We start from the raw sequence: 121,896 nt of genomic DNA on the forward strand, positions 1-121,896 counted from the left end.
AAGGTGCTCCCACTGTGCTCTGTGCTACTCAGATCTTACTTGGAGTGCAAGTGAATCACATTATAAGAGCATAGATACAAAGCCGAGGTTTTTCAGGTAAAATCAACAGGAATGGTGAGGGAGTCAAAGAAGAAGAAATGGAAGAGAAGTCTCAGAGCACAAGTGCTATTTTTAGTCTTCCAAAGGGCTAGCATGCAGAATGATTCTCCTCATTCTGTGTCATTTTAGTGGGTAGAAGTAGGACTCAAGGTGAAAACAGATTTTGTTTTACACAAAGATCATTCTTGGCTGTCAGCTCTGCATAGAAATGGAAAGGGCTACCCTGGAAGCATTGAGCTCCCTGCCTGTGGAGACATCTTAACGGAGCATGTATAACCATTTGGCTGGATTTCATAATGACTGTGTGTCATGCACATATATTATGTAAGTCATCTCAAATTCTCAGAATAACACTAAAAATTATACATATTTTACCTCCATAGGTTAGAAAGGGAGTCTAAGTCTCAGGCAGGTTAAAACTTACCCAAGGTCACAGAGCTAGTTAGTAGCACAGCCCATGTTCTTTCCACCAATCACTGTTAAAGTTGACTTACAAAATGGCTTAAAATTTTTTTTCCAAACCTGACATTCTATAAGTTCTCTGGAAAACTGTCTTTCCAGAATTTGTGCTTAAATTCTGAGGACTCAGAGCCAGACATCTCCTAAAGGTCAATGTGCTTAATCTCCTACGTTTTAACTCAGTTGACAACTTACTTCAAGTCTTCCTTTTTTAGGCAGAGATTGCCAGCCAATCACCAACCTTTCTTTCCTTTCTTTTTTGGCACACAATGGAAAGGCAGTTTCCAGTTTCCCTTGCAGTGGAATGTGAGCAAAAATGAAGTGGGCCACTCCCAGAGCTGGCCCACAAAAACCTCTCATATACTTTCTTCTGCTGCTGCTGGATATGGGCACGTAGAGTGACCTTGAAAGTTGAATGTTGAAGATGGAGAACTTCTGCCTTGGTGTTAAACAGAGCCTCCTGGCAAGCTGAAGCTGCTTTGGACTGTGTGATGAGGGAGGCATAAGCTTACTGTGTTTGGGCCATCTTTGTCTCTAGAGTCTATTGGTAATAGCAGTTAGCCTACCTCTGTATTGCAGGCTTCCCTGATAGCTCAGTTGGTAAAGAACCAGCCTGCAATGCAGGAGATCCTGATTGGATTACTGGTTCGGGAAGATCCCCTGGAGAAGGGATAGGCTACCCACTCCAGTATTCTTGGGCTTCCCTGGTGGCTCAGGCAGTGAAGAATCAACCTGCAATGTGGGAGACCTGGGTTCAGTCCCTAGGTTGGGAAGATCCCCTGGAGAAGGGAAAGGCTACCCACTCTAGTATTCTGGCCTGGAGAATTCCATGGACTGTATAGTATAGTCCATGGGATCACAAAGAGTCGGACACGACTGAACGACTTTCACCTTTGTAATACTCTTCATTTTCAGCCACTAAATTTCAGGAATTGTTAACTCAGTCATAGGACTATGCCCAGGGTCATGGTGTTTACCAGCAACTCTGCTAGGCTAATTCTTTTGACACTGAAGATATTCCACACTTTCTGACTTTAAAAAAAGCAGAACTTTCATAGACACTCAGTCACTTTAGTCATGTCCAAATCTTTGCTACCTCATGGACTGTAGCCTGCCAGGCTCTGCTGTCCAGGGCATTATCCCAACAAGAACACTGGAGTGGATTGCCATTTCCTTCTCCAGAAGATCTTCCTGACCCAAGGATTGAACCTGCATCCCGTACTCTTGGTAGGCAGATTCTTTTACTGCTTGGGCCACCTGGGAAGCCCAAACTTTAATATAGTTCAACCTAAAATAAGAGAAGGTAATCTGACAACCTCTCACTCTTGATGCCCCACACAACCCAGCTCAGCTGGGATCACCTTCTTTATAGAACAGTGCCAGAGAAGCTTCAAATACAGATTACCCTTGATAAAGGTTTGCCACATGTTTGCTAAAGGGAGCCCTATGGTGCAGTCCACTGGTTTATGCTACTAGATTCCTCACTTTTTCTTTCTTTCTCTCCCTTCCTTCCTTCCTTCACAATCAATTTGAAAACCAATATGACAGTTTCTTAGAAAGTTAAATATACACCTACTCAATGATTCAGCCATCTAATTGCTGCATATACAAGAGAAATAAAAGCATGTATCCATACAGAGACTGGTACAAACATGTTTCTGGTACTTCTGTGTATAATAGCCGAATAGATAAGAGACTCAAAGGTTCATCAATAGGTGAATGGATAAACAAATTGCAGTATGCTCGTATAATAGCTAATTTCTCAGTCATAAAAAGAAATGCATTAGTGATACACACATCATGGGTGAATTTCAATACAATTGAGTTAATGAAGCTAGACAAAAAGAATGTACATACAGAATGATTCTATTTGCATAAAATTCCAGAAAGTGCAAAAGAATCTGTAGTGATAGAAAGAAGATCTTTCTATCTGACAGAAGTCAGAGAGGGGTGGGAGTGAGAGATTACGATGTTGTACCAAAAAACCCTTGGGGGTGATTAGTATGTTCAACATCTCAATTGTGGTGATGAGTTCATAAGTATATATCCGTGTCAGAACTCATCAATCTGTATACTTTAAATACAGGCAGTCAATTGTATGTCAATTATACCTCAGTGAAGTTAAAAAAAAAATGGCTAGAGCTGGATATGGCAAAAAATGGATATTGAGTAATGAAATTTTGGAAACACAGCCCAAGATTATTATTTGTTGCTTTTTTTTTTTTTTTTCCTGCCCATCCTTCCTATCTTATTCTTTTGTTCAGGCCCTTCCTTCTCTTCTCTCCAGGGAACAGTTTGTGTAAGACCACCATGCATAAGATGTCTATGGCATCAATACAATAAAGGACTTTCTGATATGTTCTGCTCTCAAAATATGCAAGGGAATGAGCTAGCTCATAAAATAGGGAAATATCTATCTCTGGGATTCCCCAGCATAGACTAAATGAACACTTGACAGGGACATAGTAGCATCAGACATGATGCTGGGCCAAACAGTGGCTTCAATCCTTTTTTTTTCCCTTTAAGTCATAAAACTTTTCCTACAAATGAATAAAATCTTTGGTGGAAGACAAATATTAGAGAAGATGAAGAAGCATTTCTTAAAAACAAATTCGAGTTCTCAGAGCCCTGCCTGCTTGGCCTCTTCTTTTACCAACGGTTGTAGCATCTTCTTGAGTGGATGGCTTGTTTGTTCCAACTCTTAAATCCTATGAACATTCAGTTTCAGTGAGAGTAATTGAGGGCCATGAATGAAAAGTTTTTACCCAAACTACCCTAATTAGAGCAGGGGATTGAAGTGAGGGTCTGACCACATCTTAGTCATCTGAGAAAGTGTTGCCACTTGTAATAGAGAAGGTTACATTCTTTTCAAATGAATTATAACACTGATAATTTTTTTCCCCAGAGGGAGTGTCATATAGCTACTATTTATCCAGATGTAACAGTCCTTTTCCCTCTTTGCTTTCTGAGAAAAAAACAGTGGTTCAAATAATGGTTTAGGTTAATAACAGTTTGGTCATTTTTGCTCCTCTTTAGACTATGCAATTTTTTTTCCCTTTAACTCTGAACATGCCAATTGTGTTTGAATACATTTGAGCCAATAAGAGAAAGAAAGCTCTTTTTATATACTCATAAGAAAGATAAAAAGTAATCATAGTATTTACTGATTTACTGTGCTCAGTTGCTCAGTCATGTCCGACTCTTTGCCACCCCATGGACTGTAGCCCACCAGGCTCCTCTGTCCGTGGAATTTTTCAGGCAAGAATACTGGAGAGGGTTGCCACTTCCTACTCCAGGGTCGAACCTGCATCTCTTGCATCTCCTGCATCTCCTGCATTGGCAAGTGGATTCTTTGCCACCGTGCCACCTGAAAAGCACTTACTAAGTGCCAAGCACTGCATGATAGTTAATTTTTATGTGTCACCTTAGCTAGGTACCTAGATATTTGGTCATACATGATTCTGGATGTTTCTGTGAATTTGTTTTCATTTTGTTTTTAGCATTTCAATGATCAATATTTCCTTGAAACAGTCTCCTCATACAGCTAATAAGTCAAAGCCTATTAGTTTAGGAAATTGGATTCTCCCAAACAATTATAGGTTGATTACAAACTTAATCTTTTCCAAGTATATCCACTTAAACGTTTTATACACCTTAAAAAGCAGAAACATAATAATATTGTTATAATGATTATAAGAACTCCATGGACAAAAATTTATTTCTCTACTATCTATGTCATTGTTCTGTCCCCCTTTCTGCTCTTTTTTTTTAATACTTATTGTGGTTCTTTTTTAAAAATGAACCACATTCATTCAAATGTATGATCCACACACATTCAAAAATATATGACATTATGTTAGTATCAAAATATGCTACATAATGATTTGACATTTGCATACATTGTGAAATGATCATCACAATGTATCTAGTAACCATCTGTCCCCATATAAAGCAATGCAATATTATCAACCATATTCCTTATGTTATATATTATATCCCTATGACTCATTCATCATATAAATAAAAGTTTGTACCTCTAAATCCCCTTAACCTATTTTGCCAGTCTCCCACTCCCCTTCCTTCTGGTAACCACTCACTTATTCTCTGTATCTGTGAATGAGTTTTCATTTTGTTTTGTTTGTTTATTTGTTTTGTATTTTAGATTCCACAGGTAAGTAATATCATGTGGTGTTTGTCTTTCTCTGTTGGACTTATTTCACTTAGTGTAATACCCTCTAGATCCAACCATGTTGTCACAAATAACATAATTTCATTTATTATGGCTAAGTGATATTCCATTGTATATATATATACACACACACACGTATAAATATCATACACCACCATTATGAAGACTCACATACACCACATATTCTTCCATTCATCTGTCAATGGACACTTAGGTTGTTTTCATATTTAGGCTATTGTAAATAATGCTGCAATGAACATGGGAATTCATATATCTTTTCAAATTAGTGTTTTCATTTTCTTCAAGTAAATATTAAGAGGTGAAATTGCTCAATCATATGACAGTCTTATTTTTAATTTTTTGAGGAATCTCCATACTGTTTTCCACAGTGGCTGCACTACTTTACATTCCTGTCAACAATACATAAGGATTCCCTTTATTCCACAACCTCACCAACACTTGTATTTTTATTGTCTTTTTGATGATAGCCATTCTGATAGGTGTTATATGGTGTCACATTGTGGTTTTAATTTACATTTCACTAATGGTTAGTGACGTTGAGTATCTTTTCATGTGTCTGTTGGCCATCTGTATGCCTTCTTTGAAAGATGTCTATTCATAGTCATGTCTTCTGCCAATTTTTTAATCAGGTTTTTTTTGGGGGGGATGCTGAATTGTATGCTGAATTGTGTAAGTTCTTTGCATATTTTAGATATCAACCCCTTATGAGATATATCATTTGCAAATATCTTCTTCTACTCAGTAGGATGCCTTTTTGTTTCATAGATAGTTTCTTTCACTGTGCAAAAGCTTTTTAGTTTGATGAAGTCACATTTGTTTATTTTTGCTTTTGTTTTTCTTGCCTGAGGAAACAGATCCAAAAATAAACTGCTAAGACTGATGTCAAAGAGTGCACTGCCTATATTTTCTTCTAGGAATTCTGTGGTTTCAGGTCTTATGTTAAAGCTTTTAATCCATTTTGAGGTTTGCTTGTTTGTATATGGTGTGAGAAAGCAGTCCCATTTGATTCTTCTGCATGTAACTGTCAAGTGTTCCCAATACCACATATTAAAGAGGTTGTCTTTTCCACCTTGTATATTCTTGCCACCTTTGTTGCAAGTTAATTGACCATATAAGTGTGGGTTTATTTCTGGCTCCCTATTCTATCTCATTGATCTATGTATATGTTTTTATGCCAGTAACATACTGTTTTGATTACTGTAGCTTTGATGAATAGTGTGAAATCAGAGTGTGATACTGCTAGCTTTGTTCTTCTTCTTCATTTTTTCTTTTTTAAATTGGAGGATAATTGCTTTACAATGTTATGATAGTCTCTGCCACACATCAACATGAATCAGTCATAATTAAATATATATTCCCTCCCTCTTATGCCTCCCTCCCTCCCTATTTCACCCCTCTGGGTCATCACAGAATGCCAGGCTGGGCTCCGTGTGTTATACAGCAGTTCCCACTAGTTATCTATTTTACATATGATAGTGTAATATATGTCAATGCTACTTTCTCCATTTGTCTTACCCTCTCCTTCCCTTGTTGTGCCCACCAGAGCGTTCTCTACATCTTTGTCTCCATTTCTTTTCGGTAAATAGGTTCATCAGTGGGGCTTCCTTGGTGGCTTAGGTGGTAAAGAATCTGCCAGCAATGCAGGAAACTTGGGTTTGATCCATGGGTTGGGAAGATCCCCCGGAGAAGGCAATGGCTACCCACTCCAGTAGTCTTGCCTGGAGAATTCCATGGACAGAGGAGCCTGGAGGGCTATAGTCCATGGGGTCACAAAGACTCAGATATGACTGAGAGACTAACACTTTCAGTATTGTTTTAGATTCCATATATATGTAATAATATGTGATATTTGTTTTTCTCTTTCTGACTAACTTCACTTTGTATAATCGGATAAAGAAGTTGTGGTACACATATACAATGGAATATTGCTCAGCCATTAAAAGGAATGAATTGAGTCAATTGTAGTGAGGTGGATGAATCTAGCTATGTTCTTCTTTCTCAAAATTTCTTTGGCTATTTGGGGTCTTTTGTGTTTCAAATTTTGTGTTTACAAATTTTAGAATTATTCTTTCTATTTCTGTGAAAATGCCATTGATATCTTGTTAGGGATTGCATTGAATCTGTAGATTGCTTTGGGTAGTATGGTCATTTTAACAATATTAATTCTTTTAATATATAAATGAGAATTTGTTCGTATTTTCAACTTATTTCACCAAAGTCTTACAGTTTTTTGAGTGTAAATCTTTCATTTCCTCTGGTTAGATTTATTCCTAGGTATTTTATTCTTTGTGTTGCAATTGGAAATAGAATTTTCTGTTTCTCTTTCTGATAGTTTGATGTGGGAAGGCTGGTACCAGACTTTGTGGATCCCTCTGGGGTTCTCAGAGGCCTGTTATGAAGACTCATGTCATGAGAGCAGAGTGGCAACCATATTGGCAAATCTCACTTCCTTTTGCTGGTAGCTGCTCCAGAATATTCATGATCCATTGTAGAGAACAAATGCATTTTCCAACTCCAAGGACTAAATTTTACAAAATTAGAGAAAGCATAGACTTCTGTTTTTGTGTCATTTGAAATCACTTAATTAATATATAAAACCAAATTACTAAAGAATAAAGTGTGTGCAAAGAGGATAATTTTACATTCTGGAGGAAAAAGAAACCCTGAGAGAGGAGAAATTCAGAGTTTGAGCAATTGTTCCCATTCCCCATCTTGTGCGTGTGTGTGTCTTTTAAACAACATTTTAGATAGAGTGCAGACTTCTACAGTTGAACTTAAACAAAAAGTTAAGACAACAGGAAATCAATGGGAATCACATCTTAATGATGTGATCCAAGAATAATCTGAGAATCCATAAGGGACTCATTCTCTGTTGGATTTGTGAGAGTCGGCAGAAAGGACCCGAGCTTGTAACCCAGTGACTGCTGCCTGCCATCAGCAGCAGGTCTATTCCTTTCTTCCCTTGGAGGCTGAGACAAATTTTGCCTCATTCAACAAGCTCTCAATCATTTTCATGAAGTCAAGACTTCAAATGGGGCATGATTATAACTCTAATAGCTTTTCCAGGTAGAACTGATTCAAATGATGTGGGATCTTGGCAGAAGCTTAATTAATTCAGGGTAATGATGTGAATCTCAGTGAGGGGCCAGTTTGGGCATTGCTGGCTATTATATGCAATAATTAACATGACTAAGTGTGCTGCTTTAGAAACTCTTTAACCCTCCTCTTTTTACTAATATTTGGAGCTTGTCTTCTGAAACTATTGTTTCAGCAATGTTTCCTTCCCCTCCTTTCCCTTTGTAGAGCAGGATACTTTCCTGAGAATACGAGTATCTTTATGCACTGATAAAAAAAGATTTTCTGAAAATATTTTTTCAGAGATAAATCAGAGGAAGGACTTCTTTGTTTTCTTCATCATCTTTCTCTTGTCTCCTTTCCATGTTTATTTGTTTTTGCTGCATTTTCCATTTCTGTGTGATTCTATGCCTCTTCAAAGATGAATTTAAGTTTTTGAGCACTGATGCAAAGACTTTAGCCAAAGATAATAACAACTTCTGTCTAGGCTGATGACCTACTGTGCCAAGAATTGCTGTAAGTTCTCTACTTGTCTTATTTTATCTCATCAAAATAACTATATGATTTTCATTTTGCAGATAAAAATACAAAAGTCCACATGGATTAGGCATCTTGCCCATAATAGTAGAGCTAGTAAGTAACAGCATAGGAGTTGAATCTAGGTGGTCAGTGACCCCACAGTGGGAGCTTTACCATACTAACTTCTACTAAATCTGGTAGTTGTGAAAAGCACTTATCTTTCTCAAAAGAAGTCATCCTGAAAATGGATATCCTGCAACTTGTACATGTTGGGGTTTATTATGTGCCAGGTCTACCTTGAAGGCTCAGGGAACAAGATCTGGCTCCAGCCCTCAAGAAGTCATGTCCTTCTGGAAGCAATTATAGGAGTGGGAGGTAACTCTGTGGTGGGAAATCCTTGGAAATGTCTTTTAAAATAATGTTAATGTGGTCAGTAATAGGGATTTGATATGTGTCTGAAAATCCAGGCAATTCCAGCTACTGGATTGCTTCCTGAAAAAGTATGAACTTGAGCCATGGGATATTACATAGATGATAGCTTCACTCTCATCTCCCATGTATATCTTGTGGTCAGATGAAAAACTTGTGAGTTCTAGAATCACATAGACCTGGCTTGACATTTTTGCTGGGTTCTTTACTAGCTGTGTGACTTTAAACAATTTACTCAGACTCTCTGAACTTCTGTGTCCTCACCTATAGAAACAGTTGATAACAGATCTTACATTCTCTGCTTTTATTTTTAGACAGCTAACTTTTTCTATTCTGTTTTAAAAACTATTTTTGGCTGGGCTCAGTCTTTACTGCTGCATGCAGCCTTTCTCTAGTTGTGGTGAGCAGGGGCTCCTCTCTAGATGTGGTACACAGGGTTTCTCACAGTGGTTGCTTCTTGTTGTGGAGCACAGGCTCTAGAGTGGGCTCAGTAGTTGTGGCTCATGGGCTCAGTTACTCCTAGGCATGTAGGATCTTCCAGGACCAGGGATCTAACCTGAATCCCATGCATTGGCAGGCAGACTCCTAACCACTGAAGCACCAGGGAAGTCCTAGCAAACTTTTTCTTAAAGAGAGAGAAAGAGTAAATATTTTAGGTTTTGCTGGCCATGCAGTCTCTGCCACAGCTACTAAGCTCCACCAGCATAGTACAAAGATTGCCATAGACAAAATGTAAATGATGAATGTGGCTCTGTTTCTGTAATGGTTTATAAGAACAGATGGGCTAAATTTGGCTCACACGCTATAGCTTGCCAACCCTGGGATCAGAGCACTAAATGAGATGTTGAAAGGAAAAAAAACAAAACCAAAAAAACCCAACACATAAGAGTTTTTGGTATACTGTAGGCACTTAATAACTGTTCATTTTCCTTCCTACTTGCAATTTATTCCATTAGTATAATAGATCACAAAGCTGCAAGCAATCATTGGATCTTTCTCTTCAGGTGCTCACAGGCCACTTGGAGCAACGAGACATAGAAAATATAGACAGAAATACAATTTTGCAAGTGCCAGTTGTGAGGGCAACAGAGTCACCATCAAGTTATAGGAACTGACTGAATGGTACAGCTACCATAAGAGAAATGGTTACTGTTAAGTAAGGAAAGAAGAAAGAACTTCCAGGTAGGAAGGGGAATGCTCTAAGTGTTTTCAGAGGAAGCTGAGTGGAACTGTTTGTCTGGGGAAGACAGGTGCATATGAGAAAAGTGAGTGGAGGCCAAGTTTAAGTAGGGAGAAGGGGAACTGAATGTTGGGTTCAGGAGTTTGCATCTTAATTCCATAGATGTCAATCAATGGTAGTTGAAGAGAACATAGAAGGCACTCAGCAGATATTTGTTGAGTGAATGAATCCATTAGAAGTGAATTTACATGATGGTTGGGCAGAAAATGGCAAACAAAAGATCAGAGGATAAGGATTCAGACAAAGGTGATGACAATGAGAATTGGCCAGAAAGGATATATGGAAAAGACACTGAGAAGGAAGAATTGACATGACCTGATGACTGAACTGCAAGCAAGAGAGAGGACTAGTTAGTAGTGATGTCAAGTAAAGTCAGGTGGCCAGGAGAACTGAGTTACCATGATAGAATAAAAGATAACAAGGAGGCTGCTTTTTGGAGGAAAAGTCACAAATTGTCTTCAGTACTTGAATTTAGCATCCCTGAGGAACATCCAAATAGAAATGTTTTGTACAATAAGATGGGCTCAAGAAAGAAATTGAATCAGGAAGCAGAGATTTAGACATCAGCCTCATAAAGTGATGGCTCACGAGAATGGATGGAGTCTTGACTCTGGATGAGATCTAAAGATCAAAATAGGGCCCTGGTGTAGGGACCAAGTCAGAGACAAGGGCTTTCTTTAGAAATTTAAAGTCATCCCTCTAGTTCATCGTGAATTTTATTGCAATAGAAGCACATAGAGATTGCAAAGTCTCACAGCACTTTTTAAAACCTAAAAACAAAGATCAGGAAAGGAATTAGATAAACCCTGAGATTCTGATGTCCAGAAACTACTCCCATGCAATCCTGAAGAAAAGACACTTAGTGTGCTTCTGAACTCTTAAAAGTTCTGATACGTAAGACTAGAATAATTTCATTGAGTTCAGTTAATAGAAGACATGAAATTTTGTCACCAAGAATGATGATAAAACAACTCTAAGAATCTCAACATTTCTCTAAATGCGCTTAATCCAATCATTACTTAGCAAAACTACTTTCAGATATCACTCTGGATAGGCTGCTCTGTTAAAAGAACACAATGTATGTTGAATCTTCAACAGTTCTCAGGAGATCTCATGTCTGTTTCTCTTGTCTTGCAACTTCTTACACTACTGCCATAAGGAAGGGGATTCCCCTTGACTAGAAAGCGAAGTGATCCAAGGAGTAAGAGAAAAGGACCCTTCTAGAATAGGGTTGTCATTATATTTTCCCCAATAAAATCATAAAGTGTCACCTAGAGACATTGCATCCAACTTTGTTATGACACCAACTTTTTATTAAATCAGTAAGTTGTGGAGAAACATGTCACCATCAGAAACAGTTTTTGAAGTTGTTTATTTTCCTCTTTCTATTTACCTACTTCTTGAAGCCAATGTACTACATTGTATTTATGTCATTGCTGGGTCAAAGCACATATTTCAATGAAGGAATCATAGGATTTTAAAATCTAGCTCCCAGAGCTTGCCAAGTTTAAACATTTAATTTTTTAAAGAGTGAAAACTCAGACCCAGAGGGACTGAATGCCTAAAAATGACTCAGTCAGGAAGCTGTGGAGCCAGGTCTGGAACCAGGAGTCCTGGCTCCCAGCCTGTTACTTTAAGTGCATCTTTCCATAGATTCACTATGGGCATGGGTGATTCTCATTCGACTGTGGGAATTTATAAAAAATATTTAAGCCAAAGCCACTTTAAAGATGGAGGGTTTATAACGGGAATGTATCCACTAGGCCCACGTTTTAACAACACCTTCTTTCGAAGGGTTGGGACAGCATCTGAAAGCTCTATTTAGAGACTTGGTTACTTTAGAGGGAAAAGCAAAAATCTTAAGAAGTCATGCATAATCCATTTGCCTGGGAACACGAAGGGGACCTGAGAGCAAGCCCTGAAACCTTCGTATTTAAAGCAGTTGTCTGCAGACATAATGCCCTTAGCTTGATCAAAGGGCCAGGCCACACAATCCCAGGAACAGGAAGGCTGACAAGGGGGGAGGGTGCCTTTGTCCTGGAGGACTGAAAGCCTGGAATCCGGATGCCTAAGCAGGCCGGGCCGTGGGCCCTTGCAGGGAGGGGCTGAGGCCCAACCTGTCCCCCAGATTCCTCCCCCTGCCCTCTGCCAGGCCCACACCAAGAAATCCGTCAGTCTCAGAGCCCTGCCCTCTCCTCACCCTGTCTCCTATCACTCTTCTTCAGCATGTTAGTAAAAAGAATTCCTCCAGCCCATAGGCTTTGCTTGAACGATTGCCCTTTCTTGCTGCAATCAGAAAAGGTAAGTACCCCAATTTAACTCTTTCTTAGGTCTTTCTCCCAGCATGCAGTTTCCTAACCAAATATTTCATATATCCTTTGGGTCACATTCTTGACCTTGTTGTTTCAGGTGCCTGATAATTCTGGGCTAATGACTGCTCGGCCAGCACACTGGCGGCCACTCTCCCTTTCCTCCCGGGCCCCTGGGCAGCTTTCCTGGGCCCATTTTTCCTGGCCTCTTCCTGGTGAATCGCTCTCCCCCTGCAGCCTCTCTTTATAAACGTGCCTGCACTGAAGGCTTACACCTCGTATTCCTGCTCCTCGTGCCTTTGGCCTATTCATTATTTAATTTTTCTTTCAGACCCCTGCCTGTCAGGTAACATCTGCATGCTGTGATTGTTTTCATTTTTCCAAGTCTCCAAACACCCATCAAGGACAGCTTTGAGGATAAGCTTTTAATAAGGTGTAACACTTCCCTTGCGCCTGCGCAGACAGACACACAGAAGCACATTAGAAAAATGCGCTTCGGACCCACCCACATTCTTCAAAGCACAGAATTTCACTGATGAAGGGGCTCTAGGCACTGCCCTTTGACCCTATCAGCAACACCACCTTCATACCCGCTCTCCTGGTTTGCAAGTTGTTGGGAAGGGCCTTTATTTTTCTCCAGTTACTCAAACATATACACAGAAAGTAACTTCTGGTTACTTAGTGAGGGCCCCAAACCTAGTGGTTGTAAGAAGTGGTCCTTGTAAGAAGAGGACGCAGGCATGTACAGAGGAAAATCATGAGAAGACGTGGAGAAAAGAAGATGGCCATCTGCAAGCCAAGGTGGGAGACTTTGGATGAAACCAGCCCTGCAGACACCTTAATCTCAGATTTCTGGCCTCCTGGTCTGTGAGAAAATTAATTTCCTTTGTTTAAGCCACCCAGACTGTGGTCCTTTGTTATAGCAGCCCTAGAAAACGAATACAAGCTTTAATATTCAAATGGTGTTAGTTCTAGATGGAAAATGAAATTAATCAAAGAGCAATTTCTGGGCAGGAAGTGGTTCTTCTGTCCCTGTATGGGTTTCTAGGGATGGAATTCTTGTTTGTTGACAAGCAGTAGATATTCAGCATGTGTTTATTGGGCACCTAGCACATGCCCGGCAGTGGGCAGAGACTCAGAAGTCAATGACTTTGTCTAGATTCTAGATGAGATTAGCATCTCACTTTGGCAATGGATGTGTGTTGATGTGGAGTCCCAAAGACACCTCCTCCCTAGGGCCTAATGGGTGCATTGTAACAAGGTTTTTCTTCTTTGGTTGCTAGACTGTTTGCTAGAGTATTGCTGTTGTTCAGTCGCTAAGTTGTGTCCGACTCTTTGAGATGCCATAGACTGCAGCACACCAGGCCTCCCTGTCCCTCACCATCTCCTGGAGTTCACCCAAGTTGATGTCCATTGAATTGGTGATGCCATTCAACCATCTCCTCCTCTGCTGCCCTCTTCTCCTTCTGCTGTCAATCTTTCCTAGCATCAGGGTCTTTTCCAATGAGTTGGCTCTTTGAATCAGGTGGCCAAAGTATGGGAGATCTAGCTTTTGCATAAGTCCTTCCAATGAGTATTCAGGGTTGACTTCCCTTAGGGTTGACTGGTTTGATCTCCTTACTGTCCTAAAGTATTAAGTGAAACTATATAAAATTGTTTTTTTGGTTTTTTTTTTACATAGGTTAAAAAGTCCTACTAAATACGAGTTTCCTAGATTGCATTCTGGAACAGAAAAAAGAGAATAGTGAAAAAAATTATGAAATCCAAATAAAATAGTTTGGTTAGTAGTAACGTACTAATATTAATTTTGTAGTATGCCAAATGTGCCATGCTTATGTAATCTGTTAACATTAAGGGAAACAGTGGGTATATACAGAATACTTTCAGACACTTTTTGCAGCTTTTCTATAAATTTTTTTCCAAAATAGAAGTTCATTTTTAAAAATATTTGAATATTAACCATTTTACATAGTTTAATAAAGTCTGTGAAGTTGCTCAGTCGTGTCCAACTCTTTGCAATCCCATGGACTGTAGACTACCAGGCTCCTCCATCCACGGAATTTTCCAGGCAAGAGTATTGGAGTGGGCTGCCATTTCCTTCTCCAGGGGATCTTCCCAACCCAGGGATCGAACCCAGATCTCTCGCATTACAGGCAGATGCTTTACCATCTGAGCTACCGGGGAAGCCCCTAATAAAGTCTAGAGGCCTTGAATATAAAGTAGACTGCTGATTCAATCTCTTAATTATACAGTAATGAGATTTATGTTTGAAATTTAAGTTTTACCTATAGTTGTTTTAAAATGATTGACTAAGTATTTGTACCCTGGATGTCTGGTCAGTCTAGGTAAGAGAACTACATAAGCTGACCTTCAAAGACAGAGAACCCAATGGCCACTACCGAGGGACAGTGTTGAGCAAGACCTGCTGTTCAACTTCTCTGTTCTCTCTGATTGTCTGAGAAAAAAAAACCAATTTCTTGAGGACTCTATGCTACAGGAATGACTGAGTCTCTCTGCTCTTCTTGGCAGTCAGTGGGCACCCAACATGGCCTCATTCAAAGAGAGAATATCACTTTCAACTCCCTTCTTCAGCTGAGATCCTGTTTTTATTTCCCATCAGGTCATGAGAAGACCGAGGATTGTGCTATACCCCTTTATGGCGAGTCTAGATTCTCCTTTAGAGGAAAAAAGAAAATTTATCCTTAATCAGACCAATACCACATGAAATACTTGTTTTGTTCAGCTTGCAAGAATTTAAAATTTTTATGAATTATTTACTACACTTTTAAATTGGGAAGCCTCACAAAAATATCTGGATATTAGTATTTTCTTGAACAATCATAAATTCTAGCAACAGAGACCTGTATTCCTACATGGGAAAGATTGGCTGGAGCCAAGGAACCACTGTGCCCTTTCAGGGGCAATATGCCCTCCATGTCCCATAATCCCCACACGGCTCTTTCTATTCATATATGCTACTTGCCCATGGCTTTAAGCATTTGAGCTTACAACCTAGACCAGTGTTTTTCAAACTACAGATTATGACCCCTTTGTGAGTCATGAAATCAGTGTAGTAGATAGCCAACACTAAAGGAAGGAAAAGGGGAAGGAAGGGAATGAGAAAGAAGAGGAAGAGGAAGAAATACAAGCTATCAGAATTTACCACCTGCAGTAAGGGTTTGTTGTATTGGATGAAATTTTGTTTCTATTGTTTTGTGTGTTGCTTGCACTTAGATTGTATTAGAAAATGTATTTCTCCCTATGAGTTGCAATAACGTGTTTGAAAGCCAAGACTAACGAAAATTTAAATAATCCAACTTTTTGGTTAAACATTTAGTTTGCTATATTAGCTTACTCTTTATGTTTTGTTTTTCCTTAAATTACCTGAATACATCAGGAGTGGGGCTTTATTTGTTATACAATCATAGCTACAGAATTCAAACCAACATGATAATATCAGTTCAGTTCAGTTGCTGAGTCATGTCTGACTCTTTGTGACCTCATGGACTGCAGCACGCCAGGCTTCCCTGTCCATCACCAACTCCCAAAGCTTGCTCAAACTCATGTCCATTGAGTTGGTGATGCCATCCAACTATCTTATCCTCTATCGTCCCTTTCTCCTCCTGCCTTCAATCTTGCCCAACATCAGGATCTTTTTCAACGAGTCAGTTCTTCGTATCAGGTGGCCAAAGTATTAGAGTTTCAGCTTCAGCATCAGTCCTTCCAATGAATACTGAGGACTGGTTTCCTTTAGGATTGACTGGTTGGATCTCCTTGCAGTCCATGGGACTCTCAAGAGTCTTCTCCAACACCACAGTTCAAAAGCATTAATTGTTCAGTGCTCGGCTTTCTTTATAGTCCAACTCTCACATTCATACATGACTACTAGAAAAACCATAGCTTTGACTAGATAGATCTTTGTTGGCAAAGTAATGTCTCTGCTTTTTAATATGCTGTCTAGGTTGCTCATAGCTTTTCTTCCAAGGAGCATGCATCTTTTAATTTTATGGTTGCATTCACCATCTGCAATGATTTTGGAGCCCAAGAAAATAAAGTCTGTCACTGTTTCCATTGTTTCCCCATTTATTTGCCATGAAGTGATGAGACCAGATGCCGCAACCTTAGTTTTTTGAATGTTGAGTTTTATAACGTGGATTTCTATGAATGCTTATAAAAGATCTGTAATAAAGGAGTAAAGCATCTAGTTGAAATTGAAGAAGAGGTCAATCTCCTTGGTATTTTTAAGACTTAATGATCTAAGACCTATGATCCACTAGATTGCATAGTTGCAAGTTAAATCATATTAAATAATAATTAAGCTTATTTACATAGATTTTGGGGGCTCCCCAGGTGGCACTAGTGGTAAAGAACGTGCCTGCTAATGCAGGAGACATAATGCAGGTTCAATCCCTGGGTCAGGAGCATCCCCTGGAAGAGGGCATGGCAACCCACTCCAGTATTCTTGCCTGGGAAATTCCATGGACAGAGGAGGCTGGTGGGCTACAGTCCCTGGGGTTGCAAAGAGTCAGACACGACTGAAGCACACACACATCAGTTTTTAGAGCAACTAATACTTTAGACTTTATCAGCACCACACAATAGAACTTCTGTCAGTGGAAAATTCTATATCTGCATTATACACTCTAGAAACAGCTAGCCACACATGGGTCTTTATTATTCAAAAATGTACTGGTGTGACTGAGAACCTGGATTTTTAATTTTAATCAACTTAAATATAAGTAGCCACATGTGTGTGTTGGACAGCATAGCTCTAGACTTTAGAATGTGTGTCTTGAAAGAAGGTTGGCTCTTTTTCATTTTCCACACTGGAATATCCATTGGCCTGATAGAATCATCTAATTCAGGCATTGAACCCTAAAGAGTAAGGCAGGCTGCCGTTCAATCTGCTCAGAACAGTTTACTTTTTTGGGTCCAGATCATTGCTAGAAACAAATTTATCCAGCTTCTACATGTGAACCCTCTAAGTTCTTTTATTGTTGTTCTTTTTTATTTACTTATTTTTAATTGGACTATAATTGCTTTTAATGTTATATTAGTTTCTGCTGTACAGCAATGTGAATCAGCTATATGTATACATATATTCCCTCCCTCCTGAGCCTCCCACCCCACCACCAGGTTCTTATCCCCACTGATTTGGGGATAAGATTTTTGCTTATTTTTTCTGATTTTTTTTTTTTTTCTGATTTTTATTTTTTATTTTTACTGATTTTTGCTTTTTCAAATTAAAAATTGCTTAAAGAAGATTGTGTGATTTTTTAACTTATAGACAAAAATATAATAACTATTACTTAATAATTGCAATAGTAATAATAAAAATAATAAATAGTAACAACAATAGCAGCCACTTATTAAGTGCTTACTGTTTACCTGGTACTGTGAGAAGCACTTTGTATACCTTATTCCACTTATTCACATTAATCCCATGAGGGAGCATTATCCTATATGAAGAAACTGATGCTTGTGAAGGTTATGTAATTTACAAGGTCACACAAGTATGAGTGAATGAGGCATAAAGTGACTCTGGTTCTGTCTGGCTACAAACCCCTTACTGTAACCACTGTGCTATCCCAGAGGATGCTGATAAACTGTGTTTTTCATCAGCCCATTATTTCCTTGGTAAAAATCTATCTGACATAAATTATTAATGGCAGTGCTAGACCAAGGCCTACCTCTTATGATTTCAAGGCATGTGCTCTCCACTGCAATCCCCTTATCATAGAAGCTGTTTTGGCCATACTGCAGGAATTGGCCTGTATGTGACACTAAGACAAGCATTTTTTAAATTTGAGGGCCCATTTCCTCTTTAATATTAAAAATTACATCTTGCCCTATTGCTCTGAAGAGGGCTTCCCTGGTGGCTCAGACAGTAGAGTCTGTCTGGAATGTGGGAGACCCGGATTCGATCCCTGAGTTGGGAAGATCCCCTGGAAAAGGGAATGGTAAACCCACTCCAGTAGTCTTTCCTGGAGAATTCCATGGACAGAAGAGCCTGGTGAGCTACTGTCCATGGGGTCACAAAGAGCCAGACACACTGAGCTATTAACACACACATACATTGGTATAAAGACAAATATATTAATAATCTATGTTAAACCATTTTCTTCTACCTGAAAGTCTTTTTCTTTGTGATTTTAAAAGAAATGGAAACATTTTATGAGCCCTGTGGTAGGTAGAATAATAACCCCCTCAAAGATGTCCATACCCTAATCTCAGAACCTGAGGATTATGTTACTTTTATGTGAATATGTTACTTTTATGGCCAAAGGAACATTGCAGCCGTGATTAAGTTAAGAATCTTGAGATGGAAAGATTATCTTGGACTATTGGAGTGGACTGTGTAGAACCCCAAGGGTCCTAAAAGGAGAGTCAGAGAAGGAAATGGGATGACAGAAGCAGCATGTTAGAGGGATGCAACTTGAGCGAGACTTGACTGGCTTTGAAGATGGAAGGGGCCACCAGTGAAATTAGGCAGGCAGCGGTGTCTGGCACCACTGCTGTGTGACGCAGGAAAGACAGAGATTGGGAGAATTTTTTTCACACTTCCAAGAAATCGCAGGATTCAAAGTGATTGTGGAAGAGACTTCAAGCCCAACTAATGGATGCCCCCCCTTTTGTTTTTCCCTCAATGAAATTGTTGGCTGGGATCGTTTACTTTCACCAGAGTTGGTGATTGTGACATTCTGCAGAAACTATCAATACATTTGGGAGAGAATGAGCAGCATCTGGGGAAAGGGCCTGAATGAGGAAAGAAATAGAGACCAAGAAGGGAGAGGAAGTGGAAAGGGGCAAGGGCACTAATGGGCCTAAGGATGTCAACAGGGAGAGAGAGAGAGAGAGTTATAGAAGAGAGGAAGGGAGGAAGAAAGGGGAGGAAAAAAGGAAAGAAGGAAGCAATCTGGGATGTGAAGGGACCCAGGAGGAAAGGTGGGGAAAGGAAAGAGACAAAAGCAAAGCAAGTAGTGAGCCTAAAGCTGAACTCCCTTTCTTTCCATAGCTGACAGTGAGTCGAGTTGAACTTCACAGGCCAGAAGCCATCTGCGGCATCAGCCCGTCCCACACCACTGCCGTGGGCAGTGGGGCCGCGCTTGCCGGTCAGGGCAGAATGCAGCTGGAGACACCAAGGAACTCCCATATGGTCAGAGGCTCTGCTCTCTTTACACAAAGCTGCTATTGACATCAGAGTGGCTCCCTGTGACCCATGGTGTTCACTGTTCAAGCTCAGAGGTCTCTCTTTCAGTCCCAGGCCATTTTTGTAACTGTTTAAACCAGTCATCTTTAGGGAAGTAGACCCTATGCCCAGATTTGTAACGATTTCTATGTTTTCCAGGGTGTGGGTTTTATTTAGTTTAACGCCAATAGTCAGTTGGTTCTGGGTGATCTTTTCACCTCTTGGTGTTACTTAAAAAGAAGTTTTTTTAAAGAGGAGATATTTCTTTATATGTATATATGTATGCATATGTTGAATATGGAAACATTTTGTGGGTACATACACATATACCGTATACATACATCCATCCAACATAAGGCTTCCATATACAGTTTCTCAGAAAGCAAGAACAAAGCATTGCAGGGTATTTTTGAACAATCCAGAGTCCCTCTTTCATGTCTATTTTTATTATCTTAGAGAGCATGTCTTGCAGTGAGATACATTTCTTAGCTCTCTAGATGACTTGCTGGGACCACACTTAGATAGGCCCCTCTTATGGTTTTTAATTTTACCCCTTTCAGTAGACTTTTGCACATATAATCATTCATTTCTGTAAGCTCTATCCCAGGAATTTTTTTTAAAACAAATTTTGCCCGTGTGGCTTTTAATTGTCCTCCCAAATTGTGTCTGGTATGCCGATGTCCTCCCCACTTCCCCTAGGTTTAGGTTTTTAGCTTTCTCAGTTCTTTCTTCCCCGGCTGACACTGGGTGGTCTCTCTGCCTTGTCTGGTCTTCAGGTATCACGAACAGCTCTGTTTTATGTTTTTCACACAGTTCACTTTTCCGTCTTGGCTTAGGGACTGAGATATTATTCCTTGTTCTTCTTTCTTAATGGCTTGTAATTTTTCACAGAGGATGACATTTAAGCTTTGTCACCTTGGGTATCAAATCTGTGCATAGATAAACAAACAGGACAGCAGTTACATAACTTATTCAGTCTCTCTCTCTCTTTTTTTTTTTTAATATTTCTCCTGCCCTGAAGTTAGGGGACAGAAGAGTCGATATATTTTAATCTTCTCTTAGATGATTTATTTAACAAGTGCTTATATTGTCCCTACCATATACCAGGCACTAGGGTTCAATGCTTTCCAAATATGAGCCAATTTCATCCCCAGAACAACCTCCTGAGGATGGTGCTGAGATTCTTCATGTTATGTAGTTGGGGAAATGGTAGCACTAAGACCTAAGCTACTTGTACAAAATCACATGTCTGATAAGCAGCAGGGTCGGGATTCAAATCCAGACATTCAGATCCTGTATCCAGACTCTTAACCACTACATTATGGGGGAAAAATGGGGCATGAATTTCTTGTTTTAAGGCTTTCTGGTTAAGAATCCACCTGCCAATTCCCTGCAGGGGACATGGGTTCGATCCCTGGCTGGGGAAGATTCCACATGCCTCAGAGCAACTACGCCCATGCACCACAACTACTGAGGCCATGCTCTGCAACAAGAGAAGCCTGCAATGAGAAGCCTGTGCACCACAGCTAGAGAGTAGCCCCATTTGCTGCAACTAGAGAAAGCTTGTCTGAAGCAACGAAGACTCGACACAGCCAAAATAAATAAATTGATTAATTAAAAAGAAAAGACTTCCTAATGAGTCAGTTCAGTTTTTCCGGGACTAACATCAATTTTTGAGTCTACATTAGACACAAATGCTTTTCTTTCTTTTTTCAAAATACTTTAGGAAAAGTATTACAGCTCATAGCAAATGCATGCAGAGTCCTATAATTCTGTGCAGGTATTTTATTTGCATCTTTCCCTTTTGAAGTCAGATGGGCTGAGTTCATTGTTCTAGAAAATCTGATGGCATCTGTGCCTCTTTTCACCATATTACTGCTCTCCCTTCCATCTCATCGCTTTTCATAAGTTTTTTCATCAACACACAAGGCATGATTTATGTTTTGAGAGCCACACCCTTTTCAACAAAGTGTACACAGATGCTATATATAAATGAAAAGTGACCTTTACCCATGAAAAGAATTTTGATGAATCGCAGGAAGTAATATACTGTGAAGGGAAAATACTTGTTTGATCTTTTTCTTTTTCTTTTTTTTTTTAATGTAAATCACTTCCCATGAAGAACAATCTGAGTGTAATGAGGTTCTTTAAGTGGAGATTACAAAGACCCCCAGCATATTAGAGAATAATTTCATTTGTGCTGGTCTCTGACTTGCTGCTACTAATGCGGTGTGCATATCAGGGAGGCAGGAAGAAGTTGAGGGCTGTTGAAGGAAATGATAAAAAGCATTTAGATTGGTCAATGACTATTTCTTGGTTACAAAACATGGGCTGGACTCTCCATAGCAATGTTTTCAGACTATGGACTGGGACCCATTAGTGGACTCTATGGTCAGTGCTAAAAGAAATTTTAAAAATTAAAAGAGAAGAATAGAAAATATCAGAATGTATGACACAGAATAACAACAGATACAGTTTTGTGAAACTTTTCTAAATGTGTGTGTATACAGAATGTCTATAATAAGCTGCAATGTAAACTATATCTCTTACTATGCATTACGTTCAAAAAGTGTTTGAAAAATACTGCTCTGTAGAATTGAAGTAGCCAAAGGCTTTTTCTCTACCTTCTGAGAACATACACTACAAGACAGACTGAACTTTTTTGATGTTCTAAAGGTGTTAGGGGAATTCTATACAGGTGTTTCTGCAGGGAGTATTAGGAGAGAGGAATTGTAATAGGAGTAAGTGGCTCACTCTTCTTGTTAGTGAGGGTGCGTTTCTGAGGTGAGGTCAAAGAAGCATTCTGAAGAGGGAGGTCAGAGGTCTAAGGAGATATGAAACGGTGGCTCTTCCAACCTGACAGGCTGGGAGAAGAAAATCCAAGTTGCAAATGGCTGATGAAGGTAGACTGTGGAAATGTTTTCCTGGTAGGATCGAAGGAGCAGGATCCAGGAGAGAACAAGATGAGGAGAGTGGACCTATAATTACAAGCTAGATGTGTATTGGCCAAAACTGAACCATAGATGTTTGCTTAGACTAGTCTGCTGTTTTTAAAATTAATGTGTTCCCACAAAGGTTGGGATTTCCGGTTTCTCTAGAAAAAGAAGAAGACCTGGCTCCCCTGAGTCTGTACTCCTACATGGGAGTAGTTGGCTGGTGCTGACAAGCAGGGGCTCCCTGGGTGCTGTCCCACGGGGTTGCCTCTAGCACATTCAGCTCTTAAAATTGAAATTAAATTGAAAGTTCAGTTTCAAGTAGCCACATATCAAGTGTTTGATAGCCACATGTAACTGATGTCTACCATATTGGTCAGTACAGGTATAGACCATTTTTATCATCACAAAATTTCTATTGGACAGTGTTGCTTTTAGATCCTGTGTCCCCACTAGTCACTGCTTTCCCCCCTTAGGGTAGCCCCACTCCTTTCTGCTGTCTGCCTCACTCTTCAGGCATTTCTATTTGCAACTCCGTAACACAATACTTATGTTAGGTTGGCTGAAAAACTCTTGTCAGTAAATCGTGGGAATTGAAACCTATCCCAGTTGATCACTGACTCACTGAAGTATCTTGAATTGAGTGTGTGTGTGAGTGTGTGTGTGTGTGTTCTTTGCAAAGGAAGGAGTAACATGAAAATGACAGAGACTGTGTATGTGTAAACAGCATCTTATAGAGTTACTTGTATAGAAGAGTGGGTTTCAGTTAGAGTTCTTCATTAGAGGGAAAAACTGTAGAAAAATAAAACTAATTTTCTGTCATCTGCAACTGTGAATATACAATGAGGTGGGTGGTCAGGGCAGAACCAAAACGATCAAACTTGGTGAGAGTAACTAACAATAAAGCAATGAATAACTTTCCAGATAAAAATTAGCATCTCATTAGGATGTGGGTAGATAGAGTACCTTCTGACTCTCTCCAGATATCACAGGACATGAGGGAGACCTGACAGTGACTGAGTTTATCTGATCAACATAGAAGGCTAACTGAGGTAAATCAGACCTGAGAGAATTGTTTGGCTTTTGTCGTGGTTAGCTGACAATTCTAAATTAACCAGCTCAGCTTAAATATCCACATTATTTATGCAGGCACAGTCATTAAATATTCACCTTTGAGCTCAGTAACACACACACACACACACACACACACACGCTCATATCCTTTAATTTCCCAATGCTGTTCCCAAGAACAGAAGAGGGCAGAAGGCTTTTAGCGTCATTATATGTTAACAAATTTGGAATTGTATTTTAGCAAACTTTAGCTATTTCTTCTATCTTGATTGCCTTGTCTTAAGCTCTTTTCCTGTGGAAGTGGGTAGAAAATATGAAAGAACCCTGAAATTCTTTGGGCAGTGAGAAAATTTTGTTTTTCAACCTGCGTTTGTTCCCTGGCATCACTACCGACATTTCCCCAGGTTCACATATGAGAATAATTATTCCTCACTTCAGGAAATCCGTTTTTAAAAAGTCCATTTGACTTCAAAGGATCCAGCACCCTTACTAGGGTCAGCTCAGCCAAGGAGACAGCTGGCAGGAGCCCTCGCCCGGGGCAAAACCGGACTTTCCTGGCTCCTTATCTCTTGGAACTTGTGCTGGAGTCCTGGGAGTAGGAGCTGTGTCCACCCAATATAGGAATGCCTGTCCCTAAGGGCTGAGAGTAGGGGACAGCTCTGTCTTTCCTGGAGTCAAGACTAACTTCTCCAAACCTCAGTGCCTTTTATGGGGGCGGTAAAAGGGCCCAGCACAGGGTCAGGGCAACTGCCATCCTTTCAGGATATGTGACCTTAGGCGAGTCTTTTAGCATCTATGAGTTTCTGTTTATTCAGGTGTATAGAAGCATTCAACTGAATCAGTCTCCCTTTTGATAAATATAAAAATCTCATGTCCTTATTGGATCTACATCACGGTCACTGCAAAATCAAACTTTCTCCTAAATCATCAATAGAATTGGGATCAATGTTATACTTTGGTGAATAAAACAGAAAATGTTCACATTTGCACATATAGTAGGAGTTAACTCTACTTAAGGGCCTCACACAGCACTTCTCAAATCAGAGAATCATTTGGGGAGGCTCATTTAAAATGCAGACTCCTGGGACTTCCCTGGTGGTCCAGTGGTTAAGACTCTGAAGTTCTACTACAGGGGCTGGGAGTTCAATCCCTGGTTGGGGAACTAGGGCCAAAATACAAGTAAATTTTTAAAAATGCAAATTCCTGAGATTCTATAGCAGGTTTGGGGAGATGCTAGGAATCACATGAAATATCACACCAGGTGATTCAGTGTCCAGAGGGGATATTTAGAGGAATCTTGGCACTGGCTCTAAGTTTCCAGATATAGAGAAACCATGTCAGTCATGTTCAGCACAGAATTCCAGTGCACCCCATGCCTTGTAGGGAACTCAATGTTGGCCATCTGCCTTGTTAATTTAATCCCTCTAATACTTTTTGGTAACATCCAAGAAGAACATGTCAAGTTTCTTTTGAGAGCAGATATTTTTACCTGATTTGTTCACAGTTGTAGGTTCAGCAGGGAAGATATGCCTGGCACACTGAAGTCGCTTAATAAACATTTATTTAGAGACTAGATGGCTCTCTATTACACAATGATTAGAATTGCTCTTCATTTTCCAATTATGAAATTATACGTTAGAAAATGCCTGCTGCCTCCGGACGGTAACTGTGGCCTCTCCATCACCCAAACCCAGTGAGAATTTACAACCCAACTGTCTCCCCATCGAGGGTGGAGGGATTTAAGAGCAGCATCTCAGTGATGCTCCTGGAGCCCCAGCTCAGCCTTCCTTCTTGAAGAAGCCATTGCGTGGGAACCCTACATCAACCCCCTCCACTCCCCTCTCCCGCCCATCATCACTACCCTCCAGTGGCCATCCTCAAAGCATACAGCTGCACCTGACCTCACACTGCAGCACTGTAATCAACGAAGCTCAAAAACTGCCCAAGGAAGGACACCCTGGGATAATGAGCAGTCCCCCTGCCACCACTCCTGTGTGGCCGACCACCACTCTGTTATCAACACCGGCTGGCCCGCCTGCCCACCCCCACTCTCCAGGGGAGCAATTCCGGCTCCTGCGTCTGTGTTCTCATCAACAAGCACAGTGCCCAGTGAAGGATGAAGGAAGACCAAGGTGGGGACCACAGGAAGGTAGAAGGGCAGGAAGCGGGGGGCTGCTTGCCCCGGCAGGTTCAGAGGACACTTCCTCAGAGTGATCCTCCTGCCTTGAACTAAGCTTGTCCACTCCTATTATTTTCCCAGCACCTCCCATTCTTTTCTATCACCGCACAGTTAGCAACTGTTAACTGTACATTTACTAGATTCCCTTCTTATTTATCATCTGTCTTTCCAACTAGATTGTAAAATCCATGGGGCAAACCCATATCTATTCTATGCTCTACTCAGAATCTCAAAAAAAAAAAAAGCTTATAGGTGTCCAAAACATATGTATTGAATGAAGGAGAAAGGACACCTAGTAATTTCCTGAAGCTATTCTGATCGATCCCTGCTCCAGGCAGGGAGTCTTGCTTCCTTCAGTTAGTCTTCCCCTCCACTCCTACCCTAGATCCCCCAACAGTGAGCAAACTTCCACACCAGAGTGTGGGAGTGACTCTGATTGGTTATTTTGCAGAGTGTAGGAGTGACAGTTTTGATTCTTTATTTCCTGGGGACACCTATCAATTGATACAAATAGTTTGCTGGTTGACACAGTGTCTTTAAAAATGACACGGTACTACTGTATCAATAGAGATGGTCTTATCTTGACATTCATTTTTAAATGAATAAATCATAACAATAGCTCCCATTTTTGAGCATTTACTCTGTGCCAAGTGTATAATGATATCCACTATTTATGGAGCATATGTGCCAAAAGCATTTAAAATATATCACTTCATTGAAGTCTTACAAAACCAAAGACAGGTGCTATTATTGTCTTCATATTATAGCTAAGAGCTTGGATAAGTTAAGTCTTTTGCCCAGGGTCACACAAGTAGTAAGTGGTCAAGAAAGACCATCTTTCTCTCTTGCTGTCAGACTTCCAAATCCATGATCCATCTTCTGCTATTTGCTCTGAAATCTGCTTTGAGGAAGAGGAAGAGGTCTACTCATCCCCAGTGGATATGATGAACAGAGGACATGAGGGAGGGACCGGGTAAGGAAAGGAAGAGAAGGCAGATTCCTACTTGGGCAGGAACTGTAATCTCCCCTTCATGAGAAAAAGGAAAGCTTCAGATCAGTTGAGGGACTCATTCCAATGGGCCAGGGTGGTAGGAGAAGTTTTTGTTTTATTTATTTTTTGAAAGATTATTTGTGTGTGTGTGTTCATACCATTTTTCAAGTCTGTATTGAATTTGTTACAATATTGTTTCTGTTTAATGTTTTGGTGTTTGGGCCTCAAGAGATGTGGGATCTTAGCTGCCTGACTAGGGATTGAACTTGCATCCCCTACATTGGAAGGTGAAGTCTTAACCACTGGACCACCAGGGAAGTCCAAGAAGAAGTTCAAAGGTACAGATTCAGTCTTTCTGAGGCTCTGCTTTCCCCTTAGGTTTGCCCAAGCGTGAACCCTGTTGCCTTACTCCAGTATCAGACGCTTTAGGGACAACAGTGGGCCCATTTCTTCTTGTGCTTCATCCATCCTTAACAGGAGCACCCTACAGCATTGTGGCTGGGTAAGTGACTCTGCTTAGCAAGTGAACAAGAAATATTACAATTCTGACGCTGTCTTCTCCTAAAGTTTTCACTGTGTCTCAAGGAAAGTGGCTGTTTCCAAACATGTCACAGAACACACAGCCTCAGCAATGCTTTTGTTTATCAGAAACTGTGGAGGTGAGGCACCAGTGTTAGTTATGTGTTTGACTTTGCAGTTATACTTGAAGCATTAAAATATGGAAATTTTACATGTCTTTTTCTCCTTCCCATCTTCCTACCCTCCAACCTTCCTTCTTTCTTCCCTTTCTTACTCCCATTCTTCCTTCCTTCCTTCTTTCCTTTTTTTAAAAACAGAAAACATCAAAAGTTAGATGTAGTTTGAAGACTAACTTTGAACTGTCTTGACCTATTGAAAATAGTCATTATGAAATTATGGATTCAACTATGCATTGATGAAACTTTTGACAAGTACGTTTGTTGAACATAATTCTAGATGCATTGATTTCTTACCAGGTGTTTTGGCTTAGTGTCTAAGATAGAGTTCTGATGGTCTCTCAGAACTGTTCTAGAAAGTTTTGTCTTAGTCACTGGGTTGCTATAATGGAATATACACTGAGCCATAGACTGAGTGGCTTATAAACAACAAGTATTTGTTCCTCACAGTTCTGAAGGCTGAGAAGTCCAGGGGTTTGGCCGATACAGCGTCTGGTGAGGACCCACTTTCTGGTTCATAGACAGCTGTCTTTTCCTTGTGTTCTTACCTGGCAGAGCAGCAAGGGAGCGCTCATGGGTCTGTATTATGAGGGCACTAATCTCATTCATGAGGGTCCTACTCTCATGACCTAATCACCTCCCAAAGGCCCCACCTCCAAATACCATCACTTTGGGAAGTAAATTTTAAGATATGAATTTCCAGAGAGATAAAAACTTTCAGTGTATGGCAAGTTCCTTCTCAATAGTTTAACTTTTTACTGTCTCTGGTGGCTCAGATGGTAAAGAATCCACCTGCAATGCAGGAGACCTGGGTTCTATCCATGGGTTGGAAAGATGCCCTGGAGAAGGGAATGGTTACCCACTCTAATAGTCTTGCCTGGAGAATTTCATGGGCAGAAGAGGTTGGCATACAATCCATTAGGTTGCAAAACAACTAACTTAACTGTTTCTTCAGAAAGTCGAATTTTCAGATTGAAAGTCTTATTCTACTGCTCAAATTCCAGAGGAAACTCAAACTGTGTAAGAGAAACAGCAGGAAAAGCAGGCCACCTGGATCTGTGAATTTCAAGCTATTTCTGCAGGCCCCATCCCCTACCCCATCTTCCAAACCCAGATTTTTCACTACTATGTCACCAAAAGTACAGGCAATCAGTCAGTGAGTTTTCTGTCTTACAGGCTTAATCTGGGAGCCTGAGACCACCTGACTTTTAATTAGCAGCTAGCAAGGGAAATAAAAAGGGAAATAAATATTAATAACATCTATTTTATAAAACATTCAATTTTGTTCACATGAATACTAATCAAAGCCTGCATAAAATTGTAGCACATCATGTTTGAGGAAAAGATGTGAGTTATAATAGATCCTATTTCCATAATTCTAACATGCTGTAATTTCCATCTGATGAAATGTAGCTATGAAATTAAAAGTGCCATTTTATGTGTGAAAGTTCTAAACCTGGACTAAAAGTGGAGGAAGATATTTTTTAGAGTTTTGAAAAAGAGTATAGAAAAATGATAGAAATATAAAATGTTCTTTTGAAATTTATTAACAATTTAGGAGAAATAGTAAGAAAAGTAGTCAAAACTTTATATGATTGCTAAGAGGGGGATAAAAGTCTTTAAAAATGTTATATTCTCAGCCCCTAGAATAGGACCTGGCAAATAGTAGAGCCTCCATATCTTTTTTTTTAATGATTTTTTCAGAGCAAGTTGGGGAAGAAGGCAGGAGGAAAAGGCAGAGCAGTCTAAGAACCATATTTCATGAGAACCATTTTTCAAGAGGGAAGTGGTGTGAGGATCTGAGGGGGTATAATAGTTGGACCACAAAAGCAAGGTGTCGATAGTAGTTTCTCAGGCTGTCATCACAAAGTATCATAAACTAGGTGACTTTAAGAAAACCCAGAAATTTATTGCTTCATAATTTTGGAGCTTAGAAGTCCACAGTTGAGGTGTCAGCAGAGTTGTGCTACATATAAAACCTAAAGAGCTATCTTTCCATGCCTCATTCTAGCTTTAGGATGTTTAGATAGGCTCATAGTTTTTTGGCTTTATCCTTCTTTTATGCCACAGATCTACAATTGCTCTTTATATTATGTGGCCTAATAATAAGTTTTTGTCTTGCAAGAACAGCACAAAGAACTTTTTTTCCTGAAACATTTGAAAGTGAGCTGCCAACATAATGCCCCATCACTTTTGATATTTGAGTACAATTTTCCTCTACACAAAGACATGAATCACAGCATAACCATAAAAATCAGAAAATTAACATTGACACCACTACCACCTAATCTTCAGACCCACTCTATTTCCACCAACAATTTCAATGAGGTCCTTTAAACAAAAGGATATGATGTATGCTCACATGCTACATTGAATCATCATGTCTCTTCTGTCGTCTTGAGTGTAAAAAAATTCCTTAGTCTTTCCTTAACTTTCATGACCTTAATAGTTTTAAACAAGACTCACCAGCCACATCCAGCCTGGTCACTCAGTTTTAGAAAGAATATTTTACCGGAACACAGTTACATACGTTCATTTACATATTGCCTAAGGCTGATTTGGGGCTACAACAGCAGAGCTAAGTAGTTGTGACAGAGACCATATGGCCTGCAAAACCTAAAATATTTACTACCAGGCCCTCTACAGAAAATCTTTTTTGACCCTTATGTGAGACAGTACTAGAAGGGAAGAAAAAGAAATGAAAAGAATAAATGTCAGAAAGGAAGAACACTAGTTTTAGTGTACTTTATTGCTTTCATGGAAAATCCTAAGGAGTCTATAGAATAACTACGAGAACTAATAATTGAATTTAGCAAAGCTTCAGAATACAAGGTAGGTACAAAAAATTCAGTCTTGCTACTCTATGTTAGCAACAATTGGTAGATGATATTTTTAATGTCATTAAAATATTATCAGGAAATGTAAAATGCTTAGAAATAAATTAAAATGTGCAATCCTTCTACATCAAAAATGAAAAAAAAATGCTGAGAGAAATTAAAGACTTAAATGGAAGTGAAAAGTGCAAGTCGCTTAGTTGTGTCTGACTCTTTGCGACCCCATGGATTGGGGCTTGCCAGGCTCCTCTGTCCATTGAATTCTCCAGGCAAGAATGCTGGAGTGGGTAGCCATTCCCTTCTCTAGAGGATCTTCCCAACCCAGGGATTGAACCCAGGTCTCCTGCACTGCAGGCAGGTGGCTTTACCATCTGAGCCACCAGGGAAGCCCAAAGACCTAAATAAATAAAGAGAAGTACCATATTCATATACTTAAGACTCAAGATTGATGAGATGTTAATACTACCCAAATTGATTATAGATTCAGTGCCATCCCACTGAAAGTTACAGCAGTATACTTTTTAGAAATCAAAAAGCCTATTCTAAAACTTGCTGAAAATGCAAAGAATCTAGAGTAGTCAAAACTATCTTGAAAGAGAAAAACCAAGTTAAGTGACTCATACGTATGACTTCAAGATTGTAACCAGCATACAAATAGCCCCCAATCATCCCTGCTTGCTGATATTATCCTTGGGTGGTCCCTTCCCAGGTGATATCAGGTTGGTCTGTGTGGCCAAGAGTCTATGACAGTGATGATATGTTGCTTCCTAGATTAAGTTAGGAAAGATATTGTGATCTCTCTCTCTTCATTTCCTTCTCTCTCATATTCTCTCTTTGATCACTTGTTCTGAGAGAAACCAGTCAGTCTTGAACAGTCCTATGGACAGCCCCACATGGTGAGGAATTGAAGCTCATGGCCACCAGCCAGCAAGGACCTGAGGCCTCTGTCAGCAGCTGCATTAGTGAACCTGGAAATAAACTCTGCAGTCCCTGCTCAGTCTTCCTATGACTGCAGTCCTGGCCAATAGCTTGACTACAACCTCAAGAGAGATTCTGAGATGGAACTACCCAGCTTAGGTGCTCTCAGATTCCCGACTGTCAGAAATGGTGTGAAATAATTATTGTCTGTTGCTTTATGCTGCTAAATTTGGAGATAATTGTTACGTAGCAATAGATGACAAATGCAAAGACTTACTTTTAACTTATGGTAATCAAGACAGTGTGGTATTGACATAAGGATTGAAAATAGATCAATGGAACACAATAGAATTCAGAAATAGACCCACACATAAAGTCAATTGATTTTTGGCCAAGGGACCAATATAATTCAAAGAGGGCAGTCTTTGCAAAGAATGGCATTAGTAGACTCTTTGACATATCAACCACCAAAAATAATTCAAGGTAGAACACAGAGAATACCTTGGGGCAGGCAAAGGTTTCTTAGACAGGATGATGGATGAATAAAGATGTGGGGTATACATATGAGTATATTATTTGGCAATGAGAAAGATGAAAATTCTGTCATTTTGATGATATGAGTGGATCCTGAAGACATAATGTTGAATGAAATAAGTCAGACAGAAAAAGACAAATATCATATAATATCACTTACATGTGAAATTTTAAAAAGCCGAATTTATAGGAGCAGAGAGTAGATTAGTGGTTACCAGGAACTGAGGGTAAAAGAAATGGGGAGATCTTGGTCAAAGGGTACAAACTTCCATCTATAAGAAGGATAAGTTCTATGGATCTAATGTACATCAGGGGGACTATAGTTAACTCTGTGTGTGTGTATGTGTGTGTGTGTGTGTGTGTGTGTGTGTTTTCCTCCACTTCTTAGTTCACCTACCAGAGATTGAACCCAGGTCCTCAGCAGAAAGAGTACAGAGTTTTAACTGCTGGACTGCTGGGGAATTTCCAACAATATTTTATTATATGCTGGAAAGTTGCTAAAAGAGTAGATCTCAAATATTCTTTCCACAGAAAAGAAATGGTAATTATGTGAGGTAATGGAGGTGTTAACTAACTCTATTGTGGTAATCACTTCAAAATATATGTGTATAAAATCATCACATTATCTATCTTAAACTTACACAAGATGAGGTCAATTACATCTCAATAAAACTAAGGGGAAAACCACATATGTCCACAAAGACTTGTACAAGAATGTTTATAACAACTTTGTCATAAATGGTAAAAACCTAGTAACAAGCCAAATGTCCCTAAACAATTAAATGGTAAACAAACTATCATATATTCATACAAAGAAATGCTACTCAGCAGTGCAAAGAAACATATTAGTGAGACATACAACAAAAGTGAATGGATTTCAAAAACAGTATGTTGCATCAAAGAAAGCCAGACACAAAAGAGTACATACATTATAATGCCATTTATATAAAGATCTACAGGTAAAACTAAGCTGCAGTGATGGAAATCAGAACAGCAATGGGCTCTAGATGAGAGGTAACTGATGGAAGGGAACTGGAGAAAACTTCCTGGGGAAGAAAAATGTTCTGTATGTTAATCAGGGTGCATACATTTGTCAAAAACTCACTCAGCTGTATACTTAGAATCTGAGCATTTTATTACATGTACATAACCGTGTAAGAATATGAATTTGAATGCTTTGACAGGGCAGGCACTTTATAGGTCCTGGCTATTTATAGTACTGCAAATATGCTAGTTGGTTTACATCAATCCTGAGAGAGACCTAGAAAAATGGGAGGAGTGTCGAATTGAGTCTTAAGAAGGAAAAGAGAGAGTGGAGAAAGGAGCCACTCAAATGGAAAATAAATACAAATGAAAGAAGTTGAGTATTTACTTGGCCTTGGGTCTTACATTGCCCTGGACTATTAACCCCTTTTCCATACATATCTTCTCTTTAAGGTGAGATTTCAAACTCTTCAAGGGTGGTGATGCATCTTATAAGCCTTTGCATTTCTTGTAACTCTAGCACTATCTTCTGCAGAGAGATAGAATTTGGTAATACCATAGAAAGAGAGAGAGGGGCGAGCTGTGATTTCAAATATTTTTCAATGGGTTTTTGCGTGTGTTTCCTGCAATGATTGACTAACAAGTTACATGAGAACCAAGACTGTTCTGTGTTTCCCAGTCCAGCTTGGTGTCTGGCACATGGAATAATGTATTTTCATTGATTAACTGAAGTGTACACTAGAGAGAAAAGTAAATGAGCTTCTCTCAAAGGCCTATTGTCTCTCCTCCCTCACCATCCCCCACAATCTCCCAGCAGTGGAAATCTTTAAGTATGCTTTTTGTTGTTTTACAGCCGTTTGCATTTAAACTGGGCGTGTCTCTATCCCATTTTATTAGCTATTTCTCATACCAGCCCTGTGAGGTTAGCGCTGTTATCTGCATGTTACAGGCAAGGGCACTGAGAGGTGAAGCCACTTGCCCAGGTCGGGATCCACAATGAGCTGCTGGGAGGGGTGGGATTTGAGTGCACTGGTTCCCTTTCCAGCCAGCTTTGCAGGTCCACAGAGTGTGTGGCTCCCAACAAGAAAATAAAATGTGGATTTTCTATACCAGACTTTGAAAACCATTTTAAAGACATTTATTCCAGAAGAAAGAGATAGGATTGTAATTCTTTGGCCTGATTCCTTCTCCTGAGAATCTTTTAGCTACTGCCTGGCCTGGGCTTCCCCGATGGCTCAGAAGTAAAGAATCTGCCTGCAATGCAGGAGGCACAGGAGATGTGGGTTTGATCCTTGGGTGGGGAAGATCCCCTGGAGGAGGAAATGGCAATCCCCTCCAGTATTCTTGCCAGGAAATGGCATGGATAGAGGAGCCTGAGATCCCATGGGGTCTCAAAGAATCAGACATGAATGAGCAACTAAGCACACACACGAGGGCTGCCTAGGTTCAAGGTCTTTGAAATGACTCTCTTCATCTAGAGATTAGGTACCTTTAGTTTCTGCTCTAAACTGTTTATTTAACTTATATGCAGAGTACATCATGAGAAACACTGGGTTGGATGAAGCACAAGCTGGAATCAAGATCGCTGGGAGAAATATCAATAACCTCAGATATGCAGATGACACTACCCTTATGGCAGGAAGCGAAGAGGAACTAAAGAGCCTCTTGATGAAAGTGAAAGAGGAGAGTGAAAAAGTTGGCTTAAAACTCAACACTCGGAAAACTAAGATCATGGCATCTGGTCCATTACTTCATGACAAATAGATGGGGAAACAATGGAAACAGTGAGAGAATTTATTTTGGGGGGCTCCAAAATCACTGCAGATGGTGACTGCAGCCATGAAATTAAAAGATGCTTGCTCCTTGGAAGAAAAGTTATGACCAACCTAGACCAACCTATTAAAAAGCAGAGACATTACTTTGCCAACAAAGTGTGTCTAGTCAAAGCTATGGTTTTTCCAATAGTCATGTATGGATGTGAGAGTTGGACTATAAAGAAAGCAGAGCACTGAACAATTGATGCTTTTGAACTATGATGTTGAAGAAGACTCTTGAGAGTCCCTTGGACTGCAAGGAGATCCAACCAGTCCATCCTAAAGGAAATCAGTCCTCAATATTCCTTGGTAGGATTAATGCTGAAGCTGAAACTCCAATACTTTGGCCACCTGATGCAAGAACTGACTCATTGGAAAAGACCCTGATGCTGGGAAAGATTGAAGGCAGGAGGAGAAGGGGATGACAGAAGATGAGATGGTTGGATGGCATCACCGACTCAATGGACATAAGTTTGAGTAAACTCCAGGATTTGGTGATGGACAGGGAGGCCCGGTGTGCTGCAGTCCATGGGGTTGCAAAGAGTCAGACACAATTGAGTGACTGGACTGGACTGAACTGAGTTCCTGCTCAGATCTCCCACCTCCAGAAGTCCCTCTCCCTTCAGCAATCTCCCAGTAGAGCCCACCCAGATAGTATAACCTTAAACAATATTTTAATTGGAGTTAATTTTATAAAGTTGGAAGGGAATTTAGGGCTTATCTAATCAGGAAAATTTTAATTTGGTTTGTTCAGTTCAGTTCAGTCACTCAGTCGTGTCCGACTCTTTGCGACCTTATGGACTGCAGCATACCAGGCTTCCCTGTCCATCACCAACTTCCGGAGCTTGCTCAAACTCATGTCCATCAAGTTCATGATGCCATCCAGCCATCTCATCCTCTGTCGTCCCCTTCTCCTCCTGCTTTCAATTTTTCCCAGCACAGAGTCTTTTCCAGTGAGTCGGTTCTTAACATCAGGTGGCCAAAGTACTGGAGCTTCAGCTTCAGCATTAATCCTACCAATGAATATTCAGGATTAATTTCCTTTGAGATTGACTGGTTTGATCTTCTTGCAATCCAAGGGACTCTCAAGAGTCTTCTCCAATACCACAGTCCAAAAGCATCAATTCTTCGGTGCTTAGCTTTCTTTATAGTCCAACTCTCACATCCATACATGACCACTGGAAAAAACCATAGCCTTGACTAGATGGACCTTTGTTGGCAAAGTAATGTCTCTGCTTTTTAATATGCTCTCTAGGTTGGTCAGAGCTTTTCTTCCAAGGAGCAAGCATCTTTTAATTTCATGGCTGCAGTCACCATCTGCAGTGATTTTGGAGCCCAAGAAAATAGTCTGCCACTGTTTCCATGTTTCCCTATCTATTTTCCATGAAGTGATGGGACTAGATGCCGTGATCTTAGTTTTCTGAATGTTGAGTTTTAAGCCAACTTTTTCACTTTCCTCTTTCACTTTCATCAAGAGGTTCTTTAGTTCCTCTTCGTTTTCTGCCATAAGGGTGGTGTCATCTGCATATCGAACTTCTATAAATCTAAAACATATGTAAAGTTGTGAATCAGGATCCGTATAACTTTTATTATTTCCCCTTAGAAGATCAAGCTTTCAGATAATTCTCATTAAAAGTGGTCATGTCCCTAATGGACAGGAAAATTGAAGCAAAGTGAGTTTAGAGAACTTTCCTTAAGTGTTACACAGCCAGGCAACTGCATCCAGACTCTCAATTCTCCAGGAAGACACAGCACTGACTTCTCTTGCTTCCTGGAACATGTATTTCATTTGAAGAATTAACACCCACAGGCTCTTTGACTCAGATACTTAGTTCTAAGGAACTGGTTTACCCCAAATGGCATCGTTCATTAAGATAAAACCACCAGTCAGTCCTGTCCTTCAGCCGCATAAATCGGCTCTCCTGGAGGACACTCAGCAGAGGGACGCAGGATTTCTGTGTCCTTTTCCTGAATGGAAGAGGGAGTATCAGCATTTCCAGAATTCCCGGTTCTGATTCCTCGGCCCAAGATGATCAGCGATCCTATTATTTTATCACTCGCTGACTCCCTTCAGACACTGGATTCAGTTAAGACAAATGATTTTCAACTTTAGTTTCACTTTAGATTTCCCCCAGGGGAAATTTTCAAAATCCCCCTGCCCACGGCCAGCCTGCGCCCTAGACCAATTAAATCCAACCCTCCAAAGAAAGGACTCAATCTAGAGTATTTTTTAAAAATTGTGATGTGTAGCCAAAGTTGAAAACCACTAATAAAAGCAAGAGAAAAAAACGTACTGCTTAGACTCCTATTACGTTCCAGGGTTTTACATACACTAGCCCTTTTTCTCCTTCCAACTCAGAGAGGCTCTGTAACTTTTCTAAAAATCACATAGCTGGAAAGCGGCAAAGCACAGCTTTAAATCCAGGTCATTGTAATTCCTGGTTTTAAAGCTGTACTTTCATTGCAGGAACATATGGCTTCCTGAAAGCTATCTATAAAACACAGATTCAGTGGTGATAGAAGAAGTCACCATCAAGCACCTGGTACATAGGAGATGGGCCTGAATAATCTCTATTTCTCCATTTCTTTGCCTATTCATTTATCTAGAGCGTTCCTCCTGGCCATGCTATGACATGACACCAAGACTTTAGGTTAGGGAACTTTGGGTTAACCTCAGTCACTATATAGTCATTACACCTTCTTTATACACTAACCATGTTACACTGTAATTTCATTGTATGGGATGTTGGGGTTTAGACCACTTAAAATGATGTGATATATATAAAAATATGTCTTTTTACCTATTGCAATCATGTTATAGATGTTTTAACTCTCTGTAGTCATTACTTCTCTCTTGTCATTATAGAGGGGGATAATTCTCCATTTAACTCACGGAAAGTTAAAAAAACTAAGATGACGGCATCTGATCCCATCATGGAAAATAGAAGGAGAAAAAGTGGAAGCAGTGACAAATTTTATTTTCTTTGGTTCCAAAATCACTACAAATGGTGCCGGCAGCCATAAAATTAAAAGACACTTGCTCTGTGGAAGGAACTATGGCAAACCTAGACAACATATTAAAAAGCAGTGACATCACTTTGCCGACAAAGTCCATATAGTCAAAGCTATGGTTTTTCCAGTAGTCATGCATGGATGTGAGAGCTGGACCATAAAGAAGGCTGAGAGTCAAAGAATTGATGTTTTGGGCCTGTGGTGCTGGAGAAGACACTTGAGAGTCCCTCAGATTGCAAGGAGGTCAAACCAGTCAATCCTAAAGGAAATCAACCCTGAATATTCATTGAAAGGATTATTGCTGAAGCTGAGCTACAATACTTTGGCCATCTGATGTGAAGAGCAGACTCATTGGAAAAGACCCTGATACTAGTAAAGATTGAAGGCAAAAGGAGAAGGCAGTGGCAAAAGATGAGATGATTAGATAGTGTCCCTGACTCAATGGACGTGAATTTGGGCAAACTTGAAGAGATAGTGAAGGACAGGGAAGCCTGGTGTGCTGCAGTCCATGGGGTTGGAAAGAGTTGGACATGACTTAGTGACTGAACAACAGCAATAACAATGTTGGCCTTAGTGGCACTGTCCACTCACGCAGTTGAAACCTGGTGTAACCAGATCATCTATCCATTCATCACTGTCTTCATAAAACTAGAACAGAGGCCTGTGCCCTAGTAATTCTGAAGTTTCCCCCTTTCTTCTAGTCTATTTATGAGACTCGCAAATCATTAAAAAATGTTTTTCTGACTTGGTGACATTCATTCAAACAGGATATGAATGGGAGCAGGAGCTTTAAGACAAGATGCCTCCTTCATCGTGTGCATGCTCCACTGTGTATGACTCTTTGTGACCCCATGGACTGCAGCCCAGCAGGAGGCTCCTCTGTCCATGGAATTTTCCAGGCAAGAATAATGGGTTGGGTTGCCATTTCCTATTCCAGGGGATCTTCCTGACCCAGGGATTGAACTCATGTCTTTGGCATCTCCTGCATTGCCAGATAGATCCTTTACAAACTCCACCACCTTGGAGGCTTCCTTGGAGTGGAACAAATGTTGGCACTTTCCAAGGAGGAAAGGAAATGACATTGTTCAGAATGCCTCCATCTGCTGACAGGTACTGAAGCGTTTGACTGAAGCAATAATAGTAATGACAGCTAATGTTTACTGCAGCCTCTTATTTTAGGCATTGTCTGAAGTGCATGTTGGTGAGAGAGAGAGCCAGGATTCAAACCCAGGCAGTCTGAATCCAGAATCTGGTTTCTAACTTCATGGTTATATTTTGGGAGACACCAGTGGGCTGCAGGGATGCTCACAGAGGAAGTGGGTCCCATGTCAACCTCAGAGGAAGAGGAATGAGACATGGAGCTGGCCATCACCATCCCTTTATCCTTCCTTTGTCTTCCTTTTCTTCCCAATTACTGTTTACCAAATTGAAGAAAATAAGAAAAACCACTAGACCATTCAGGTATGACCTAAATCAAATCCCTTACGATTATACAGTGGAAGTGACAAATAAATTCAAGGGATTAGATCTGATAGACAGAGTGCCTGAAGAACTATGGATAGAGGTTCATGACATTGTACAGGAGGCAGTGATCAAGACCATCCCCAAGCAAAAGAAGACCAAAGAGGCAAAATGGTTGTCTGAGGAGGCCTTACAAACAGCTGTGAAAAGAAGAAAAGCTAAAGGCAAAGGAGAAAAGGAAAGATATACCCATTTGAATGCAGAGTTCCAGAGAATAGCAAGGAGAGATAAGAAAGCCTTCCTCAGTGATCAGTGCAAAGAAATAGAATGGGAAAGACTAGAGATTTCTTCAAGATAATTAAGGATACCAAGGGAACATTTCATGCAAAGATGGGCTCAATAAAGGACAGAAATGGTATGGAACTAACAGAAGCAGAAGATATTAAGAAGAGATGGCAAGAATACACAGAAGAACTATACAGAAAAGATCTTCATGACCCAGATAACCACAATGGTGTGATCACTCACCTACAGTCAGACCTGCTGGCATGTGAAGTCAAGTGGGCCATAGGAAGCATCACTACGAACAAAACTATTGGAGGTGATGGAATTCCAAAGCTATTTAAAATCCTAAATGATGATACTGTGAAAGTGCTGCACTCAGTATACCAGTAAATTTGGAAAACTCAGCAGTGGCCACACGGCTGAGGATTGGAAAAGTTCGGTTTTCATTCCAATCCCAAAGAAAGGCAATGCCAAAGAATGCTCAAACTACTGCGCAATTGCACTCATCTCACATGCTAGCAAAGTAATGCTCAAAATTCTCCAAGCCAGGCTTCAACAGTACGTGAACCGTGAACTTCCAGATGTTCAAGCTGGATTTAGAAAAGGCAGAGGAACCAGAGATCAAATTGCCAACATCCGTTGGATCATCGAAAAATCAATAGAGTTCCATAAAAACATCTACTTCTGCTTTATTGACTATGCCAAAGCCTTTGACTGTGTGGATCACAGCAAGCTGCAGAAAATTTTGAAAGAGGTGGAAATACCAGACCACCTAACCTTCCTCCTGAGAAATCTGTATGCAGGTCAGAAAGCAAAAGTTAGAACTGGACATGGAACAACAGACTGGTTCCAAATTGGGAAAGGAGTATGTCAAGGCTGTATTGAGTCATCCTGCTTATTTAACTTATTCGCAGAGTACATCATGTGAAAAGCCAGGCTGGATGAAGTACAAGCTGGAATCAAGATTGCCAGGAGAAATATCAATAACCTCAGATATGTAGATGACACCACCCTTATGGCAGAAAGCGAAGAACTAAAGAGCCTCCTGATGAAAGTGAAAGAGGAGAGTGAAAAAGTTGGCTTAAAGCTCAATATTCAGAAAACTAAGATCATGGCATCCAGTCCCATCACTTTATGGCAAATAGATGGGGAAACAATGAAACCAGTGAGAGACTTTATTTTCTTGGGCTCCAAAATCACTGCAGATGGTGACTGCAGCCATGAAATTAAAAGATGCTTGCTCCTTGGAAGAAAAGCTCTGACCAACGTAGGCAGCATGTTAAAAAGCAGAGACATTACTTTGCCAAACAAAGGCCTGTCTAGTCAAAGCTATGGTTTTTCCAGTAGTCATGTGTGGATGTGAGAGTAGACTATAAAGAAAGCTGAGAGCTGAAGAATTGATGCTTTTGAACTGTGATGCTGTAGAAGACTCTTGAGAGTCCTTTGGAATGCAAGGAGATCAAACCAGTCAGTTCTAAAGGAAATCAGTCCTGAATATTCATTAGAAGGACTGATGCTGAAGCTGAAACTCCAATACTTTGGCCACCTGATGCTAAGAACTGACTCACTGGATAAGACCCTGATGCTGGAAAGATTGAAAGCAGGAGAAGAAGGGGATGACAGAAGATGAGATTGCTGGATGGCATCACCAACTCGATGGACATGAGTTTGAGCAAGCTCCGGGAGTTGGTGATGGACAGGGAGTCCTGGCGTGCCTCAGTCCATGGGGTTGCAAAGAGTCAGATATGACTGAGTGACTGAGCTGAACTGAACCTCCTTCTGAGACAAGGAACCACAGAAGTCAAACATAGGCTTCAATGAGGAAGAGAAGGGAGAGACCAAACTTTTATCTCTTTCTCTCACTTTATTCTCTTATTCATCAAGCCTGCACTGACTGCCAGCTGTGTGTTTGACACTGTTTTCAGTTCTTTTTCTATAACTTGAAGAAGTTGAGTCATTTGCCTGAAATCTACTTCTCTGAAGGAGTGGGCACTGGACGTCACCCAAAACTTCTCAAGCTGATGAAAAACAGTGCCAGGTCTCTCACTTTTGGATCTTTCTCATCATTGTCAATGATTTTTACTAGAGATTCTTGGTAGAGCATAATAATCCAAGTAAACCACAATTAAGTTCTCATCATAGAAAGTAAAGTTGGGGACCTTAGACCTGAAGGTTTCCTTCCTGAGAAGCCTGTCTGTGCATTTATTAATTTCTGTAAATGCTGGTCTGGCTCCTTGTCTGAATATTGCACTAATATGTTGGTCTTTGTCTTAATGATGCAAGCACTAGATGCTATTGCAAAGAAGCTCTAATGTATCAATAGCTTAACATCATCAACTTATAGTTTACCCTTCCATAATTATGGAGCCAAGCCAATTCCAGGTCAGGAGGGTTTGGGTGGGATGGGGGCTCTGCTCAAACACAAGCTGGCAAGGGACTCTTTCTCAAAATAGGGATTCTGAGGATGTCTTGCTCATTGGCACTAAGTTGGTAAAAGAGGAGACAGTGGGAAGGAATGTGTGTGAGAGGTTCTTATGGGCCAGGCCTGGAAATTGTACTCATCAGTTCCATTAGCAGGAACTCACTCTTATGGCCATAGCTTAGCACAAGGGAGTCTGGGAAATGTGCCCAGGTGTGTTCCCAAGGAGTAGAAATTGGGTATTTTTCCCCCTTTCTTTTTCTTTTATTTATTTAAATTTTTTGGCTTTGTTTTTATAGTTTGCTGTCATTTTACAGCAAATAGTTTGAGGACTGAGTTGCTAATGAATAAAAGGATAATGAGAAGAACCTTCTGGAGTGATCCATGTCTGGTGCTACTTCTAAGTGTGAAAACAATAGTATCTTGTTTTTATTGAACATTTTTTATATACCAAGTTGTTCTCAGCCCTTCACTTTGTGGTTGCATTTCATTATATACCAGCCTTGCACATGGGTTTTAAAGTGTTATCATGGGTTTTAAGGGATTTCCAGGTGGCTCTAGTGGTAAAGAACCTATCTGCCAATGCTGGAGACTTAAGAGACGTGGGTTTAATTCTTGGTTTAGGAAGATCCCCTGGAGGAGGGCATGGCAACCCACTCCAGTATTCTTGCCTGGAGAATCCTATGGAGAGAGGACCTGGCTGGTTATGGTCCTTGGGGTCACCAAGAGTCAGACACAACTGAAGCAACTGAGCACATATGTACATGGGTTTTTGAATTGCAGTATAGTATTGTTCTGCTCTTCTAAAGATAATACAGAGCCAACCTGCCCTAGTAGGTCCATTCTCCACCCTCCTTTCCCTTGTCGTGTGTCTCAGAGGTTGGTTTTCTTGCATGATTCATCCAAGATTTCTTGTTGTTTGGCTTCTGGTCAGATTCGTTTACAGTGTGTCCCCAGCAGAAGATGAGAATCGGGGGTAGTGTTGTGTCCCCCCTGCTCTGTGCTTTGGCAATGGCTGGACTTCTCTATCAATGAGCACAGTTCTTGTCAGGTAACCACTCTCCCCTAGCTGCAGATATCACCAGATCTCCATAAGAGCTTTTCTTTCTGCCCTTTCAGACCTGGGATGACTGTGACTTCTAGTCATTGATAATCTCTTGGTACTTCATCTGCCCCTGTCACTGTCGTTCAATCACTAAGTCATGTCTGACTCTTTGAGACCCCATGAACTGCAGCATGCCCGGCCAGTTTTCCTTATCCTTCACCACTTCCCGGAGCTTGTTCAAACTCATGTCCACTGAGTCAGTGATGCCATCCAACCATCTCATCCCCTGTCACCCCCTTCTCATCTTGCCTTCAATCTTTCCCAGCATGAGTCTTTCCCAGTGAGCCAGCTCTTTGCATCAGGTGGCCAAAGTATTGGAGCTTCAGCTTCAGCATTAGTCCTTCCAATAATATTGAGGGTTGATTTCCTTTAGGATTGACTGGTTTGGTCTCCTTGCTGTCCAAGGGACTCTCAAGAGGCTTGGGGAGTCTTAACCCTCCTCACATCCCTGTAAACAATTCTCCCCAGTTATCCCTTATAGAGTGCCACCTCTTTCCTACTGGTTTCTGGCTGATCCAGCTAGCACTTGAGAGCTGATATAGTGCCACCACCCTTTTATCTATTAAAGTAGCTGCTTTGGAGTCAAGAAGATCTAGTTATGAAGCCCAGTTTGATCTCTTACTAGTTATGTGATTTCGAGCAAGTTACTCGATCTCTCTGAGCTGTAGTTTACTTACCCATAAAATCAAAGATAATGGATTTGGGAGAATTAAAAAATATATGCAAACTATCTAGCCACATGTTCTGCACATAACTGGTGATTAATAGAAATGGCAAATACTGTCATGAAAGTATGTCAAACTCAATTATTAAATTAATATAAATTAGTCTATAAACAGTCTATTAAACTGACAGACGGCTTTTTTAAAGATGATAATCCCCAGTATTGACAGTGATATAGGGGAAAGGCACACACTTTAAGTGAAATAATAAAATTTGGGGAAGCATTTCTGAAGAGCATTTTATCTATAGGTATATAAAGCTTAAAAACTGTACATTGTTATTGATTCAGCAATTCACATCAGTTTAGGAAATTTATCCTAAAGAAATAATCCTAGGGGAAACCATCAGAAAGAGATGCATATACAAATGTATTCCCACTATCATTGTTTGCAACAGTTAAAAATTGGAAATAACAAATGTTCAACAATAGGGAATTGATTAAATAAACTTTGGAACATTTACACAGTGACAAGTAAATTAACATAGGAAGATGGCCATAGCACATAGGAAGGAAAAGAATCAATCACAGAGAAGTATTTGTAGAGCATTATTCTATATTTTTTTTAAAAAACTATAAGAGTAAAAATTGAAGAACTATGTATTGGAATACAAATTTTGGTTATTTCTGGATGGTAGGAATATAGTTGATATTTTCCTCTGTTCTTTTTATTTTTTCCTGTATTTTCTGACTTTCCTACAATGAACGTTATACAGAACGTGTGGAACATTGTGTAAGATAGGATTGATCTTGGCTACAAGTAACAAAAAGCCAAACTCTAGTGGTTCAGTGGCTCAACAAAGTGAGGACCAAAGTCTGAAATTTTCATAGTTTTTCCTTCATGACCTTGATGTGGCCACAGCCCCTCCAGTCATCACATGTGTTTTCAGAGTAGAAAGGGGGACCAGAAGGACTGGTGCCTTTCTCAGGAAAACAAGAGCTTTCCCAGGGACTCCAGGACAGACTTATGTCCCACTGGTCAGACTGGTGCCACATGACTACCACTAGCTGGAAAGCTGAAGAGAGAAGGGAGGTGGGAAATGGAGGTGAGTCAGCCCCTTTGCAACGTCTGCCACAAACACAGTTTGCTTTTGTCATAAAAAAAAAAAAGGTTATTAAAACATTTCAAACAAATTTTTTTTTTTTTTTGGTTACCTTAATGCCTCCTCTGCCACCCTCCCATACACTCTGGCTGTAACAGCTAGAAAATCATATTCACTGAGCCAAGAGGGTGGGGAAAGATGAAGAAACTTGAGCGGAGGCTGCACCCTCCTAGGAGGAGGGAGTGGAGAGATGGGCAGAGTGCCAGAGACCTGGGAAATCAGCCTGTTGCTTGTTCAGCCAGCTTCATCTAGGTGTCCCTGATCTGAGGCTGTGGCTACACAAAGCTTATCAACAGAGACTTTTGCAACATTAATACTTTTGGCCCTGCTGTTATTTTGTAGTGTGTCGAGCTGGCTTTGGTAGTTCAAGCTTACTTTGGGCTCAGCAGGGCTTCCTAATGAGCGTAAAGAACATGTTCATGACTCCTACTGAGAGACTGGACCCAGATTGCCTGGCTCTCGATCCTGGCTGTGCCACTTACCTGTTATGTGATCTTGGACCAGTTACTTAAGCAATCTGTGTTTTGCTTCCTCAACTGTAAAATGGGAATAATAATAGTGTACATTTCATAGGGTTGTTTTGAAAGATTAGATGAGTCAGTATTTGTCAAATGCCTACAATGTACCTATCACATGGTAAATGCTATAGAAGTATTTGTTTAAAAAATAGATGTAAGAAAGGCAGAAAGAGCCATTGCTGTCTGGATCCTATTTGTTTGAAGTCACATCTTACATGACATAAATCTGAAACATCTAAAGCTACAAAGAAGGGCTGAATTTTCTTTGTTCCCTGCCAGCTGCCCCACTTGGTCTCAGTAAGGGGCAGGGGAGGCAGAGGAGAACCCACAGGAAGCTAAGAGCTATGGAACACCTACTGGGTGGTGTAGCAAGCAGTTCATTAAATCTTATGAGGCAGGTATATACTGTCTTCATTTTACAGATGGGGAAACTGAGGCTCAGAGGAATGAAGTAATTAGGCCACAGTCATATGTTGGGATTCAACCCCAGGTACCCTGAATGTTACATGTTAAGATATTTACACAGGAAAACTTTCCTGTACAAGATCTTAAAAGGTTTAACATATACATCAATCCCTAGTTGAAAGAGACTTTGTACTAAAAAGACCCTATCACAAATCCTTCTGTAAAATGCTGTATTTATCTATATTTAATTTGGCAAATTTGAACTTTCGTATATTGTTTTCTTACAATATATAGTGTGTCTCTGTTGTTTAAAAAATAAATTTCAAGGCTGAAACTCCAGCTAAAATTATTTTGTAGGATAGTGGGGAGGAAGGAACGTTATCGGACTTTTTTGCCCTTTTTTGTTTGTTTGTTTGGGTTGTTTTTTTTTTTTTGAAGTATAGAATACAGTATCCAAATATAGGATGCAGCCCTTAAAATAGCTGAAGCTTATAACCCTTATTCCCATTTCCCAGGTGGCACTAGTGGTAAAGAACCCACCTGCCAAAGCAGGAGACATAAGAGACACAGGCTTGATCCCTGGGCCAGGAATATTCCCTGGAGAAGGGAATGGCAACCCACTCCAGTATTCTTGCCTGGAGAATCTCATGGACAGAGAAGCCTGGCAGGCTACAGTCCACAGGTTGCAAAGAGTCGGACACAACCAAGCACACACACATAACCCTTATTAGCAATAAATGACCGTTTTGTTGCCACTTCCAGGCATATTGGCTTGAAGCTCAAAGCCTGGCTTAAACCAGTTGAAATTGTGCATAACTAACATCATAAATATCTTGCAGGTCAAATTCCTCCATTCCTCCTCTCTGCAGTGTTAATGCCACCTTTGAAATGCCAGTTCCAAACAGATGCAACCAGACATAGCTCAATGGTTTCCTTTGTGACTCTGATCAAGTTCAAGCAAAGTGTGAATATTTCAGGAGAGTTCTCTATTCTTGCCCTTTAAGAAAAAAAGAAAAAAAAAAAAAAGAGCAGAGATCTCTAAGCCCCACCCAACCCCACCCTTAGTTTCTAAGGTTCTGGAATCAGCAGTGCAAGAGACAGAGCCAAAATATAAAGAAAAGAAAATGGGCTTTTTTTTTTTTTTCAAACTTTTGTTCCCAGGTCTTATGTCCCACCTCCCCTAAATTGAAGTCCAGGGATCTGGGATCTATCTGTCCCTGACCTGTGCCACCTGGGGACCTCTCCCTGGCTGGGGGCCAGGTCTGTGCAGACTGAAGTCCATTCCAGATCAGCTCTTAAGGCCATCCAAGGGGAATTAACCCTTTCAAAAGGCTTTGAGGTAACTAACCTCCAACAGACCCACCTTCCTATTTAGAGTACTAATCTTTCCCCCTTTTATGCTTTTGGCTTCACAGATCTCATTCTTCTGCCAGGAGGTTAGAGGGTGCAAACAGCCAAGAAGCAGCTGCAAGGAAGCTCTGAAGTGCCAATCTTGCAGGTAGGGCGACTGCCCCAGGCAGAAGAGACCGGGAGAGAGATTAGGTGAAACATTAGCCGTGGCCTTTTGGATTCAGTCCAGTGTCTTTCAATTATTTCTTTATGTGCTTTTGGTCCTGGGTTTATTTGGCATTGGACAGGCATCCATTAGAAGATTTCACAATGATTTGCCATGTTACAGTTCTAAACAGATGTGAACTTGTCACCAAAGGAAATTTATGTTTTACCATCTTTTCCCCCACCTCTCCCTGGGGAGCTGCAGGGAAAAGCATTCCAAGCGAATTAATCAAAATGACTAGGTAATGCTCTAAAAATAATAAACGGTGTTGTAGTCTGGATCTCTTTCAAGTTTGAGCTCATTTTGTGAGCTTGAAGATCCATACACCACATCGCATGTATATATTTTTTATTAGAGTGAAGTGGGCAATTGCATAGTAACAGATAAGTTATTAAGACACATAAATGCAATTACTCTCATAACCCTGGACTGCATTTTAACTAAGTTAATTAAGCAACTGGGCCAAGGAGGGGGCAAAGGGTAGGTGTCTTAATGATTCCTTAACTTGCCTCCAGAAGCCAGCTATGCAAATCAGGACAGGCTATGACTCTGAAATCACGGATGGACAGATATGGAGTTGCAGGGTTAGAATAAAAACAAAAAGGGAGAATAAACGTTGTGTCTTCTTTGGCTTCCCTCAGCTGCTAACAGAAGTTACACAGTTGCTAGACAGAGGCAGGAGGACTGGAAATTTTGGGAAACAGATTCTGTAAAGTCAGTGGATAATGAAAAAACAAACAAGCTGGCAACATTATTATCACCATATTTTCAAAATATCTTCCAAAAGCTCTAAAAGAATATTTTTATATTCAAACAAACAAACAAACAAAAACCTGTAGCAGGGTCCTGGGTTCTCCATTGTTGGAATGAGATTAGATAAGCCTCAGGGTGAGGTTGGGAAGAGAAATCCATACTAGAAAAAAGAAAGCATGGATGATAAGATAGATTCTTTTCTTATTTTAACTGATGCAGTTTTTCAATTTTCAGTTGGCCTCTTTTCCCTAATATACGTCCCAAATATCCAAGAGCAAGATATTCTCTAAAGATCTGTATCCAAACCACCCACAGCCCTCGATAAGAATTTATCCACATCAGGCAGGAGCTACTAAGCCAGTGTGACTGTCAGGAAAACTAGGAGCAAGGATTGCCCAGGTTTGTCATGCGTGCCCTTTGTCTCCAAATGCAAGCCCTGCTGTTATTAGGCTAAATTATCCACAAGGATAATTCCAACCTAAGAAATCTCATCCAGCCTCAGAATGCTTGTTAGATAATTCCCACGTCTTCATTCTCCAGAAACGACTGATTGCAGTGTTACTAATCTCAACCTGCTTTAGCCAGCTTCCATTCATCATGGCTGGCAGCAGAGACTAGAGGGTTATGGGTAATTGAATTCCAGCCAACCTTCCAACCTAATTTAAGTCAACCCTTTGACCTCTTACCTGACCAAATCTGCTGCCAGAGTTAGTAAATAAATATTGTTTTTCCATTAGAAGAAGCTTTTTTGAATGCCTACTATGTGTCAGCTTTGTGCAACACATCCTTTATCTCACCTCATTCATTCATTCTGTCAACACTTCGGTGGGAACCCAGACATGAGGAATTAACAGATAGTGAAGATGAGTGTAAAGGTCATCTCGGGGTCGGTCTGGTGGGGGAAATGTGTGCTCTGCAGACACCCTGACTTCCTATCTTTGGAAGAAGATAAATCTTTAGCTCTGACAGAAAGCCTGAAACCTCTTGTGCACAGAAAAATGAAATGATAAACATTTTCCTTCTCTCAAAAAGAAGCTACATAAGATCTTTGAAGTCCAAAGACTTCCATTCAAATCCTCCCTCCACTGTATTTGACACACCATGTCAGTAACCCATTTAAGTTCTCTGGGCCTCGGAATGCTGCTGCTAAGTCGCTTTAGTCATGTCTGACTCTGTGCAACCCCATAGACGGCAGCCCACCAGGCTCCCCCGTCCCTGGGATTCTCCAGGCAAGAACACTGGAGTGGGTTGCCATTTCCTTATCTGTGATAAGGAGATGGGGGTGTGTTGTGGGGGAGGTAGAGGGGAAGGAGTAACAACCCTAACTGGCAAGGCTATTGTGAGGATTTGAGGATTAAGTGACATACTGTGGAGGGGAGCTCCTTGTAAACTGTAAAGCGCCTCACACGCAGGAGATTATTGCTAATTACTCTCACACACTGCTAAAACTGCCAACCAGCTCTGAGACCATAAAAGAAGGGCTTCTGATCGAAGGTCTAAACAGACAGTAGACACTCTTATTTTAAATCATGGAAGCATAAGTGTAATTTCTTGTGAAATTTGCTTCATTTATTTTCTTTGGTAAATCTCTGGGTCACCATTACATCTGCTGCATGTATATACGATATGGGTTTTGTTGCCAGAAAGCTTTCTAACATTTCAAAGTCATTAGAAATCATGTTCCTGTACCTATTATTTCTCATCCTCAGTTAGAAACCAGCTCACCCGGGATTAGTAATGTTCGACTAGTTACCTCGCCCTCCCCCCACCACCCGCCCCGCCTCAAGTCCATACTAAAGCTGGCACTGAATTGCTAAAGATAATATTCTTGGCAGCAAAATTTTTTTTAGGAACAGTCAAGGTCTGTTCAGGGAAAAAATTAATGTATTTGAATAATTTATTTTCCCTTTTTAATTCTAAAATGATATTAGGCCCTAAGATTTCACAAGCAGCCAGGAGACCCTGAACAGCCAGAGCGGCTGGGTTTAAATGGTAATGCTAATAGAATTATCAGTTGATGCTGGATAACTGTCTGCTGGATAATTACCCAGGCAAAGATGAGGTATGGCTGAAGATAAACACTGAAGGAGGGACCTCAGTGTTTATTTTCCACACTGCAGCTTAATCTCCTCTGCTGTTTAACTTCATCAGCATCACTGCTAACCCCCGGGCCACACAATTTCACTTAAAAGAAGGAAATTAAATCACCAGAACATACATGCAATTGTAAACAAAGTTGCAGGAGATGTGGGCTGGGATGTTTTTGCTGCTATAGTCAATGGCAAACAAGTGTTCCCTTTTACCCTCTCCTGCTCCATTGTGTGATGAAAAAGACAGCAACATTTACTGGGCACTCACTGTGGGGCCATGCCCTACATTAAGCATTTTCCATACATGGTTCTAGTTCATCTTCATGCGCAACAGAGTTAAGTACCAGTGGAGGGAGCTGGGTGTCAGAGAAGATAAGTAAGTGGCCCAGGGTCCCAGGACTAGTGAGCAGTGGAGTAAGGCTTTCACTTCTGGTAGACCAGCTCCAGCTGTTCAAAGAAAACCACTGGAACACCCATGTTTCCTCATCTTGAGTCTGCTCTTCTTGACTTTAGAGATGAGTCCAGGCAGTTTTATGACTTCTACAGCTGCCCCATGCTATCTCTACTGGAAATGCTGCCAAATCTCCCATCCGGTCCTATGTCTGGGTTCTGTTTTATTGAGAAAGCATTTACATCCAACCCTGTGTGGCCAGTCTTGAACTTTGTAACTCACTTCGGAAGGCCTTCATATTGGCCAAGTTCCCTGCCTTCTTCAGCCAGTCTGTAAGTAATCACTGCCTCCTTCCAGTAGGTTCTTTCCCCCAGAATGTATGAAAACAAATTTTTTAAAAACTAAATGAGTATTTCAGCGCACACATGTCTATCCTCCACCAAATCCAACAATTGTTGTTGACATGCTGCCATATTTGATCAACTGTCAGTCAACTTTTCTATTTTTCTTTCTTGGCTATTGGGAAGTTAGCCTCAGAAATCATGATATGTCAGCCCAAAGCATCACTCAGTGTGCATCTCCTAAGCATATAGAGCATTTCCTACAAGATCAGTTCAGTTCAGTTCAGTCGCTCAGTCGTGTCCGACTCTTTGCGACCCCATGAATCGCAGCACACCAGGCCTCCCTGTCCATCACCAACTCCCGGAGTTTACCCAAACCCATGTCCATCGAGTCAGTGATGCCATCCAACCTCTCATCCTCTGTCGTCCCCTTCTCCTCCTGCCCCCAATCCTTCCCAGCATTAGGGTCTTTTCCAGTGAGTCAACTCTTCGCATGAGGTGGCCAAAGTATTGGAGTTTCAGCTTCAGCATCAGTCCTTCCAATGAATATTGAGGACTGATTTCCTTTAGGATGGACTGGTTGGATCTCCTTGCAGTCCAAGGGACTCTCAAGAGTCTTCTCCAACACCACAGTTCAAAAACATCCATTCTTTGGCACTCAGCTTTCTTCACCATCCAACTCTCACATCCATACATGACCACTGGAAAAACCATAGCCTTGACTAGACGGACCTTTGTTGGCAAAGTAATGTCTCTGCTTTTAAATATGCTCTCTAGGTTGGCCATAACCTTCCTTCCAAGGAGTAAGCGTCTTTTAATTTCATGGCTGCAATCACCATCAGCAGTGATTTTGGAGCCCTCAAAAATAAAGTCTGACACTATTTCCACTGTTTCCCCATCTATTTCCCATGAAGTGATGGGACGAGATGCCATGATGTTAGTTTTCTGAACGTTGAGCTTTAAGCCAACTTTTTCACTCTCCTCTTTCACTTTCATCAAGAGGCTCTTTAGTTCTTCTTCACTTTCTGCCATAAGGGTGGTGTCATCTTCATATCTGAGGTTATTGATATTTCTCCCAGCAATCTTGATTCCAGCTTGTGCTTCATCCAGCCCATCATTTCTCATGATGTATTCTGCATATAAGTTAAATAAGCAGGGTGACAATATACAGCCTTGATGTACTCCTACAAGATCAGACCTGAGAAATTATAATTCCTTAATATCATCTATTATCTAGCTCAATGATAGATCTCTTAACCATTCCTTAACTGCCTTTTATGGATTTTTAAAAATTAACTTCATGCATGGTATTGGTAGTAATGTGTCTCTAGTCACTAGTAATCTAGAATCGCCCCCCTCTCCATCTTTTTTTTCCTACACTACATTTAGTTTTCTAAGAATCCCTCTATTATGGGCACAGCTGAATTGCTTCCTGTTCCTAAGGATCTCTGCTAGTCTCTACTTTCAACTCTTATCCAGCTGCTAGTGCGATGGCAGCTCTAGACTTTCCATGTGGGATGGGCTTGGGGGTTGCAATGTAATAACAAGGAGTGGGAGGGTGAGAGGACTTCTGCATAACAAAAGCATTTTAGAAAGCTTAAATTGTTGATTTATTTGACATGGCTGCTTCCCCTTCAGGCGATAAATGGTGAATGATACAGACTCTGAGCAAACTGCCTACCTTCAAACCTCAGCTTCGCTACTTACAAGCTGTGTGACCTTGAACAAGTTATTTAACCTCTCTGTTACTCAGTCTTATTTTTTGTAAAATGGTGATGGTAAGAATAATAGAATCTAATTCACAGAGTTGGCCTGACACAAATTGGTAAGCACAAAGCAATGAGAATCCTGCCTGGAACAGCATGCTCTCCACACATGGTAGCCATCATCATTATTGATAGTCTTTCCTCATCTTCTACTAACTTCCCTCTTTAGTCATTTCCTGGAACTGGAGCATCCAGAATTTCTGGCTGCCTGATACTTTTACCCACTGCCATTCACTTTTTTTTTCAATTGATTCTGATTGACCTAGGGAACATATAGTTTGTCCTCAACCACATCCTCTTTCCTCTCTCTCTCTAATTCTCTGTTTTGTTTTTCTAATCAAATTCTTAATAAAAAAAAAATAGCCATTTGGTCCTCCTTTCTCCTATTATGTTATATGTCTGGAATAACTTCCTTACTTTTTGGACTGAGATATAGCTCACCCTTTGATTTAAGATGCAATTACATCAGTTGTTTCTAGTCCAGGAAGTCTTTCTTGCTTAAGTGAAGGTCGAAGCCTCTTGGTTCCCATTCATTCTTTCAGTCAGACTGCCAGTCTTTCAGTGCACTTTGGGGCCCACTGTGAGGAACTGGGTCCTGGCTGAGCACTGGGGTATACAGCAGTGAACTAGCCCTCGTCCTGGCTGTGGACAAATAACCAGCCAGCTATTCAGAGTGATTCTGAATGGCAGTAAGGGATGGGTTGAAACAGGTAGTTCTGGACTCTCCCTGCACCCAGACCACACTAGAAGAAAAATTGAAAGAATGTTACTGGGTCCCTTTCTCCAAAGGTGTACTCTCCATTGTCCTGAAATTCCTGCCAGAGTACTGCTAGAGTGGCTAGTGTTGCTTCCTGTTTTTCTACAAGTCCTTTCAACGTTTCTAAACTCTTTTAAAGCTTCAGCTATTACTATTTCCATTAAAAAGTGTGTATTTTATTGGAATGACTGTAATAGCACAATTGCCTCATCTGAAGAATGGGGATAATACTAATACCTACCTTCCAGGACTGGCATAAACATTAAATGAGTTAATAGAAAAATGCTTAGAATGCAGTATAGATTTGTGTTCGATAAATAGATAAAAATAAAGTTTGTTAAAATATCACGGAGTCAAAGAGAGTATGACTCAGAGCAGGTGAGCTTTGAGGGGGTTCAGGGGCCCTGACTCAAGGAGCAGATGAAGCAGGAAGCCTTTGAAGACATTACGGAGAGGCCAGAAGAAAATCCAAGTATTAATTTTGACTACTTGAAAAAAAGTTGTTTTTTTTTTTAATGTGACCTCCTGTACTTTCTTTAATCTTAGTTCTGGGCTCTAATCAACCACCTGCAGAACAAATATGCCATCATTTGGTGTGTATCAAGAAAGAAACTTGCTGGGAGAAATAGTTTCCATGGATCTACTGAGTTTTGCACATCTTGTGAGGAGGGAGACTGACGTCCTTTGGGAATATCTTTTTGAGGATGCTTGTATAGTGAACAGCCTTGGAAGATAGAAATAGTGTCTCCCTCCAGTTTGAAGAGCAGGATGTTTGCTGCCATTATAAATGTTTAGGTTCCCTAAGCTCAGGTTCCTCTCCTGTAATGACATTCCCATGATAACAATCATCTGGCCCTCTACTCATCATCCTATGGGAATTGGGGGTCAGGAATCTGACACAGAGGCTAATGCTCTGGTTGCTCCTATTGCTGTGAGGAATAAACTGTCCTTTGTTTCTGAACCCCGAGTCTCACAACTTCTACTAACTCCCGTGAAAATGCAGCAGGCTAATTTGTTAGCTTGCAAGTAAGGTAAGGTCTCAGACCTTCAAGGTTCTCGACACAACTATTATTTACAGTCCGGGTTCCTCCTCCTCTCGCAGTCCCTTGCTGGGCAAGCAGTCCTAGGTGGTTCTTGGGGAGTGGGTGGCCCAGGTCTCTATCACACGATCCTTTTGCTTGAATGGGACAAGCATGTGGATCAAAGGCAAACAAGCCATGGGCTAGCTAGTAGTCCATGAAGTGGTCTAACATGTAAGCTTTGTCCTTTGGTGATAATAATGACTAACTTCACCAATCAGGTCCTTTGTCTCAGGAATCTGAGCTTAGGATACAGAGAATCTGTCAGTTACAGTCGTGGGAGCAGCCATGGAGTGACCTGTAGAGGCAGAAGCAAGGAGCTAGCAGAGGCAGGCTAATGGCAGCTACTGGGATAATGCGGAGGGTCAGTCAGTCCGGGGACAAGGAGGCACACTGTACCATTGTCTCCGTGAGCCCTGACCTCAAGGTTTCTCCGTGCCTCAGTCTGTTTGGGCTGCTATAAGAAAATACCATAACTGGGCAGCTTGAAAGCCACAGAAACTTACTTCCCACTCTTCTGGAGGGTGGGAAAATCCGAGATCCAGGTGGCAGCAGATTCAGTGTCTGGTGAAAACCTGTTCTTTCATGGACAGCCGTCTCCTACTGTAACCTCACGGGCAGAAGGGACAAGCTAGCTGTCTTTCACAAAGACACGAATCCTGACCATGATGGTACTGCCCTGGTGATCTTATCCCCTCTCAAAGGCCCTGTCTCCTCACACCACCACTTCAAGCGGTAGGATTGCAACATATGAATTTTGGAGGGGCACAGCTTTCAAACCATATCTCTGTGTCTCCTGTCTTTCTCTTGGTGAACCTTGATTATTCAATAATTTCCCTAGTCTTTGAAGTCGAGCAAAATGGCTAAGAGAGTCTTTTATGTTTGCTTGTTTTGTTTTTAGCTTTCCATCTTTCCTTTTAATAAAGCAAGGGAGATCTCACTATCACATAATGGAATGATTACTGCCTCTCCCCAACCCTTTCTCTTCCTCACTCAGACCAGATTATGATCTAAAAATGGTAACTCTGTTCTCTTCCCTCTCCCCCACTTCCTTCCCCTCTCCTTACCCTACCTAGTTCCTCCATCACTTCAGCCCCGTGTCCCATTTCAACAAGAATAACAAACTGTACGTTTGACCTCCTGCCAAATGTGCCCATTTGAGATCACAGGCTGGTAAAAAGGAAAGCTTGAGGAAGTCTTGCCTCTATGGCTTCCTTCTCCCTTTCTAACCCAGCAAAGCGTTCCTGTTCTGTGACTCCCCCATAGCTCTGGGCTTATAATGTCCCTGTTTGCTGTGTTTCCTCTTTCTTCTTTTTGCCCCAATCCTTCTTTGTGTTGTCCAGCCCTCTCTGAGCCTCCCCACTGCCTCTTTTTTCAGTGGGGAGCGCATCCCAGCACCTGGTACTTGGTAGGCACACAATCACCATAAATTCCCAAACTCTTTCACTCCACAGTTCTTTTTTTTCTACCATCTTAACCCTTCTCTCCTACACTCTCTGCATCTCTTTTCACTCTAAAATATATCTATGAAAAACCTAGAGAAAGAAAATAAAAGCAAAGAGTAAAGAGTACTTAATAGAGTATAATTTTATTTTCTAAACAATAAAAAATACATAATGTGTGTTTTTTTGTAAATGGTTTTGCAGATGACAGTGATAATCTAATAAGTGTTTATAGGACACATAATTGTGTATTTACAGCCTTCTGCTGTTTGAGCATTTAAACTTTTTACAAAGCTATCTGTACCACCAACACTCAGAATGGAAATAATTTGGGGTGATTTAGGTTGGATCTGTTGTACAGTATTTTAGGGACTGATTCTAACACGACACTGTGGAAAAATATTTGCTTTTCGGATAGTGTTGTTGTTGAAGTATGAGTCAGTTGGGTGAGATTGGGCCAAGGCTGGTGACAGCTACATGCATTTGGCAAATTCTTTGGGGGACAGAAATGGGAGGATGCAGACCTAGTACGCAGAGACTATGTTCTCAGTGTCAAGTAGCAAGATTCACGGGGTCTCTGGATCATCAGCCAGACCTAATCCATCAAGAGACCAGGAATTAGAAACAGACACACTCATAAAAAAAAAAAAATCAATAAAACACACAATGAGTTTTTAAAATGAACCAAATTATGTGTGAACATTGTAGAAACATTAGAAAACATAGCCAGGAAATTAATAAGTAAAATTATCCATAATTTCACTACCCAGATATAACCACTGTTAACATTTTGATGTAGATCCAGTTTTATTTTCCATGTGTACCTATATTTTACACACATGCAAATGGAGAAAGATTCTCTTGCAGTTTAAAAAATTTTTTTGCTTGCACTGTCTTGTGACCAAAAATTAGACATCCACAGCAAAATGTTAAACGGTTACTTGGTGTTTCACTGTGTGGACAGTCAAATGATCAAATAGATTAATAGTTAATTAACATATTTGATCATTTGGGTTGTTTTTAATTTTTCATTATTATAAATAATGATGTCATGAACATCCTTGGACATACTTTGAACATTTGCCTGACTATGTCCTTGAGATAACTATCTAAAAAGGGAATTTCTAGGTCAAATGGCATGCAAATATTCAGAGCTTAGATACTTACTACAACTATGAGTGCAGTGTGCAGTTGCTCAGTCATGTCTAACTCTTTGTGACCCCATGGACTGTAGTCTGCCAGGCTCCTCTCTCCATGGAATTTTCCAGGAAAGAATACTGGAGCAGGTTGCCATTTTCTACTCCAGGAGATCTTCCTGTCCCAGGGATGGAACCCCTGTCTCCTGCACTGGCAGGTGGATTCTTTACCACTGTGCCACCTGGAAAGCCCTACTGCAACTATTACCTTCCAAAAAATTTTAATCCATTACAGTTTCACCAGCAGTCACATTGGATTTTTGAGCAAAGTTTTCAGGCCAAGCTCAGTTCTAAGAAGGAGTTTGAGAATCATTTGCTGCTAAAAATCACAAGATGGCTTGATGTATGTGCAAAACAGAAAATACTGTTGTTCCTGCAAGGTTCTTTGATGCTGTGACCTAGGTCAGTTCTACCAAAAGGAAAAAATATCCTGTGTATGTGGACACAATATACACTGATCATGGGAGCAACCAAAACCCAACAGTTTTCAAACTCTAAAGAAATAAACCCATTCCAAGAATCCTTGGTCAGAAAAACAAGTTATCAAAGTAAGAGTATTCAATTTTCACAGCTGCATGACAAATTATCACACTTAGTAATTTAAAACAACACACATATATCTGCTGTCTCACAGTTTCTCTAAGTCAGGAGTCTTGGCACACCTTATGTGGAATTTCTAAAAGGCTGTAGTCGAGATGTTAGCCAGGACTGCGTTCTCATCTAGAGAATCAGCCAGGAAAAGGTGAGCTTCCCAGCTCACACTTACTGCTATAGGACTCATATAAGCTTGATTCTTCAAAGCCAGCAAGGAGAGCAAGACTCCATAGTGTACCTGCTAACAAGACAGAGTCTTACACAGTGTAATGCAATCATGGCAGTGACAGCCCATCCACTTTGCCATATAACAGAATCTGATTATGCCTGTGGCACCCCACCACTTTTGCCATATTAGAAGCCAGATTAGAATTTGCCATATTAGAAGCAAGTCATAGGTCCCAGCTACACTCAAAGGGAGGGAATTACACAAACACAGGAACACCAAGATATAGGGATCATGAGGACCACCCAAAGTCTCTTCATCATGGTAAACAACTCTGAAATTTCTCTCCTTAAAGTGCTTTCCACATGAGTAATCAAGGGGGCTGAAGGCGGGAAAATGTAAAAATCTGAAACTCATCAACCTAAAAATAGTCATCCCATGTCTCTCATTTCAACTGGAGGTGAATGACACAACATTCTATGAATAATTCCTGGCCCTGTGATAAATGTGGCATCTTCGAAGGTGCACCCTGGAGCGAGTGTTTCATGTTTTCCTGGGAATTCAGTTCTACATCCCTATGACTCAGTTCTTTTCTCCCAATTTTGTCTTGTGGAATGAGGTGGCTTATTCCCAAACCCATGTCATGATGACCATAGTTGAGACATTTTCCATGTGAAGTTGTGCTCGCTGTTCTTATGTCTCTAATTACTACTCCCTGAAGACCTAGCCATGAGCCTCCACAGCCCTTTCAAGAATTTAAAAAACACAAAGGGAGGCAGGCAGTTTAAAATATTCTTCAAAAACGTAATAGAAATCATGTTATTAAAAATGGGCTCTAAGGAATTTCCCCATCAATGTCTGCATTTTTATCTTCCTTTTTAAAACTCTAAGGAGAGTTTAGGTTGCATATTTCACACCTTCTTTTAAATTTTTTAATTATTATTTTCTAATTGTTAACTTTTATTTATTTTTTTCTTGAATTTATCTTCTAATTGGAGGAAAATTGCTTTACAGTGATGTGCTGTTTTCTGCCATACAACAATGCAAACCAGCCATAAATATACATATAACCCCTCCCTCTTGCGCTTCTATTTTTTCATTATTATTTCACACCTTCTTTGTAGTGCAGTCAATCACTACCTTCATTGTAAAGCAGCTATAGCACAGCATTTTCTTAGGAAAACATTGTGCTTTTCATGTATCTTTCCCTCACTGTCCACAATGAACATCATTTGAGATTGTATCAGAAAAGCTTGGAGGAAGGGTAAGGGGAAAAGATCTCTTAAAACACTTATCCTTACTCCCCTTCTTGCCTTCCAATTGGTTCCCTTTCCTGATCCGCATATAGAGAAAAACAAACTGATGGCCCAGGGGAGAGCATGATAAATGACTAGAAGACAGTCAGCTTCAGTCACACAACACTGAACAGATTTTAAAGGCTTGAGTTCTATGTAACTGCTTCACTGATCAATTTATTCCTTCCAAGGGTTGTTGTTCAGTCGCTCAGTCATGTTCAACTCTTTGCCACCCCATGGAATACAGCACTCCAGGCTTCCCTGTCCTTCACCATCTCTTGGAGCTTGCTCAAACTCATGTCCATTGAGTCAGTGATGCCATCCAACCATCTCGTCCTCTATCATACCCCTCTATCATACCCTTCTCCTGCCTTCAATCTTTCCCAGCATCAGGGTCTTTTCTAATGAGTCAGCTCAGGTGGCCAAAATATTGGAGCTTCAGCTTCAGCATCAATCCTTCCAGTGAATATTCAGGGTTGATTTCCTTTAGGATTGACTGGTTTGATCTCCTTGCAGTCCAAGGGACTCTCAAGAGTCTTCTCCAACAACAGACTTATGGATGCAAGGAGAGGGGAGGAGAGGGTGAGATGTATGGAAACTTACATTAATATATGTAAAATAGATAGTCAATGGGAATTTGCTGTATGTCTCAGGGAACTCAAACAGAGGCTCTGTATCAACCTAGAGGGTGGGATGGGGAGGGAGATGGGAGGGAGGTTCAAGAGGGAGGGGACATATGTACACTTATGGCTGATTCATGTTGATGTTTGACAGAAAACCACAAAATTCTGTAAAGCAATTATTCTTCAGTCAAAAAAATAAATTAATTAAAAAAGTTTTCTCCAACATCACAGTCCAAAATCATCAATTCTTTGATGCTTAGCCTTCTTTATGGTCCAACTCTCACATCCATAAATGACTACTGGAAAAACTATAGCTTTGACTATGTGGACTTTTGTCAGCAAAGTAAAGTCTCTGCTTTTTAATATGCTGTCTAGGTTGGTCATAGCTTTTTTTTCCAAGGAGTAAGCGTCTTTTAATTTCATGGCTGCGATCACCATCTGCAGTGATTTTGGAGCCCAAGATAAAGTCTGTTACTGTTTCCATTGTTTCCCTATCTATTTTCCATGAAGTGATGAGACTGGATGCCATGGTCTTAGTTTTTTGAACCAAAGCTAAATGTTGTGAGTGCACAGTGAAGATGGTGGGAGAAAAACATTTGATGTGTTCAGAGCCTGTCCTCTTCCCCTTGCCTGCTCGGTTTCTTGCCCCCCACCCACTTCTCTAAGGGAAAGAAAAGCATTGCAGAAAGATTTGCCAGAGAAACCAGACTGGGAAATAAAAGATTGCTCCCCAGAGGGTGGGGGTGGTGGGGAGTGGATCTAGCCTGGGACTGTGTTTGGGGAATTGAGATCTTCATTGACAGGCAAGATGAAAGAGGAACCAGGAGAGAAACAGAATGCACTCAGATCAAAGTTTGGGAGAGCTAGGAATTGGGTGGGAGGAAGTTAGGGCTGGGCAGGGGGTCTTAGTAACAGTTACTCTAGACCTTATACTTGGACTCACTTAAATGTTTGAGGGAACAGTTAATGAAGATCAGTGATTCTATTTAGACTGGACTTATTTAAGTATTTGGAGAAGGAAATGGCAACTCACTCCCGTCCTCTTGCCTGGAGAATCCCATGGACAGAGGAGCCTGGTAGGCTACAGTCCCTGGGGTCACAAAGAGTCGGACATGACTGAGCAACTTCACTTCACTTATTTAAATGTTATATCACTCTGATCCCCCAATGCATGTATTATTACATGCAAGCATATACTATCATGACCTCTCCCAACCCCAGCATGGATCTCCTCCGGCTGTCTTCCCAAAATGCCACAAATTAGGTGGCTTAAAACAACACAAATGTACTATTCCACGGTTCTGGAGGCTAAAGTCCAAAAGCAAGATGTTAGCAGGGTCTTGATGCCCCTGAAACCTATAACAGAATTCTTCCTTGCCTCTTCCTAGCTTCTAGTGGTTGTTGGATATCCTTGGCATTTCTTGGCTGGCAAACACATCATTCCATTCACTGTCTCTATTATCACATGTATTCTCTGTGTGTGTATGTGTGTCCTCTGTGTCATCCCCTCATTATAAGGACACCAGCCATGTTAATTTAGGCAGTACTAGCCCCACATGACCTCATCTTAGCTAATCACATCTGCAAAAACCCTGTTTCCAAATAAGAGCACATTCTGAAGTTCTGGGTGAACATGAGTTTTTTTTTGGGGGTGGGAGCATTATTCAACTCAGAACAAGACAGAACATAAAGAAACACACACATACACAAAGCTACCAACCAATTAAATTTAGTTTTCATGCTCTAATGTGTTGTTTTGGAAACAAAGTCAGCAGTATTCTGCTTGGAGAAGGAATTGTTCTGAAACCTTCAAGTTTTTATTTATCTGAAATCTTCCATAGGAAGGTATAAAGGGTAAGAGGCATTGGGATTCTGCACCAGAAGATGACTTCCAACCCCCTTAGCTGAGTCTTTCTTACAAGAACCTCATTCACCGAATGACAGAAGATGTCTAGGACCATATTTTTATCCAATCAGGGAGCCTGTAAGATTCAGGACAGGTAAAATCCAGTCTCAGACTTGTCCCAGGCTTAGGTGTCCCCCCAAAAATGTAAGTTCTTAACTTTCTCTAACTGACTCAATTGTCCTTAATTGTCCCCTGACCCCAATGCCACTGACTAGTGAGAAGTGCTGGTGGAACTGAATTGTAGTCCAACCTGGTAGACTCAGGCTATCCCAGGAAGCAGTCTTTTTGAGTGAGTCAGTTTTTCCAGTTTACATCACTCTCCCTGTTGCCTCTCCAAGAGGGTATCTGGGCATGTGGGAAGCTCACAAATTTTGGGTCAGTTGGGGAGAGGGAGCCCTGCCCTTCTCCATAGCTAGGAGCTAGCAAGTGTCTGCAGTGATGACTGAGCTGCTATTAACCCAGACTGTTCAGAAATCCGCTGCTGAAGTGTGCACTTGGGGCCCTTGAGGTCTGGTCTCTCTGTTTGGACAAGGCTCAAGGTCCTCCCTGCTGACTCAGCCCCACCACAGTCCTCGTGGCACTCTAACAGCACTGCCTCTTGAGACCTAACTTGGCAGAGGGTCCCACCACATGCCCCAGCATGGCCGCTGTTCCCCCCTAGGGCCAAGGCACAGGCACCACGAGGCTCTCAAGAAGACAGAGGCTTATGGCTCCAATTGTCCCCTTCTGGGCCACTCCACCCATCTTTAATAATTCTCAGCTATCCTCTGCACAGGACCAGGACTGGAGTGTGTGAATGACGTAAAGAAGATTATGTATTACCACACTGCCCTGGCTCACTCCACTCTCTGAACCGTGGGCAGGGGTTGGGGGTCAGAGGCTAGAGATGGAGTAAATGCTTGAACATAAACAGGAAGACAACAAGAGCTTTAAGAGAAAATCACGGTACTCCTAACCCAATCCCAGTATTACTATGGGAAAATGCAGTCCATAATATTGGGGTGAGGGCAAAGTGTGGCACTGAAAAGACAAATCAGAAATGAAACACTACACTCTAGATCAGTGCTCTCCAACAGGATTTTCTGCAGTGATGGACATACTCTGTGTCTCTAATTGTCCCCTATGCAGTGGTTCCCCAACCTTTTTGGCATCAGGGACCAGTTTCATGGAAGACAATTTTTCCACAGACTGGGGTTGGGGGATGGTTTCAGGATGATTCAAGTGTATTACACTTATTATGCACTTTATTTCTGTTATTATTACATTAGCTCTGCCTCAGATCATCAGGCATTAGATCCAAGAGGTTGAGGACCCCTATACTATAGTAACCGCTAGTCATATGTGGTTATTGAGCACTTTAAATGTGATTGGTGTCACTAAAGATATGAATTTTTATTTTTAGCTTAGTTTATTTTTAATTAACTTAAAGCTAAATTTAGATAGCCTAAATCTTAACCTATATGTATCCCGAATCCCTTGGATGCTCTGGTGAAGCCCATGAACTGCTTCTCAAATTAATGTATAAAATAGATAGGATTATGATGGAAACCAATTAATTTTACATTTATGTGTTATTAATCTTAAATTTATTTTTAAAAAGGTTGGTAATACAGTACTCTATTTTCTTCTTTATTCATGCATTAAATATCAATCTAGCAGTGAGCCTAATCATCACAATTGTGAAGTAGTGATGAACGTGAACAGTATTTTGAGGTAATGTAATGTGATATGAAAATATCTATGACTTATATAGGTGATAAAGTCACAGATACTGCTAATCCTGTTTTGGTTTGGGTTCAGTTAGGAGTTGGTGGGGGGGGAACACAAGTAAAATTTCTTCCCATCAAAGTTTACAAACCTCCTGAATTCTCTTCACAGATCTGTTGAAGATACAGGAACATATGCTAAAAATCCCTGCTCTAGACTTATGTAAACAAGACAGGTTGATGAGTTAGGTTAACACATTGAAGAAATACTTATGGAATGCACTCTTTATGCCAGGTACTGTTCTAGATGCTTGAGTCACAGTTGTAAATAAGACAGACAAGTTGGAATTCTTGTATGTTTTCAATAAGCTTATATTTCAGTAGAAAGGAAATACAACGAATCAATAATCCAATCATTTTGGATAGCAGGAAACGCTGTGAAGAGTACCTAACAGGTTGATCTGATAGAAAGTGACTCAGAGTGGCTATTTTAGATTGGGTGGTCAGCAAGGTCTCTAGAGAAAGCGACATTTGAGTTGAGGCTTTAATGGAAGGATCCAGCCACATGAAATGTGGAGACAGCACCTTTGGAGCCTGGGAAAAGTGAATAGAAAGGCCCTAGAGCTAAAGGGAGTTGGTGTGATGGGAGGAGCATAATTAACAAGAGAGAGCACCCTGGAATTGAGGTCAGAAAGGTGGAAAGGACCCGAGTCAGTGCTAGAATTTGTGAGTTGTTGTCACATGTGGTAGGGAATTGAGATTTTATTCTAAGTCGACTCACAGTGAAAAATGGTTGCATGACCCTCTTGGTAAAGAATGGAAGAAATGGGTAAGTGGAAGCAGGGAGTTCATTCAGGAGGCTATTTAAGTCTTTCAAGTGCAAGGAGAAGGTAGCTGATGACTATGAAGTCACAATACAGAGAGAGAGGTGAATGAATTTAGGACACGTTTCCAAGTAGAGCTGATCAACTACAGTTAGAAAGCGCCAAGGAAAGAAAACATTTCCTGAGTGACTCAGGTAATGTGACTTACTGAGATGGAAGAATGGTGGGGGAAATAGATTTGGCACAGAATCAAGACATATTTTAGTTGTATTAATACCCTTTAGGTGTTGAAGTAAAGATGGTTGTATATATGAATTTGAAGCTCAGTGAAGAACTTAAGACCATAAATGTTGGACTCACCATCATAGAGATGGTATTTTAGCCACGGATTAATCACCCCCTGGTGGCTCAGAAGGTAAAGCGTCTGCCTACAATGTGGGAGACCCGGGTTCAATCCCTGGGTCAGGAAGATCTCCTGGAGAAGGAAATGGCAACCCACTCCAGTATTCTTGCCTGGAAAATCCCATGGGTGGAGGAGCCTGGTAGACTACAGTCCATGGAGTCGCAAAGATTTGGACATGACTGAGCAGCTTCACTTGAGTGAGATCAAACAAGAACAGTGCTTATACAGAAAAGAATGGGTTTGATCTGAACCCTATGGAAAGCAAGTATTTAGAATTTTAAAAAAGTATTTATTGTGCACCCTTTTTAGGTCTGTACTTTCAGGTTCATGTGTGTACCCTAAGGCACTTCCAACATTAGTGTGTATCTCTAACCCCAAGTAGCTACTCAGATGCTCTGATAAATTATGTGGTAAAATGTGACCTCATAAAGTTTCTGCTGCTGCTGCTGCTGCTAAGTTGCTTCAGTTGTGTCCAACTCTGTGTGACCCCCATAGACGGCAGCCCACCAGGCTGCCCCGTCCCTGGGATTCTCCAGGCAAGAACACCGGAGTGGGTTACCATTTCCTTCTCCAATGCATGAAAGTGAACAGTGAAAGTGAAGTCACTCAGTCGTGTATGACCCTTAGTGACCCCATGGACTGCAGCCTACCAGGCTCCTCCATCCATGGGATTTTCCAGGCAAGAGTACTGGAGTGGGCTGCCATTGCCTTCTGCATAAGGTTTCTGAGAAAATGCAATTACCCTATTTACAAGGACCCATTCCCATAACATCCCATAATAACATCACAATGATGTTTCCATGGGGCTCCTGCCATTCTATTTTAGTGAGTCCAGCATCTTTGAATCTTCTCCTTGCATTGGAAAAAGTCCCCACTTTGTGAGTTCTTCCTTCCTCTGTTGATTTCCCATAGTGCAGGTGGGTGACCTGGTTTCCACTCCAGACTTTGAGCAGGAAGCTAGAGGCACAAAGTTGCAGATTCTGACCCCCACCTATTCTGGAGAAGGTAGTTGCAGCCACATTCATTCTAGAGTCAAGAGTGACGGCTCTTAAGAGTGTCAGTGATGCAGAATGTACAGGGGGAAGCAGAAGCATTTCCACTGGAGCTGTCTATGCAGTCATCTGGAATTTTCTTTTTTAGAACACATTCTCCATGCTTGGCTTGCTGGCCTTCCTGGAGATTCTGTGATCCTTTTCTGCTAAACCAGTGTTGATGTTTGGGTTTCCTAGGAAACAGACAGACAGAGATTTGTGTGCAGGAGGTTTTTGGGTGGAGTGGCCTCCAGGATCAACATCTGTGAGGGGTGAGGGATGCAGGATTGGGCAGTGGAAGAACTTGAATCATCATCATCTGATCCTTTGGGGAGTTCTAGAGCTGGGGGGCTCTTCAGAGTTGCCCTGAATTGAGCTGAGGAGGCTAGAATTTTTTACCCCCATGACCCCCACTATCCAGTCACTGGACACAGGCTGCCCTAGGAGGGGGCATGTCCTTGGGCAAGGTGACTGTCAGGTTGAGGACCATTTCTAGCCAGGGATGCAGCAGGAACTGTCAACCAGCACTTCCAATCTCCACATGAGCTTTATAGTTTGGAAACCCATTACTCCCCTGAAATCTACTAATAATCTGCTTATTTTCTTCAAAGTTCGAATAAGAAATTGAGGCTCAGAAATATTAAATGAACGATAAAAAGTGGTGGACATGAAACTCAAGCCTTAGTCTTCATAATTCCAAATCCTGTTACTTGGCCTGAACCATGTGGAATGTTGCAGAGTAACAGACAAACCTCAGGAACAGGCAAACAATCTAAGAACCAGAGTAAGGCCTGGTAGATTTAAGATTTTGAGGCATATCACTTTGGGAGATTTTCTCAAGAACTCTCAGTCTAACCAGGATTTGGGACAATGGAGTCCAACTGGAACCTCCATTTGTAAAAGAGTCTTTCCTTATACTCCTGTGTAAAAAAAAAAAAGCAAATCTAAACAGCACTAAACAGCAATCAAAGCCCCATGCTGGGTGTTATCTTTGATATGAAGCACATATTCCTACTTTAACTTATGTTCCCTCATAGGCTCCAAAATCACTGTGGATGGTGAATGCAGCCATGAAATTAAAAGATGCTTGTTCCTTGGAAGAAAAGCAATGACAAAGCCTAGACAGCATATTAAAAAACAGAGACATTACTTTGCCTACAAATATCCGTATGGTCAAAAATATGGCTTTTCCAGTAGTCATGTATGGGAATGTGAGAGCTGGACAATAAACCGGCTGAGTGCTGAAGAACTGATGTCTTTGAAACGTGGTGCTGGAGAAGACTCTTGAGAGTCCCTTGGACTGCAAGGAGATCAAACCAGTCAATCCTAAAGGAAATCAATCCTGGAAGGACTGATGCTGAAGCTGAAGTTCCAATACTTTGGCCGTCTGATGCGAAGAGCTGACTCATTGGAAAAGACCTGGATGCTAGGAAAGATTGAAGGCAGGAGGAGAAGAGGAGAGGATGAGATGGTTGGATGACATCACTGACTCAATGGACATGAGTTTGAGCAAGCTCCAGGAGATGGTGAAGGACAGGGAAGCCTGGCGTGCTGCAGTCCATAGGGTCACAAAGTTGGACAGGACTGAGCGATTAAGCAACAGCGTGTCTGAAAAGCAGCTAGGTTTCTGGGTGAGACTTAAGATCTGCCAGGGAAATGCACTTGCATGACATTTGGAAGGCAGAAGAGAGAAGGTGACCATTTTCCTATAAATGAGACAGTGGACAAAAGTAAGGAACAGCATCCGGACTCCACATCTTCTGCCTGGTAATCTGTGGCAGGAACAGAGCTGGCATCAACAATAACCTTTTCCTGACCTCTGGCTTATAGCTACAATTGTTGATTTTGAAGCCAAAAGACCAGGAGCTGTCCCCTGATTTCTACCTCTCCAGCCCTTCCAAGAATTTTGTTAGCACTTAATTTCCTATATTAAGCCAGTGTCTCTTTCTGCTTGAACTATTTACTATGATTTTCTTTTTCCTGTGCAGAATCTCATCGTGCACCCCAAGAGTGAAGCCAGAGTCCCTGGCTTTGCTTCACACATCCACACAACTGACACAATTGGTGAAAGAATGTTCTTACTGGGAGAGCAACACAGAACAAACCAAGTCCCTAAATATGAGATGATTCTTCCAGGGAAACCAGTGACAATGGGCCATTTGGAGATTGCTTCTTGGAGCAGGTGGATTTAGAGCCTCATCTTGCTGTCTGGATTATAATATTCAACCTTTCTGACCATGACACTTGGTGCCAGTATAGACCTATTCTTTGCCATTTTGACCCAGCAGCCACGGAGAGGTGAGGCATGAAATCCCACCAGGTGGTCAGGGTACTTCCCAGCACACTGTTTTGATAATATGCTTCTCTGATAAAGCAGATGTGCAGGAGCCCAAGACCACTGGCAATTAACCAAGTGTTGGTGGCTCAAGTGGTAAAGAATTCAGGAGACCTGGGTTTGATTACTGGGTTGGGAAGATGCCCTGGGTAAGTGAATGGCTACCCACTCCAGTATTCTTGCCTGGAGCATTCCAGGTTGGTGGGCTACAGTCCATGGTGTTGCAAAGAGTCGTACATGACTGAGCGACTTTCACTCACTCACTCAATCAGCTAAAGTTGTAGGCACCAAAAGCAATGAATGAAGAACACTTTATGGGCCTCAGGAATCCCATTCCCAAGAAATGGAGAAAAGCAATAAACTTTTAGAACTCAAAAATCACTTGGATTTGTAGCCATTAAAAGCCAAAAGACTCTTTTCAAATAAAGATGCCATTTTTAGAGGAGGACAGAGTCAAAGCTGCAAAGAGTCTTTGCAAATTCAAGCATGAAACAAATATTCAAGGACAGACTGCACACAAATGCAGAACCTGGGGGACAGAAGGTGCTATGAAACTTGGTTGAATGATACACAATGAAAGAAAGGATTAAGGTAAGGTACAGGCACTCCTACGTTTTTTAACAAGAATCACTGAAATATCCAGTTTCCACTTCATAAGGCTGTTGCTATGTTTCAGGCAACAGCTGGTCCTACTCTACTGCTGTGGGTACAATGAGTTCTAGTAAATCCTGTGTAATAGATGTATTCATATGCTCCATCCTCTTAAAAATCTTAATTAGGGTGCTGTCTTTTAAGCAAAGAATTTATATAGTTACTTTATTGCACTTGAATACAGTGTTAGCTTCAGTAGACTTAATATAATTGTATAGGGTTTTTTTTTTAGTTTCTTTACAATGAAGGGAATATTTTTTATCATCACTACAGTTATTCCCACGGATATTTAAGAACCATTGGTACAAAGGTTTATGAATCTCTGTTGAGAAGGAAAAGACCTAAAGATGTAGTAGATGGTGATAGTTTGGCCAGTTATTAACTTCTGCAAACCTCAACTTCTTTGAGGTCGGGGTCAACATCTTCCTTGCCTACCTCATGAAGTAATTGTGAACACCAAATAAAATACTATACATAAAAGAGTTTTATAAAAAGTTATGTGCATTTCAAGGGTTGTGTGTATTTCAAGAGCTATTACCATACCCATATAAGCTTCTGACCTTACACTCCACATGGGGATGATGCTGGAGCTTGAAATTTGCAAGCATTAAAGTAAAATTGGACTTTCAAGAGGCATGGGACTAGAGGGCAGAGAGAGCTTGGATTGTTTAGAAAAGATGATGGAGGATAAGCAAAGTCAAGTTTCAAGGCATTTGGGGAACAAGGGACAAAGGACAAATGTGTGTCAATTAGGCCTTAGCCATGGGTACATACTGACATTCTGATACCACATCTGTGCCTCCTCTCCATGACGCAAAATTGTTTTTCAGGCCTCCACCCAATGAGCCTCGCCCCAAACCTCATTCTTTCTTGCATCGGAGATCAAACAAACTATTCCTCATGTAAGCGAATGGATGTTCTAGAAAACCCTTCCCATGTACTACTACAGCACCAGGATCCCATTTATTGAGGTCGGATGTCCTACACCCCCTAACAAGGGGATAAAATGGAACTTGGCTGACATCAGGTTTCAGTTGCCCATGCACACACAGATATATCCTCAGCGGTGTAATTTTCAAAATTAAATGACAAGGACTTATGAAGGAGACTCTAATGTCTATTCAATAACACTACATCACTAGTACTCCAGTATGATCTGTATCATTTTCTTTATCACTATACATCATAGAACCAAAGGAATATTAGTCATTTTTCAAATTATGGAGTGAAATCGACTGTGTTGTCCACAATATATCTAATAAGAGAATGCAACTATTTTAAATCCATCTGTTTTATCTATTTATTTTAAATATACCAAAGTTTCATGTATTCTGAAGTGTATAGGCACAGAGGCAGTTGTACAGTAAAAAGATCACCAGGTTTGAGGTCAGAAAACATAGTTTTGAATATAACACCTAATAGTGTTGAGGAATTTTGAGCAAGTTACTCTATTCCCCTGGGCCGCAGTTTACCAAGCTCTTTTCACAAAATGGGGATGATAGCATTTACTTCACAGGGCAAGGATCAAATGAGATAATACGGATGCAAGAGCTTTGACAAAATAATGTTCAGTTCAGTTCAGTCACTCAGTCATGTCCGACTCTTTGCAACCTCATGGACTGAGGCACGCCAGCCTTCTCTGTCCATCACCAACTCCTGGAGCCTGCTCAAACTGATGTCCCTCAAGTCGGTGATATCATCCAACCGTCTCATCCTCTGTCATCCCCTTCTCCTCCTGCCTCAATTTTGTCCAGCATCAGGGTCTTTTCCAGTGAGTCAATTCTTCACATCAGGTGCCCAAAGTATTGGAGCTTCAGCTTCAGCATCAGTCTTTCCAATGAATATTCAGGATTAATTTCCTTTAGAACTGACTGTTTAATCTCCTTGCAGTCCAAGGGACTCTCAAGAGTCTTCTCCAACACCACAGTTCAAAACCATCAATTCTTCAGTGCTCAGCTTTCTTTATAGTCCAACTCTCACATCCATACATGACTACTGGAAAACCATAGCTTTGACTAGAGGGACCTTTGTTGACAAAGTAATGTCTCTGCTTTGTAATATGCAGTCTAGTTTCGTCATAGCTTTTCTTCCAAGGAGCAAGAGTCTTTTAATTTCACAGCTGCAGTCACCATCTGCAGTGATTTTGGAGCCCAAGAAAAATAAAGTCAGCCGCTGTTTCCATTGTTCGCCATCTATTTGCCATGAAGTGATGGGACTGGATGCCATGATCTTCATTTTTTGAATGTTGAGTTTTAAGCCAGCTTTTTCGCTCTCTTTCACTTCCATCAAGAGGCTCCTCAGTTCCTCTTCTCGTTGTGCCTTAAGAGTGTTGTCATCTGCGTATCTGAGGTTATTGATATTTCTCCCAGCAATCTTGATTCCAGCTTGTGCTTTATCCAGCCTAGTAGTTTGCATGATGTACTCTGCATGTAAGTTAGATAAGCAAATAATGTTAGGACCTTTCTTTATTAATTGTATGTTATAGTCACAGACAACTGTCCTATTTATGGATAGATCTTTGATACTGGAAACTCTCAAATATGTCCTTGCCACAAACACTAATTTCAAAATTTTTAGCTGAAGATCAAAATCAGGATCTATCCTTTCCTTCTTGGCTTTCCTCTTCCTGTCTCAAGTTTCAATATTTAATTGTGGTCATGCCTTTCTTGGCTAACATTTCTTTGAAGATCAAAACCCAGAGTCTCACTGCCAATTTTAGGCCCACCTAACTGCTAGCCAGATAGAGAGACCTTTATATACCTCAGTATGATCCTAAGAATCTAAGTCACAGGAAGAGTAGAGGGAAATGTGGAACAGTCTTGAAGCTCTGAGTGAATGGAAGAGAAATTCACAAGGGTCATAGCAAAATGTAAAGGCCAAATAGTTCTCAGTACCTTAGTCTTACTGATTTCGAGGGTCTGTTTATCTATGTAAGCTCAAAATGGAGTACCAAACTATTTCTTTTAATCCACTGGAGAGTAAAGGAAATGTTAATTCATTGATCAACCTGAAAGTTGAGTCAAAAACAATATGAAAATATATTTTCTGACAGATGAAACCTACTAAGAATCTGTTGAGGTTCTAGCACAACTTTTTCTTGTGCATGCTCTGAACCGAGAAATCAAACAAGAAGTTAAGGCAGGTAGAGAGCCAAACCATCACCTTTATTATCAATAATGTTAAATTTAAGAGCATGGCTAATCACTCTAAGTGGGCTTCCTAATTCTTTCTAACAGTTAAAAGCTTCATCTCCGCATGCCATGGGCTTCCCCCCGCTGCAGGCTTATTCTGTGTCTGAGAGCAATAATGACTTGTGCTCTCTACAAGTGGGCTTCTTCCCAAGAGAAGCGGAAGAGGAAGGAATTCAAGAATGCATGCTCAGCCCTCAAATTCACCCTGAGAATGAATAAAGGATGGAAAGCAGAGAAAATTCAAGAATGTAATGCCAGTGGAAGTCCTTCCACATGGATGGAAAGATCAACTCCAGGGAAGAAGCATTCCTCTATAATAGATCAACCATCTTTTTCAGCCTGAAAGTAAATTTCTGTAAGAGGCATTAGCTCTGAAATCCAAAATATCACACAATTGTACTTCTTAAAAATGATGATTTGGATGAAATATCCATATTTTAAGAATACTTGTATATTGCAAAATGTTTGGTTGCCACATGTTTTAAGTCCATTCTTGCAGGGCTTTCTCCTCTAGGTTGTCTACCCTGCTGATTATAAAATCATCCATCAACTCGAGTCTAGTAAGACAAGGGTTGAAGAGCAGTTGGAAATAGAGGGATTGAAGTGACGGCTGGTTTCCAGATCATAGAGTCGAGGCTATGAAACACTTTGCAAGATGGCACTTTTTTTTTTTCTCCCTCAGCCTGGATTACTTCGTACTGTTCCTGATTCTCCTGGCAGGAGTTCTGCTGAATTCAGGAAAACCATGTGAAACCCATCCTGGGCATTGCCAAAATAAATTGTTAATCATATCAGATGTAGCACAAAAGAGTGTTCCATCGTAGGCAATTTTCTGTTCTCTAACTGTTCCCCTTGGCTTCATTCAGGATCTGCCAAGAGGAAAGGAAGCCCATATTGAACATGCCACATCTGGTTATCTGCCAGAGGAGAGGGAACAGTGGGGGATGCTCATGGGGTCAGAGCAATGGTACTCCTAATACAAATGGGAGATGTTCATTACAGCCCAATTTCAAATATCCCTCTGGGGATATAAAGAGTTTGGAATCCTCTACACTATCCATTATAGCTTGAGAGTCTGAGAATCTCATGATAGTTCAGTTTTCACAGAGTGGGGATGACCAACAGCATCTGTGCCTGCATGTTTCAAAAATGGCTTCTTTAAATACAAAAGTTATTGAAAATTACTGTAATTGCTTCTGCTATCTGGTTCAATTAAATGGAAACAGGCTCACCTGAGCACTTAGTTATCTGGACTATTGTCTGTTTCTATTATGGGGTAAAGAAAGAAGTAAATGATAACCAGAATTTTTTTTTTTTTAAATAGAGCAATAGCAGAATAGATAAGCAGCATCCAAAATCTGTCCTAGGGAAGACCACGTTGACATATCTAACCTCATGATAATAGACCCTTGGAAAACAGATTGAATACTTTTAAATTGAATCTGCACCCCCTCTACATTTATAGTTATGCTAGAGTTGTTGCAACGAGCAAGTACAAGGGTTATGCTACTCTTGAATATTAATCATGGCATAGGACTTCTGTGTTTATCTAGGTGAGAAAAGGAACTGCTAGAGTTCAAACAAGAAGATAATTTTGTCCAGGCCTCAGGTTCTCAACTAAACAAACTCAGTATCCCTCTTTAGGCCTTCATTTTACTGAAGTTCAGCTGCTTCAGAAAATAAAACATGAAGGTTGTTACACTGTCCTTCTAAAAACTTGTCTGTTCTAGGGACTCCCATCATGCCTACTTTAGATATAAATTTTGATTTCAGCTTTAATAAAGTAGGTTCTCTTCACCAAGCTTCATTTTCCCATGACTTATTTAAAGAGTGATTTATACATGCTTATTGGTTCCAATTTAGCCATCTCTCTGCTTTCTCTAAATTTGGAGAGGCTTCTTACCTGAACAGGGATCGTGAGTCCAAGTCTAAAGTAGAACTGTCATAGCAGAAAATTGCTGACATTCCTAAAGTCAATCTAAACATGTGGTCAGACCCAAGGGTTGGATTTTTAACACCTGGAGATGGTTAACTGGTGAGGGAGAAGGAATTTATTTAACAGAGTCTAAGGGAAAATGCATCCCAGCAAAGCAGAGTGTATACTATTTTGCCATATTTTCAACATTAAACTTCCAAATTTGAAGTTTCAATCTACCAGCTCAGAGTCTAGCAATGATTTTCCTCTGTGTGTGTGCGTGTGTGTGGTGGGGTTAGGGGATGTGTGGGAAGGAGGTGGACATTTTTGTGAAAAAATTCAGTTCAGTTCAGTCACTCAGTCGTGTTTGACTCTTTGCAACACCATGGACCGCAGCACGCCAGGCTTCCCTGTCCATCACCAACTCCCAGAGCCTACTCAAACTCATGTCCATTGCATCGGTGATACCATCCAACCATCTCATCCTCTGTTATCCCCTTCTCCTCTTGCTTTCAATCTTTCCCAGCATCAGGGTCTTTTCCAATGAGTCATTTCTTTGCATCAAGTGGCCAAAGTATTGGAGTTTCAGCATTAGTCCTTCCAATGAATATTCAGGACTGATTTCCTTTAGGATGAACTGGTTGGATCTCCTTGCAGTCCAAAGGACTCTCAACTGTGGTCTTCTCCAACACCACAGTTCAAAAGCATCAATTCTTTGGCCCTCAGCTTTCTTTATAGTTCAACTCTCACATCCGTACATGACTACTGGAAAAACCATAGCTTTGACTAGATGGACCTTTGTTGGCCAAGTAATGTCTCTGCTTTTTAATATGTTGTCTATCTTGGTCATAGCTTTTCTTCCAAGGAGTAAGCATCTTTTAATTTAGTGGCTGCAGTCACCATCTGCAGTGATTTTGGAGCCCAAAAACTAAAGTCAGCCACTGTTTCTACTGTTTGCCCATCTATTTCCCATGAAGTGATGGGACCAGATGCCATGATCTTAGTTTTCTGAATGTTGAGTTTTAATCCAACTTTTTCACTCTCCTCTTTCACTTTTATCAAGAGGCTCTTTAGTTCTTCTTCACTTTCGGCTATAAGGGTGGTGTCATTTGCATCTGAGGTTATTGATATTTCTCCCAGCAATCTTGATTCCAGCTTGTGCTTCATCCAGCCAGGCATTTCCCGTGATGTACTCTGCATATAAGTTAAATAAGCAGGGTGACAAAATACAGCCTTGACATACTCTTTTCCTGATTTGGAACCAGTCTGTTGTTCTATGTCCAGTTCTAACTGTTGCTTCTTGACCTGCATACAGATTTGTCAGGAGGTAGGTCAGGTGGTCTGATATTCCCATCACTTTAAGAATTTTCCACAGTTTGTGGTGATCCATATAGTCAAAGGCTTTGGTGTAGTCAATAAAGCAGAAGTAGATATTTTTCTGGAACTTTCTTACTTTTTTGATGATCCGGTGGATGTTGGCAATTTGATCTCTGGATCCTATGCCTTTTCTAAATCCAGTTTGAACATCTGGAAGTTCACAGTTCCTGTACTGCTGAAGCCTGACTTGAAGAATTTTGAGCTTTCCTTTGTTAGTGTGTGAGATGAGTACAACTGTGTGGTAGTTTGAACATTCTTTGGCATTGCCTTTCTTTGAAATTGGAATGAAAACTGACCTTTTCCAGTCCTGTGGCCCCTGCTGAGTTTTCCAAATTTGCTGGCATATTGAATGCAGCACTTTCACAGCATCATCCATCTTTTGGGATTTAAAATAGCCCAACTGGAATTCCATCACCTCCACTAGCTTTGTTCTTAGTGATGCTTTCTTAGGCCCACTTGACTTCACATTCCAGGATGTCTGGCTCTAGATGAGTGATCATACCATTGTGATTATCTGGGTCATGAAGATCTTTTTTGTATAGTTCTTCTGTGTATTCTTGCCACCTCTTCTTAATATCTTCTGCTTCTGTTATGTCCATACCATTTCTGTCCTTTAAAGAACAAAAATAAAGGCAGCTAAGAGATGACATGTTTGTTTTTTTATTGTTACTGTGTGCTGAATCATTCTCAACAATGTTAGAGAAAACTCCTTTCCTCAAAGAAAAAATCTTTTATTAATCTAAGTTCTAAACATGTGCTATTGTTACTGTTGAATTTAATAATACTTAGATAAGTCTCAAATTGGAACATTATGTTACTTATCCTTTAAAAAAAAATTGTATGGGACTTCTCAGGTGGTGCAGTGGTAAGGAATCTGTCTGCCAATGCAGGAGAAGCAAGAGACACTGGTTCAACCCCTGGGTCAGCAAGATCCCCTAGAGGAGGAAATAGCCCGCTCCAGTATTCTTGCCTGGAGAATCCCACGGACAGAGGAGAGCCTGGTGGGCTACAGTATATGGGGTCATGAAGAGTCAGACATGACTGAGCCACTGAGCACTGAAGACACTGAAAAGACTGAAAGACTATATTCTAAGGGAAGTTAAGTTGTAGAACTTCCAGTGATACACCTACTCCTGACACACTGGACACAGCTTACAGACAACATTCGTTTCAATGTAAGTTTATGGCTCAGAGTTATTGCCACTCCCTTTGGAAAGTTCTTTCTCTAGTACCTGTGATACAAAGTTCATCAGAGGAAAAATTTCACTGTGTTTTCTTCTGGCCATTATTGTCATTAATTTCATTTCATGATTATTCCTGAAAAGAATTTTCTCATTTGGAGAAGTGTCTTGAAAAATGACCTGCTCTGAGCATCAAATATACCAAGTACGCCACTTAGTTCTAAACCAAATACACAGTGTTTCTACTCTGAAAAAGTACAAAAAGTGATCAAGGGAAAATAATGATTTATTTGTGGATGGATACATATTGATAAATGAACAAATCTTCTTTGTTATACAAAGGTTTGGTGTAGGGTCTTTTTTTTTTTAATGCCTACAATAAAATAGCAAAATGCAAACAAATCATTTAAAAATTAGGAGAACTAGTAAGGATCCCTTAGTAAAATTACTTCACAAGTACTAGTCTCATTTCTTTAAAGGTAAAAATTATTTGACTTGTCATGGAACCCATACCACCTCAGGAAAGACAATTTCATGGCAGAACACATACAGAAGTTTCAAGGAAGAGTTGACTGTGTACTAGATCTATCTTGGGTAATGAAGTATTTGGCCATTGACTTTCCAAGCAGAGCAGATTTTAGTGCATCAAATGTTCCAATATTCTAATCAAGAGCAAATCATTCCCCACACTTAGTTGAGACAAGTTCCAGGCAACTGGGTAAGGGTGGGTCAGGAGTGAGGAGAGTAGCTGAGACATTTTTATTTATTTAAAAGAATCATTTCACGTGGCATCCCTGTGTTCATGAGGCATGTAGCATAGTGGTCCAGAGCACAGCTCTGAAGTGAGCTTCTGCATCAAAGCCTGGCTACAGCCACACAGCTTAGTTTCCTCATCTGTCAAAGAGGAATGAAAATAATAGGACCAACCTTATAATAATGTTGTTGTGGAGATGATTGAATTATGCTGTTGTCATCACTCAGTAGTCATGTACAGATGTGAGAGCTGGGCCATAAGGAATGTTGAGTGCCAAAGGCTTCATGCTTTTGAATTATGATGCTGAAGAAGACTCTTGAGAGTCCCTTGAACTGCAAGGAGATCAAACTGGTCAATTCTAAAGGAAATCAACCCTGAATAGTCATTGGAAGGACTGAGGCTGAAGCTAAATCTCCAGTAATTTGGCCACCTGATGAGAGGAGCCAACTCATTGGAAAAGACTCTGAAGCTGGGAAAGATTGAGGGCAGGAGAAGGGGGTGACAGAGAATGAGATGGTTGGATGGCATCACTAACTCAATGGACATGAGTTTGAGCAAGCTCCAGGAGATATGGAAGGACAGGGTAGCCTGGTGTGCTGCAGTCCCTGGGGTTGCAAAGAGTCAGACATGACTGAACAATGACAACAAGCACTCAAACACCCCTCATTTCCATTACTAGAAGCATTAAGATGGACTTGAATTCTGACTCTGGACATGGAGTTGCATTACATTACTTTACATTTTAACTCACCACATCACACACACATTTGAAAGTAAAATGAGAGATTCTGTTCTGTTCCAGCTACTTGGTAACTTTAGAAACAAGGAAGTGGCCACAGCTCTCTTGTCCTGCACCCCCCCTCACTTGCCCCCTGCCTTGAGAATAAGGGAGAAAACTGATACTTGAAAATAAATGATTAATATGGTTTGATCCAAGACCCAGATCCAAGTATTTGGTAGTTATTATACTAGTTTCTGAGGGAAGCCATAAAAATTACCACACACGAAGTGGCTTAAAACAATAAAAATACTTTAGCTTGCAGGTCAGGAGGCTGGAAATCTGCAACCAAGTTTTCTGTTGGGTCTTATACCCTCCAGGAAAGAAGGTTCTACAGGAGAGTCCCTCCTTGTTTCTTCCAGTTTGGGGTGGCTCCCAGCAATTCCTGGAGCTCTTTCTTTGGCTTGTAGCTGCCTTACTCCAATCTCTCCCTGTGTCATCACATGACCTTCTTCACTGTGTGTGTGTGTGTCTGTGTCTTGACACGGCCGGTCACTGGATTTAGGTTCGATCTGGACCCATATGACCTCATCTTAACGAATTGCATATGCAAAGACCCTGCTTCCAGACAAGTTCAAGTTTTGGAGCTTCACGTCCAATACTGTGGACACGAATTTCGGGAGACACTATCTAATCCAGCATAGCTATATATGGTCACACTTTCCCAACTGTAGCTACAGGTCATCACTATCTTTTATGTACTAGTCTTCTCACTTTGGCACCCTCTCTGTCCCTCTCACTGTTAACTGTACCTTGAGGCATAGCTACCTCACAAGGGAATTCTTTAGAAGCCCATTCCTGCACTGTTTTACCTCTTCTTTGGCAAAGCAAAGCAAGAGTGAATAAATCTTCGCCTTGGAGCTATGCTTTGCCATTTGGAACACTCTCCATTGGAAAAGGCAATATTTTCTCGTAGAAAATACATTTCAAGTTGCAAACAGTCAATTTAGAAACTATTTTTAGAAATACTGTCAGTTCCATGTCAGGGGCTGCCTGTATTGTTAATGAGATATCACACAGGGTTTTGGACTGTCATCAGAGACACAGCGGGAATCCAGCTTCAGTGTAATCGCTTCAGATAATGCTGTCTTTGATTTTTAAGAAATGAGTATCCTCATCAAATATAAAAATTTTATTCTGGGGAGACTCATAAAAATCAGTTCATTTATTAGACAAGATTCTAACCTGTAGGCTAAGAATTCAAATATGATATTATTTAGTATGGGTTCTTCTAAAATCAGAGCCTGGGAGGTTTTACATCCAGGTAATTAATCTGGGAGATGATCCTGGGAAGTAGGAGTGCGGGAACAAGGAAGGCAAGAGATAGGCAAAAGGAAAAGACAAAATGAGGTGCATGGTCAAGGTCACTCCTGTGTGCAAAAGAGGCTTGGTTGCCCAGGACTCTGGAGAACTGTAGAGAACCCCTGCCCAAAATCATCCTCTTAAAAGACCAGAGGCTGGTGTACTTCCATAGGTCCTTCTCACATCAAACGAGTTCTGCCTCTGGGCATCCTTCACACTTCTGATCTGTACCTGCCTGGGAGAAGGTGCTGGCAGTACATGACAAGGCTTCACTTCCAAGTAACCGTGCACCAGGGCTGAGGATTCCATTAGAAGGGGTCCGGGGGAAGGTCACACAGTGACCAAAAGCATCTGCTCTATTGGAATTCCTTCTTTTCATCAAGGATGTAATCTTCACTCTGGTCATCACCTAAAAGTTAGCCACTCTATGAATTAGAAATGGCATACAGCATATTTCTTTTACAAGTAAAAGGCAATTAAAGTATTTTTAGGTAGTATGGCATCAGCTCAGATGTGCTCAGCAGCAGTACAAGAAGATCCAAATCGGGATGGTGTGAAGAGAGGAACATAGGCTGGTATGGCATTCTGTGCTGTGAGATAGCAACAGTTTTAGCCTCAGGCAGATAGCTGGGATCCTTCTGCAGGCTGACTGCTGTGAAAACCCTCATCAGGGACTCCTGGCAGGCTGGCCTGAGGGAGGGGTTCCACAGCACCATTATAACTTGCTGAATTTAGCCAAGGAGGTGCCCCACCACTGAATGGAGACTTCCCCAGTGAAACTGCTGGAATGTTCATGTTCTAGGTACCCAAAGAGAATAGTCTGAAGAGTCTGAGCTTTGAGGAGGGGTAGCAAGGTAAAGTACGGTCTCCTAGTAGCACAGCTCCAAGTGGTGGCCCAAACATTTGTCTTTACATATACAAGATGCTTCTGTGCATTTGTAGCTACTGTAACCACCTAATGGCATCTGAGCTAGCTGTAGCATCTCTACTTTAACAGCGTATCTATAAATTATAGCTCCACATGGTTTTGAAATAATTTATGTGAATTTTTTTTGTTAGATGAGAAATCCATTTCTCATTAATCCAAGAAATTTTAGCACTAAATTGTCAATGACAAAAAAAAAATGAGCTGTTGAACATATCAACTACAATTTCAACTATTGTATTTTAAAATCTTTTTTAATGGTTTAACATTTCTTCAACTACTTTCACAAAATTTCTAGTCGATAGTCACATTCAAGCATTTGAAGGTATCATTATTACAGATTATAGTCAGTAATTTTATGTAGCCATTTTAAGCATAAATCTCTGATTAAAGTAAATATTATGTTCACAAAAGCAAGTCTGAATTCTTCATTAAAATGTTTGAAATGCTATTATTTGGAAATTTTACATAAATTCTATATTCAATATATTCCCTCCTCAATGTATTTTATTTTCCATACAGTATAAGCTCCTCTCATAGAACATCTATGCCAGCATATTATACAAACATTATCATTTTCTATGTGTACCATCTCACTAAAAAAAAGCAAGAATTTTGAAACAGGGCTATTTATTATCTCACATAAGAAGTTTGGAAGAAGTACAATTCCTGGTTTAATTTCATTAGCTGAATAATTGCATCATCAAGTGCCCACAGTTCTATCTTGTCCCTGCCATCCTCTGTAGCTTAGCTTTTGTTCCATAATGTCCCTTCATGGTTGCATGCTGGCTGTAGCAACCTTGAGCATTATATCCTTATGCAATAATATCAGAACGTTGGAAGGAAGAATGTCCTTTCTTTGGGCCCATCCTCAGGGCAAGAAAATCTCTGATAGAAATTTCCTTGCAAACTTATCATCACATCTCAATGATCAGAGTTTATTCATGCCACTCCCCAGAAAATGAATTACCACATAAATCAGTTAGAATGTTCCATTGTAGACCTCAGAAGTCGATCCTGGCTGATAAAGAAGAGGAAGTTCTAGAAAGGATATTGGTTTTAACTCACTAATAATCTTAGCACCATTAAAAGGAGGACCAGCCAAAGTGCACCTTACAATAAGAGGTGATACAAGTAACCAGCACATTCTGTGAAGTGTCCTTGCAAAATCATGAAATTGAACCTGAATATTATCAAGTCCCTAGATCCAACTACCAGTTTATAGGAAATACTGGAGCTAGAGGAACTAGCTAAACAGCACCACGAGGGGAAAATCAGCTGAATCTAGGATATAGGCCATTATTTGGTGCAAATGATTCACTTTTTCCAACAAACAAATGGCATGGGGGGAAAAATGGAGAGAGGGAGACTGTTAGAATAAGAGACTTAAAAGACATGACAATCAAATGCAATAATGTGAACATTTTTGGATCCTGATTCAAGAAACCTGACCATGAAATGACATATTTGAGACAACAAGGGAAATTCAGATAAACTGGATATTAGATGATATTAAGGACATTAGACAGTCTTCCCTGGTGGCTCAGACAGTGAAGAATCTGCCTGCAATGCAGGAGACCCGGGTTCAATCCCTGGGTTGGGAAGATCCCCTAGAGAAAGGAACGGTAACCCACTCCAGTATTCTTGCCTGGAGAATTCCATGGACAGAGGAGCCTGGTGGGCTATAGTCCATGGGGTTGCAAAGAGTCAAACATGACTGAGCAACTAACACTTGCTTTTGTCTAGCTTTCAATTTTTCTATAATACATTACAAAATGTTGAACAAATACTGGGTAGCTCATTGTATTTGGAGGAGGACCTGAGAGCTAGGCTTTAAGGCTAGCCCTAACAACCAGTGCCCCAGACTACGTCCCAAAACTGGCATCATAGGAGACAGCCTCATTCACTCCACCCTCACTGAGCACCAGAGGAAACTATTGCCTCCTCTGCACCAGGAACTGTCTTTAAAACTGGTACTTTTGACACTAAAAGACAGACATCTCAATTCCTCCTTGGAGTCAGCAAAAGACGGAAACATCACACATAGCCTCTTTCCTCATATTGCTCACTTTTGAATTGAAGTTTTGTACAAGCACATCTGAGGGGTGAAATCTCTGCTGTGTCCTAGCTTCAAGGGAGTCTGAATTTAAGCCCTGACTGATACATGAGCAAGGCAGAATATGTAATACCAACATGCAGCATATCCCAATCTCCCTCAAATATAGAAAGGCTATCCAAAAGATGATGGGCTCCCATGCCTGGTGCAGATGTCCACTATGTCCTACACAATAATCACCATAGATTAAGATTCATCTTTCAGGTTGGAGAGAAGACTCAGTCATCCCTGGTTTCAAAGGGCTTCCCAGGTGGCACCAATGGTAAAGAGCCTGCCTGCCAAAGCAGGAGACATAAGAGACGCGGGTTTGATCCCTGGGTTGGGAAAATTCCCTGGAGGAGGAAATGGCAACCCATTTCAGAGTTCTTGCCTAGAGAATCCCAGGGACAGAGGAGCCTGGGTCCATGGGGTCACAAAGAGTCAGACACGACTGCAGAGACTTAACAACAACAATAACACCTGACTAATACAGGGTTCTAATGGCGAGGAAGAAAAGGGTTGGGATAGGGAGGGCCACGCAGGGGGTGGCTACTGGGAAGGTAACCCATAGTGACTGCCACAGATGTTAAAGTATCAGTGTGATAGTACCTTTGAAAGTGACCTGAGCTGGAAATCAGATTTATTTGCTATCTGTATAGTCTTGGGGGCTTCCCTGGTGACTCACTGGTAAAGACTCTGCCTACAATGCAGGAGCCTCAGGAGATGCAGGTTTGATCCCTGGGTCGGGAAAATCCCCTGGAGGAGGGCATGGCAACCCACTCCAGTATTCTTGCCTGGAGAAGCCCATGGAAAGAAGAGCCTGGCGGGCTACAGTCCATGGGGTCGCAAAGAATTTAACACGACTGAGTGATTTAGCACACAGGCACATGCATAGTCTTGGATTAGTTGCTTAGCCATTCTGCCTTTGAATCAAATAAGCAAGTTCGCTTAGCTCAGTGGTATTCCCCTCTCCTCTCCACCTCCCACCCTCCTTTCCTCCTTCTCTCCATCTCTGAGGAATCCTAGGGAGCATCACACACTTTAAAAAATTACTTGACTAATTGATTTTTCAGTGTTTCCTCCTTCCCCCAACTCTAGTATTTTATTATTCAGTGACTCCTCTTTGGACCAATTTCTATTTCATACTTTGCTTTACATTAATAGAGCAAAGTTTTCTATGAAAAGAGTCAAATAGACTAGGGGCCATAGCAGTTTGGTTTCATTCTGTCCTAACACTACCTTGGTGAATCATCTGTCTGTCCCTCAGTGTTTCAGGCAGGCAGACGTTCAGGTGCTGAGATCACCAGGATGTAGATTGAATACTTGCTCTGTTCACGCTCTCATATTATAAACTGCCTAGGGAAGACGCTCTGTCTAATTCCTCTTCACGTCTGTCAATCTCCCGCAATGCCCTACACAGAGAAGGTGCCCAGGAACTGTTGGTAGATGATTTGATGATATACAAACACAGTTTTAATGTTCTGAGCACTTTACATCTTATGAATCACTAGTACAATGGAGAGTGACTAGGGAATGGGTTCCTTTGGGCTTCAGGAGACGGAGGGGCCCCTTTGAGGGGATGAATGCACAGAAGACACTCCAGAGGTGGCAAGTAAAGCTACGTCTCTTACCATCTTCTCCACCTCCTCCTCTATCCCTTGGATCACTGGTTTTAAAACTCTTCCATTTATTTTTCAAGATCCTTTATCCTTCCACCCCGTCCATCTTCCATGAGCAGCCTAGCATGTGTCCTAGTCAGAATCAGGGCAAAAATACATGGATAAAATTTAAGACCAGTGTTGATATGACTCGCATTTTTTCTTACAAGAATCAGACCTACCAGAAGACATTATGATGCCATGATATCTCTTTGATAATCTTGCTCATCATGAAGAAGAGAAAGAGGGAAGCAAAGGTTAAAAAAAACTACTTAACGTTCTGCAGTGGGTGGTCCTTTCAAACACAATTAGATTCACACAGTATTCATCTCTTCTTTTATTTGCTAAAAGACTAATGTCCTCTAAGTTCATCGTGTCTGTCCTCTGCCTTTCAAAGCACATTGAGGGTTTTATCAGGAAAGGAACTGATCCTCACTCCCTCCTATAAATTGTATAATTGGAAAGCAATAAATTTAAAGATCCAAAAGAACAACCATAATGAAAGTGTGAAACAATAACTTACTCTAATTAATAACCATTTATGTCTCCCATTTGGTGAAGTGCTTTGGAAATGTAATCACCTTTTAGTTTAAAGCATATTCATTTTGTGAGTAGAAAATTATTTCATTTGTGAGAAGGAGAATTAAAGATGGCTTTTAATCAGCCTGGAGCTATTTAGTGCTAGAGGGACTTTAAAAATATTAGCAGTACTATGAATTTGCAACAGTTGTTTAAAAATCTTATCTTACCACAGATGACAATTTTTCCTTATTTCTAATCAAGAGAAAATTAAACTTAAAGGATAAAAGTACATACAATTATATAGTATTAAAGCTATTAGTGTTAAAATTCTCAAATGTTAGCACTATTTTTGAAAGTCTTGTCTTTATTCATGACTTGATGTTTTATGATTTATCATTTTTGGTAACATGTTGCTGTATTTAGAACCAGCCATCCAGTGACTGAGCTCCACCTATAGAAAATTTCTAAAGATATTGCTTACCACTAATAATTTCACCTTAATGACACTAATTGTTCAGTATCTGTCCTACCAAGAACAAATGTCATTTTCTGAAAAGTTTAGAGATTGTCTTTTTTCTAACTTCAGACTGCATTGTAGAAATCTCTGTTTAAAATTTGTTTTTAATAAATGTGTGCTGTATCGGACTGGAGAAGACATGGTGGTCTGCACACTGGGACAATAATATGTGGAAAGTTCTTCGTAAGCTTTTACTGGATTCTCACTATTAGTGTGGTCCAACCAGAATAGTAGCCTTTTTCCCTCCAATATTTTATTACAAAAAATTTCAACATACTAAGTTCAACAGTTCTATGGTAAATCCCTCTATATCCCTCTCTAGACTCTACAATTAGTATTTTGCTATATTTGCAAAAATAGTTAACACATAACTATTAATCTAGTCATCCTTCTATCCATCCATCAAGCTATTTTTCAAAATGAAAATCAGAGTAAGTTACAAATAATAGTATGCTCTCTTATAAATACTTCACTGTGCATATAATAGCTGGAGTTCTCTATTTTGTTATGGAATTTTTGAAAAATGTATGTACATCAAAATATGTAAATCTTCAGTATTTCATTTGATAAGTTTTGACAAGTGCCTGTCTGTGTATCTGAATAGTTATCAAAATATAGAACATTATCATTACTGCAGAAAGTTCTTTCTTGTCCTGTTCTAGTCAATCCCCTGCTGCTACTTCCCCACTCCAATTTAATCACTATTTGGATTTTTTTTTTCACCATGGAATAGCTTCCCCTGTTTTAGAACTTTGTATAAACAGGATCATCTATACATACTAAGTGTATAAGGCTTCTGTTACTGAACATAATTCTTTTGAGATTCACCCATTTCATAGCCTATTTAGTAGTTTGCTTCCTTTGTATTATGCTGTAGTATTTCTTTGTGTGAATGTATCAACTTTATCTCTTCTTCTGCTGGTGGTCATTTAGATTGTTTCCAGTTTGGGACTCTTGAATAAAGCTGCCTGTATAAATTTTTGTTATTCTTGTAGATGTATGCTTCCATTTCTTCTAGTCCCTTAGTGCCTCCAGAAAGGAATATAGCTTTGATTTTCAACACCTTAATTTTAAATTTGGGTGCTTTAAGCCACTAAATTCCAAGTGATTTGTTATATGTGTGTGTGCTCAGTTGCTCAGTTGTGTCCAACTGTTTGTGACCCCATGGACTGTAGCCCACCAGGCTCCTCTGCCCATGGGATTTTCCAGGCAAGAATACTGGAGTGGGTTGCCATTTCCTACTCCAGGGGATCTTCTGGACCCAGAAATCAAACCTGTGTCTCTTGCACCTCCAGCACTGGCAGGTGGATCCTTTACCAGTGTGCCACCTGGGAAGCATCATAGAAAACTAATACAGAATTTGGTACTGGGAAGTGAGGGATCACAACCTAAATTATAGAAGTGGCTTTGGAATTGGGCAATGGGCAGAGGCTGGAAGAACTTTTGAGGTGCAGGATTAGAAAGCATAGATTACTTTGAACAGATGGTTAGTAAAAATATAAGTGTTAAAGACTCTGCCACTGAGGGCTCAGAGGAAGTGAAGACTATGGTAGAGAAAACATGAATTGCCTTGAGAATGCCCAAATTGTTGTAAACAAATGATTAGCAGAAACAATGGAATTTAAAGGCACTACTGATGAATGCTCTGGAAGAATACATTATTGGGAACTAGAGAAAAGGAGGTCCTTATTATACAAGGCAGAAGTTCTGTCGGCATTCACCCGAAAAAACAGAAATTGTAAATGATAAAATTGTATTATTTTACCAGAGGAGCTGTCTAAGCAGAGTGTAAATGTGAAACTTGGTTTCTTCTTGATGCTAGTAGAGAACTATGAGAGGAAAGAGATAAACTGAAGTAAAAACTATTAAAAAGAAAATTAAAAAGAATCAGAACTTGGTGACTTGTTATCAGCTGATTCAAATTGCAAACAATGCTAGAAAATAAGAGATCCACTATCAAGAAGGCCAGAGAAGGCAATGGCACCCCACTCCAGTACTCTTGCCTGGAAAATCCCATGGATGGAGGAGCCTGGTAGGCTACAGTCCATGGGGTCACTAAGAGTCGGACATGACTGAGCGACATCACTTTTACTTTTCCCTTTCATGCACTGGAGAAGGAAATGGCAACCCACTTCAGTATTCTTGCCTGGAGAATCCCAGGGACGGTGGAGCCTGGTGGGCTGCTGTCTATGGGGCAGCACAGAGTCGGACACGACTGAAGTGACTTAGCAGCAGCAGCAGCATCAAGAAGACATGCTCTAAAGATAAGAAGGGGGTGAGGTGGCAAAGCAAGTTTTGCAAATGCTCCATCAACATGTGAGTCATCACCTATAATAAATCTTCTCTTTTATATTCAATATATCTATAAATATTTCATTGGTTCTGTTTCTCTGGAGAACCCAGAAATATATATAGTCATAATGTATTATTCTTTTTTTATATATTACTGAATTAACTTTATAAACATTCTGTTAGAATGTTCATGAAGGATATTGGTCAGTAAATTTTATTTCTAATGTCTTTATCTGGCTTAGGTTTCAAGGTAGGCTAGCTTCATAAAACAAGTTTTTGGAAAGAGTTTATCTAAGGTCAATTATTTATTTATTTATTTAAAAATTGACCAAGTTCAGTAGCAAAATAATCTGACTCTGGAGTATCGTGTCAAGATTTTAGAGAAAAATTCAGCTTTTCGAATGGAAATAGAGCTATTCAGATTTTCTATTTTCTCTTGTGTCAGTTTGGGAAAGTTGTCTCTTAAGAAAAAAATTTTTGTTATAAATTATCAAATTTATTGTGAATTGGGTCTAAAGCATCTTTTTTATTCTATTCATGTCTACAAGCTGTCTACTGCTATTCACCCTGTAGTTCCTGATATTCATAATTTGCATTCTTTCTCTTTTATTTTTGATCAGTTTACAATGGTTTTACCACTTGTAGAAGGTTGAGGAAGTAAAAACGATGCATAACTCAGAGAGCTTAGGTTTACTTGTGGACTGAGAACATGTATTGTTTTCCAATTTCTACTACAGGATCGTATAATAAGACATTTATTGCATGTAAACTCATACAACTATTTCCCTATTTCTCAGCCTTTCTCCATTTACTAATCTACAGAAAATAATGCAAGAGAAGATGAGTTATACAGAAAAAAAGCAACTGAGTTTTACCAAAACCTAACATTACAGCATCAAGATTAGGCAACATATCCTAGTGGTTAAGAGCTAAGCTTCTAGAAATCAGACAGACTTGTGTTTATATCTTGGCTCTAGTGCCTGCTAGCTGAGGACTTTAAACAATTTACCTTATTCTTCCAAGCTCTTAATGTTCCTACGATTAAATAAAATAATACATGTAAAGCATTAAGTATAATTATTGACCCAATGTGTTCAAAGTATTTTAGGCTTTTATTTCTATCACTTTGCTGTTGTTGTTGTTCAGTTGCTAAGTCATGTCTGACTCTTTGCGAACCCTCGGACTGCAGCACGCCAGGCTCCTCTGTCCTTCACTATCTCCTGGAGTTGACTCAAATTCATGTCCACTGAGTCAGTGATGCTATCTAACCATCTCATACTCTACCACCCCTTTCTCCTGTTGCCTTCAATCTTTCCCAGCATCAGGGTCTTTTCCAATGAGTCCGACCTTGATTCATGGACCCAACTTTCCAGGTTCCTACGCAATATCATTCTTTACAGCGTTGGACTTTACTTTCACCACCAGACACATCCACAGCTGAGCATCATTTCCACTTTGGCCCAGCTGCTTCATTCTTTCTGGAGCTATCAGTAATTGCCCTCTGCTCTTCCCCTGTAGCATATTGGACCCCTTCCAACTTGGTGGGGCTCATCTTCTGGTGTCATATCTTTTTGCCTTTTCATACTGTTCATGAGGTTCTCGTGGCAAGAATACTGGAATGGTTTACCATTTCCTCCTCCAGTGGACCATGTTTTGTCAGAACTCTTCACTATGACCCATCCGTCCTGGGTGGCCCTGCATGGCGTGGCTCACTGAGTTACACAAGCCCCTTCCCCATGACAAGTTTGTCATGATGAAGGGGTTTCTATCACTATTATCTCTATCACTAACCCAGTCAGATTTAATCTTAGATAACAGAGCTTAGCTTATTTTTGTGTTTTTTTCCCCTCCTGTCCATTGTCTCAAGAATTTTTACTTCCTGTCCTAAAGTTTGTGAAATGCTGCTCAGCATTATTTTACCAGCACATGATTGTCAATTATCTCCAGAGAAAGTTTTGACATCAAATGGAATGTTGTCCTTGATTGATTGAAGAGATTTCTGTACCATTTCATTTGCGTAGTTCTTTGGGGAAGAAGAAGGTATGACCAAGACTTTTTCCATGTGTTCTTGAAAAATTATCTAAATAAGAACAAAAAGGACATTAAAATATAACCCCAAGCAAACAGGAAACTGACTTTTTCTTTCGGGAACTTAGTCAAAAGCCAACTTTTTGTGGTTTCTGTGAAGGTTCCTCCCACAAAGTTCAGATATTCATCTTACATTTTCAGTCTCTCTTTCCCTCATCTTCCAGGCTACCTGCAAAGACCTCAGCCCTTCATTCACCTTCCAGAAATTGACTCCAAAGATGCCTGCATAGATTTTTTAATTCTTTTTTCTTTTTCTTCCAAACAGACTTTTTTTCTTCTTTCTAAGATGAAGACAATCTCATAGAAATACCAGACAGCCACGCTGGCTTCAGGCAACTATAAATAATTTCCCTATCCACAACCAAATACAAGTACCTGGTATGCTGTTTATATAGCCCATTAATCATTATTTAGTCAAAGGAAATGTCAAGCAATGGACAAGCCTGGACAGAAGATGGGTCTTTTGTGGAGAAACTCTTTTGGCTTGTTATACAACTACAGATATTTTATAGCCATCATGATTTGGGATAAGACTGTTGAGCTATCCTCAAACTCATGGCAATCTTTTGACTTTAAAAAAGTGACACAGCTGGGTCAATTTATTTGGGAAAAAAAGAGAACTTGATGGGCACATACTGTTTGCTTTCCTCATTGCAAGTTCTTTTTTCTTTAAAAGTATATATTCAACATGTTTTCATGTAATGTGAACCTGAGTGTGTAGATTGTTTTGTGATCTATTTTTTCACTTCTTTCTATTTTCTATACACATTTTTGCATGATGATACAGATTATATATTTGTCATCATTGACTAAGGAGCAGTCTTTCAGGTTAAGATAACTTAGTGTGCTTAGCTATTCTCCTATTGTTGAGAATTTGAATTGTTTCTAACTTGCTAGCTACTCTGACAGATATTGGACAAATAACGACTTCATTAGGCTTCCCTAGTGGCTCAGACAGTAAAATCTGCCTGCAATGCAGGAGACCTGGGTTTGATCCCTGGGTCAGGAAGATCCCTTGAGGAACAGAATGGCAACACATTCCAGTATTCTTGCCTGGAGAATCCCATGGACAGAGGAGCCTTGTGGGCTACAATTCATGGAGTCACAGAGTCTGACACGACTGAGCGACTAACACTTACTTAAGGACTTCATTATCTTAATTATCCTCTCTCCTTTGGGATTATTTTCTTTGTATTTACTATCAACAGCTCTGTATATCATATTAAAACTTTCTTTTGGGGAGATATCTGAAGGAAAGATTTATTCTAAATTAATTCTTTGTAATCAGATTTTACTTCAAATATTTGAGCACTGGTTTATTTTTTTATAACCATGTTTCTTTCTTTTATTCAACCTATGAGACATTTCAGAATCATAGAGTCAAAATAAGAACTTTGGAAATAGCTTATTCAACTATTATTTATTGTACCTTATGTATTATACTAATCCCAACCCTCCCCCCTTTTTATAAATGAGGAAAGTGAGACCTGGAACAGAAACTCTGAGAGCGAAATGCTAGTACTTTGGTCTTGTATTTGAATTCGACATTTTGCATTTCGAAAGTTTTACCTTGAACTATTACCTATAATTATCCTATTATATTGTCTCAATGGTTCCATAAAATTAAAAAGACAGACTTGTTGCCTTTTTAAAATTTTGCTTTGATTTTTGGAGGCGACTTTAAAACCTTAAAGTCACAGAGTTAACTTTTTTTTTTAATATTTTATTTTCTATTGCTGCTGCTGCTGCTGCTAAGTCGCTTCAGTCGTGTCCTACTCTGTGTGACCCCACAGACGGCAGTCCACCAGGCTCCTCCATCCCTGGGATTCTCCAGGCAAGAATACTGGAGTGAGTTGCCATTTCCTTCTTCAATGCATGCATACATGCTAAGTCGTTTCAGTCGTGTCCAACTCTGTGCGAACCCATGGACAGCAGCCCACCAGGCTCCTCAGTCCACGGGATTCTCTAGGCACGAATACTGGAGTGAGTATACCCAATTAACAAACAATGTCGTGACAGTTTCAGATGAACAGCAAAGGGACTCAGCCATACATATACATTCTCCCCCAAACTCCCCATCCATTCAGGCTGCCCCGTAACATTGAGCAAAGGTTCCCTGTGCTGTACAGTAGGTCCTTGCTTGTTATCCATCACACAGTTAAGCCAGAACACAAACTCATTTTAGTGACTTCTTTTCCATGATTCTGTCCTCAAGACTACAAATATTCCAAAATTAGAAACATAAATTAATTCACACATGTGGGAATGTTAACTTGTTACTTTTCATAACTGTTATAAAATTGTAGACTTCCCAACAGTGGATTTTATCATTTCAAATATCTGATCATTAAAAACATTATTCTGAATAGATAAGTGGGCAGTTTATAATTTAGAAATTAATTTTGTAAAGTATTTATTGGATGCCTTCTATATGTCAGACACTCTCCTCAAAACTAGGGATTGATAAATAAGCAAAATAGACACAATCCTTGCCCTTATGGTTAATATATATTGAATTAAAATGTTCAACCTTACTAATAATCAAATGTATACATAAAGAAATGCAGCAACCATGTACTTTTAATTATTATTGTATCATATCAGCTCTTTAAAACAAAAAGAGAAAATGCTCAAGGCCTCCAAGTGTGTATGAAACTGATACTTTCATACACTATGTAAGAGGAACTCCGAGATAGAACCCCCTGCTGGGAAAGAAATTTTGCAATAGAAAGAGAGCCTATGAAATGCCTATAGGTTTTGGTTCAGAAGTCTCACTCCTTGGAATCTTTCTTAACAGAAAATACTAGATGCACAAAGATGTTCATTTCAGAGTTCTTCATAATAGTTTAACATTTTTTTAAAAGGAAGGACGATGATAAGAACAATGAAGAAAAACATGAGGTATCCACACAACAGACTTAAATATCAGCGTTCAGATAAGACATTTTAAATACTTTGTATAGAAAAAAACAAAAAGACTATGTAAAATGGCATATTCAGTATGAATATGCCTCTCCTAGAAGGAGAAATACCAAAACGATAACATTATGGGTAGTTCATTTTTTTCCTCCTGTTACATTTTTTGGTACTTTTTAGATTTCAACAGCAAGATTTTATTACTTTTATCATCAGGAGAAAACTTGAGCTCTGCATCCCTCACCCCCCTCCCCATACCCTCCCACTTGCCGTATTCCCACCACCACCAAATAATGTTTTAGCTACAGCCTTATTTGTCTTTGTGGAGTTGCAGCACTGAAAATAATAATGGGAAGAAAAGGGTACCAGAGGATGTGTGAGAAATGTGTTTTCTTTTTCTCAATTGTCATCTTGTATTTAACTCTGAATAATTCTTTTTCCCTCTTTTATCATATTTGTGCTGGACTTACATATAACAGAGGTCCCAAAAGAGAATTTAAACATTAATGTTAGGTTAAAACTTCATCCTATTGCCTTACACACTGGATCCGAGCCCACACATATCATAAATGTACCTGAAGTTTCATTCACACAGCTTTGCGCAACTAAAATTAATCTCTTACTGGGTAAGCTCCCTGTGTCCCTGATCTCACATTATCCTCCAGCCCTAGTCATCCAGAAAAGGTGGAAATGAATCCTGGCAAAAGGCTCAAGAAAACCTGCCAGATGCACAGGAGGAAATGTCTTTATTCAGCCTTGTTTGTCCACAGCTTTTCCATGAACTGCTGTGGGTTTATCTGGATGGAATGTTCCGTGCTGGCAATGGCAAAGTCAACTCAAGAGTTAAATATGACCAGGTCAGAAATGTGCTAGGGAGTGGTCTGAGGGATGGAGGGCGTGGAGGCGGGTGGCGGGTGGCGGGGTGGGGGGGCGAGGGGTTGGGCGGCAGGCACTCAGGAGGTTTGTGATCCTGTCCAGCTGTTCTCAGGGCCTTGAGAGACTTCCGATGACCTGACCCTCCTCTCCTCCGGTCGTTTCTGCTTGTCTTGATGCCGGATGCCATAGAGCTGTTAGGATCACTGATCTAAATGAAATGAAACAGTGGAACGAGTTTTGGTTACCGATGGAATTTCCACCCAGTAGCAATTTTTTGTTGATGCCTTCTGAATCCTTAAAGAAAAATCCTTAATAAGTTTATGTTTAATATTGCACTCAGTTGGAAATATTAACTAGGAAAGTCTAGCTCTGAAGGATTTAGATTATATATGTTTATTTCTTTTATTACTAATGCACATTTATATGTGTGCATTATTTAACAATTATATTTAGAAAATATTATTATACTATATCATGTTGTATTACTGAGTGCATGTATGCTTAGTCACTTCAGTTGTGTCCAACTCTTCGTGACCCTATGGATCATAGCTCACCAGGCTCCTCTGTCCATGGGATTCTCCAGGTAAGAATACTGGAGTGGGTTGCCATACCCTCCTCCTGTTGTATTATTATATTATACTAAATAAAACCTTTAAGATGAAACTAATCCTCAATGCCCAAATAGTTTCCAAAAGAAAATATTTAATATAAATCAACTTGGAACTCTGACAATGCTTCTTGTATTGAGTAAGTTCTACTGAAATATTTGTATTCAACTGAAAAACGTGCTAGAAAGAGAAGCAAGGAGTCAGGGCACTGTGTGAAAACTCTGGTCTGGCTAACCAGCTGCAGAATTAGGGGAAGATGTTTACTCTCCACCTCTGAGCCTCAGTTTCTGTATGTGTAAAATAAGATCGTTGTAAAACAAGGACCTCAAAGTCTTCATCCAGCGTTCTGACACCGAGCTGATGGGCTGGGCTCTCAGGAGTCTATGTGTCATCCATGGTGGTTACTAAGGAAAGGAATTCCAGGGTCCACGCTTTTGACTCTGCCTCTACTCCAGGTCTCTAAGCATGTGCTATGATGACGCAAGAGTGTGTGTCCATGACTTCAGGCAAACATACATGTTCCAAAGACTAATAATAGTGAGACACAAGGGAGGGATAGGAACCAGAGAGAAAAAGATGGTTCTGGGGTTGTAGGCAGGGCCAAACATCATTGAATAGAAACACAGCATTAAGAGAAGCTAGCCTGAGCACCACTCCCCATAGCCAGACTCGATCTCCTCTGCCATCCCTTAGCAAGGACCAGTATAATCCGCTCTCACCAAGAGTAAACAATCCCTTTATTGTCCATGATTTTGAGGTTGGGGCTTCCCTGGTAATTCAGCTGGTAAAGAATTTGCCTGCAATGCAGGAGACCCCGGTTCGATTTCTGGGTCGGGAAGATCCCCTGGAGAAGGGATAGACTACCTACTCCAGTATTCTTGGGCTTCACTGATGGCTCAAATGGTAAAGAATCTGCTTGCAGACTTGGATTTGATTCCTGGGTTGGGAAGATCCCCTGGAGGAGGGCACGGCAACCCACTCCAGTATATACTTGCCTGGAGAATCCCATGGACCGAGGAGCCTGGCGGGCTAAAGTCCATGTGGTCGCAAAGAGTCGGACAAGACTGAACAACTAAGCGTGGCACAGCACAAGATAAGAATCCCTCCCAACCCTCCTCCCCAGGATTCAGAACTGGCCCTTGAAATTCCAGCAGCAAAATACATATAGGCTTATAATGGTTTATTACAATAGAATTATTCTTTTATTTCACCAGCTCTTGCTGGGCGTCTTTTTATTGCCAGAAAGCTGTGGAGACTGGAAGCATAAAGAGAGTATAGTCCCTACCCTCAAGGATAGCAAAGACTTGCACATAACCATTCACTCTCTTCTCAGTTCTATGGGATTTACAATGTGCAGTAGAGTCATCAGAGACATGATCATATGGTACCTACAGTGATGTCTTCTTACATCCATATACTATCTCCTGGGCCAGTTATGAAGTTGCTGACTTTCAGTGTGAAGCCCCCTTCTCTGCTCTGCAGCTGGCTTCCTGCAGCTCTGCTCTGCCAGTGGTCTCTGTGCTAGTTTCTGCCAGCATAGCTGCGAGGCTGAAAGAGGAAGAGCCTTGCTTTGTCTTGTCTGCCTCCTGGTCCTGGGAGTGTCACCCCAGCCATGCTTCTTCACTCCAGCAGTGATGGTTCCTTCCTAGAGCAGTAACTGAATCCAGTTTGCAGTTTTCCCAACACTTAGAACCCGCTTTGTAGAGTGGGCCACCAGGACCACCGCTGGCAGTAGGCTTCGCCGAGTCTGGGTCCCACACTCCTGGGATCTCAGAGACACCAGCACCAGCAAGTAACATCTACTCTTCAGAGGCCCAAGTTTCAGTTCCATGGGGCCTGCTCTCTGATTTCTAAGTTTTAACAATGTAACCTCTTCCCTTTGTTTCCTCAGCCCTGGGGGCGGTAGCTACTTCCTGCAATGACCACCTCCATGGTAGCTGGAGACTTCCCTTTTCATCTTTCACTTACCTGTGAACATCTTCAAATAAGGGATTTGGTTTCTGTCTCCTGATAAGACTCAAATGGGTAAGACTCCAATGGATAAGACTCCCTGGATAAATTGAGAGGCAGGAGAGAGAAGAGTGAACGTCATGAGTCACCCAGACCTGGATTTGAATTATGGTTCTGATCTTCCCGATCCAGGCATCCAACCCGTGTCTCTTACATTTCATGCATTGGCAGGAAGGTTCTTTACCACTAGCACCACCTGGGAATCCCTCTTGTACTTTGAACAGCTACCTAATTCCTTCCAGCCTTGATTAGCTGGTAACAAAGATGGGGTTTCCAGCTGTCATGAGGCTAGCTGAAGGTCTTGGCACAAATGGCCTGCTCAGTGATAGCAGCCATGACCATTACCAGATTGTTAGCTTCTAAGGCCAAAGGCAAGGTGTTGTATATCTTACCATTCCCAACAGGATGTATCATAAATCTATTTACGTGAGATATACTTAATATCTCACGTAAAAAAAGTGAGAATGAAAAAAGTACTTAAACTATTCGTGGATGAAGTGAAGTACTTAACTTTCACAGATCTAACATGAAACCCTTTGTGGTGGTCAGGTTTTATCTTGAAGTTATGGTTTAAAACATCTTTTAAAATTGCTATTTTAAAATAGAGAGTAGTGAATTGACCTGGATGATAAGAAAAGAAAATCTGTGTCATTCATTCTTCTATCAGCCTGGCAAGTTGTCTCAGAGCCTGACTAATAGGATGTCGGAATGTACCATAACTTCCAGAAAGAAGCCAAATTTGGTCGGCGAGTGACACATTTGGGGCTCTTCCCAGCTACAAAGCAGACGCCAGTTTTGTTTTTTGTTTCATGGCATACTTCATAAAGAGAAAGATTTCGACAACTCATATAATCAGTGGTATCTCTTCTGAGTGTTGAATTCAAGAATCTAATGTAAACCCCGAAAATGAACGAGGTCCCAAAGGAGTGTCTGGGGCCTTCGCAAGTCACTGTGGATAAAAGTCGTCCCAATGCCAGAGGGGAGAACAAAGCATCTATTCTTTTCAGTACAACAGATAGATAGACACCAATCTGGGTAACGGCTGTGTACACAGGAGAAGGAGGAAGTCCGCAATGCTTTCTTGTTTCACATTTAGGGTTGTGTGGGGTGGGGCCTGATAAAGGTATTTGCGTCTAAGTATGGAAGGCTTCCCCAGTCCCAAAGGCCTGGATGGGGATGTGGAAGAACTCAGTTCATTCCAGAACATTGCCTTCCCACAAAAGCCTACAACATCTATAAAGAGAAAAACAGCTGCCCAAGATCCTAAATCATTCTTTTCTCAAATAAGCCATGAATCTTAGCTAACCAGGGGTGCAGGTTTGAAAGAACCGTAGTTTGCTATCCTCTTGAATGGCTTTCCTAGCCTTGAAGTAGCTATTGATTTCTTTGTGAAAGAGTGTGACCCTAAACATGGGAAAAGAGACTGCAGTGTGCAGGAAGAACCAGAGAGCTAGTCATTCTGTTTCCAGAAGACTTATCTTGCTTCCATCCATTTATTTGGGGGTGGGCCAAGGCCATGTCCTCCAGGAAGCCTTTTCTGAGCATGCGCTCTTCTCTTAGAACAGATGGGCATTGCAATGAACACAGAATCCCACTGGACTGTGAGCAGACATTGTGTTTGCTCTCTGACAGTCACACACGCACAACACACAACACACACACACTGCACGAAAGAAAGAGAGAAAGAAAGAGAAAGGAAGGGAAAAAGGAAGGAAGGAAGGGGGAAAGAGAGGGAAAGAAAGGAAGAGAGAAGGAAGGAAGGAGAGAGAGGGAGGGAAGCAGGAAAGAAGGGAGACAGGAGAAAGAAAAAGGAGGCAGATGGAAGAGAGGCAGGAAGGGAGAAAGAAAGAGAAAAATAGGAGAGACAGAGTCATTCAGAAACAAAGCGTTCTCAGGCTGTGTGAGAAACAGCCGTTTGTAGAGATCATTGCTACTACACAGACGGAGATTATCTTTTCTTGGATTAATCATTGCCCAGACTGGAGGTGGAGCACCTGAACCATCTGTACAGAGCACCTGGGGAAATAAGTCTGGGTAACCTGTGAGGGTGAAGAGCTCTGACTGTGTCTTGGACGTTCATTAGGGTGTAGTGTCACCTTTGCTGTATTAATACGCTGCAAGCTAGAGGTTTACCCCTTGGTCTAGACACATGGCTGGTGGTGGTCCACTCGGATGCCAGGTTTACAAACAGGTGGAGACAGCAACTTTCAGTGAACTGGGGCCAGGGCAGAGATGGCAGTGAGGGGAAGGTCCAGATACCAGATTAGATCAAAGCCAAACACCTGGTCAAGCTAGAGGGGACATCAAGCCTCAGGCATGTTCAGTGACAGCTGGTTGAAGGCCAGGCAAGGCACAGAGGCCTGTGTGTCCATTAAGTTTGAACCTGCACATCATCCGTGCTGGCCCTACCAGCCCTCAGCTGGCTGTTAGTTATCTCAGGACACCAAATCTGTGCTTTCCTGCCATGCCCAGCCATTTCATTACCTTGTGGTTTCTTTTTCTCTTTGGTTTCCTAGCTACACTTCTTTTGAAAACTGTTGACTCTTTCTTAGTTAAATTAAGGTATAAAGGGAGTGCTTACATCTTAGCTAGGTAATATAAAGAGAAAAGAAAGTACTCATACGTAGACTAGGCGTAAGTGAACATACAGTCATATGTTTGTACAGGCTTGGGGGCAGTGGAATGCTGTTCAGTCCCAAGTCTTTAATTAACAGCCTTAGACAGGAACTTCGCTGGTGATCCAGTGGTTCCAATGAAGGAAGTGCAGGTTCGATCCCTAGTTGGGGAGCTAAGATCCCACATGTCTTGCTGCCAAACAGAAGCAATATTGTAACAAACTCAATCAAGACTTTAAAAATGGTCCATATTAAAAAAAAAAAATTGCCTCAGACAAGTTAACCTCTCTGAGCCTTGATTTCCTTGTCTGTAAAATGAGGGTGATAATCATACCCACTTCACAAGACTGTGTGATAATGAAGATCAAATAAGTCAACAGGATTGTGGTAGAGGCTGCTCCATGCCCACCTATAATATCTATTCCCTCCTTTTTTCTAGTAATGAAGTTTTACCTGGATTCATGGCCATCTGGAGTAAAAATTACATCTCTGAGTGTCCCTGCAGTCAGAAATTCCATTTGACTCAGTTCTAACCAATGAGCTACACATGGAGACATGGTGGTCAACTTTTAGGAAATGTCCTTAAACTGGAAAAGAAATGCCTTCACATCTTCTTCTTTTCTTGCTCATTAGAATGTGGAAGTGATGGCTAGAGCTTGAGCAGCCTTCTTAGTCCAGGAGGCAGTGCACTAACCATGGTAGAAGAGCAAGAATAAAGAAGACTGGATTCCTGTAAAGTTTGAGGGTGCCATTATACAGCCCTTAAAAACCTACCTTGGGATTCATTACAAAAGAGTAATGAACTAACTTTTGAAAAAAAAATCCATTTTGAGAGAGTCTTCAGGTACCATTACACTACAATCTAACTAGGGCTATAAAGTATGCAGAGTGATTAGAATAGGAGAGATCTTACTGTCATTTTTTCTGATTTTTAGGAAATACACATTAAAGTTCTCAAAAACACAGACATGAAGCAGATGGGTCAAGAGGGCCAAAGAGGGAGTATTGGTCTACCCCTCTGTGACCTTGGCACTACTCCCAAGGCTATGTGGATAGGACAAGAAATATAGTCTTTACCAGGCAGAGGCTATGGGCCACCAGCCAGAAGGGAGCACTCAGCCTCCTGGCCTCACTTTATCCCCACTGCTAATCCTCTCCTGCACGCAGCACTATGACCTGGGAAAGGGGACAAGGACAGAAAGTGCCCCCATGAACCACACAAACTTTGGATGTTGGTAGACCTGAGTTTGTGCCCTGGCACCTCCATCCACTTGCTGTGTGACTTTGGGCTAGTTTCGAACCTCTCTGAGCTCCAGTCTCTTCACATCAAAATGGATCATGGGATATTACTAGCTCCTTGTTGTTGCTGTAAGACTTAATCAAAATGTCAAGTTTTGAACATAGTGCCTGACACATTATAAGTATTTGGTAAATGTTTAGATGTGAAACCTGAACTTCATCCCACCATTCCCAACCACAGCAACAGACTTCATCCAGAGCCATTTTACTAACTGTCTGCAGCAAGGACTCTTTCCCCAATGCTGTGCCTTTTGCTTTCTGCTCTCTACAGACAGCTCCATTGCTTCTTTCTGTCTCTCCTTATCTTCTACAGATTTTCCGGGCACCTTTAAGTCCTCCTTGACTTTCAGCCCAGGGCAATCTCTCTCCCTTTTTCCTGGACTGTGCCAGCATTTGATGTCCAACCACTCATTAACATTTACTGCCTCAGATTGGTATTGAATTTCAAAGTGCGTGTCTCACCTTGCCAGCCTTACCTTATGCTCCATAAGGGTGTGGCTCATGCCTGTTCCATCTTCTATCCCCTCAGCCCTTAACTCAATGAACACTTGCTGAGCAAGGAAACCAAACCCAATTATCCAGAGCCCTCTAACTAATTTCTCTTTTGGAGTCCTTTTTGAACCTACCTGCCTATTGGGCGGGCTTCCCAGGTGGCGCTAGTGGTAAAGAACTCACCTGACATGGATTCTATCTCTAGGTTGGAAAGATCCCCTGGAGGAGGGCATGGCAACCCACTCCAGTATCTATGCCTGGAGAATCCCATGGACAGCAGAGCCTGAAGGCTACAGTTCATGTGGTCACAAAGAGTCAGACATGACTGAAGCAACTCAACATGCATGCATGCCTATCGAGCATCAGTGTTCCTCAGAGTTCAAAGCACGTGGACAATGGTGCCTTCCTGTGACATCATCAGGAGCTCAGTTATCTTTGCTCCTAAGCATCCAACTCAGGTCCAACAGCACAGGTTGCTTGGCTGACCCTGGTCAGTCATGGGGAATAAGAGGAAAGGTTAGAGAGGACTTTACTTAGGTGAAATTCATTACTCCAAACAAGTAAAATGATGTAGAGAAATGTTTTAGGGTGGTAAGTCAACACTACTATTTGGAGTTTGGGAGCATATGAGATTTGTCTTCTGAAAGAAGAATACTGCAATGGAAGCCATCACTATCACTTTGAATATGAGAACACTTTTGTCTTTTAAAAATCTATTTATTCTTGACTGCACTGGGTCTTTGTTACTGCCCGAGGCCTTTCTCTAGTTGTGGCAAGTCAGGGCTACTCTCTTCCTGCCGAGCACGGGCTCTAGCGTGCACAGGCTTCAGTAGTTGGAGCACGTGTGCTCAGTTGCTCCCTAGCATATGGGATCTCAGCTCCGGGTGCTAAGTTGCTCCAGTTGTGTCTGACTCTCTGTGACCCCATGGACCATCGCCTGCCAGGCTCCTCTGTTCAAGGGATTCTCCAGGCAAGAATACTGGAGTGGGTTGCTATGTCCTCCTCTGGGGGATCTTCCTGACCCATGGATCGAACCTGCATCTCTTACATCTCCTGCAATGGCAGGCGGGTTCTTTACCACTAGCACTAGCTTGGATCAAACCTGTGTCCCTGCACTGGCAGACAGATTCTTAACCACTGGCCCATCAGGGAAGTCCCTGCATTTGTCTTTTTAAATAGGCATGTTGGACTTGTTTCATGTGCATGCTGTCCCCAGTGCCTTAAGGGAATGAACAGAATGGCAAGAGCGCTGACCTGGTCACTCTGGAATAGGGTTCCTCCCCTGGACCGGAGGCCCTCCTTCTCCAAGGAGCTGGAAAGATCCACAGGACTGTTAGGTCATCCCAGCTGCATGGTGGGACAGAAATATTACAAAAGGAATTCTCCTGCCATCACTATTGCTTTTCAGGTAATTGAGCACTCATTAGGGATGCTTATTAACAAGATAAATTCCCTTGTTTCTAACTCCAGCCTACCCACCCTCAGGGACTCAACAGGGCTATGGTAGCACTCAGGAATCTGCATTTCCACCCAAACTTCAAGTGCTCTCGATGCAGCGCGTGGCTCACAGACTACACTTTGAGAAACACTGCTTTAAAAGACGGAGAAGGCAACGGCACCCCACTCCAGTACTCTTGCCTGGAAAATCCCATGGATGGAGGAGCCTGATAGGCTGCAGTCCATGGGGTCACTAAGAGTCAGACACGACTGAGCGACTTCACTTTCACTTTTCACTTTCATGCATTGGAGAAGGAAATGACAACCCACTCCAGTGTTCTTGCCTGGAGAATCCCAGGGTTAGGGGAGCCTGGTGGGCTGCCGTCTATGGGGTCGCACAGAGTCGGACACGACTGAAGTGACTTAGCAGCAGCAGCAGCAGCAGCAGCAGCAGCTTTAAAAGAAAGACCTTTCACTCTGAACAGGAGCCACTACAGCCTTCCCTCTTGCAACCTTTCCACCTTAGATGTGGCAATAATAAAGCAATGACTTAATCATCTCAGTTAAAATGCAGACGGAGCAGTAATTTGAGTACAATTTTGGACTAGAGACACTCCAGTTCTGGAGGTGTGTGTGTGGTTGGCCCTTTCAAGGCAACCTGCACTGAAGGGTGGGTCAAAATGTTTTTGGGGGGTGAAGGGCAGGTCCTGGAAGTACTCCCTAACTGTGGACAAGAGAAGGACGTTGGCCACCAGCTGCTCTGGGAAGATGACTCATCAGCCTATGTGGCAGTAACCACTGGCTGGCGGAATGACTCCCTTGGCTGTGGGGGGGTGTGGGGGAGGTGATGGCTGTGGTTGGAGAGAGCAGTGCATTCCAGAGGAGAACCAGACCTCCTGCAAGGATGCCGATCTGTGCTGTCAGTCACCTTGGCAGCGATGCAGGAGGGAGAGGGAGGGGTAGATGAGCGGTCTCAGCAAGATGGCAGAGGCACCATTTAGTCATTGGTGTGAACAGCCCTGTGTTCACTACCTCTGGACTCACCCTGCCTCCTTCTCTCCCCCATCTCTAAATCCAATGATGAAATCTGGTCGATTCTACACTTTAATGTCTTCTAGGTGCCCCCTCTACCACTACCTTTGTGTCACCACTGTCATATACCGTACATCTTTCTCTTTCTGCGTATCCCCACCATTATGACACAGGCTTGAGTCCCTGTCATCGCTCACTTGGACTCCTGTCCCTGCCTCCTGCCTCCCTATCTCTAATCCATCCTTCCTACAGCCACCAATGTGTTCTCTCCAAAAGTGAAAATCCAAGCACAGCATTCCCTTACTTGAAATTCACAGCTAGAAGAGAAAATAAAAATCCTCAGCTTACCACGGCTCAGTGGTTCTTGAACTTCACTGTGCCTCAGAATCACCTGGGGGCTTGTTAAAACAGCTTGGGGCCCCAGCTGGAATGTTCTTCACTCTTTCACATCTTCCTCCTTTACCCACTGAATTCCTGACCCTATAATCTCTGTGACGCCTTCTCCATCTCTTTGCCTTCACCCTCTCTCCACCTCTCCCACCATCATCATCATCACCACCCACACACATTGAGTGCTTGCTATGGTGCATTCCATTGAATCGGCATGGGAAAAAAAAAAATCCATGATGTGGGTCCTATTATTCTTCCTATATAATATAGGTGTTGAAACTGGGGCTCAGATAGGTTCAGAAACTTGGCCCAGTCAGACCACTAGAAAGCAGTGAAGTCAGAATTCAGTGCCTGGGCTCGGGACCCCAGCAAATATCGACTCATCCAGATGGAATTAAACCTTTCTTCCTCAATGCTCTCAGAACACTCTTCCTGTCACTTACACATCTAAATCCACACACAACCAGGCTGAGTTATTTGAGGGTGGGTCTTCACCTTTGTTTCCTATGCCTAGCCCATAGAGGGAACTCCATGCTGGGTGAAGAAATCATGAATTATGCACACTAAAGTGCTGGCAAATGTAAAGTAAAATTTTTTGATGGGTCATAAGAAATGAGAAATATTCCAGATTACTTAAATTCCTTATAATATGCAAACTCAACATATAACAATCTAACAGGTACCATTTCATATTGGGGATACACAAGTATCACTCTATATTAGGGGAAACCCTGAAATAAATGAAAATACAAAGACCACGATTGCCATTAAGTCGTCATTTTGACCTTTCCATCTTGACTCTCCTGATTACATCTATTAGGCATATTCAAAGTACATGGAGGTTTCTCTCTGGAATAGCATGATGGCAGAAGTGTTAATTTTACAGGAAACTTTGGTTAAGTCTTTTCTACTGGTGCAGAAAAATAACTTGAGAAGTGGGCATTTTAAGCAAAAATTTAAAAAAATTTTTATAGAAGTATGTGTTTTAGAGTGAAATTTCACATGTATTTGGAACCAAGGCCAAAACAATGCTTTCTGTAAATGAGCACCATTAACTAGAGAATATAACTTACTTTCCATATACAAATCCAAAGTATAAGCAAATGGCAACTTTTTGCTTCTCTCTTTTACTAGGAAGGAAATTGTTGCCAGCCAGCCCCTAGGGCATCTCTCCCCTGCTGCAACTTTGCTTTCCTGGGTTAAGAAATTACATTTTTGGTCAAGAAAGGGGAAAAAAATGAGAGAATGCTACACCCCAGAGTAAAAGTGACCTGTCAGCACTGATTTTCCAGAACTAGCGCCTGCCTCACAGCTCCTCCCCATCTCACTCTGGGCTTGGGGCCATGCAATGCCAAAGGTAGTGCTCCTTTTCCATCTGACTTCAAAGCCTTTATCAAAACGAACCATAAGTTAATAGGCTCTGTCAACATGGATGCCTCTTTGAAGGCACCTTAAGGCCAAGCGTCACCTGCTCTGTTCTGGAAGGCAGCGAAACAGAGAAAAAGCTGCACCTCTCCCCTCCTGCAGTGTACATTCTCTCTTGCTACCAAGGGTAGAAAACCCTGGTCTCTCAGGCAGGTTTCGGACCCAGAGTAGCTCACCGTCTGGGCCCCTGTGTCTTCTCCCTTCACTTAGAAGCAAAGCTTTCAGGCCTTCTGGGACCTGCTGAGGCCCGGAGCTGGGGCTCCTCCTTGGTGGCAATGGGGAAGCTTGAAGTTCCTTTCACCCAGTGGGCATAGAGGTGACTTCATTCTGTAACTCCCTGAGGCTTGTTTTCCCTTCCCTACAAGTCACTAAGCACAAATCTTTGCAGAGAAGCCTGGAGTTCTAAGCATTTGCTCAGCAGAAGGGACACACACACACACACACACACACACACACACACACACACACACACACACACACACACACACACACACACTTTTCCAACCCAGCCCTGTTAAGGAGTTCTAAGCATTTGCTCAGCAGAAGGGACACACACACACACACACACACACACACACACACACACACACACACACACACACACACACACACACACACACACACACACACTTTTCCAACCCAGCCCTGTTAAGGACATGGTCTCAGACATTTCCTGCCTGAGCCTCAGCGGCTTCCCTCCTCTTGCACACGTGCTCCCCCTACTGCCTGATTCTGGCAACGCAACCGTGGCTCCAGGAGACCCAAGAACGCCCCAGCCTGGCCCTGGAAGAGCCATGTTGTAAGGCTGCAGAGGGATTGCCAAAAAATGAAACAGTAGATGCTTAAGAATTCTTCCATGGCTTCGGTGAAGGGCCCAAGCTAAGCCTTTACATTTCAAGAGTAAACTCTGTAATAAAGACTGAATAAACAAATCTTCCCTGAATAGAATTTTGCCAAATAAATTAAATGTAGGCTTCCCCCTAAGAGTTAAATAAATGAAAAGAGCTTTGGACTTGGATTGAGAATAGGGGCCTCAGATTCAGGTTTTGCTCCTTTTTTTTTTAAATGAGTGACCTTGGACTTTAACCATTTTCAGTCTCAGTTTCTTCATCCATGATTTGGGCATATGGCTCATCTCTTAGTGTTGTAGTGAAAAGTAAATGAAAGAATGTGAATGTGTGAGAAAAGTGTTTTATAACATAAAAATTTAATATGAGTTATTTTTCCCCTTCCAATGCAACACACACACATACCTCTCCCTTTTTCATACATGTCAGTGGAAATGGTAAGGGAGGCAATTTAAACCCCCCAAAAGGAAGTAGGACAAGGAAGCTCAGTCACAAACAGGAAGTAACAAAAATGCCATCAGAAAAAACTGGCTCAAGCAAAAGAAAAAAAAGTCATAGGTTACGTTTTAAAGATCAAGTTAGATTTAGTTCATGATTTGGGGTGTTGTACAGCCTCCTAAGTTAGGGGGTTTTCAGAGATGATTAGGTAACTCTTTTGACCTTGATTTGACCTCACAAATGGGAGTTCTACGCGGCGTTTTTCTGGATCTCTGTAGTTGGTAGGTTCCTGCCTTTTTAAATGTAGGTCTCTCCTCCTTTTCCCCTGCGGCCCTGGGAGAGGCCCAGCGCCCTGAGCTGGGGCCCCGCCCTCGCCCGCGCCCGGAGCCGCCCTGCCTCCTCTCGGATTACTCCTCCCTTCCTGGCCTCACAAACTTGCCACATTGTAGGTTGGCTTCTGCAGGAAAAGTAAGAAAAGCACTGCAGTGCCGGCGCACAAAGAAGTTTCACAGTGCTAGGGTTCAGGTCCAACTTTCCTTCCAAATTTTTGTTAAGAAGAGACAAAATCTTGGATATTTTCCTAGGAGGAAAAAAAAAAAAACAACCTAAAGGGAAACAAAATAACATGTCAGGACACATTGTGCTATTTATTTTCTTGTTTTTCCTCTCATTCTTGAAACTTCCCTTCAAAAATCTTACCACCTTTCTTGCCTCTTCCTTAATTTTGTGTGTTTTTAGGGTAGGGAGAGAGAGGATTTGAAGCCTAAGAATTTTAAGTCAGAACCAAGGAGGAGGGCATGGCAACCCATTCTAGTATTTTTGCCTGGAGAATCCCCCTGAACAGGGGAGCCTGGTGGGCTACAGCCCATGGGGTCGCAAAGAGTTGGACATGACTGAGCGACTAAGCACAGTATATGTCAAGCATTCCTAAAACTCGTCATCTGCTTGCAGAATCAGGGTTCCTTTTCTGGCCCAAATGAATAGACTGGTTTCTGCCTTCTTTCCCCAGACTTTTTAAATTAAACCACTCCTCAGCAAATTGCTTGGGGAAGGTGAGATTTGGAAAGTAAGGAGATCCATGTCCATCTCAGTGACTCAGGTTTAAGGATAGTGCCATCAGTTAAGTTCAGTTCAGTTGTTCAGTTCAGTTGCTCAGTTGTGTCCAACTCTTTTGCGACCCATGGACTGCAGCACACCTGGCCTCCCTGTCCATCACCAACTCATGGAGTTTACTCAAACTCATATCCATTGAGTTGGTGATGCCATCCAACCATCTCATCCGCTGTCGTCCCCTTCTCCTCCCACCTTCAATCTTTCCAAGAATCAGGGTCTTTTCATATGAGTCAGTTCTTCGCATCAGGTGGCCAAAGTATTAGAGTTTCAGCTTCAGCATCAGTCCTTCCAATGAATATTCAGGACTGATTTCCTCTAGGATGGACTGGTTGGATCTCCTTGCAGTCCAAGGGACTCTCAAGAGTCTTCTCCAACACCACAGTTCAAAAGCATCAGTTCTTCGGCGCTCAGCTTTCTTCAGAGTCCAACTCTCACATTCATACATGACCACTGGAAAAACCATAGCCTTGAGTAGACAGACCTTTGCTGGCAAAGTAATGTCTCTGCTTTTTAATAAAAGGATAGTACATAGAACATAGACACATATTCTAAAGATTGTCCCGTCTTGTTGAAAGTTTAGTGTACTTTGCAGCGGCCTTCAACTGTGTCTTGGCCTCCAGCTGTAGGTGTACATTTGGCAACTGTACTGTCAGGATGCTGATAATGATATTTTCAAAGTGTTTTCACACTTGTGCTTCATAACAACACCGGGAGCATGGTGAAGAGATGGAATTTGCTGCTGTTACAGACGAGGAAGTGAGGAGAAGGGGGGAAAAGTGATTTGTCCAAGGCCACTCAATTGGTTCCCTACGAAACCCAGACTAAGAGGTCAAGATCTTCCAAATACTACACTGGTATTTAATGCCCGGTCTGGAAATTATTACCAACAGGTGCTACAGGCTCTTGTCTATGCCAAAACAAACTGTCTCCATTTTTAAACTCGGGTAACACGAACATTTAAATTAACTTTTTACAAATTACATAGAATGTGTATCATTAGCAAAGGGACTTAGAGGCCCTTTTGAATAGACAGTATTTTTTTTAATTAAAACTTCATTTTTAATAAATTTAGGGAGGGTATAATTCACTTACACGACTAAAAAGTCACAGTCCTAAAGCCTAGCACACTTGGGAAATCTTGTTGCCACCTCCTCCCCCTTCATCTCTTTTCTCTACTTCTTCTCTTCTACTTCTTCTCATTTTTGTTTGTTTGAATTCTACCCCTGTTTCTTTAGGAAAATACAGATAAGTACAAATACATATTCCTATTCTTATGTATTTGCAGTCTTACAAAAAAGAGAACATGTTGAATTGTTTTTCTGGACGTGGTGGTGGGCTTTGCTAAACCATCTCTCTTTTCCCTGGGAAGCTCAGGGGTCTGCAGACAATTCTAGTGTGACTGAGAATCTAGAGGTTTCAGCTAGCTGTAGAGATTTCAATTGGGTAGATTTACCTGGTAAACCTAGGTCCCTCCCTCAACCAGAACCAGATGCAGCTGCGGCAACCCTGGACTTTGGTGCCATACTCCTACAGGACAGCTAGTTGTTTCACTAGGAGAAAGTCATCTAGATGCCCAAGTGAAACCCAAATGATATGATAGGGGCAACTTTTAAGCAGTTACTGTTGCTGAAAGGATGATTAAGTGACGAGTTCCATCACTATGGGACTCATTCTGCTATGTCCCACTAAGACAAGGTCATAGTGCCTGACAGACAGAGGGACCATCTCCAGTACACTCTCCAAGTAGGATTCTTCCACCAAAGGAGCGTTCTCATCCTTCCTGTCATCAGTGGCACTGAAAGAACAATCAAAGATCAAACTTAGGCTATGGCAAGGAAGAAGGTCAGGGGCTCTCTGAGAGCAAGAAATCCAGGCCAAGAGCTGAGAAATGGAAGGACCAGTGTAGGTCAGAGCACCTGGGCCATCATTGCTCTAGGCTCAGGAAAAAAAGGGCACAGACCAGACCAGCAAGTGCAGAGACTTGCCAGGAGTTTACAGCAGTTCCTCATAAGGAGGGATGGGCATGCAATGGGTCCCTTCCAGATTCTCTGTACCATTGACAGGACAGATCCTGAGGAGACAGCTGACAGATGTGTCATAGAATCACCTGCTGTCCCTTGTGTTAGTTTACTAGGGCTGCCACGACAAAATGCCACAACCTGGGTGACTTAAATTTCAGAGATGTATTGTCTCGCCATAATAGAGGCTAGAAATTCAGGACCAAGATGTCTGCGGGGCTGGTTTCTCCTAAGGGCTGTGAGGGAGGAATCTGTTCCAGGGCCCTCTCATTGGCTTGTGGATGATTGTCTCTTCCTGTGTGTCTTCGCATCATCTTTCCTCTGTGTGTGTCTGTCTGTGTCGAAATGTCCGCCTTTTTATAAGGACACCAGCCACACTAGGTTAGAGCCCATCCTAAGAACCATTGTTCTAACTTGACTACCTTTGGAAAGACCCTGTCTGTAAATAAGGTCACATTCTGAGGTACTGGGGGTTAGGACCCCAACATATTTCTTAGCTTTTAGGTGTTTAAAGAATATATTTAAATTAAAACTTATAGCTTACTGTCGGCATTAATAGTACCATACAGTTAATAGTTTTCACCCTTTTTGAAAACTGGTATTTAACTGGAAACACCAAAACTCAAGAGTTTCCAGAGTTGTTGGTGTAATTATTATTATTGTCATCATTATTATTTTGTATGGCACAATTACTGTTAATAAAGATTTTTGATGTTGAATGTGAGAAATTTGAAAGGTCATATTCTATATTTTCTATTCCCATGGTATTTATCTGGGACCATAAATTTTAGAGAAAACTTTTTTTCAGTTTATTTCATTGTGGTAGAATAGACTTATACATTTTACCATTATAACCATTTATAAGTGGATGTTTAAATGCTGTTAAATACATTCATATTGTTATGCACAGTCACCACCTTCCATTTCCAGAACTCTTCATTTTGTAAAACTCAAACTTTAGACCCATTAAGTAATAACTCCCCATTCCTCCCATCCACCAGCCCCTGGCAATCAGCACACTACTTTCTGTCACTGTGGTTTTGACTACTCTAAGTACCTCACATAAGTGGAATCATACAGTATTTGTATTTATGTGACTAGCTTATTTCACTTAGTATAACGTCCTGAAGATTCATCTGTGTTTTAGCATATTGCAGAATTTTTTTCCTTTTTAAGGCTGAATAATATTCCATTGTTTGTGTGTGTGTGTATATATATATATATATCTATATCACATTTTATTTATGCATATGTCCATGTTTTAACTACTGTGAATAATGCTGTGATGAACATGGGTGGACAAATTTCTAAGACTCTGCTTTCAATCTGTTTGAATATATATCCAGAAGTAGAATTGCTAGATCATATGGTAATTCTATTTTTAAACATTTTAACTACTGTAAGTGATGCTGTGATGAACACGGGTGGACAAATCTCTCTTCAAAACTCTGTTTTAATTCATTTGGATGTATACCAAGTATTAGCAGAATTGCTAGATCACATGGTAATTCTGTTTTAATTTTTTGAAGAACACCCTACTGTTTTCCCAGCAGCTGTACCATTTTACATTCTCACCACCAGTGCACAACGATTCCATTTTCTCCGCATCCCTGCCAATGCTTACTTTCTTTTTGATAGTAGCCATCTCAACAGGTGTGAGGTGGTGTCTCACTAAATTTTGGTTTGCTTTTCCCTGATGATGGCGATGAGCATCTTTTCATTCTTTTTCAGATCCACAGGAGTCCTCTCCATTTTCAGAGGTGTTGGCCTCACACCCCCATTTCAATATTGAGAACAAAGCCATACAGAGTCTGTGAATTGGTGAATTAATTGGGCATATTATGGTAAGTAGGAGGCAGTTTGAAACCCCCCTGCTTTATCACTGGTTGTATATACGCTAAATCTAATATGATCTCATTGTGAAGAGTGGGTCCTGTCATTTTCAACAAATCCTTTCTTTGTCTTTGTAAAGTCCAAAGCAGAAAAAAAAAAAAAAAAAAGGAAAGAAACTGCCTCCAACGACTATGCTATAAACCACGCTCCTTCAACACTCTCACCTCTCAATACATACACCTCACCACTGATGTTGAGATCCTGATGCCCAGATTGTACAAAATCGCATGCTCCTTTTACTCAGAAGAATTTTCTTTACCAACAGTTTTTAAGACATACTAAGCTAAAATGTGCATTTCATTCTATCTAGATCTGGGCTTTTGGTGATGTGGTGTGGTTATTAATCACTTTACTTTTGTTTCTGTTAAACCTGGCCTGACATCTTGCTGAGACACTGTGACAAACACTTTGGTTCCATGACTCTGCAGGACCAGGTGTGGCCTGGCCCACCCCTTGTCAGGCAGGAGAAGGCAGCCAAGCTCGCTCAGTTCAAACATGCTCAAGGGATTCGGCACCTGGAAATCCCCACAAAGCTAGTTCCATTCCAGATCTTTCTCAACACCCAGAGGAGGGAACACAAGGACTGATTGTCCTCACAAGTTTTCCTGCCTGCAGTTCCATGGTCTAGGGGTTTGTGTGGGCCGAGGGTGGGTAGACACATCTACTTATTAGTGTAGGGGCTCAAGTCAGAAAGCAGATCTGATGCACTAGAGCTCAATGACCAAATGTTGCACCCTGGGATTCTGTGGGGTGATATTTAGAACAAGGTGATTCCTGTGGGTGCCAATGTCAAGCCCCTCCCCCAGGCTCAGCCCAATGGCCTATTTTCCATAGGACTTTGTGATTCTGGTTTCTTGTTGCTTCCTGTCGTTCTTGTTTTCCACATTTCTTGGGCTCCATCCAATGCTGAGTAATGATTTGTAGCCAGAAGGCCTGAGGTGAGAAGCTGCCACTCCAAAGAGGGAGTAACTAACAGCTCCAGGCACCAACGGCGGGCCCCTCACCTGACCCACAGGCTCCTGGCCTCTACGCGCCTACAGGAGGAGTCGGTGCAGCCAGGGTGGGGTGATTTGTTTTCTCTAGTAGGGCTGGGGAGAAGTGGGGGTGTGCCCAGCTGAACCTCCATCTCTGGTCTTCCCGGGAGAGGTCCCTTACTTCACACACAAAATGCGATGCACAACAGTCTCTCACCCCCCTTCCTTTCTCTTTCCCTGTCCCACCCACACCAGGGTCTTCTTTGGAAGGGTTTTACTTCAACATTGCCTTGGGGGGAAGGAAAGAAAGATCTGAAATCAGGGAGGGGTAACACAGTGACTTTCCTCATGTGCCCCCAGTCTGTGACATACACTGGACTCTGAGCTGGCCCCAACTCCTGGTGGGTGGACCCCCAGGGCTGGTATGGGAGTTCAGTGGGGCTGACAGAAGGCCTAAGGGAGGTGCCAGCCTTGAGAGTGAGCTCTCAACACGCACTGTACGAGATTATGGCAGAGGTGAAGGCAGTACCAACAGCCGAAGTTCACTGAGTGCCTTCTGTGTGCCAGGTGATGTTCAATTTAATCCTCCCAACAATCCTCTGAGGTCCATGCTATCGCTGTTTCCATTTTGCCAAGGAAGACACTGAGTCACAGAGACGTCCAGGATTCACAGTGAACATAAGGCAGAGCTGGGGAGTGTTAGCCCTGGAAGTCCAACTCTTGAGTTGACTCTCAGTCACAGCTCTATATTAACCAAAACATGGTATCGTTGTTCCCGTGTTACAAATGAGATGACTGAGGAGTGGTGTGCTCTGTCCCACACTGCTAGGGGACACAGATGCCAGGCACCTCCCGTCCAGTCCTGCCCACTCCTTTGTTGGGCGGGGAGGAGCTGGGGAGGGGTGGAGTCAGGATGTGACTGCTTCCTACTCACCCTTCTCCACCCCAAGTTCCCACCTTCCTCCTGAAGCTTTGTGCTCTTGTTTCAGGTGACAGGAAGCTACCAGAAAAAGAGCCAGATAGTGAGCGAGCAGATGAGGAAATCAGAAACCTGCATCTGTCAAGCCAGGAATCGGTCCAACACGTCTTACGGAACTGACAGCTAGCTGCCCAGGTAAAGTGTCCAGACGCCCCAGGCAAAGGGAGGTAAACATTAGAGGAAGTTCGAGTTTCCAGAATGGTGAATGTGCAGTAGCAGAGAAAATAGAGAGGGCTAAGGTATGACAGAAATGGGCTAGAATTAGATGCCCTAGATCTCTATGGTGGGAAGAGCCAGAGAGATTAATGAGTCCAACCTCTTATATACTATTATTAATGACAACTAACATTGCTTGGGCACTCATGTGCCAGGCATTGTGCTAAGTGGTTTCCTTGTGCCTACAACAATCCTATGATGTAGGTGCTGTATTTGTCTTCACCAAGAAACTGAATCAAAAGTTAATTGACCCGGTAAAAGGTAGATCAAGGTAGTCTCCTTCTCTCCAAAGCCCACATTCTTTTGTCCTTTTTAACATTTTATGATGAACCGTTTTAAAGGTATACAAAGTAGAGAAAATATTATAATGAACCTCCATAATTTCACTGACCAGTTGCAATAATCATCAACACAAGACAGACCTTGTTTCATCATTCATCCCCCATCCACTCTTCCAGTACTAGATTATTTTGAATCTCACACATATTATTTCTTATTGCATCATCCTATTGGGATCTGTGCCTATTTTAATAGGTATCTCCAAGAAAAAAAGACTTTCTTAACATAGCCATAATACCAGTGTTGTGTCTAAAAAAAATAACAATAATTTCTTAATACCACCAAATATCCAAACATTGTTCAGATATCTCAGACTGTCCCCAGATGTTTTTTTAATAGTTGGTTTATTTAAATGGAATTAATAGTCTCCATATTAAAAATAGAAATACCATGTGATCCAGAAATTCCAGTCCTGGGTATCTATCTGCAGAGAACAAAAACATTAAATCAAAAAGACACATGCATCGCGATGTTCATCGCAGCATTAGCTACAATTGCTAAGATATGGAATAACCCTCAGTGTCCATCAACAGATGAATGGATAAAGAAGATGTGATATATGTATGTGTGTGTGTATATATGTACAATGTATACACACACACAATGGAATACTACTAAATTATAAAAAAGAATTTCATCATTCGCAACAAGAAGAATGGACTTGGGGAGTATTATGTTTACTGAAATAAGTCAGAGAGAGAAAGACAAATACTGTTTGCATCACCTTCACGTGGAATCTAAAAAATAAAGCTAGCGAAGATAACAAAGAAGAAACAGACTTACAGATATAGAGAACAACCTAGGGGTTACTGGGTGGAGAGGGAAGTGGGAAGGGCAAGACAGAGGTAGGGGATCAAGAGATACAAACTACTATTAATATATATAAAATAAATAAGATACAAAGATATATTGTACAGCATAGGGAGTATAGCCAATATTTTATATTAGCTATAAACAACTTTTAAAAATTGTGAATCACTATGGTGTACACTTGACACATAATTTGTATGTCAATTGTACCTCAATTTTTTTTTTTAAAGTCCCAACTTTTGGTTGATACGTAAAGTCCCCTCCCTGCTGCCATTGTTGATGAGACAGAGTCACTGACCTTGTAAAATTTCTCACATTTTGGATTTTGCTGATTATATCCCTTTCGTGTCATTTAACGTGTTCCTCCATCCTCTGTACTTCTTGTAAACTGATAGTCAGATCTAGTGGTTTGATTAGATTCACATTTAATTGTTTGGCAAAGCCACTTCATAGGCAGTACCTAGTCTCAGCCCTTATACTTAACACCTACTTTTCTCCGGAAGACAAAATGTCAAATCTAACTCAGGTTAGAGTCAGAAAAAAAGCCAGAACCAGGATTGGAACTCAGTCTTCCAGCCCCCTGCCCTTCCACTCATCACTGGACTTGACTCTAGAATTTTCTCTTTTACTAGGAGGACAGTTTGGGCATCATTTAATCCTCTATCTCCTTCTCTAAGAGAAGCCAACAGAGGAGCAGTGGGAAAGTTCTCTGGCACATGGTACTAGTTTAATTTTAAACAGATGATGGGAGGGAGGGGTCTCCTCAGGGCTGGGTGGGGCTGTATACCTTCTGCTTTTGCTGGAGGGACTGGAAGCACTTCAGCCAGAGCTCTGGCAGGAAAGGAGACAGAGCTCCTTTCCAATACTGAGAACTAATTTACCTGTGTGAGTACTGATAAGAACATTTCATCTTTTTGGCTTATACATTTTCCTTGATAGGAAAGAAGTAGGTGAACGCTAGCAGTGCTGGAGGCCTAATGCTGCTGCTGCTAAGTCGCTTCAGTCGTGTCCGACTCTGTGCGACCCCATAGACGGCAGCCCACCAGGCTCCGCTGTCCCTGGGATTCTCCAGGCAAGAATACTGGAGTGGGTTGCCATTTCCTTCTCCGGTGCACGAACGGGAAAAATGAAAGTGAAGTTGCTCAGTCGTGTTTGACTCTCAGCGACCCCATGGACTGTAGCCTATCAGGCTCCTCCATCCATGGGATTTTCCAGGCAAGAGTACTGGAGTGGGGTGCCATTGCCTGCTCCGGAGGCCTAATGAGGCATGCAGAATTCCACTTGGGGGAATAGGAAAGGAAGAGCTAGTGAAGATGGCAACCCTTCTGTGCATTTCAGCACAGGGAGCACTTTTTTTTTTCCTATTCCTGCTACACTGAGTATGCAAATGTCAGAACCAAGAAATTGATACAGATAACCAGAACTCTTCCCATTGCAAGGGGAAGAAACCACCCTATACCAAAGATTGGACCAGGGAGGGGGGTGGGGGAGGAAAGATGACCTGAATGCACAATTACAGTGAGGGTTCATTCATTGGACACTTAAAACACACTGGGCAGATTATTTGCAGTATCTCACTTAATCCTCACAACAGCCCTGCAAGGTAAAACGGAGGTGCTTTAATCGAATCTGCAGGTGAGGAGGGATGTGAAATCTCACAGATACTATCAGTGAGGCAGAATTCAAATCTCTGTCTTTCTCATTTAGTGTCTGTAGCTTAACCATCAGGCTACAAGGTCAGCCAAATGAAGATGTGATTTGAGAGGGGCTAGAAATCCAGAGGGCTTCCCTGGTGGCTCAGACGGTAAAAGAATCTGCCTGCATTGCAGGAGACCCAGGTTTAATTTCTGGGTTGAGAAGATCCCCAGGAGAAGGGAATGATTACCAATGCCAGTATTCTTGCCTGGAGAATTCCATGGACAGAGGATACAGTCCATGGGGTTGCAGAGTCAGACATGACTAAGCAATTAACACTTTCACTTTTTTCCAGCAATCTAGACGGGAGCTTCTGTAGGGTTCAGGAATGGCTTGGATAAGGAATACAGGGCCCCCTAGCCTTGGGGGACAAGTCATCTGATATTTTAACACAGGTCTCTGAAGTTCATGAATCGAATTTGATGGATGGAGGGATGGGAAGCCTCCACAAGTAGTTGACAGTGAGAAGCAATAGTTAGGCGCTCTTCTGCTCCCTCTCTGTCAAGTTTAAGGCTCCTAACTGGAAAGGATTATCGGGGTCACATCTGACATATGTAAAGCCTTGTGTAAATGTGAAAGTGACACCTCTTGAAGGAAGATAAATTGCAAAAGCTGCCCCTCTGGGAGGCCCCTTCTGCAAGAGTGGTATCTGTGTAGGGCCCACTGCTTGTGCCAATGGTGGGTCGGATTTCAGCCTCCTTCATGGCCTCAGCCAAGCCATAGAGTATGCAGCAGGCTCTAAAAGAGCCAAGCTGGTTTTCCACCCAACATGCTGTGTGTACACTTGTCAAGGCCAAGTGACCCCTGCTGAGCTGTTACCATCTTTTGGTGGTTGTTTCATGTGCCTGTGGTCTCAAGTCAGCTCAGAAGAGGGCAGAACCCAATTACTAGATTACTCACGGTGCTGATTTTCTTTCTTTCTTTCTGTTTTAACCACATTCACAGCTGTGGCACATTCAGTGCTGTGGTAGTCAAATTTCCCCCATCTAAATCAAGAGGCCAGATTCCCCCACCAAAGCCTCCAGGGGCAGTATGGGTCCCAGGCCTGAGCCCTGCCTCCAACAAGGCCTCTTCTGGTCATCAGGTCCAGGCAGGCCAAGTGCTGCCCTTCTCCAAAGCCTCCTCTGACTGTGCCAGCCCCTGCAGGTATGTCTGTGGAAGCCTAGCTTGCCTGCAGGGATACCTACATTCCAGGCCAGCTTCAGGAGCAAATACTGGTGAAAGGAACACACACAGAGATGGGGCTGACAGGGCAGGTCCAGAGACCTACTTAGAGATCTCGGAGGGCCTCCTAGGGAGGTAGGGGTTGGATGTAGCTCACCTTGCGGGCGAGGACACTGATAGTGGAGGCACCAGGGAATTTTTTTTTTTTTTCTGTTTTGTCGCTGCTATTGTTTCATTTATTTTACCTTTTCTAATATATTTTTTTATTTTTCTAACTTTGTTTTTTACTTTTTATTATTATTCTGCTCTTTTCTGTTTGTTGTCTTTTGTTTTTTGTTGTTGCTGATTTATTCTTTTGACATTTCTGTGTTGTTTTGTTTCATTTTGGTTATTTCATTTTATTTTTATCTTTTTAAAATTTTTGTGTTTTGTTTTTGCTTTTGTCATTTTTGTGTGTTTGTCTTTTGTTCTCTTAGCTTTTCTTTTAGTTTTTTTGTTTGTTGTTCAGTTTTTATTTTATGTTTAGGTTAGTTTTGTTTTTATTATTGGTTTTGAACTCTCATTTGTTTAGATATCTTTTTATTTTTTGCTTTCCTTTTGTTTTTTGGTGTTGTTGGTTTGTTTTTTGTTTGCTTGGGTTTGTTTTTATTATTTGTCTACGGTTTTATTTCCCTGTTTTCCTTTCTTTTTTTTGTTTCTGTGTTTGTTTTTGTTTGGTTGGCTTGGTTTTTATTATTTGCCTTGGGCTTTGTTTGTCTGCTGCCTTTTCCCCCCCTATGCTGCACATCTTGCAGGGTCTTGATTCCCAGGCCTGGAATCAAGCTTGAGCCCCTGTAATGGGAGCACCAAGCTGCTGGACTACCAGAGAAATTCAGGACCAGGGAATATTAATTGGTGTGAGCTCTCCCTGAGGTCCTCATCTCAGCACCAACATAGGGCTCCACCCAACTGCCTGCAAGGTCCAATTCTGGATGCCTCTGGCCAAACAATCAGCAAGACAGGCACACAGCCCTACCTATCAACAAAAATGAGATGATAGAGAAATACGTTACATATGAAGAAGCAAGGTAAAAACCTACAAGACCAAATAAATGAAGAGGAAATAGGCAATCTACCTGAAAAAGAATTCAGTATAATGATAGTAAAGATGATCTAAAATCTCAGAAACAGAATGGAAGCACAGATCAAGAAAATACAAGAAATGTTTAAGAAAGACCTAGAGGAACTAAAGAACAAACAAATAGTGATGAATAGCACAATAACTGAAATGAAAAATATACTAGAAGGAGTCAACAGTAGAATAACTGAGGCAGAAGAACAAGTAAGTTAGCTGGAAAATAGAATGGTGGAAATAACTGCTGAGGAGCAGGATAAAGAAAAAATAATTTTAAAAATGAGGACTGTCTCAGAAACCTCTGGGACAACATTAAACACACCAACATTCAAATTAGAAGGTGTCCCAGAATAAGAAGAGAAAGGGTCTGAGAAAATACTTGAAGAGATTATAGTCCAAAACTTTCCTAAAGTGGGAAAGAAAATTGTCACCCAAGTCCAGGAAGCACAAATAGTCCATATAGGATAAACCTAAGGAGAAACATGCTGAGACACATATTAATCAAACAAACAAAAATTAAATTCGAAGAAAAAATATTAAAAGCAGCAAGGGAAAAGCAACAAATAACATACAAGGGAATCCTCATAATATTATAAGCTGATTTCTCAGTTGAAATGCTGCAGGCCAGAGTAGCAGGCTATATTTAAAGTGATGAAAGGGAAAAACCTATAACCAAGATTATTCTACCTAGCAAGGATATCATTCAGATTCTATAGAGAAATTAAAAGGTTTACAGACAAGCAGAAACTAAGAGAATTCAGCACCACCCAACCAGCTTCACAACATATACTAAAAGAACTTCTCTAGACGGGAAACACAAGGGAAGAAAAAGACCTACAAAAAAACAAACCCAAAACAATTAAGAAAATGGTAATAGGAACATACATATCAAAACATTACCTTAAATATAAAAGGATTAAATGCTCCAACCAAAATACACAGACTAGCTGAATAGATACAGAAACAAGAGCTGTATATATGCTATCTACAAGAGGTCCACTTCAGACCTATGGACATGTACAGACTGAAAGTGAGAGGATGGAAAAAGATATTCCATGCAAATGGAAATCAAAAGAAAGCTGGAGAAACAATACTCATATCAGACAAAATAGACTTTAAAGACTGTTACAAGAGACAAGGAAGGACACTACCTAATGATCAGGTGGTCAATCCAAGAAGAAAATATAAAAAATTGCAAATATTTATGTACCCAATATAGGTGTACCTCAATACATAAAGTGAATGCTAATAGCCATAAAAGGGGAAATCAACAGTAACATAATAATACTGACTTTAACACTCCAGTTATACCAACAGACAGATCATCCAGACAGAAAATTAATAAGGAAACACAAGCTTTAAATGACGCATTAGCCCAGATAGACTTAATTCATGCTTATAGGACATTTCATCTGAAAGTAGCAGAATACACTTTCTTCTCAAGTGTACATGAGACATTCTTCAGGATAGATCCCATCTTGGGTCACATATCAAGCCTCATTAAAGTTAAGAAAATTGAAATCATACTAAGCATTTTTTCTGACCATAGCCTACCAGATTAAAAATCAATTACAGGGAAAAAACCTGTAAAAAACACAAACACATAGAAGCTGAACTATATACTACAAAATAACGAAGAGATCTCGAAGAAATCAAAGATGAAGTAAAAAAATCAAAGATGAAGAAGCAAATGACAATGACAACACAGTGACCTCAAACCTATGGGATGCAGCAAAAGCAGTTCTAAGGGGAAAGTTTATAGTAATACAATCCTATATCAAGAAATAAAAAAATCTCAAATAAAGAAGCTAATCACACACCTAAAGCAACTAGAGAAAGAACAAACAAAATGCAAAGTTAGCAGAACAAAATAAATTGTAAAAAATCAGAGTAGAAATAAATGAAAAAGAAATGGAGAAAACAAGAGCAAAGATCAATGAAACTAAAATCTGGTTCTTTGAGAAGATAAACAAAATTGATTAACCTTTAGCCAGACTCATCAAGAAAAAAAGAGGGCTCAAATCAATAAAATTAAAAATGAGAAAGGAGAAATCACAAAATATTACACAGAAATAAAAGAGATCGTAAGAGATTACTACAAGCAATTATATGCCAATAAAATGGGCAACTTGGAAGAAATGGACAAATTCTTAGAAAGGTACAACCTTCTGAGACTGAACCAGTAAGAAACAGAAAATATGAACAGATTAATCACATGTGATGAATTTGAAACTGTGATTTAAAATCTTACAAGAAGTCCAGGATGGCTTCACAGGCAAGTTCTATCAAATATTTAGAGAAGAGCTAACAACCATCCTTCTCAGACTCTGAAAAAATTGCAGAAGAAGGAGCTCCTAAGCTCATTCTATGAGGCCACCATCACCCTTATAACAAAGCCAGACAAAGATACCACACAAAAGAAAACTACAGACCAATATCACTGATGAACATAGATGTAAAAATCCTCAACAAAATACGAGCAAGCAGAATCCAGCAAGACATTAAAAGCTTCATACAGCATGATCAAATGGGTTTTATTCCAGAGATGCAAGGATTATTCAATATGCAAGAATCAATTGATGCAATACACCATATTAAAAATTGAAGAATAAAAACCATATGATCATCTCAATAGATGCAGAAAAAGCTTTTGACACAATTCAAAACCAATTTATAATAAAAAGTCTCCGGAAAGTGTGCATAGAGGGAATCTACTTCAACATAATAAAGGCCATATACAACAAACCCACATTAAACATCATTTTCAATGGTAACAAACCGAAAACATTTTCTCTAAGATCAGGAACAAGACAAGGATGTCCACTCTCACCACTATTATTCAACACAGTTTTGGAAGTTCTAGCCATGGCAATCAGAGAAGAAAAGAAATAAAAGGAATCCAAATCGGAAAAGAAGAAGTAAAACTGTAACTGTCTGGGGATGACATGATACTATACATAGAAAATCCTTAAGATACCACCAGAAAACTGTTAGTGCTAATCAATGAATCTGGTAAAGTTGCAGGATATAAAATTAATGCAAAAAAAAAAAAATCTCTTGCATTCCTATACACTAACAACAAAATGTCAGAAAGAAACATTAAGGAAACAATCTCATTTACCATTGCAACAATGCATCAGGCATGACTGAGCGACTTCCACTTTACTTTCAAACCTACCTAAGGAGGCAAAAGACTTGTCCTCAGATACTGATGAAAGAAATCAAAGACAACACAAAAATATGGAGAGATATACCATGTTCTTAGATTGAAAAAAAAAATCAATATTGTGAAAATGACGGTAATACCCAAAGGAAACTGCAGATTCAATGCAATCCCTATCAAATTACCAATGGCATTTATCACAGAATTAGGACAAAAAGTTCTACAATTTGTGTGGAAATACAAAAGAGCCTGAAGAGGAAAAGCCATCTTGAGAAAGAAAAATGAAGCTAGAGGGATCAGGCTCCCTGACTTCAGACTAAACTACAAATCTACGGTAATTAAAACAGAATGGTACTAGCATAGAGTCATGGATGGACCTAGAGACTATCATATAGAGTGAAGTAAGTCAAAAAGAGAACAAATATCATATATTAACATTATATGTGGAATCTAGAAAAATGGTACAGGTGAGCCTATTTGCAAAGCAGAAATAGAGACACAGGCATAAGAAACAAATATATGCACACCAAGGGGAAAAATTTACTGAGCATGGCCCGGCCCATCAAACAAAACCCACTTTCCCGCACAGTCAATCTCTCCCATCAGGAAGCTTCCGTAAGCCTCTTATCCTTATCCAACAGAGGGAAGATAGAATGAAAATCACAATCATAGAAAACTAAATCAAACTGGTCACATGGACCACAGCCTTGTCTAACTCAATGAAACTATGAGGCATGCCATGTAGGGCCACTCAAGATGGACGGGTCATGGTGGAGAGTTCTGACAAAACGTGGTCCACTGGAGAAGGAAATGGCAAACCACTTCGGTATTCTTGCCTTGAGAACCCCATGAATAGTATGAAAAGGCAAAAAGATAGGACACTGAAAGATGAACTCCCCAGGTCGGTAGGTGCCCAATATGCTACTGGAGAAGAGTGGAGAAATAACTCCAGAAAGAATGAAGAGATGGAGCCAAAGTGAAAACAATGCCCAGTTGTGGATGTGACTGGTGATGGAAGTAAA

At 41.0% G+C, this 121,896-nt stretch overlaps 2 long non-coding RNA genes across 2 annotated transcripts; one reads left to right on the forward strand and one right to left on the reverse strand.

The window, feature by feature from the left end:
• Nucleotides 1–12,210: 12,210 nt before the first annotated feature.
• LOC145546320 (uncharacterized) lies at nt 12,211–119,368 on the forward strand. Its single transcript, XR_014082746.1, has 7 exons — nt 12,211–12,332; nt 12,441–13,141; nt 27,082–27,205; nt 46,927–47,009; nt 110,286–110,371; nt 112,391–112,508; nt 117,074–119,368. It is a non-coding gene; the product is annotated as an uncharacterized LOC145546320 (long non-coding RNA).
• On the reverse strand, nt 19,965–27,925 carry LOC145546318 (uncharacterized). Its single transcript, XR_014082745.1, has 4 exons — nt 27,847–27,925; nt 27,113–27,215; nt 21,540–21,793; nt 19,965–20,458 (listed from the first exon to the last, which is right to left on the reverse strand). It is a non-coding gene; the product is annotated as an uncharacterized LOC145546318 (long non-coding RNA).
• Nucleotides 119,369–121,896: the final 2,528 nt, after the last annotated feature.

The sequence above is a fragment of the Giraffa tippelskirchi genome, chromosome 1 (assembly GCF_054371585.1).
Source record: "Giraffa tippelskirchi isolate mGirTip1 chromosome 1, T2T-mGirTip1v1.2.pri, whole genome shotgun sequence".
NCBI lineage: Eukaryota > Metazoa > Chordata > Mammalia > Artiodactyla > Giraffidae > Giraffa > Giraffa tippelskirchi.